The 144,179-nt window shown below is 45.2% G+C and overlaps 6 protein-coding genes and 2 pseudogenes across 6 annotated transcripts; 5 read left to right on the forward strand and 3 right to left on the reverse strand.

Moving 5' to 3' along the window:
- Window positions 1-7,535: 7,535 nt before the first annotated feature.
- LOC149450508 (E3 ubiquitin-protein ligase TRIM39-like) lies at window positions 7,536-9,295 on the forward strand. Its single transcript, XM_089691869.1, has one exon. The coding sequence runs from the start codon at window positions 7,581-7,583 to the stop codon at window positions 9,153-9,155; it is 1,575 nt and encodes a 524-aa protein (XP_089547995.1). The 5' UTR covers window positions 7,536-7,580; the 3' UTR covers window positions 9,156-9,295.
- A 28,992-nt stretch (window positions 9,296-38,287) lies between these two features.
- LOC149450509 (E3 ubiquitin-protein ligase TRIM11-like) lies at window positions 38,288-43,528 on the forward strand (annotated as a pseudogene).
- Window positions 43,529-59,146: 15,618 nt separating this feature from the next.
- Window positions 59,147-59,262, reverse strand: LOC149450510 (U2 spliceosomal RNA; annotated as a pseudogene).
- Window positions 59,263-61,845: 2,583 nt separating this feature from the next.
- On the reverse strand, window positions 61,846-63,659 carry LOC149450511 (E3 ubiquitin/ISG15 ligase TRIM25-like). The gene has a single exon (XM_089691870.1). The coding sequence runs from the start codon at window positions 63,618-63,620 to the stop codon at window positions 62,052-62,054; it is 1,569 nt and encodes a 522-aa protein (XP_089547996.1). The 5' UTR covers window positions 63,621-63,659; the 3' UTR covers window positions 61,846-62,051.
- A 2,184-nt stretch (window positions 63,660-65,843) lies between these two features.
- Window positions 65,844-67,731, reverse strand: LOC149450512 (E3 ubiquitin/ISG15 ligase TRIM25-like). Its single transcript, XM_089691864.1, has one exon. It carries the CDS (start codon window positions 67,704-67,706, stop codon window positions 66,138-66,140), a length of 1,569 nt encoding a protein of 522 aa, XP_089547990.1. The 5' UTR covers window positions 67,707-67,731; the 3' UTR covers window positions 65,844-66,137.
- A 6,254-nt stretch (window positions 67,732-73,985) lies between these two features.
- On the forward strand, window positions 73,986-86,631 carry LOC149450513 (C-reactive protein-like). Its single transcript, XM_089691861.1, has 4 exons — window positions 73,986-74,110; window positions 75,602-75,663; window positions 82,978-83,223; window positions 84,225-86,631. Exons 2-4 carry the CDS (start codon window positions 75,606-75,608, stop codon window positions 84,872-84,874), a joined length of 954 nt encoding a protein of 317 aa, XP_089547987.1. The 5' UTR covers window positions 73,986-74,110; window positions 75,602-75,605; the 3' UTR covers window positions 84,875-86,631.
- Window positions 86,632-91,937: 5,306 nt separating this feature from the next.
- LOC149450514 (C-reactive protein-like) lies at window positions 91,938-106,489 on the forward strand. The gene is made up of 3 exons (XM_089691862.1): window positions 91,938-92,010; window positions 93,520-93,581; window positions 105,406-106,489. The coding sequence occupies exons 2-3, from the start codon at window positions 93,524-93,526 to the stop codon at window positions 106,056-106,058; spliced, it is 711 nt and encodes a 236-aa protein (XP_089547988.1). The 5' UTR covers window positions 91,938-92,010; window positions 93,520-93,523; the 3' UTR covers window positions 106,059-106,489.
- Window positions 106,490-138,461: 31,972 nt separating this feature from the next.
- LOC149450515 (E3 ubiquitin-protein ligase TRIM39-like) lies at window positions 138,462-140,096 on the forward strand. The gene has a single exon (XM_089691868.1). The coding sequence runs from the start codon at window positions 138,516-138,518 to the stop codon at window positions 140,094-140,096; it is 1,581 nt and encodes a 526-aa protein (XP_089547994.1). The 5' UTR covers window positions 138,462-138,515.
- Window positions 140,097-144,179: the final 4,083 nt, after the last annotated feature.

Genomic DNA, 144,179 nt, shown 5'->3' on the forward strand with positions numbered 1-144,179 from the left:
AAGACCCGAGCCGTTTCAAAAGCGGAAGGTGTATTTTTCAGGGGCAAAAAATGGGCCATCTTTGATAATCGGTCTACTACCACGAAGATAGCGGTATATCCTGCTGAAGGTGGAAGCTCAACTATAAAGTCCATTGCTATCATTTTCCAAGTTCTATCAGGTACCCGCAGAGGTCTGAGCAATCCCCAGGCTTTATTTTGGGTGGTTTTATTTCAGGTGCAGATGGTACATGTCTTTTCATAGGTTTTACAGTCTTTTACCATATCTGACCACCAGAATGTGCGCTGTGCTAGTTCTAGTGTTTTTGAGTCCCCGAAGTGACCTGCTAATGGGGGTGGTCATGGCAATACCCAAGGACAAGGGTCCGCACTTCTTCAGGTACCAGAATTTGTTCTCCTTTCCATAGAAGCCCATCCTTGCTCTGTACTGTAATTCCGGGTGGACTGGATGCTCCCGCCTATGCCTGCTGTAGTTGGGACAAGAGGCTAGTCTACAGCAACAGAAAGGTATCTGGCCTTGGGGTATCCTTCGGATCCTCAAATATGCGTGAGAGTGCATCAGGTTTGGTGTTCTTGGACCCTGGCCTATAAGTGATATGGAAGGTAAATCTGTAGAAAAAAAGTGCCCACCTGGCCTGACGTGGTTTGAGGCGTTTAGCAGTCCTTAGTTATTCGAGATTTTTGTGATCTGTATAAATTAAAATCGGATGTGTGGCCCCTTCTAGCAAGTATCTCCATTCTTCCAGGGCTACTTTAATTGCCAGAAGCTCCCGGTCCCCTACGTCGTAGTTCCTTTCAGCCGAAGAGAGTTTCCATGAGAAAAAAGCTACCAGGTGCATCAATTCCTTGAGTCCTTTCCGTTGTGAAAGAACTGCCCCCAATGCATTTCTGATGCGTCTACTTCAAGGATATAAGGTAGTAAGGAATCCGGGTGGCTTAGAATAGGAGCAGCTGTAAATAGTTCCTTCAGAGATTTGAAAGCAGCCTGTGCTTCAGGGGTCCAGTGGAAACTAACCCCTAGCTTTCTGAGTTGGGTAATAGGTGAGATAAGGGCTGAAAATGTTTTAATGAACTTTCGGTTAAAATTGGCGAAGCCTACGAACCGTTGGATTTCCTTTTTTATCCAATGGGACCAGCCAGTCCAGGATTGCTGATATCTTCTGTGGATCCAATTCGATTCCAGCTGTGGAGATGATTAGTCCGAGGAATGGGATGCTTTGCCGTTCAAAATTGCATTTCTCAGCCTACAGTCCATGCTGACGAAGTCGTCCCAAGACATTTTAACATGCTCTCGATGGATCTCCAGGGATGAGGAAAAGATCAGGATGTCGTCTAAATATATTATGACAAAGATGTCAAGGTAGTCTCTGAAGATGTCATTAACCTCCCTAGCGGTCTGATGATGTCAGTATTTCTGTGCTCAAAGCGGTACATTTTTTGCATGGAAATATGTATTTTTTTTATTGTAGGCCTGTAATTTTTAGGAATAACTCCCTGAAATCTGTCCGGACAAGAGTCTAGTAAACATCCCGGGGAGGATAAAATTTGAAACACGAAATCATAAATTATAATTTAATAAATAATCATAAAAAATAATATAATAATAAATGTAATTCAATAATATAATTAGAGATGAGCGAATCGAACCAGGCGAAGTGGAATTCGATACGAATTTCAGGAAAAATTTGATTCGCGTCAAATCCGAATATTAGCCTACTTCGGGTGCGCAAATCGGATTTTTCCCGATCAGCCGGCAAAAGTGTCCCTGCAGAGAGCTCCGCTATTTCTGACAGTTCTCTGACATTCACTCCATACAGCGGTTGAAACATAGCCTATGTTTCAACCGCTGTATCTATCTGCAGAGCTCCGCTAAGTGTATCTGCAGGGCTCCGCTATTTCTGACAGTTCTGTGACATTCCCTCCATACAGCGGTTGAAACATTGCATCTATTTGTTTCCATTTATGGAAACAAATAGATACAATGTTTCAACCGCTGTATGGAGTGAATGTCACAGAACTGTCAGGAATAGCGGAGCTCTGCAGATACACTTAGCGGAGCTCTGCAGATACACTTTTTGCCGGCTTGGAATTCTTCTTATTTTCATCCTACTTCTTCTTCTTCTTCATCCTCATCCTCATCCTCAGAAGAAGAAGATGAGGATGAGGATGAAGAAGAAGAAGAAGAAGTAGGATGAAAATAAGAAGAATTCCAAGCCGGCAAAAAGTGTATCTGCAGAGCTCCGCTAAGTGTATCGGCAGAGCTCCGCTAAGAAATAGCGGAGCTCTGCAGATACACTTTTTGCCGGCTTGGAATTCTCCTTCTTCTCATCCTTCTTCTTCTTCTCATCCTTCTTCTTCTTCTTCTCATCCTTCTCCTTCTTCTCATCCTTCTCCTTCTTCTCATCCTTCTTCTTCTTCTCATCCTTCTTCTTCTCATCCTTCTCCTTCTTCTCATCCTTCTTGTCATCCTTCTCCTTCTTCTCATCCTTCTTGTCATCCTTCTCCTTCTTCTCATCCTTCTCCTTCTTCTCATCCTTCTCCTTCTCCTTCTTCTCATCCTTCTCCTTCTTCTCATCCTTCTCCTTCTCCTTCTTCTCATCCTTTTCCTTCTCCTTCTTCTCATCCTTCTCCTTCTCCATCTTCTCATCCTTCTTCTCCTTCTTCTCATCCTTTTCCTTCTCCTTCTCCTTCTTCTCATCCTTCTCCTTCTTCTCATCCTTCTTCTCATCCTTCTCCTTCTTCTCATCCTTCTCCTTCTTCTCATCCTTCTCCTTCTTCTCATCCTTCTTCTTCTTCTCATCCTTCTTCTTCTCATCCTTCTCCTTCTTCTCATCCTTCTCCTTCTTCTCATCCTTCTTCTCATCCTTCTTCTCATCCTTCTCCTTCTTCTCATCCTTCTCCTTCTTCTCATCCTTCTCCTTCTCCTTCTTCTCATCCTTCTCCTTCTTCTCATCCTTCTCCTTCTTCTCATCCTTCTCCTTCTTCTCATCCTTCTCCTTCTCCTTCTTCTCATCCTTCTCCTTCTCCTTCTTCTCATCCTTCTCCTTCTTCTCATCCTTCTCCTTCTCCTTCTTCTCATCCTTCTCCTTCTCCTTCTCCTTCTCCTTCTTCTCATCCTTCTCCTTCTTCTCATCCTTCTCCTTCTCCTTCTTCTCATCCTTCTCCTTCTCCTTCTTCTCATCCTTCTCCTTCTCCTTCTTCTCATCCTTCTCCTTCTCCTTCTTCTCATTCTTCTCCTTCTCCTTCTCCTTCCTCATCTCCAAGGGCATTTAAATTAAAGGTACAGTGTTCTGCACTAATTTAAAGGCTCTCTGAAGCCTAGAAACCCTTTTTATAAGTTAACTTCGTAGCGAATAAATTCGCATCGAATCAAATTTCTTCCTGAAATTCGGCGAATCAGCCGAATCAAATTTTTGAATAATTTGCTCATCTCTAAATATAATCAAACCAAAAACACTGAAATGTGAAATAGAGCGCCAAGTTGGCCCATCGCTGAGCTCAGTCGCAGAATCATTTTCAGTGTCTGATGAGGAATTTCCCCCACGAATCATTATCACTCAATTCTGCAAGTGGTTCTGATTTACTATCGCTGTTCTCTAGCCGGTCTAAAACCGCGTCTGACCCAAAGGGACGCTTTTTGGACGTTTCTCAGTGTCCAGGCAGAAAGAACAGTAAAAATGCAGGCAGGGCGCCGGACAAAGAACTCGGGACAAAATGTATGTGAAATGGTTTGATACAGGAATGTTATATTATGAGATTTTAGTGATTTTAGTGAATGTCACTTTTTGTCATTTTCAAATTTCCCGCCGTTCCGTCCCCCGTACGTCCCGACGTCGCAGGGAACGGAACCCAGAAGACGGATGCCGGCATCCGCCGGAGGACATTACAGGGGACACTGCAGGGGGGACATTGCGGGAGCGCAGGATGTGGCGGAACCGTTCCGCCTGGATTTCCTCATGAGGGGCAGTGCGTCTCACCCAATGGTCCCCTTTTCCAGCAAGGCTTCCAGTGCTCTGCCAAGGCATGTATAGGAGCTCAAAACACTCCCTTCCCTGATATCCCAAACCACGAGTCAGAACTTCGTGTAGGGTGAAAATGATACACTCTTTATTAAACACAGCTCAGTATATACAGGTTCACTCCCACCCCCACCAGACAGCCTGGCACTGGGTTTTCCCCACCCACAACTAAACTCTACAACACAACAATATAGTATGAACTCTATTAGAAGTGAAAGACTACAAGGTCACATCTCCCTAAACAAACAGTGTAGAATGTCTGTGAAACATGTCCAGCTTTACAAACAGGAGAAAACCAGAACAGAAAGGGCAAAATGTTATCACAGAGGGACAGTTTGTCACACAAGACAAGGTAAGTGATCGAGGGATCCCGGAGCAGCGCCGCATGGTAAGCCCGAGTGTAGCTCGGGGGGGTTACCGCTTGTGGTACTGAAACTTTACCCCGAGCTACACTCGGGAATACCGCCAGGGAGGTTACGGAAATGCTGGAAGGTAGCAGGTGCATTGCACAATCCAAATGGCATAACTAAATATTCAAATTGGTCAAATTGGGTGCGAAAAACCGTTTTCCATTCATCCCCTTCTCGGATACGAACCAAGTTATATGCTCCTCTTAAGTCTAACTTCGTAAAAATGGTTGCAGTCTTGAGTCTTTGAAAAAGTTTGGGAACCAAAGGAAGGGGGTAACGGTTTTTCACCGTAATTTTATTTAGTTCACGGTAGTCCACACAAGGCCGTAAGGATTGGTCCTTCTTTTCTACAAAGAATATTCCGGCTCCTGCCGAGGATGTGGAGGGACGAATGAATCCTTATTGAAGGTTTTCATCAATATACTCCTTTAAAACTCCTAATTCCCATTTCCCCAACAGGGGAAAGATGTGCCCACAGGAGATTTCAGATTCTGGGAGTAGATCAATCGGACAGTCATAAGATCGATGAGGAGGAAGGGTATCTGCTCCTCGTTTACTAAAGACATCCAAATAGCCATGATAGACTGGTGGAACTATTTGGGCAAGCTCAGCATCAGAGTCCATGCAAAGTAATGTAGGTATGGGTGAAGGTGCCATGGGTAAGCAGTGCTCTTGGCAGTATGGAGAAGAAAACTGAATCCTGCCGGTCTTCCAGTTGATTTGAGTGGTGGGGTCTCTTTGTTTACTAATCCAGACTTGATACGAGACCCATCAGCAAGAAATATGTTCAGCCCTTGTTCCTTCAGCTGTAAAGGGATGTGTTGTTGGGCTGCAAAGGATAGGTCAATGAAGCAGCTACAAGCTCCAGAATCAATAATCGTGGTTACCGACACGGTTCTTCCAGGGAGCTAAAAGGAAATAGGTACAGCCATGTGAGTTGTGCTGGTAGAACATGGTAGAGGAACAGCAGAAGAGATGGAGATGCGTTTATGCAGCTTAGCTGGGCAGGAACGCACATAATGGCCAGTTTCTCCACAGTATAGGCAGAGGTTATTGACTCGGTGGCGCTGGCATTCTTCTGGAGTTAGTGATGGACGAATCAGCCCAAGTTGCATGGGTTCGGGTGTGTCTGATGTCTCAGGTTTAAAGTTTCCAACAGGAGGATTAGGCTGGAATCTTAAGTAGCATCCATGTAGGCCTAGGAATTTGGTTGGACCTTTCTAACCTGCGTTCACGTAGGCGATGATCAATCTGAATGGCTAGCGTGATCAAATCCTCCAGAGAGTCTGGTATGCCAACTTAAGCAAGTTCGTCTTTGAGGGGCTCAGCCAGACCCAAGTGGAACTGGTGACGCAGGGCAGCATCTTTCCAATTGGTATCCCCACTCCAACGTCTAAAGTCCGTGACGTAGTCCTCGGCCGCTCGGTGACCTTGTTGGAGCGCATGTAATGCTGCTTCAGTGGTAGTGGTTTGTTGTGGGTCATCATATAGTTGAGCCATTGCGTCAAAGAGAGTGGTCATAGTGTTTAAATGTGGGTGATGCCCACGTTTGTGGTTCACCTTGAAGCAGGGAAATAATGAACCCCACCTTGACAGTCTCTGTAGAGAAGGTTCTTGGCTGGAGATTGAAGTAAAGTTGACATGCGTTGCGGAACGCTCTAAACTTGCTTCGGTCTCCATTAAACCGCTCAGGAGTAGGTACACGGGGTTCAGGTGCGCATATCCATCCTGTAGAGTCTTAACTGCTTGAGTGAGCGCTGCCAGGTGATGACATATTTCATCTAGGGGAGAGGGTCCTCTTCCAATGTGAGCACAACTGCATGCGCCTCTGCCCAAGTGCCTGCACATCTGCTCAGCTTGCCAGGACCCTGCACATATTTGTGCGCCGTGGAACTTTACCTGTACTATGGGCAGGCCTTTCCTGACACTGTCTCTGCGCCAGCAGTTCCAAGTGAGCCTGTCTCTGTGCCAGCAGTTCCAAGTGAGCCTGTTTCTATGCCAGCAGTTCCAAGTGAACTTGTCTCTGTGCCAGCAGTTCCAAGTGAGCCTGTGTCTGCGCCAGCAGTTCCAGTCAATTCAACCTCCATGCTAGCAGTTCCAGTAGAGACTGTGCACCAGTAGTTCCTGTCTAACCAGCTTCTGCACCACCAGTCCCAATCAATCCTGCCTCTGTGCCAGCAGTTCTAAGTGAGCCTGTCTCTGCCAGATGTACCAGTCTAATATGTCTCCATGACAGCTGTTCCTGCCCAACCTGCCCCTGTGCTGTTCTGTTCCTTTCCAGCCTCATGCCAAACCCCAGTGACAGGGCACCTTGTCTGCCATCAGACCCTGGTGGGGGTGGGGAGCCCTCTCAGTCATTATGTTCAAGAACCAGGATTTTCCAGCATCTCCGGGTATTATGGGAATATAGGATCCTCAGTGCCACAAGGACTACTCATTTACTTCATGTGATAAATCTCCATATCATAGTGCTGGAGTGTTTGGAGGGCATTCCCTAACCACCCCCTTCATGACCTGGACATTGTTTGCTATTCAGCAGTGCACTAATTTAGGGGCGCTGTTTACCCACAAGGCATTTCCCTATAGTAATATTACACCAATGAAACCACATATCCCATTCTCAGACTGAAGGGGTGCTGTTTACCCACAAGGCATTTCCCTATAGTAATATTACACCAGTGGAACCACATATCTCATCCTCAGACTGAAGGGGGCGCTCAGTACAGACTGAACCTGCCTAGACGAGGTGACTACCCCCATTACTCTCTGCATGTTGGGGTGCAATAATGAAGACATGTTTTGGGGGTACACAGGCTGCAGTATACGCAGTGTATAGTGTGAGCTCAGACTCTATAGAACCGAATCCCTTTTCAGCATCATGTAGTCACCTCCACTTCCCATCTCAATGCACTTAGTGCTCCTCACTTCTCCCCACATCCGTCTTTCCCTCGTTCTCTGTCCTGCAATGTTGGGAGGTGCGATTACCATGACTACTGCAAATAAAAGCTTCTTCCTTCTGTACTCTGATCTCCGTGTCCTATAATACTCACCCAGCCCAGCCTCCCCCTGTGTAGGAGGGTGTCACCCCTCCCCCACTGCATTCCTCTCCATTGTCAGAGACTTTCAGTTTAGTTTCTCTTCTGTGGTCAGCGATGGCGTCTTCTGCTCTGAGAGCTGAGCTGGAATGTTCCGTCTGTCTGGACATTTATACCGATCCTGTGACCCTGAGATGTGGACACAACTTCTGCCGGGTCTGTATTGGTCGTGTGCTGGATACACAGGAGGGGTCTGGAGGATATTCCTGTCCTGAATGCAGACAGAAGTTTCCGGGTCGTCCTCCACTGCAGAAGAACATGAAACTACGTAACATAGCAGAGAATTTCCTGTCTGCTCAGCCAGGTCAGGAGGACTCCGGGGTCTTCTGTACTTACTGTGTGGACTCTCCTGTACCTGCTGTTAGATCCTGTCTACTCTGTGAGGTTTCTCTGTGTGATAAACACCTGAAAGTCCACAAAAAGTCCCCAGAACACATCTTATCTGACCCCACCTTGTCCATGGAGAGCAGGAAATGCTCCGTCCATAAGAAGATCCTGGAGTATTACTGCACTGAGGATGAGACCTGTATCTGTGTGTCTTGTTGTATGATTGGAGGACATAAAGGACATGAGATGATGTCACTGGATGGGGCTTCTGAGAAGAAGAAGGAGACACTGAGGAATGTTCTGCAGAAACTTCTGACAAAGAGAGAGGAGATGGAGGAAAGAGTCCAGAGTCTGCAGGAACACAGGAGGAAAGTAGAAGAAGAAGAAGCTGGTGACACCGAGAGAGTCACTGCCCTGTTTATAGACCTCAGGAGACGTCTGGAAGACCTGGAGAAGAGAGTCCTGAGGGACATCTCCGGGAGGGCAGAGCGGGTCTCCATCTTCATCCGGGATCTGGAAATAAAGAAGGAGGAGCTGTCCAGGAAGATGAGGGACATTGAGGAGCTGTGTAACATGATGGATCCACTGACTGTCCTACAGGAATCAGACACAGGTGACTTGTGTGATACTGAGGATGGAGATGATGAGGACAGAGAGAGACATGAGGACCTCCTCCATGATGGAGGGGGGCTGGATGTGGCGGGGGTCTTACACACAGGTTTATCTGATATAATAACAGGGGGAAATGTATCCTTCTATATACAGGGGGCTGCAGACATATTACTGGATGGAAACACAGCTGGTAATGATCTACAGATATCAGATGACGGGAAAACTGTGTCCAGGTCAGAGAGAAACCAGAATCGCCCCAAAACACCAGAGAGATTCCTGTATTGTCCTCAGATGATGAGCAGTCAGAGGTTCTCCTCAGGGAGACATTACTGGGATGTGGATGTCGGGGGGTCAGAGAGCTGGACAGTCGGGATGTGTTACCCCAGTATAGTCAGGAGAGGAGGGGAGGAGTCAGTGATTGGATATAATACCAAGTCCTGGGGGTTGGACAGGGAAGGTGATCAGTATTCAGTGATACATGACAGACATCGGATCCCATTACCCCCCAATCCCTCCAGTAACAGAGTCAGGATAGATCTGGATTATGAGGCCGGGCGGATCTCCTTCTATGATCTGTGTGACCCGATCCAACACCTCCACACCTTCACCACCACCTTCACTGAGCCCCTCCATGCTGGGGTACATGTAGGGGGAGGTTGTATAAAGATATGTGGGGGGAGGGGGGAGATGTGAGAACTCCGCCCACAGCCTGGTGATGTCAGACAAAAAATTGGAGTTCATTTCATATTCATCCAATAGTATATAGAGGTGGGCGGGGCTTCCTGCAAGATTTTGTACTATAAATAAATGTGAGATTTCTCCTCTGTCACCGATCTCTGTGATTGGGTAGAATTTCTGTCCAATTATTGGAGTCACAATAACATTGGTCCTAATGGTCAGTGATGATGATGATGATGCGATCAATCTATCCATCCATCCATCCATCCATCCATCCATCCATCTATCGACAATCTGACATAATACTTTGTAATTTTTAAGCAGAGTTATCACAGTGTGACACCAGCCATCTCTTCCTGCCCCTCCCCCCTCCCTGTCCCTCCCTCCATGTGATCCCTCTGTGTGGGGTGTCACCATGATCAGACATAGAGGGTGGGGTGTGGTCACTGTGATGGGATAGGATGGGGATCACCTCTCCTCTCTGCTCCTCCTCCTCACTGCCCCTCCCCCATGTGGTCGCTCTATATGGGGTTGCACCATGATCAGACATAGAGGGTGGGGTGCAGTCACTAGAATGGGATAGGATGGGGTCACCTCTCCTCCCTTTCCCTCCCCCTCTTCTCTGCCCCTCCCCTTCCCCCTGCCCCTCCCCCATGTGGTTCCTCTGTGTGGGGTGGCACATGATCAGACATAGAGGGTGGGGTGAGGTCACTGTGATGGGATAGGATGAGGTCACCCCTCCCTCTCCACTCTTCCCCTCCCTCTTCTCTCTGCCCCTCCCCCTCCTCTCTGCCCCTCCCCCTTCTCTCGGCCCCTCCCCCTTCTCTCAGCTCCTCCCTCTCTTTCCTGCCCCTCCCCCTCCTCCATACAATGTATACTACAAAGAGATGGAAATCAATGTAACAATCTGAGAGGAAATATATGAAGACGTCTTCTACAGATTTAGTACTGAAAGAAATAATCTGATGTACCAGAGAGCCCAGACTGTGTTTCTTAGTCCCCGGTCACAGCGGTGCGACTCGTCATGTGAGTTGATAGTTTCTCATCACATGACAAGTCGCACTCTATTGTCCACAATGGAAGCGGTCATACCGGTACAAATCCCCCTCCATCCGAGTCGCACCGATTATGAAAGTTCTTCCTGCACTACTTTTTCCAAGTTCAGCTGCGACTTGCATAGACTTGTATATAAAGTCACACAGATGTCCTGCAAGTCGCACCTGAAGTCGCACTGACATCCGACTTTGAGATCAAATTACTTCACGTGACATTTCCAGATTACAAAGTGGGATCCAGTGGGACTGAAGACTTAGTTTGTAGGCAGAGTGGGTCAGGATTAGATCCCCGGTCAGGTGTTTCCTATCTGGGGCTCCGTTAGAAAGAGTTCTCCTCACTTCCTGTCCCGGTGACAACATTTTCCTAGACAGGAAATGAGGGGAACTCTCCAACAGAAACACAGAGTGAAATAAGAATCCTATGTTTAGTGGAGTAAAGAAGGGGAAGGTTTGGGGCCCCTGTCAGATCTTTCTATGTCTGTGTCCCTGGTACAGATTGGCCCTCACTCCTTGTCCCAGAGCCCCCTATAGTAGGAAAAGCCAGCCGGGGTTCTCCTCCTTCCCCACACCATCCACAACTAGAAATCAAGTCTTTGTCTTGGCATGGACTGTAATAGAACATCTCCTTCCTAGAATTGGAGCAGTGTGGGTGTCGGTGCCAGTGGAAGCAGCACTGAGATGGATGTTGCTGTGCAGCGTGTTCTCCGCTCTCACCCTCCTCATCTTCCCCACCAGAGAAGATGATATTCTACAGAGAGCCGTCATACATCAGGCTGCTAATATGTAGAATAGACGGGAAGATGAAGAGGGTGAGAGCGGGGAACATGCTGATCAGTAATAGACATCACAGTGCTGCCTGCACTCCCCCCTCTGATTGGTTGCTCCGGCTCTCACACTCTGCAGCACCGTGCACTATCCACCTCATTGATGGTTTAGACTTTAGCCCCTTCCTACCTGTAGGACGTACTGGGATGATGACTGCAGCTCCAGGCTGGACATTCCTTGTCATGGAAAAGCCATCCTAGTTGCTGATTAGCTGCTGGACTGCTTTTATAGGCAGCTGGAGGGGAACCCCCCCTTCCCCACCCACTGGGGTCTCTCAACCATCTCCTGTGTGATCAGGGAGCCCAGTACCTAAACCGGAGGTACTGCATGATTACCATAGAGCTGGCTGTGGGCTGGATGGTCCTTGGCCATCTCTATGGTCCTGGGAGGCCGGACGTCACTTCAGGTTCCGGCAGATGTGAACACTGACATTTTTTCGTGGAATGCAGAGATCGATGTTTGTTTATCTCCTCCTTTCCAGGGTAGAGGATGTTTACATTTCTTATGACAGCAATAAAAGTGATAAAAATAAATAAATACATAAAGGGACATTGTAAAAATATGAAAAAAATACTTTTTTTAGCGTGTCCCCATCCCCCGTGCTCACATGTATATGTAGGTAACTTCCACATATGTAAACGGTGTTCCCACCACACATGTGAGGTATCACCACAAACGTTACAACAAGAGCAATGATGGCGGCTCCAGACCTCCTCTGTAACTCCAAACTGGTAACCCCTAAAAATGTTTAAATCCTCACTTATGGAGATAATTAAGTTCCAGGTTATATATTGTGTTTTTTTCCATTAAAATTCATTAAAGTGTATTATTTACCAAAAGATTGTGTTTGATACATCGCAGCGTACATACCATGTGACACAATATTGCATCACCCACCATTTTATTCTCTCGGGTCTCTTCTTAATATATATATAATGTTTAGGGGTTCTAAGTCTTTTTCTAGTAAAACAATGGTGATTGGTACATGTAGGGGGAATGTGAGAATTGGTGTGGGGGGGAAGTCGTGAAGAAATGATGTTGGATTCTATGAGATATTGGAAATGGTCTTTAGAGATGGAGGACATGGATGTTCTGAATCTATCTCTGCTTTCATCTTAGAATTCTCCTCTTTCTAGTACTTGCCGTGTTACACAAGATAGCTATGGAAGGGGGCTCCTTCCAACATTTCTATGGAAGAGAAGGATCATCTTAGAGGGCGGGGCTAGCCTCGGCCCCGTGTTGGTCCCCCCAATAGAATTTCCTATCATGGTGTAGCGCCTCCCCTGGTGGTTTCCAAGTATCTGCAGCCACAGCATGGGCACTCTGACATTGTTGTATACAAATGTAGCAATCTATACATTTCTGTGTTTTCTTCATTTTTGGAACATTTTGTTGTGTTGATTCTTAAACAATCCTCCATTATTCTTCTCCCTGAAGAAGTGGATCCCAATCCAGGAAACGTGTCGAGTTCAGTCATAGAATACAAATGGGAGGAGTTTGTAGAAATGAATGTGTGGAGGTGGAGATGACCATACGTTCTGGAAATGGATACATTATGTACAAATAATGATGACAAATGGAGGTTATCTGAAAGCTTTGTTCTCAATGAATTTATAACTTCATGATTCTTCTGGAATAAAGTATATGAAATGGTAATATAATATATTTTGTGTGAGTTGTGCCTCAAACATCCTTCCATTCCATTGACACATTCTCTATATACACCCCCACACCACAGTGCCAAGAGCCTGAGCCACTGTGAGCTTCTTATGTGCGGGGACCTGGAGAAGTGCAGACCCATCGCTGGGGTGTCTGTGCCCACCCAAGGTTCAAAGTACTGAGAGGCTGTGAGGTCTCCTGCCATGACAGAACCCAAGGCTGTAGAGATCTGCTGCTGGTGTGAGGGCCTACACCAGAGCTGAGCTTCTGGGACCTGACTTCATAGAACTGCAGACTGCCAAGTGATCTGGACTGGATTTCTGTGTGCCAGGAGGGGTGAGCTGACCATCCGTGTTTATCCCAACATTGACATAGTTAGGGCAATATAGACAGCTCTTTATTCAGCAACCCACTAGCCGTCTACTGCACACTCTAAAAGGGACAGCTACATGTGCACCACCTTCAGAAGGGCCCCAACTAAAGCTAGCCAAAACTGGCAATTAGGCACCAATACTTCATAGCCACCTCCAGGGGTACAACTTTGTCAGGAGCACATATGTCCGGCCACTATTGGGGCTGTATGCATGGAGTACACATGAGGACCTTTGTTTTCTTGGTGTCATTGATGGCAATACTGTAACCCTGTTTGTGTCCATTATAATTTGGTATAACATTGTTACGGTTATAGGGCGGCCTATCGGGCATTGCCAATCTAGTACAGCATCTGTAACCCTGTTTGCTTGCTTGTTCATTGAGTTATGAAATATTTATCAGCATTGCTTTACTGCATTCATCTAACCTACTCCAGTTGCTTGGCCTACTCTCTGTGTAGTGTCATAGAGTGGCAGCTTACTAACACATGGGTTACACGGGCTCCAACCTACAACCGGGTGTGTCAGTGGGGACCAAGCAGCTCTAAGAGTCGTGGCAGAACAGAGGACCCGTCATCACCAGCGGCTCCTGCGGGGTAAGCGCTACAAAAGGAAGACAACAAATGTTACATCTAAAATATAAAAAGTCGGCAAAGAAATAATATTTGAAGGGAGTGTCACATTTCCTGAACCCCAATCACATCTGTGGGGGCACCTTCTGGGGGTTAATTGTGCTGATTTTTAAGGCTAATAGAGAGAGAATGTATAAAGGGCATGGGGGGAGAGGGGGCGGGGCATTGCCGGGGGGAACATATATATACCAATGCAAAGAATGGTAAAATTTGCTGGAATTGTCAGACTAATAACATGGCGGCTAAAATGGACCAAAGCACAAAAATACAAACATTTGGTGTGGCTGGGAGCAGTGATTTCAGTAATATTTATAGAGAAACATTAATAATTCAAAACTCCATTACATGACATGTCTGGGGGGGCGCCCATGACATCATTGACCAAATATGAATAATAAACAACTAAATGGTGTAGCGGTAATAAATATCTACATATCTGTGCAGAACACAAACATAACAAATACATAAAATAAATAAATAAATGAATAAATAAATCACTCGTAATAAACAAACAAGTGAAAAAAACCTGTGAAGAGAATACACAGGCGAGAACCCCCCCCCCCCCCATCCCCAACTGGGGGATCAAATACAAATATGATATCAGTGAGTAAATGTCAGTGAGTAAAAGTCACCCCCTATATTTAAGGGAACATAATAAACATTTAAATATAAAGTGCAACCCCTAATGGGGAACAATGAGTACAAAGTCATGTGTGTAGCAAACCTCATAATCACAGCAAACGAACAATACGTCATATATAAGGTCAGTCCATAAAAAAGTCCCCTCTGACAAACTCTTGTGAACACGAATAAACAGCAAATCGTGACAGTCGTGCCAGCAATCGTGAAAAATCCTTAAATGTCCTGAGTGCCCCCTCCCCTCCTTACAGTGACCACACAGGCCAGCTCACTTAATGGATCAACCACGTTCCTCACAGGAACTACCGCGTCATATGAAAGATGACCGCACTGGATAGCATCAGCAGTGTCAGGATTCCTCCTGAACTCCCTCCAACCACTGGATAATCTTGCAATGCCGCTCACATCAGAGGATCAGAATAGAAACAATAAAGATCCTCCATAGTGTAAGTCAGCTTTATTAAAGTAAAAAATGCCAGAGAATTCCCATCACATTTAGATGAATTCAAATCAGCCTTTCACCTCATGTAATGGGTGTACTGCATGATTTCATGGTGTCCCAATATGGTGCCCACCCCGGAAGTGACGTCACCGCGCACCGGAAGTCCTGTCACGGCGTACCAGCGTGTTATGTCACGATGATCACGTGACTTCTTCAGGGTGCCCTGAAGTCAGAGGGGACTTTTTTCTGGACTGACCTTATATATGACGTATTCTTCGTTTGCTGTGATTAACTAGTTGCCGACCGCAGATAGCCGAATGACGGCTTCACTGCGGCCGGCCAGTTCTGGGTGGACGTCATATGACGTCCCCCCAGAACGCGCTCTCCTGCGTGCCCCAGGGGGCGCGCACCCGGCGATCTCCGTGATCGCTGTGTCCTACGGACACAGCTGATCACGTGATGTGGTAAAAGGCCGATCACAGCGGCCATTTACCACGTGATCAGCGGTGTCCAATGACACGCTGATCACAGGGAAATGCAAGTGCCGGTTCTCGGCTGCACTTTCCTCACGCTGTCAGATCGTGAGGAAAGTACTGCTGAGAACCGGCAGTTGTCACAGCGGGGATCGGCACCGATCATCAGGGCACTGATGATCAGTGCCCTGAGGATCGGTGCCCAGCAGTGCCACCCGCAAGTTCCACCCACCTGTGCCCAGCAGTGTGCCCACTAGCTCCGCCCACCTGTGCCCAGCAGATCACCCACCTGTGCCACTCTGCAGTGTCACACACCTGTGCCCAGAAGTGCCACCTACCTGTGCCCAGCAGTGCCACCCACCTGTGCCCACCCACCAGTGCTGCCCACCAGTGCCACCCACCAGTGCAGCCCAGCAGTGCTGCCAGTCAGTGCCACCAGTCAGTGCCCAGGGGTTGTGCCAGTCAGTGCCACCAGTCAGTGCCCAGCAGTGATGCCAGTCAGTGCCATCTATCAGTACCCATCATCAGTGTCACCTATCAGTGCCGCCTATCAGTGCTGCATATTAGTGCCGCCTATCTGTGACACCTCATTAGTGCTGTCTATCAGTGCCGCCTATCTGTGCCACCTCATTAGTACTGCCTATCAGTGCCCTTTAGTGCTGCCTATCAGTGCCCATCAGTGCCGCCTATCAGTGCCCATCAGTGCTGCCTCATCAACGCACATCAGTGAAGGAGAAAAAATACCTGTTTGAAAAATTTTATAATAGAAACAAAGAAACGTTTTGGTTTTTTTTTTCAAATTTTTTGCAATTTTTTTATTTATAGTGCAAAAAGTAAAGCGCCCAGCGGGGATTAAATACCACCAAAAGAAAGCTCTATTTGTGAGAAAAAAATGATCAAAATTTCATATGGGTACAATGTTGCATGACCGCGCAATTGTCAATCAAAGTGCTGCAGTGCTGAAAGCTGAAAATTGGCCTGGTAAATAAGGGGGTAGAAGTGCCCGGTAGGCGAGGGGTTAACTGGTTTGCTACACACATCACTTTGTACTCATTGTTCCCCATTAGGGGTTGCACTTTATATTTAAATGTTTATTATGTTCCCTTAAATATAGGGGGTGACATTCATTCACTGATATCACATTTGTATTTGATCCCCCAGTTGGGGATGGGGGGGGGGGGGGGTCTCGCCTCTGTATTCTCTTCACAGGTTTTTTTCACTTGTTTGTGTATCACAAGTGATTTATTTATTCATTCATTTATTTATTTTATGTATTTGTTATGTTTGTGTTCTGCACAGATATGTAGATATTTATTATCATTACACCGTTTAGTTATTTCTTTTTGTGTTCTCTTATTGGTACAAGGAGTAGGGAGTGAGCAGCTTAGGTTAGGGATTATCCATTGAAGCGCAGGAGGAATTTTCTATTGACCAAATACGGTTCCCTCCATATTTGCTCAGTGATGTCATATAGGAGACCCCGCCCCCCTTGTATATTTGGGCTTTCACCTGTCAGTCAGTGGGAGGGAATAGATAGGACCAGACGTGGATCGGCAAGCAGAGTTTCCGTCTTTTTCCCAGTTGGCCGGCATTGGACATCACGATTGAAGTGGATCTACATGGCGGGACCATGTGATCGATGATGAATGTACATCAATGGGACTTCTGTTGATGAGTAAAGGACTTGGTAATACCTGTGTACATGTTTTCTTTGTGAATGAGTACTATGTACAGCCACCAGGCCCAGGTTGTGGGGAAGAAGCCCTTGTCCTCATCAACATGGGAAAGGGTGCTTTGCCAAGAGACCCCCCCTTGGAAAGGTACCCCTCCATGTTTAGGGCATGTGGTCAGGTATGGTTCAGAGGAGGGGACCCCCCCCTTTCATTGTCTGCCCCAGGCTGCATGTTTGGATAAGTGTTCGGTATACATTTTTTAGGGGACCCCCACACTTCTTTTTTTTATTTCAGCTTGGCGGTTCCCCCTTTAAAATCCTTACAAAACCAGAAGGGCCTGCTATGAATTGCGCCATTTTTTCTATCCCATGATTACACGGCCATGTAAGCAAATATCGCCATTCCTGTCTTTGGTTGTCAAGGACTCGGCTGTACCAACTCCCTCCAATCAGGTTAAAGGCGAAGTTCATGTTTTGTTTCTAAATTCCGGTTCCCCTGTGTTCCAATATACCATGAATGTTCATCTGTTGTAGAAAAGAGGAAGCTTCCTTTTCGTCCTACACAGCCCTTCCCCCACTTTCCAGCTGGATGTATAAAGAAACTTCTCCATTACTTCCTAGATAGACCTTGGGATGTGAAAACTGTTAAGACACAGGAAGGAGTTCACCAGATGACCTCATTAACACACACCTTGCATCATCAGCCGTAGAGTCGGCCATTGTCTGCAGGCATTGGGCACAAAAGTGTCCTAGTTTTCCATTCTGGAAGCAACGTCTAAACTGCCCAGGGCTGGATTCCTCCTTCCGGCTGCCATTGCCAAAACCATTTGTCCCATTTCTGATATTGTTTTCTACATGGCAACATGAGCTTCCATAACCTGTCCTACTGTCTTCTGGATCTCGCAAAGGTCTGTTGAATCATGGCTTGAGCCTGAGCCAACTAAGACAGGGTCTGCACTTTGCTATCCAGTGGGGCCACGACCTGAACCTCAGGCACTTCCTCCATGGTCGGAATAGCTTGAGTGACACAAGGGGAAGCCCTGGGCCAAGTTCCACCCTGAACTTCTACCTTCCTATCCCTGGCCATCATCAGAGCTAAAAGTCTTCAACAGCTTGGAATATGTCACAGCTCCATAAGGGTAACTGACTCTAAGCTTCTGTCCAATTGGATCGAGTAGCTGAGCACTCTTCTGTACTTGGATCCAGGGGGCCTTGCTGCCACCTTCTGCCTTCACTCCTCCCTGGACAACCACCTGGTGCACAATCTTGTCCAGCCTTCGCACATTGTCAGAATATGTCTCTCCTTCCCATTGATACATGTGATCAAACACGTCAATTGTGTACAGTTCTCAACTCGCCCAAATACTTCCCGCAGGGCCTCAAGACACTCATGGGCGGTACAGCCTGGCTTATCCCATTTTAGGTTTTGCACAATGTCAGGAGCCCAAAAGCTTTCCACTACCCTCTGCCTCTTCACAGCATCTGCTACTTCTCATTCCTCTATAGTCTGGAGGGACTGATCGACCCACATGTCAAAGTCATCCTCCCCCCAGAAGAGTGGAGGTCCTACCAGAGAAGAATCTCAGTCTTTGGTAATTGTGACTGGTGATAGAGGTAGAGCTTTTCAACACAGTCTCTAAGAACTTTCCTTGTTCAGTCAGTGAAGTAGCAGGTATTCCCCCCATGATGTCTGCTGAAGTAGATGGCTCAGGTTCCAGGGTTCCTTTCCTTGAACTCTCTTTGCTACCATCAGGGAGGATTGGTAAAAACACCGGGGCCATTACTGTATCAGACAGGTGTATGTTCTCTCGTTCAAGGGGAGGAGGAATTCCTTTTTTCCATTCCATCAATATTGACACATTAGGCACATCTGGATTACTTCTGATATCGAGGATACTCACTCTCTGATCAGGGATGTAGGCTGTCAGCATCTACTCGACCTGCTCTTCAGTCCAGTCATTTCCAGGGAGATTCAGCACCACACACCGTTCAGGTCTTCCATTCTCCTCTTGACACTGAGCAGTGATCTGAGAAGGTTCCATTCTTTCTTCTTGGGGTTCATAGATTCTCTGTATGTGGAAATTCTGGACGAGTCCCCACCTGTAGCACTATTCCACTCTTTCTTCCTGGGGTTCACAGATTCTCTGGATGGCGAAATCCCAGATGAGCCCCCACATGTAGCACTAGCACCTTAGGAGTTGCTGAATTATTTTCAGGTTCCCTGAGGTTCTGGACCAATTTCTGAAAGCCCAACCCCTGCTGACACCACAGTACAATCCTAACTAGAATAAATCACCACCAGAAAGTAAATTCACACACAGATGAAATATAACTAATCTGATGTAGTGGCCCAGGCATACAGTATCTTCATCAGGTGAGAGTCCATGTAAGCAGTGTTCATGTCTTGGATGCTGTCCGTGGCTCCAGGGATCTTCCCGTCTCCATTGGCATATGCTTTAGTACTCCCCATGTGAAAAAAGACCTTATTGGGAATGAAGCAGGAAGTTTGTAGGTTATGTTGTGTTTGTGTCCATAATAGTGTTTGTTTTGCCATTGATAAGGACATGGGGGAGAATGGGATTGTCAAGCGCCTGTGGTAGTGAGCCCTTGTAGATCGCCAACTTGGGGTTCCTCAGGGCACGGAGTCTAAACCCCAGTCTTCTTCTTCACCAGAGCCCCTGAGGTGGGGATGGACTTGCAGCAAGCTAGAACCAGGTTGCAGCCCCCCAGGTACACCCAGCTGAGGATGCGGAGACCACTCACGTGAGCTGAGTGCAATGGCAGGAGACAACAAGAAATCAGATAGACAAGCCGAGGTCAGGATGGGCGGAAATCAAACATAGTCAGTGGACAAAGCCGGTGTCAGTAGACAGATACAGGATACAGAAGTAGCAACAAGCAGGAGCTCAGAGCAAGGTGGGCTAGACTGAGCATGTCTTATAGAGACAAGCAAGCTAGGTGGGCCAGGAATTGATGGAAAAGAAGGAAATAAAACCCAGAGAATAGCAGATGACGCCCATAGGTGAGCACAGACAGACCACATATGTGAAAGGGATCAGGAGGTAGGAATGCACAAACAAGAACCTGCAGGCTAACTTGTGACAGGGACAATCTTATTCCTCCCTGTGTTTTGGAGTATTTCTTTGTTTTTTCCCCCTTTGTGACTTTTCTGTTTAGGGTGGCCTGATGCCTAGCCTTACTGAGACGTGTGATTTTTCACTTCATTTTGCAGTTTTTGATTTCTGATGCCAGTGTTCTCTAATTGTCAGACAAACAAAGTGACACAATGGGGGCAGCTCCAGCCTGGACTCTCCTTGGAATTCCCCGTCTTACTTATGGGGTATGGCTTCCAGCACCTTTCCACCTCTTCTATGTTAGTGTGGTTACTTCATAGCCAAGACATTTTTTGTTTGTGAAGTAGGAATTGCAGGTGCTCCTTGTGTCCGCTCGCTGTGTGGGTCACCGGCAACCTGTGGATACAGTAGTCTCTATTTCGGCTGACTTTTTGTACTTCTCTAGTTGGCGCTGTAAGTTACAGTTATGATTCATGTCAATCACATGTTGTGTTTTACATTTGTGAATGTCTTTCTTTTTTCTAGACTTGTTTTGCTGGAATTCTGTATTTTGTGTGTTAGCAAGGTGCAGTGCGGTGTGGCAGGTTATATTGTAGAAAAGATGCTAACACAGCTTATTCAGAATTATCACGTAGGTACATCCATCCAGAGCCACTCACAAACAGTAACAGTGGTCCAAAAACTTGAAGATGGCAGCAGCACCTACAACGAGGAGTGGAATGCAACCTGACTGGTCCATACCCAAATGAGAGTTTTCCTGAAGAAAGGTAGACTTAGTCCCTGCAATGTCCTTACTGCTCTGGAATATTTCGCTGCCTCTAAGCACTGTCCCTGTCATATAGGAATCGGGTGCCTTGGGGCTGTCTTTAGATGCGGTGGGGGTACTCTCCTCTTTAGGATCAGTTGGGGCCAGAGGCCCGAGTTCAGTGTGTGACATAACTCACTCTAAAGAGACTTCCTGAATGGGTGGTACATCCTCGGGTTTGTCGTTTCTTCTGGTGGCTGCTGGTATGGAGGAACAGTCTCTACTCAGGACACAAGGTCTCAGCAGACTGAGGTGGACCCTCTGAGACCATGTCATACATAGGGATTGGTGGGAAAAGTTTTTTTTCCACCTGATAGGGGGTTGTTCCCACTTGGGCTCAAGCTAGCTGACTTTTTCATATTTTGGGTTCTTTACCAATACTCAGTTACCCGGTCACAGCGGTAGTTTGTCCACAATGGTATCAAGTCTGCATTCCAATCCAGGGCTATCTGCTTAGGTTTTCTCAACAGGTCCCACTGCTTCTGCACCCACTCACTGGGCATGTAGGAAGTGAAGCAGTTTAACAAGAGGTCTACAGGCAGTTGGCTATAAAACTTGAACTTCAAAAAGAATGGAGAATGGCCTCTAGGCCTGTACATTGTGTTGTTGTTGCCCAGACCACAGCCCCCACATGTTGATGTCAGCATTCCTGGTGGCTCTGCTATAGCGACCACAGAATTCCCAAAAGGGTACAGTTGAAGTGTTCACAGGCCCCATTACCCTAAGGGGGTGGTAAGGTGTGGTATGATATTTCCACTCTGGTGGCAGAGCTCAGACAGCATTTGTGAGTCAATGTTCAGGCCTTGGTCTGAGAGTATGCCTTTGGGGCGACCATACAGCTGGACCACGTGTTCCCAAAATAACTTAGCTGTGGTTACTACTGTCTGGTCATCGGTGGGCACTACCACAGCGAACTTGCTGAAATGATCCACAAAGACTAGGATATAGTGACACCCATAGGGAGAGCTGAAATGTGTAAGGAAGTCCATTATCACCAGCTTAAAGGGTTCCAAGGTGGGAGTCATGGGAGTGGTCTGTTCTGAAGGAGCTTTGTGTACAGTGCAGCCTGCACACTCCCTGCATGCCCAGGGGGGACTGACAACTCATGGGGCCCCAGGGCAATTGGAGATCATGGGGCTGCCTGTGTCCCCTCCCACACTCAAGCCACACCCACACAAACCCCCACTAACATGTTATACCACCCACATTACATGCCTTTGTCACAGAATTTCTCTGCACTTTGTTCAAAATAAATGTTTAATGTAGAAAATAAAGAAACAAAACTTACAGAAAGCACAACAATGGTACATTTCCAAAATGGAGGTTTCCATGAATGAACACAATATAACAGGTGCAACAAATGTCTCCTTAGCTGAAGATTTTAATTTAAAAAAAGCAAAAAATAAACCAAATAAAAAATGAAAAGCTCTGCCCAGCATGTTACAAAAGAGCAAAGTTCAGGTGCCGTCTCGGCCAATCAGTCCGTGATTTTATCTTTGTCACTCTTGACGTTTAGCGCAGCTTGCTTTTCTCCCGACCTCCAGGTTTTGTTGGGACAGTGATGATCGTATTCTGGACTTTACGATTTCTGACTTGGAAAAGCGTCTTTCACATGTATCTGTGTAGTGCTCGGTGTAATTCTATATTTATCTGCCAAGAAGAGACTCTCCAAGGCCACTGGACCCAGTCGGTGCTCAGAGAGCCGTATGAAAGCACCGGACACACAGTTCTTGTCCTTCTTTACAGCAGCTATAGACGTGAATGGCTCGGCACTGGAGCTGGTGTGTTGCTCTTCCAAATCTGAACCCAACTCTCTTCATCATCTTTCAACAGGCATTTACAGAGAGTTGTGTAGCTGGAGGCAAAAGAGATCAGTTCCCCACGTAGAGCGACTGGGTCTATTCCTGGTATTGCTTCTGATATGACATTCTACTGAATTTTGTCCGAAGAGGCCAGTATTTCTTCTAACCCATTTGGATGGAAGCAAGAAATGTGCCTACAAAGGTCTCCATGAGTAGACAACCTTCTCCATGAGTGGACACGTTCTCTGTAACAGTGTCCAGGATAACATTGTAACAAGACATTTCAGACTGTTTCTTATGATCAGCAGCTTCTGCGGTTCTTGTGGATCTTAGTTCAGAAAATCTCTCATTCAGACAAATGTTTTCACTCACCGACTTCTCATTTATAAAATCAATCTATTCAGTTGCCGACGGCAAAACTCCAGCAAAGTCTCTGCATATTTCACTCCGACGCTTTACAGCCTCATCCACCATTCTCCATGCCTGGATAAAATCAAGACCTGCGGATTGCAGGTAATCCGATACAGGGGTAGTGATATCACAGATGTGAACGAAGGTAAAAGCTACCAGGAGGGCTTTACAGAGATTCTCAATTCATTTCAGAGCTTCGTGGAGAACTGAGGTTGGAAAATCCGGAGATTCACTTACTAGTTTCAGGATAATTCTGAGATCTGAGCAGAAGTCTTTGGACTGATCAAAAAGTGAAAAGGCCGACTTTCATGAGCTGCTACATTGTAGATAAACGCATGTTATTCCAATGACAAAAATGGTTCCTCTCACGACACTTCCTGGGTGTTGGAGGGAACATGTTTCTATATCAGACATTTATGAAATCTTACTGCTTGGTTGTCAAATAACTATCTGGCCTATTGAGTGTCAAGAAAAGCAAGTATTTATGACAGGATGTGTAACAAAAGGCTGCATACCAAAATCCTTGTCCTGGGAGTTCACTCATACCCCCTAGTGGTGGGGCATGGCCTCAGCCCAGACGCCCCAATGATGGACGCTTGCTCATTGGATGGAGAACTACACCAGGCGGGTCAAGGTTGTGTGTGGGAGTGCTTGAGAGGGCCTTTAAATATAGTGTTGGCCATGTTTCTGCCCTCTTTCTGCTCTGACGTGGGACCAGCTAAGAGATACTCAGCTTTGAGGACGAACTTACATAACGTATCATCTTTACTATTATTCCTATATACTCTGTAATATTGGCTTAGATTTCCATGTTAGTTGTACTTCCTTTGTAAATAAATAAGACTTTGCATCTTTCTGCATTGTGTTTGTTATTATCACTAATATTGCATCGTATTACGTCCTTCAGTCAAAGCTGATATATATACTAATTGTAGGAACTGACAAACAGTACATAATTGTATCATAAATAGGGAAAGTCCAAGAAACAACCCCATTGTTATTTATTTCATTTGGCACCCCAGAAGCAGGAGTGTGGAAACAAACTCCACACAGAACCCAAACCCCAATGTACTTCTATAAGCTAAGAAGTCCAAAACTTTACAAGAGCCGCAGAACGGAAATCATTCATCTCTGCTGTGGACAAGATTCGCGCTGAAGTCTGAAGCCCAGCTAGAGTGGTACTGAAGGTCCTGTGAAATACTCCATCAGTGAGCGGACGCACATATCAGGTGAGTATAACGTTTTTGGTATCGTTAGCTGGTACATGTGTATGTGTTCAGGTGTATTGTATGGTTGATGGAGGTTTTAGGCCTGTTTAGCTGTTCAGTTGTGTGCCGGCAAGTGAAGGGCTGATCACAATTGGTTATTGGATGTACCCTGTAGATCTATAGGATAAACCAGACATCTTGGGGAAGAAAGTGGAAGAAATATAGATTATATTTATAGTTTTATCCACATGAAAGGGAAGCAGCTTTCTGCTTCAACAGAAGATCCCTTGTAGCCTAAGATCTGAGATCCCAGTGAGGATCTGTGTGATGGTTACAGTCAGTGGTGAAGGAGAAATGAATACGCTAGTTTGATAGTGTGGTTCTCATTGTGGGACTAAAACTCCCAGCTTACCTGTGGAACAGCTGTGTGTGTCTGTGTGCGTCTCTTTGTGGGACTAAAACCCCCAGCATAACTGTGGAACAGCTGTGTGTGTCTGTGTGCGTCTCTTTGTGGGACTAAAAATCCCAGCTTAACTGTGGAACAGCTGTGTGTGTCTCATTGTGGGACTAAAAATCCCAGCTTACCTGTGGAACAGCTGTGTGCGTCTCTTTGTGGGACTAAAAATCCCAGCTTAACTGTGGAACAGCTGTGTGTGTCTCTTTGTGGGACTAAAAATCCCAGCTTAACTGTGGAACAGCTGTGTGTGTCTCTTTGTGGGACTAAAAATCCCAGCTTAACTGTGGAACAGCTGTGTGTGTCTCTTTGTGGGACTAAAAATCCCAGCTTAACTGTGGAATAGCTGTGTGTCTCTTTGTGGGAGTAATGCAGGCCATAGACGGGTCGAAAACTGGCCATTTAAAAAAAAACAAAAACAAAAAATCGATCATTCAGCAGGCTGACGTTACCACCAACGATAAAAAAATCGGCTGATTTTCGTCCCGTCTACGGCCGGCATTTAATTACTTCTGTCCCTGCAGAGAGCTCCGCTATTATATTTTATATGAAAAGTATTGCAGTTGCAACAATGTATCTATTTGTATCCATTTCGGATACAGATGTTTTTATTTGGATACAAATGGATACATTGTTGCAACTGCAATACTTTTCATATAAAATATAATAGTGACTGGAATTCTTCTTTTTCTTCTTTCTTCTTGTTTTCTTTATCTTTTCTTTATCTTTTCTTTATCTTTTTCTTTATCTTTTTCTTCTTTTTTTCTTTTTCTTCTTCATCTTCTTCTACTTTTTCTTCTTCTTTTTGCAGGTCACGGCTCATGTGCAGATTTTTTATCGGTAAAAAGATCGACCGATTTGCCCATCATTGCTGGGAAAATCGGCCGATCGGCAAAATCGGATGATTTTTTTCCAACTTCACCGGTGAAAAAAATGTGCCAAAACCCCCGAAAAACAGCCGACCAATTACCCATTAACGGTCTTTCAGCATTGTGTTTGTTATTATCACTAATATTGCATCGTATTACGTCCTTCAGTATTGTCAAAGCTGATATATACAGTTGCAAGAAAAAGTATGTGAACCCCTTGGGATTACGTGGAGTTTTGCATGAATTGGGCATAAAATGTGCTCTGAACGTCATCTAAGTCACAACAATAGAAGAACACAGTCTGCTGAACATAATACTACACAAACATTAGATGTTGCCATGGTTTAATTGCACATAACATATAAACATTCACAGTGCAGGGAGGAAAAAGTATGTGAACCTTTGGACTTAATAACTGGTTGACCCTCCTTTGGCAGCAATAACCTCAACCAAACGTTTCCTGTAGTTGCAGATCAGACCTGCACAACCATCTGGAGTCATTTTGGACCACTCCTCTTCACAAAACTGTTTCAGTGTAGCAATATTCTTGGGATGTCTGGTGTGAATCGCTCTCTTAAGGTCATGCCACAGCATTTCAATGGGGTTGAGGTCAGGACTCTGACCGGGCCACTCCAGAAGGCGTATTCTGTGCTGTTGCAGCCATTGTTTTGTTGAATGACTTGTATGCTTTGGGTCATTGTCCTGTTGCATCACCCATCCTCTGCGGAGCTTCAGTTGGCGGACAGATGGTCAAACGTTTTCCTGCAAAATGTCTTGATAAACTCTGGAATTCATTTTCCCATCAATGACAACAATCCGTCCAGGCCCTGAGGCAGCAAAGCAGCCCCAAACCATGATGCTCCCTCCGCCATGTTTCACAGTGGGGATGAGGTTTTGATGTTGGTGTGCTGGGCCTTTTTTTCTCCACACATAGTGTTGTGTGTTCTTCCCAAACAACTCAATCTTGGTGTCATCTGTCCACAGTATATTCTGCCAGTAGTGCTGTGGACACATCCAGGTGCTCTTTTGCAAACTTCAAACGTGCTGCAATCTTCTTTTTGGACAGCAATGGCTTCCTCCGTGGTGTCCTCCCATGTACTCCATTCTTGTTTAATGTTTTCCTTATTGTAGATGTGTCAACAAAATGTTAGCATGTGCCAGAGATTTCTGTAGGTCTTTAGCTGACACTCTGGGATTCTTCTTTACCTCATGCAGCATTCTGCGCTGTGCTCTTGCAGTCATTTTTACAGGACGACCACGCCTAGGGAGAGTAGCAACAGTGCTAAACTTTCTCCATTTGTAGACAGTCTGTCTTATCGTGGACACAGGAACATCAAGGCTCAAGGAGATACTTTTGTAACCCTTTCCAGCTTCATGCAAGTCAACAATTCTTGATCGTAGGTCTTCTGAGAGCTCTTTTCTGTGAGGCATGGTTCACATCAGACAGTGCTTCTTGAAACCAGTAAACCCAAAACAGGTGTGTGTTTTTTAAGGGCAGGACAGCTGTCAGCAACACATCCAATATCATCCCACTGATTGGAGTCAAGGTTGGCTCACTCCTGGCTCCAATTAGCTCTGGGAGAAGTCATTAAGCTAGGGCCTCACATACTTTTTCCTCCCTGCACTGTGAATGTTTACATGTTATGTGTAATTAAACCATGGCAACATCTAATGTTTGTGTAGTATTATGTTCAGCAGACTGTGTTCTTCTATTGTTGTGACTTAGATGACGTTCAGAGCACATTTTATGCCCAATTCATGCAAAACTCCACGGAATCCCAAGGGGTTCACATACTTTTTCTTGCAACTGTATACTAATTATAGGAACTGACAAACAGTACATAATTGTATCATAAATAGGGGAATTCCAAGAAACAACCCCATTGTTATTTATTTCACTGGGTTACCCTGAGGAAGTCACGTGACCAGTGACGCAACACGTGGGTGGAGCATAGTGACAGCACTTCAGGTATTGCGCAAACCAGGAAGTGTGGTGAGAGGAACCATTTTTTTTTATAAAGAACCAACAAAAACCAAATGGGACTTTACTGGTACAGAAAACGGACAAACCCATTATTTTATAAAACATATTTATTGAAACATTTCTTCCAAAAATAGACCATAAAAACAGTATTTTAGGTAATCAGCCCAATAGTTTACAGCATTTTATGTAATGACATCAAAGTCCTCCAGAGGTCAACGCATTTTACTTATTAGCTTCCTCGGGACCCCGTAAAGTTGGAAGCAAAGAAGTCCAAGGCCCTAGCTGGAAGATACATATATGTACATATATACAACATTAGTTATATCATTGTAATTGTTACACAATCTTTACAAAAAGATAAAGAAACCTTCTCCACAAACTCACGTCAGCATGAGGGGTACTAAAGGGGAGCAGCATCCACACAGCGGATACAAGGGTCATAGATGAACATCCACACAGCGGATACAAGGGTCATAGATGAACATCCGCACACACGGCCACCTCCCCTCGTACCCCACACAGTGAGGCCTTGTAAATAGACCACATCATCCTAAGACAGAAAAGGGGGGGAGGGGAGGAGAAATGAGGCCGATGCATCATATCTGTCCAACATTCTTTGTTGCTAAAGGTATATAGATGATATTTTTTTGATCTGGGGCTCTGATGTAGATTCTCTGAAGACATTTATGAAATTGCTAGATCAGAATAGCTATGATCTTCCATTTATGTACAACATGACCCTAATACCATCTCATTCCTGGATATATCTATTATTATTATTCAGGAGGATGGGACCGTGGGGTCTACACCGTATAGAAAACCTACGGCAGGGAATACCATTCTCCATGGGGGGAGTGCCCATCCACAGCCACTCATTAGAAGTATACCGAATTCCCAATACTCACGGATCAGACGTATCTGTTCCACAGAGGAACTATCTGAGAGGGAAGCAGCGGCGTTGAGGGTGAGATTAATAAGGAGGGTTATTCCAAGACGGTCCTTAAACAGGCCTATAATGGGGCCAAATTACAGACCAGTCATACTTTGCTGCTTGGACAACGGGAAAATACTCAACAAGATCTGGTCAAAATTGTCACTACTTTTTCTAATCAACATCAGAAAATTGGAGATGCCATACAGAAGCATTGGCATCTATTAACCCCTCCCCCTCCTGAGGATTTACCCCCCTTAATGACCACGCCTCTTTTTGCTACTCGGCGCTGCAGTAATTCCACTGATAATTGCGCGGTCATGCAATGCTGCACCCAAACAAAATTTATGTCCTTTTTTCACACAAATAGAGCTTTCTTTTGGTGGTATTTGATCACCTGTGCGCTTTTTATTTTTCACGCTATAAACACAAAAAAAACGAAAATTTTGAAGACAAACAATATTTTTTATTTTTTGCTATAAAAAATATATAGTAAACTCAAAATTAGTATAGATAATGGAATTTACGCCATTTTTTTGCTATACAGCGCTGCACTAGTTTAACTAACAATTGTGCGGTCATGCAATACGGTACATAAATAAAATTTACATACTTTTTTCACACGAATAGAGCTTTCTTTTGGTGGTATTTGATCACCTTTATTTTTTTGGTGCTATGAACAAAAGGTTTTGGAAAAAAAAAAATTTGGAAAAAAATTATATTTTCTCTTTTTTGTCATAAAAAAATATCCAAAAAACTAAAATTTCATCATAAATTTTAGGCCAAAATGTATTCTGCTCCATGTTTTTGGTAAAAATAATCCCAATAAGTGTATATTGATTGCTTTGTGTGAAGTTATATCGTCTACAGACTATGGGAGAGATAATGGAATTTACAGCTTTTACTTTCTGACTGCTCATCACATTTCTTGAGGTGCTAAAGTACCAGGACAGTACAAACCCCCCCAAATACCAGGACAGTACAAACACCCCCAAATACCAGGACAGTACAAACACCCCCAAATACCAGGCAGTACAAACACCTCCAAATACCAGGATAGTACAAACACCCCCAAATACCAGGACAGTACAAACACCCCCAAATACCAGGCAGTACAAACACCCCCAAATACCAGGACAGTACAAACACCCCCAAATACCAGGCAGTACAAACACCCCCAAATACCAGGACAGTACAAACACCCCCAGATACCAGGACAGTACAAACACCCCCAGATACCAGGACAGTACAAACACCCCCAGATACCAGGACAGTACAAACACCCCAAATTACCCCTTTTTGGAAAGTAGACACCCTAAGCTATCTGCTGAGAGGTGTCCATATTGAGTCCATGGAAGATTTTTTTTTTTCCACAAGTTTCTGAAAAATGACAAAAACATTTTTTTTTTTTTACAAAAAGTTGTCACTTAAATTATATATTTCTCGCACATGTCATGGGTATATGTGGAATTACACCCCAAAATACATTCTGCTTTTTTTACCGAGTATGGGGGTACCACATGCGTGAGACTTTTTGGGAGCCTAGCCACATACAAGAGCCTGAAATCCATGTCAATTCTTGGTGGTTGCAGGACAATACTTGTGCTCGCCACAGGACCAGCTTGTACTGCACTTATAGGACTCACCACGTCACCAAGTCATACTGCAGTGCTGGTATGTGAAAGACCAGGATGTACTAAGCCGCTGGTGCTCACCAGTTCACCAAAAGGTAGCGCGGCACTAGTACTGGCACCCTGCTGCATATGAGAGTCATCATGTGTTTGTAACATCTCAGCAACCTGGAAATGGGGTCGGGTACACCTGATCTTAGCAGGGACCACTTCTCCATCGTCTGAGCGATCTGTCAGGGTGCTGCTGCTGTCTACAGGTACGCATTCTGAGTATATGTACTGTGGGTGGTTCCCTAGTGGTTAAAACCCAATCTGCTACCCCCTTTCTGCACATAATGCTCTTCTTGTCTAAAAATGGTCTTCCAATCAGTGCTCACGCGGTTAGTGCTCACGCGGCCAGTTTTTGGCCCATCGACATTTTCTGCAGGCAACTAGAGCAGCATACACATGTGATAGCAGTGATGGCAGACTGGCCAATAACTACTCTTCCTACACAGGGGAGGAGCCATGACCACCTGTACACAGACATCTATTTTGAGGCTGGGTGTCAATTCATTCTGGAAGTGGGGCAGAAGCTGTTGACCACTCTAATAGTGGGGAAAAAAATCTGAACAGGGCTTCACCCTGAAATGTCCACCTAAGGCATGTAGTACTTGACAGGCCTGGAGGATTTGTGATTTGGAGACCATTTGTTGTAGAATGTCCCACTGATGATTGGGAATGCAAGCTTTTCTTGTAGATTGCCTCGTGACTCGAGTCTGTCCCACTGCTGCAGGATTGTTCTCACTGTGTGTGGCAACTATTGGCACTTCTGTGAGAATGGTCTGTGCTTTGTGAAAGGAACCGCTGTACATGGATGAGGTTGGGATTTCTTTGCTGGGCCCACTCCTCAAAGGTGTAGAGTTCTGGCCTGGCTTGGAGGTTTGGTGGTTAACCCCGGAGGGAGTAGGAAAAGGCAGTTGCGGGCAGAACTAGGTCCACATCCAACTCCCGATTCAAGTCCACATCCTCACCTGGGTGTTCTACAGGATGCTTGCCTGTTGTACTTCCCAGGTTTTTAATGCATCTTGTAGTTGAACAGGGCCAAACAATCCTCTCATCTCTGTTGTAATGCCCCACATTTGGCTGTTTCCAGATAAGTGAGGGGATTACTGTTTCTGAAGACCTCGATCTGCGCTCCCCTGAGGTACTCTCCCGTGAGGTACTTTTCTGTAATGATCTAAACCAGTAATAGTTCCAAATTAAATTTACTGTAATTGTGAGGATTCCACTTGGTGAGCTGTAGGCTGTGGTTTGTGTAGCCAATCACTCTTTCATGTCCATCTTGCTCCTGGGCCAGGATGACCCCTAGGCCCTCTAAACTTCTGTCCAGGTACACTCAGAAGGGTCTTGAGTAGTCACAGAAGGCCAGGAGCGGTGCGCATGTCAGATTTTGTTTCATGGTGTCTAAGGCCAACTGTTGTGGCTTCTGCCATTGGGACTGGATCGAGGGGGAGGATCCCCCTTTCCTCTGCATAGATTTACTGCTTAGCAGCTCTGTAAATGGTGCGGAGATCTGTGCAAACTTGAGGATGAACCACCGGCAACAGTCCACCATCCATAGGAAAGAGTACTGCGCAGTGATTGAAGGGACCCACTCCTGCAACGCTTGGACCTTGGCCGGGCTAGGGGAGACTCCCCCAGCCTCTATAAAATGCCCCCAGATACTGAGTCTTCTGACACATCAGGTGGCACTTGCTGGACTTTAACTTTAACGTGTACTAGGCCAGACGGGTGAATATCTGGTCCAGGTGTTGTGTGTAGTTCATGAACGTTTTGGAGAAAATGATGATGATGTCGAGATAGATTAGTACTAGTCAAAATTGTAGTCCCCTAAACATCTTTCCATTAACTGTTGAAAGGTACAAGGAACATTTTTCAGCCCAAAGGGCATACAACTGTGCTCAAACAGTCCCAGGAGGGGAATAAAGGCCTCCCACTCCCAGTCCTGGTCCCTTATCAGGACTTGCTAGTAGCCTTGACTTTCTAGTCGAGTGTAGAAATGTATTGGGCCTCACCTAATGCCATGAGCAACTCCTCTACCCTGGGCAAGAGGTAGACATCCTGGGGAGTACAGGCATTCAACTTATGATTGTCCAACACGGCAGAGGCGGCCCACAGACTGCGACACTCTCGGATTACACCACTCTGAAGCATGTTACAGATCAAGTACATGACTTCCTTCCTTCCAGAGACTGCGGACATAGTGCAGGAGATGACCAGAGACTGCGGACATAGTACAGGAGATGACCAGAGACTGCGGACATAGTACAGGAGATGACCAGAGACTGCAGACAGTGCAGGAGATGACCAGAGACTGCGGACAGTGCAGGAGATGACCAGAGACTGCGGACACAGTACAGGAGATGACCAGAGACTGCAGACACGGTACAGGAGATGACCAGAGACTGCAGACACGGTACAGGAGATGACCAGAGACTGCAGACACGGTACAGGAGATGACCAGAGACTGTGGACACGGTACAGGAGATGACCAGAGACTGCAGACACGGTACAGGAGATGACCAGAGACTGCAGACACAGTACAGGAGATGACCAGAGACTGCGGACATAGTACAGGAGATGACCAGAGACTGCAGACACAGTACAGGAGATTACCAGAGACTGCGGACATAGTACAGGAGATGACCAGAGACTGCAGACACAGTACAGGAGATGACCAGAGACTGTGGACACGGTACAGGAGATGACCAGAGACTGCAGACACGGTACAGGAGATGACCAGAGACTGCAGACACAGTACAGGAGATGACCAGAGACTGCGGACATAGTACAGGAGATGACCAGAGACTGCAGACACAGTACAGGAGATTACCAGAGACTGCGGACACAGTACAGGAGATGACCAGAGACTGCAGACACAGTACAGGAGATGACCAGAGACTGCAGACATAGTACAGGAGATGGTCAGAGACTGCAGACATAGTACAGGAGATGGTCAGAGACTGCAGACATAGTACAGGAGATGACCAGAGACTGCAGACATAGTACAGGAGATGGTCAGAGACTGCAGACATAGTACAGGAGATGACCAGAGACTGCGGACAGTGCAGGGGATGACTAGAGACTGCAGACAGTACAGGAGATGACCAGAGACTGCGGACACAGTACAGGAGATGACCAGAGACTGCGGACACGGTACAGGAGATGGTCAGAGACTGCAGACACAGTACAGGAGATGACCGGAGACTGCGGACACAGTACAGGAGATGACCAGAGACTGCGGACACAGTACAGGAGATGACCAGAGACTGCAGACATAGTATAGGAGATGACCAGAGACTGCAGACATAGTACAGGAGATGACCAGAGACTGCGGACACGGTACAGGAGATGACCAGAGACTGCGGACACAGTACAGGAGATGACCAGAGACTGCGGACATAGTACAGGAGATGACCAGAGACTGCGGACAGTACAGGAGATGACCAGAGACTGCGGACATAGTACAGGAGATGACCAGAGACTGCGGACAGTACAGGAGATGACCAGAGACTGCGGACAGTACAGGAGATGACCAGAGACTGCGGACACGGTACAGGAGATGACCAGAGACTGCGGACAGTACAGGAGATGACCAGAGACTGCGGACACAGTACAGGAGATGACCAGAGATTGCGGACATAGTACAGGAGATGACCAGAGACTGCGGACAGTACAGGAGATGACCAGAGACTGCGGACATAGTACAGGAGATAACCAGAGACTGCGGACATAGTACAGGAGATGACCAGAGACTGCGGACAGTACAGGAGATGACCAGAGACTGCGGACAGTACAGGAGATGACCAGAGACTGCGGACACAGTACAGGAGATGACCAGAGACTGCGGACAGTACAGGAGATGACCAGAGACTGCGGACACAGTACAGGAGATGACCAGAGACTGCGGACACAGTACAGGGATGACCAGAGACTGCGGACATAGTACAGGAGATGACCAGAGACTGCGGACACAGTACAGGAGATGACCAGAGACTGCGGACACAGTACAGGAGATGGTCAGAGACTGCGGACATAGTACAGGAGATGACCAGAGACTGCAGACATAGTACAGGAGATGACCAGAGACTGCAGACATAGTACAGGAGATGACCAGAGACTGCGGACACAGTACAGGGGATGACCAGAGACTGCGGACACAGTACAGGAGATGACCAGAGACTGCGGACACAGTACAGGAGATGGTCAGAGACTGCGGACACAGTACAGGAGATGACCAGAGACTGCGGACATAGTACAGGAGATGACCAGAGACTGCAGACACAGTACAGGAGATGACCAGAGACTGCGGACACAGTACAGGGGATGACCAGAGACTGCGGACACGGTACAGGAGATGACCAGAGACTGCAGACATAGTACAGGAGATGACCAGAGACTGCAGACAGTACAGGAGATGACCAGAGACTGCGGACACAGTACAGGGGATGACCAGAGACTGCGGACATAGTACAGGAGATGACCAGAGACTGCGGACATAGTACAGGAGATGACCAGAGACTGCGGACACAGTACAGGAGATGACCAGAGACTGCAGACAGTACAGGAGATGGTCAGAGACTGCGGACACAGTACAGGAGATGACCAGAGACTGCGGACATAGTACAGGAGATGACCAGAGACTGCGGACACAGTACAGGAGATGACCAGAGACTGCGGACACAGTACAGGAGATGACCAGAGACTGCGGACACAGTACAGGAGATGACCAGAGACTGCGGACACAGTACAGGAGATGACCAGAGACTGCGGACACAGTACAGGAGATGACCAGAGACTGCGGACACAGTACAGGAGATGACCAGAGACTGCGGACACAGTACAGGAGATGACCAGAGACTGCAGACACAGTACAGGAGATGACCAGAGACTGCAGACACAGTACAGGAGATGACCAGAGACTGCGGACACAGTACAGGAGATGACCAGAGACTGCGGACACAGTACAGGAGATGACTAGAGACTGCGGACATAGTACAGGGGATGACCAGAGACTGCGGACACAGTACAGGAGATGACCAGAGACTGCAGACATAGTACAGGGATGACCAGAGACTGCAGACATAGTACAGGAGATGACCAGAGACTGCGGACACAGTACAGGGGATGACCGGAGACTGCAGACATAGTACAGGAGATGACCAGAGACTGCAGACACAGTACAGGGATGACCAGAGACTGCAGACATAGTACAGGAGATGACCAGAGACTGCGGACACAGTACAGGGGATGACCGGAGACTGCAGACATAGTACAGGAGATGACCAGAGACTGCGGACACAGTACAGGAGATGACCAGAGACTGCGGACACAGTACAGGAGATGACCAGAGACTGCGGACACAGTACAGGAGATGACCAGAGACTGCGGACACAGTACAGGAGATGACCAGAGACTGCGGACACAGTACAGGAGATGACCAGAGACTGCAGACACAGTACAGGAGATGACCAGAGACTGCAGACACAGTACAGGAGATGACCAGAGACTGCGGACACAGTACAGGAGATGACTAGAGACTGCGGACATAGTACAGGGGATGACCAGAGACTGCGGACACAGTACAGGAGATGACCAGAGACTGCAGACATAGTACAGGGATGACCAGAGACTGCAGACATAGTACAGGAGATGACCAGAGACTGCGGACACAGTACAGGGGATGACCGGAGACTGCAGACATAGTACAGGAGATGACCAGAGACTGCAGACACAGTACAGGGATGACCAGAGACTGCAGACATAGTACAGGAGATGACCAGAGACTGCGGACACAGTACAGGAGATGACCAGAGACTGCAGACATAGTACAGGGATGACCAGAGACTGCAGACATAGTACAGGAGATGACCAGAGACTGCGGACACAGTACAGGGATGACCAGAGACTGCAGACATAGTACAGGAGATGACCAGAGACTGCAGACATAGTACAGGAGATGACCAGAGACTGCGGACACAGTACAGGAGATGACCAGAGACTGCGGACACAGTACAGGAGATGACCAGAGACTGCAGACACAGTACAGGAGATGACCAGAGACTGCGGACACAGTACAGGAGATGACCAGAGACTGCGGACACAGTACAGGAGATGACCAGAGACTGCAGACATAGTACAGGACACAGTACAGGAGATGACCAGAGACTGCGGACACAGTACAGGAGATGACCAGAGACTGCAGACATAGTACAGGAGATGACCAGAGACTGCGGACACAGTACAGGGGATGACCGGAGACTGCGGACACAGTACAGGAGATGACCAGAGACTGCAGACATAGTACAGGAGATGACCAGAGACTGCGGACACAGTACAGGGGATGACCGGAGACTGCAGACATAGTACAGGAGATGACCAGAGACTGCGGACACAGTACAGGAGATGACCAGAGACTGCAGACATAGTACAGGAGATGACCAGAGACTGCGGACATAGTACAGGAGATTACCAGAGACTGCGGACCTTTGGGGAGGGAGAGGGAGCGGGTACCTGAATTTGACAGGTACCCGCTCCCACTTTTGCAGAGTTGTTCTTCCCTCTTCTTCCCGCTCTGGCTTCTGTGACAGCCGGGTGCCCACTGCGCATGAGCAAGAATCGCTGTGCTTTGTGAATGGCCAGGAGCCTTCTGGGACCTGTCATGTGTCCCAGAAAACATTGGACCATTCACAAAGCACAGCGATTCTTGCTCATGCGCAGTGGGCACCCGGCTGTCACAGAAGCCGGCCCGGGAAGACTGTGCAGCGCTGGAGCGAGGAACAGGTAAGGCCCTGCAGGAGAGAAGAGCTGAGCGGCCGGTATCCTGACATGGTGGCGGCAGAAATACCGGACCGGATGCTTTATATTCGCTCCATAAGACGCAATGACATTTCCCCCCCCTTTTTTGGGGGGGGGGGAAGTGTGTCTTATGGAGCGAAAAATACGGTAGTCCTCTTGACTGGTTGTAAAAACCCGTATGTGTTTGTAAGGGAATTCCTGTGAGACGGCTGGGTAATAGAAATGCGCATGCGTGTGGCAATCTCCACAGAATGGTGATCAGGAGTGCACATACGGACAGAAATGCACCATCACACACAGTGTATGTTGGCATCAGACGGACTATTTAAAGGATGCTTCTGCCTGTGGTCAGTGCTGACTGGTCTTCAGCTGTTTCCCCTGTGCCCTGCTGTATTCTTGTATGATTCCATTGTTGCTGACCCGGCTCTGTTCCTGGCCTGACTTCGGATTCTGCTCCTGACTTGTTGGTAAAGTTCCTGACCCGGTTCTGTTCCTGACTTCGGTTCTGCTTATGATTTGGTACTTTGATGCCTGCCTGTTGATGACCTGGCTATTCCTGTGACCTCACTCCTGTCTCTGATTCCGGCTTCCTGTCCCATTTGAGTGCCCACCTGGCTGTCTACTGTACAAGCTCTGCACACCATTGAGTGTTCCTGCTTCAGGTCTGTTGGAAGATCTGACACACCACTCATCCTGAACCTGTTGTGAAAGTGGAGTGCCCCTTTAATCTGGGCTGGATTCTGGAGCATTTGCTACCATTCCTGAACCAGTGGTCTGCCAGTCTCTTCAGGACTCCAACAGCAAATTCTTCTGGCAACATCTGCTGGCACTCTTGATCCCCTGGTCCCTCAGCACCTTCTGTTCTACTTCCATCAGGGTCAGGGCTAGTGACACAAGTGAGGCCGACCTCATCATTTCATTCTCCTATCAGGTACATGACAGTGTTTCCTAGTGGTTGATGGAGAAGAGGTTATTGAGGCGGAGATGAATCCTTGAAGGGAATGGCCAGCTGTTACAGTAACTGTCTGTACTGTCCTCTATACAGGGAGGCCATGGTGGCTTGCAGTGGGGTTCACACAGCTCTGACCCCTGACTGGGCCCAGGAAATGCAATGGCTGAGTACCATGTAGAGATCTGCAATGGTGGTGTGATTCAGGAGCGGATCCAGGGAGATTTTCAAGTTGATGAGCTGGACTAGCACTTTCCCTTGATCTTTGGGGGGCTCAACCATTACCGTGGCCCCTTCCATATTCTTGTGGGCTTCAACTGGCAGGAACCAAACAACCTCTTGGAGGGGCACTAGGAATAGATTTTCGTTTGGGGGGATTGTGGACCACTCTCACCAGTCCAGCCTGTTATCTAGCTGGCCAATGGTGGACCTTAAAAGCCTTGATTACATTGAGCCAGACAGCTCACAGGCCAAAGCCCTGATCTTAGTCTTAGCCAGAGGGTGAGTTAGGTCCAGATCCTTCAGGATATTCATGTTCAGGACAATAGGCACCACCAGACTTACTGGACCGACCGACTCCACTACCTTGTCATCTCTCTTGATTTGCACCCAGGAAACTCCTTACACCATAATATGTAGGTTATTGGCTGCCTTCAGGGATAACCAGTAGGGCTTGAGCTGGTCCCAAGTAACGAACCACTGGATATACCTTGAACTCCATAACATTGACTTCTGTCCCAGTGTCAATCAAGCACAGGACTATCTGGTCTTTTGCTAAGGTGTTAACAACCTGAAGTGCAACCACAGCCTCTGGTCCAGTGGCTTCACTATGGGGGTGCGGGGGGTGTGCTCTGCACTTGGGTGACACCCGCCAGAGGGGTGACACTGGGGCTTTGTTTCTGTCTCTGCCAGAACTCCGGCGCTGGTCACTTGTTCGCTGCTCAGTACCGTCACAGAAGCAATGCTGATGGATTTTCAAGTGTCAGCGCTCCTCTGCTGGAGGCCGCTCAGAACCCCCTGTCCTGCACATCTCTATATGAGAGCAGAGGAGGGAGGGGGAGGGGAGGGAAATCTACACATTGGTAGTCACATGGCAGAAGCTCCACACCTGCCCTGTCCAGTCTCCTTCTGTAAGTTGTAGCTGATCCTATGCAGCCCCTCTGATGCTTTCCAGGCTGAGGAGAGGATTTGGGGGCGAGGAGAGATCTCTAATGGAAGGGGGAAAGGGGGGCTTCAGCTGTATACTGGAATCTGGGGGGGGACATTGTGGGGGGGGCTTAGGGGTATACAGTGCACCTCTCAACTCTGCACTCTGTACACAGGGCACCCCTCAGCCCTGCACTCTGTACACAGAGCACCCCTCAGCCCTGCACTCTGTACACAGAGCACCCCTCAACCCTGCACTCTATTAACAGGGCACCCCTCAGTCCTGCACTCTATACACAGGGCACCCCTCAACCCTGCACTTTATACAGAGCACACATCTGAAGGTCTGGTATGTAACAATGCCCCACTGTTAGTACAATCTGGTCACACCCACAACTTGATGCAGAGGACTGGCCGTGCTCAGCTGGAGGGGTGACACCATGTTTTTCCACACCAGGTGACATCAACCCTAGTGACACCACTGCTCTGACCTGTGGGGACCTTGCTTTGCCATTCTCGGCAGTTGGCCCTAGGAGCCTCTAGTTTAACGGCAGCCTTCGGTGCACTTATTTTTGGTCCAACTACTTGCCCAAAGCGACCACACCACCAGCTTTTCTGGTCTTCATCTGGGTCCCTCCATAGAGGGTCCTCACCCTTAGCACTGTCCCTGTCAGACGGGGATCCTGTCCCTAAACTAGCCATTCACAGAAATTGTACCAAACCCAAAAGCTGGAGTCTTAAATAGGTTCTGCTTCTGCCTGACCCAAGATGGTCACTAGGGTCACATGGGGCACCAGTGTCCAATCAGACAGCTATCTCCCTGCGACTGCAGGAAGTCATAGAGGAACCAAGTTCCTCACAACTTCCTTCCCCTTTTGCATTGCCACTTCAGTCGAGTGCCACCTGCAGTGGGGAGTACAGACTGCACCTGCCTAGACGGGGTGACTACCACCATTACTCTCTGCATGTTGGGGTGTTGGCACAATAATGAAGACATGTTTTGGGGGTACACAGGCTGCAGTATACGCAGTGTATAGTGTGAGCTCAGACTCTATAGAACAGAATCCCTTTTCAGCATCATGTAGTCACCTCCACTTCCCATCTCAATGCACTTAGTGCTCCTCACTTCTCCCCACATCCGTCTTTCCCTCATTCTCTGTCCTGCAATGTTGGGAGGTACGATTATCATGACTACTGCAAATAAAAGCTTCTTCCTTCTGTACTCTGATCTCCGTGTCCTATAATACTCACCCAGCCCAGCTTCCCCCCCCTGTAGGAGGGTGTCACCCCTCCCCCACTGCATTCCACTTCGGTGTCAGAGACTTTTAGTTTCATTTCTCTTCTGCTGTCAGCGATGGCGTTTGCTGCTTTGAGAGCTGAGCTGGAATGTTCCGTCTGTCTGGACATTTATACTGATCCTGTAATCCTGAAATGTGGACACAACTTCTGCCGGGTCTGTATTGATGGTGTGCTGGATACACAGGAGGGGTCTGGAGGATATTCCTGTCCTGAATGCAGAGAGAAGTTTCCGGGTCGTCCTCCACTGCAGAAGAACATGAAACTACGTAACATAGCAGAGGATTTGCTGCCTGCTCAGCCAGATCAGGAGGACTCCGGGGTCTTCTGTACTCACTGTGTGGACTCTCCTGTACCTGCTGTTAGATCCTGTCTACACTGTGAGGTTTCTCTGTGTGATAAACACCTGAAAGTCCACAAAAAGTCCCCAGAACACATCTTAACTGACCCCACCTTGTCCATGGAGAGCAGGAAATGCTCCGTCCATAAGAAGATCCTGGAGTATTACTGCACCGAGGATGAGACCTGTATCTGTGTGTCTTGTTGTATGATTGGAGAACACACAGGACATAAGATGGTGTCACTGGATGGGGCTTCTGAGAAGAAGAAGGAGACACTGAGGAATGTTCTGCAGAAACTTCTGACAAAGAGAGAGGAGATGGAGGAAAGAGTCCAGAGTCTTCAGAAACACAGGAGGAAAGTAGAAGAAGAAGCAGCTGGTGACACCAAGAGAGTCACTGCCCTGTTTAAAGTCCTCAGGAGACGTCTGAAAGTCCTGGAGAAGAGAGTCCTGAGGGACATCTCCGGGAGGGCAGAGCGGGTCTCCATCTTCATCCAGGATCTGGAAATAAAGAAGGAGGAGCTGTCCAGGAAGATGCGTGACATTGAGGAGATGTGTAACATGACGGATCCACTGACTGTCCTACAGGAATCAGACACAGGTGACTTGTGTGATACTGAGGATGGAGATAATGAGGACAGAGAGAGACATGAGGACCTCCTCCATGATGGAGGGGGGCTGGATGTGGCGGGGGTCTTACACACAGGTTTATCTGATATAATAACAGGGGTAAATGTATCCTTCTATATACAGGGGGCTGCAGACATATTACTGGATGGAAACACAGCTTATAATTATCTACAGATATTAGATGACAGGAAAACTGTATCCAGGTCATATAGAAACCAGAATAGCCCAGAAACATCAGAGAGATTCCAGTGTTCTCAGGTGATGAGCAGTCAGAGGTTCTCCTCAGGGAGACATTACTGGGAAGTGGATGTCGGGGGGTCAGATAGCTGTGTAGTCGGGATGTGTTACCCCAGTATAGACCGGAGAGGAGAGAAGTCAGTGATTGGATATAATACCATGTCCTGGGGCTTGGTCAGGGTTGGTGAAGAGTATTCAGTGATACATGACAGACATCAGATCCTCTTTCCCCCCAATCCCTCCAGTAACAGAGTCAGGATATATCTGGATTATGAAGCCGGGCGGATCTCCTTCTATGATCTGTGTGACCCGATCCGACACCTCCACACCTTCATCACCACCTTCACTGAGCCCCTCCATGCTGGGGTATGTGTATGGAGAGGTTGTATAAAGATCTGTGGGGGGAGGGGGGAGATGTGAGAACTCCGCCCACAGTCTGGTGATGTCAGATGAAGAATTGGAATTCATTTAATATTCATCCAATAGTATAAAGAGGTGGGCAGGGCTTCAGTCTCCACAAATGTTTCTATAGTAACTAAAGTTGAGATGTCTTACTGATCCCTGTGGAGTATTACTGGAGTAACAGTAACATGTTCCTATTGGTCAGTGAGGATGGGTGTGGCCTATCTATCTATCTATCTATCTATCTATCTATCTATCTATCCTATGACAATCTGACCCCTCCTCCCTGCCCCTTCCCCATGTGGTCCCTCTGTATAGGGTGGCACCATGATCAGACATAGAGTGTGGGGTGTGGTCACTGGGATGGGGTCACCACTCCTCTCTGCAACTTTCCCTCTTCCTTTCCCCTCCCCCACCTCTCTGCCTCTCCCTCAAGTGGTCCCCCTGTGTGGGGTGGCACCATGATCAGATATAGAGGGTGGGGTGCAGTCACTGTGATGGGATAGGATGGGATCACCTCTCCTCCCTGCTCCTTCTTGCCCCTCCCCCATGTGTTTCCTCTGTATGGGGTGGCACCATGATCAGACAAAGGGTGGGATGCGGTCAATGTGATGGGATAGGATGGGGTCACCTCTCTTCTCTGCCCCTCCCCCTCCTCCATACAATCTATACTACAAAGAGATGGAAATCAATGTAACAATCTGAGAGGAAATATATGAAGACGTCTTCTACAGATTTACTACTGAAAGAAATAATCTGATGTACCAGAGAGCCCAGACTGTGTTTCTTAGTCCCCGGTCACAGCGGTGCGACTCGTCATGTGAGTTGATAGTTTCTCATCACATGACAAGTCGCACTCTATTGTCCACAATGGAAGCGGTCATACCGGTACAAATCCCCCTCCATCCGAGTCGCACCGATTATGAAAGTTCTTCCTGCACTACTTTTTCCAAGTTCAGCTGCGACTTGCATAGACTTGTATATAAAGTCACACAGATGTCCTGCAAGTCGCACCTGAAGTCCCAGTGACATCCGACTTTGGAATCGAGTGACTTCAAGTGACGTTTCCAGATTACAAAGTGGGATCCAGTGGGACTGAAGACTTAGTTTGTAGGCCGAGTGGGTCAGGATTAGATCCCCGGTCAGGTGTTTCCTATCTGGGGCTCCAATAAAGAGATTTCTCATCACTTCCTGTCCCGGTGACAACATTTTCCTAGACAGGAAATTAGGGGAACTCTCCAACAGAAACACAGAGTGAAATAAGAATCCTATGTTTAGTGGAGTAAAGAAGGGGAAGGTTTGGGGCCCTGTCAGATCTTTCTATGTCTGGGTTCCTGGTACAGATTGGCCCTCACTCCTTGTCCCGGAGCCCCCTATAGTAGGAAAAGCCAGCCGGGGTTCTCCTCCTTCCCCACACCATCCACAACTAGAAATCAAGTCTTTGTCTTAGCATGGACTGTAATAGAACATCTCCTTCATTCGCCCACATATGTAAACGGTGTTCCCACCACACATGTGAGGTATCACCACAAACGTTACAACAAGAGCAATGATGGCGGCTCCAGACCTCCTCTGTAACTCCAAACTGGTAACCCCTAAAAATGTTTAAATCCTCACTTTTTTAAGAGATTTTTAAGTTCCATAGTTTGGCGCCATTTTACAAGCGTAACAAGTTAGGTATCTATTTACTTTTTATGTCACCAAAAACGGGTTATATATTATGTTTTTTGCATTAAAATTCATGAAAGTGTATTATTTCCCAAAAGATTGCGTTTGAAAAATCACAGAGTAAATAACGCGTGACATAAAAATTTGCATCACCCACCATTTTATTCTCTCGGGTCTCTTCTTAATATATATATAATGTTTAGGGGTTCTAAGTCTTTTTCTAGTAAAACAATGGTGATTGGTACATGTAGGGGGAATGTGAGAATCGGTGTGGGGGGGGGAAGTCGTGAAGAAACGATGTTGGATTCTATGAGATATTGGAAATGGTCTTTAGAGATGGAGGACATGGATGTTCTGAATCTATCTCTGCTTTCATCTTAGAATTCTCCTCTTTCTAGTACTTGCCGTGTTACACAAGATAGCTATGGAAGGAGGCTCCTTCCAGCATTTCTATGGAAGAGAAGGATCCTCTTAGAGGGCGGGGCTAGCCTCGGCCCCGTGTTGGTCCCCCCAATAGAAATTCCTATCATGGTGTAGCGCCTCCCCTGGTGGTTTCCAGGTATCTGCAGCCACAGCATGGGCACTCTGACATTGTTGTATACAAATGTAGCAATCTATACATTTCTGTGTTTTCTTCATTTTTGGAACATTTTGTTGTGTTGATTCTTAAACAATCCTCCATTATTCTTCTCCCTGAAGAAGTGGATCCCAATCCAGGAAACGTGTCGAGTTCAGTCATAGAATACAAATGGGAGGAGTTTGTAGAAATGAATGTGTGGGGGTGGAGATGACCATACGTTCTGGAAATGGATACATTATGTACAAATAATGATGACAAATGGAGGTTATCTAAAAGCTTTGTTCTCAATGAATTTATAACTTCATGATTCTTCTGGAATAAAGTATATGAAATGGTAATATAATATATTTTGTGTGAGTTGTGCCTCAAAAATCCTTCCATTCCATTGACACATTCTCTATATACACCCCCACACCACAGTGCCAAGAGCCTGAGCCACTGTAAGCTTCTTGTGTGCGGGGACCTGGAGAAGTGCAGCCCCATCGCTGGGGTGTCTGTGCCCACCCAAGGTTCAAAGTACTGAGAGGCTGAGAGGTCTCCTGCCATGACAGAACCCAAGGCTGGAGAGACCTGCTGCTGGTGTGAGGGCCTACACCAGAGCTGAGCTTCTGGGACCTGACTTCAGAGAACTGCAGACTGCCAAGTGATCTGGATCAGATTTCTGTGTACCAGGAGAGTTAGGGCAATAGATACGGCTCTTTATTCAGAAACCCACTATCCATCTACTGCACACTCTAAAAGGGACAGCTACACGTACACCACCTTCAGAAGGGCCCCAACGAAAGCTGGCCAAGACTAAGAATTAGCTACCAATACTTTATAGCCACCTCCAGGGGTACCCCTTTTGTCAGGAGCACATATGCCCGGCCACTATTGGAGCTGTATGCATGAAGTACACATGAGGACCTTTATTTTCTTGGTTTCATTGATTGCAATACTGTAACCCTGTTTGTGTCCATTATAATTTGGTATAACATTGTTACGGTTATAGGGCGGCCTATCGGGCATTGCCAATCTAGTACAGCATCTGTAACCCTGTGTGCTTGCTTGTTCATTGATTTATGAAATATTTATCAGCATTGCTTTACTACATTCATCTAACCTCCTCCAGTTGCTTGGCCTACTCTCTGTGTAGTGTCATAGAGGGGCAGCTTACTAACGCATGGGTTACACGGGCTCCAACCTACAACCGGGTGTGTCAGTGGGGACCAAGCATCTCTAAGAGTCGTGGCAGAACAGAGGACCTGTCATCACCAGCGGCTCCTGAGGGGTAAGCGCTACAAAAGGAAGACAACAAATGTTACATCTAAAATATATAAAGTCGGCAAAGAAATAATATTTGAAGGGAGTGTCACATTTCCTGAACCCCAATCACATCTGTGGGGGACACCTTCTGGGAGTTAATTGTGCCCATTTTTTAAGGCTAATAGAGAGATGGTCACATAAAGGGCATGGGGGGAGCGGGGGCGGGGCATTGCCGGGGGGAGCGGGGGCTGGGCATTGCCGGGGGGAACCTATACCAATGCACAAAATGTTAAAATTTGCTGGAATTGTCAGACTAATAACATGGCGGCTAAAATGGACCAAAGCACAAAAATACAAACATTTGGTGTGGCTGGGAGCAGTGATTTCAGTAATATTTATAGAGAACCATTAAAAATGCAAAATTCCATTACATGAAATGTCTGGGGGACACCCATGACATCATTGTCCAAATATGGTTCCTTGCATAGTTGTTCAGTGATGTCATATGGGAGACCCCGCCCCCCTTGTATATATGGGCTTTCAGCTGTCATTCAGTGTGAGGGAATAGATAGGACCAGACGTGGATCGGTAAGCAGAGTTTCCATCTTTTTCCCAGTTGGCCAGCATTGGGCATCACGACTGAAGTGGATCTACATGGCGGGACCATGTGATCGATGATGAATGTACATCAATGGGACTTCTGTTGATGAGTAAAGGACTTGGTAATACCTGTGTACATGTTTTCTTTGTGAATGAGTACTATGTACAGCCACCAGGCCCAGGTTGTGGGGAAGAAGCCCTTGTCCTCATCAACATGGGAAAGGGTGCTTTGCCAGGAGATCCCCCCTTGACCAGGTACCCCTCCATGTTTAGGTCATGTGGTCAGGTATGGTTCAGAGGAGGGGACCCCCCCTTTCATTGCCTGCCTCAGGCTGCATGTTTGGTAAAGTGTTTGGTATGCATTTTTGGGGGACCCCACACTTTTGTTTTATTTTAGCCGGGGGGGTTCAACCTTAAAAACCCTACTAGACATGAAGGGCCTGATATGAATTGCACCATTTTTTCTATCCCATACTTACACGGCCATGTAAGCAAATATCGCCATTCGTGTCATTGGTTGTCAAGGGCTTGGCTGTACCAACTCCTGACCACAGAAGAAATCAGCCATAACCCCACTACCATTTTTTTCCAGGAAATGGCCGGATTTCACATGGAAGTGGTCCTAGCGGCTCTAGCGGCGATCCCCTCCCGCCACTCGAAGGTGTTTCTCGGGCTTACTGTTAACGCCGTAAAAAACAGACCACCCAAAAGATGGGCAAAAAGTAGATACTATGGTGACAGATATCATAGATGCTGAAAAATCCGTCCTTAATAGCAGGTACGGGAAAACATGGATTTGTAGGACTTTGTGTTTGAGGGAGACTTCAGTGTGGATTTACACATCTTACACCAAGAATTCAATTCGGAAACATGAATAGACAAAACAGACGGAACATTCATGATGGAATTCAAATCTCCATGTCCTATAAGAGTGGCATACCGAAGCAATATGCTGCCTAATGGTGTCACAAATACAGATGAAGGGGGCCCTCATATAGGAGTCTGGGGTCCCATAGGGCCCAGAAACATCAATATGCATTGAAATGGATCATAAGTCATAAATACGCCGAGAATTGCACCCAACGATTTCCAATATGAACCAGGCCCTATGTTAGTTAGTGAGGCATATCTACAAACAGATGATGGAAGAAGGATTCAGTCCCATCCCATTGGTTAATAGGCCCCAGAAAAGGGACAAATGTCCCCGGAGTTCCTGTTGCAGGTGTTGGAACCCACAATTGGCATCTATAAAGCTGAAGTAGGACACATGAAATGGCATGGAGACAGAGGCATAGATGCAGCAATAGAGTCCATAGGAAATAATATGGTGTGGATGGCGTAGGTCCAGAATTATAGGGAACACTATTGGCACCGGACCTTTATAACTCCAAACCTCTTCTGGTCCTCGGGACCTATGTTGTGAGGGAGTATGAAGGGTCCCAGTGTCTCCAATCACAGCTCATCTATATCATGTGATTAACTGTGGCTAACCACATGCCGCCCAGCCACCGCCTATAAACGGCGGCAGGGCGGCGCTCGTAGGCAAAATGACGTTTTAAAACGAACCTCCGCAAAACAGGTAGGGGGCACGCGTGAGGCGCGTGCCCGCCCTGCCTGTCCCGCGGGTGTCCGCAGCGGGTGTCAGCCGCCGGGTCACGGCCGGTTTTTACCAGCCATTTTCCCGCGATGAGCTGTTATCACTGACACAGAGCAGAGCTGCATTGTTTACACACAACCTGCTCTGTGACAGTTTCCCCGACAAGCTGAAGAGAGAGAGAAGAATTTCTCTCCCTCGATCAGCTCCCCCCTCCCTCCCCCCGTCCAGCACACACCCCCCGCCCCCTAGTAAAACACTCCCCTTACACAGTAAACTCTAAATATGTTAACCCCTTCCTCCCCAGTGACATTAGTACAGTGTCAGTGGGGTTTTTTTTCACTGATCACTGTATTGGTGTCACTGGGGATGTCAGTGACCCCAAGTCAGTTCCCCCCCAGCGTCAAAATGTCCGCCACAGTCCCGCAGTCCCGCCATAAGTCGCTGATCGCCGCCATAAGTCCCTGATCGCCGCAATATGTCGCTGATCACCGCCATTATTAGTATAAAAAAAATTTAAAATCCCAGTATCTTTCCCGCCATTTGTAAACGCTATAACTTTCACGTAAACCAATTAATTGACACGTATTGGGGGTTTTTTTCAGCAAAGACATGTCGCAGAATGCATCTTGGCAGAAATTTATGACTAAATTTGATTTTTGCATTTTATTTTACTGGACATGTTTTATAGCAAAAAGTCCAAAATATTGTTTTTTTTCCCTCAAAATTCATTTATGTACCGTATTGCATGACCGCGCAATTGTCCGTTAAACTAGCGCAGCGCTGTATAGCAGAAAAATGGTGTAAATTGCAGTATCTATACCATAGTTTGCAGACGCTATAACTTCACACAAAGCAATCAATATACACTTATTGGGATTTTTTTTACCAAAAACATGGAGCAGAATACATTTTGGCCTAAATTTATAACCAACTTTGAATTTACTATATATTTTTTATAGTTGAAAAGTAAAAAATATTATTTTTCTTCAAAATTTTTGGTCTTTTTTTGTTTATAGCGTGAAAAATAAAAAGCGCACAGATGATCAAATTACACCGAAAAAAAGCTCTATTTGTGTGAAAAAAAGGACATAAATTTTGTTTGGGTGTAGCATTGCATGACCGCGCAATTATCAGTTGAATTAGTGCAGCGCCGAGTAGCAAAAAGAGGCGTGGTCATTAAGGGGGGTAAATCCTCAGGAGGGGGAGGGGTTAATCACAGCTACTCACAACAAAAACATCTGAATGAATCAATTTAATTCAGTTAAATTCTTGCTTATAGCAAAGAAATTATTTGCTATAAGCAATCATAATCTGTAAAAAAAAAAAACTGATCACTTCCCCAGAGTAGTACAATGATACTGTGGTAACACTTTACTACTCTGGTCACAGGGTATTATGGGAAAAAATGTAATAAAAAATAAAGAAAATTGAATTTTTTTTTGTACTGTCACCATTCAGTGTTCCTGATCTCCACCACACCAGTTATATGATGACGCTGTACTGCACTGGTGACAGCATGGAAAAAAAAGAATTGCAAAAAAAAAGTAATTTCTTAATTTTCCAAAAAATTATAACAACCAAATTACAACTTCAAAAAAATCACCATGCCTCTTACTAAATACCTCGGATTGTCTACTTTGCAAAAAGGGGATATCTGTACTGTCCTGACATTTGGGGGGATTTGTACTGTTCTGACATTTGGGGGGATTTGCACTGTCCTGACATTTGGGGGGATTTGCACTGTCCTGACATTTGGGGGGATTTGTACTGTCCTGACATTTGGGGGGATTTGTACTGTCCTGACATTTGGGGGGATTTGTACTGTTCTGACATTTGGGGGGGATTTGTACTGTCCTGACATTTGGGGGGATTTGTACTGTCCTGACATTTGGGGGGATTTGTACTGTTCTGACATTTGGGGGGATTTGTACCGTCCTGACATTTGGGGGGATTTGTACCGTCCTGACATTTGGGGGGATTTGTACTGTCCTGACATTTGGGGCATTTGTACTGTTCTGACATTTGGGGGGATTTGTACCGTCCTGACATTTGGGGGGATTTGTACTGTCCTGACATTTGGGGGGATTTGTACCGTCCTGACATTTGGGGGGATTTGTACCGTTCTGACATTTGGGGGGATTTGTACTGCCTGACATTTGGGGGGATTTGTACCGTCCTGACATTTGGGGGGATTTGTACTGTCCTGACATTTGGGGGGATATCTGTATTGTTCTGACATTTGGGGGGATTTGTACTGTCCTGACATTTGGGGGGATTTGTACTGTCCTGACATTTGGGGGGATTTGTACTGTCCTGACATTTGGGGGGATTTGTAAGTTTGCGAGAAGATATGTAAGTTTGGTACCTTTTTCTAGATCATTTTCATGGCCGGGCAGTTTGGCAGCAGGAGTTCATTTCAGATGGGAATTTTTGCCTTTTCATCGATGCTGCGGGATCCTTTTGTTTTTTTCAGCCATTTTGAACACGCTGGTGAGCCGAGCCTTGGCTCTAAAGGCTTCTGAGAAATATTGTGCTTCTGGAACTTTTTCCCATCAAAGTGGCTATTGAGTTATGGGGAAAAGCTTCAGTAATCGGTGTATACTCTTACGTACGGACAACAAAGGAGCATTATACGCCGCTACGTGTCTCTCATCAAAGTCTCCGCCAGTCATTGTTTTGTGCCGATATCTGGTCTACAAATGTCTTCCACTGAATTTATGGCTAAAAGCCAAACATATTCCTGGTAAAAGTTATGTTTTGGCGGATTCTTTCTCTCGGTTCCAGATGACACATTTCCTCCATCTATTCCCAGAAGCAGACCCAACAGGCACGGTTTGTCCTTCCCACTTGTAGGACCTCATTTGAACCCGGTCACTGACAACACAAAGCAGTCATTGGCTCCTTCAACATGGGTGGGATATCTGTCCGCCTGGTTTCTCCGGATATCGTTTTTGGAATTCTTTTTCTGAGGGTTTTGTATTTGTTATTTGGAAATTCCCTCTTGAGTAACAAATATTCATGGGCTAACATTTACAAAATCCGTTCCGAGGTTTCCTTTTTTTTTCTTCTAAGATTATACACTCCGCCTTCTTGTTTTAGCCTTTTTATTGTTCGGCTCTCGAAGGTCATAGAAAAAGTAATTCTCATACTGATTCTGGACAAGCTGTTACCCCTCAGCTGTTCACAATTACAAACTCGGTTGTTTTTTCTGATTTTGAAGCAGTTTTGCTTCGGGATGTTTTTTTCAGTTGCCCTTTTTTGCTGCTTTAAGGATTTCAGAAATAGTCTCTTCTAACAAAAATGATGACTCCGGCATACGAGTGAAAGGACCCGTCACTGGAGAGCAATCCATTAAACTACAGGAAAATCAGAAGCAGATCAGTTAGGTAAGGGTACCTGGGTTACGTTACACGTCTTCCCTCGTTCCCCTATTTGTCCTGTGCAGCTTAGAAAAGACTAAAAACCTAAAAAACAGACCGGATCGTAGAGATCTGCCTTTTAGTCATGGAAATGGTTCCCCACTTACCAGATTTCAGTTTATTAGAGTCTTTTAAAATGTAATAAAAAATTGAAGTTGAACCTCAATTATCTCCACATTCCTTTAGGGCGTCCACTGAAGGATCTCAACTAGGTTTGGAAGATAAAAAGCCGGAAGATGTAAATCCAATTGTTGGAGATCATACATAAGTCCTAACACGTCTATTTGATTCATTGTAGGTGGTACAAGTGTAATCAGGATTATCGGCCCTTCCTACGTCTACTGGGCACATAAGCGGCCCCCAGAAGGGTATCTTCTACTATCTTAGGTTTAAATCCAAGTAACTTGAGAGTTTTTCGGAGTGGTAGACGGGGAATGGTTTGTTTTTTGAAACTGGAAGATTACACTCACCGGCCACTTTATTGGGTCCTCCTGTTCAATGGCTTGGTAACACAAATTGCTAATCAGACAATCACATGGCAGCAAATCAATGCATTTAGGCATCTAGACGTGGTGAAGATGACTTGCGGAAGTTCAAACCGAGCATCAGAATGGGGAAGAAAGGGAATTTATTATTATTATACAGGATTTATGGCGCCAACAGTGTCCTCAGCGCTGTACAATATAACGGGAGACAATACAGCAACAATACAGATCAGTACAAGAGGGATAGGAGGGCCCTGATCCTGGGAGCTTACAATCTAAGAGGGAGGGGCTGATCCTGGGAGCTTACAATCTAAGAGGGAGGGCCTGATCCTGGGAGCTTACAATCTAAGAGGGAGGGCCCTGATCCTGGGAGCTTACAATCTAAGAGGGAGGGGCTGATCCTGGGAGCTTACAATCTAAGAGGGAGGGCCTGATCCTGGGAGCTTACAATCTAAGAGGGAGGGCCTGATCCTGGGAGCTTACAATCTAAGAAGGAGGTGCTGATCCTGGGAGCTTACAATCTAAGAGGGAGGGCCTGATCCTGGGAGCTTACAATCTAAGAGGGAGGCCCTGATCCTGGGAGCTTACAATCTAAGAGGGAGGCCCTGATCCTGGGAGCTTACAATCTAAGAGGGAGGCCCTGATCCTGGGAGCTTACAAGGGATTTAAGTGACTCTGAACGTGACATGGTTGTTGTTGCCAGATGGGCTGGTGTGAGTATTTCAAAAACTGCTGATCTGGGATTTTCCCGCACAACCATCTCTGGGGTTTACAGAGAATGGTCCGAAAAAGAGAAAATATCCAGTGAACAGCAGTTGTGTGGAGGAAAATGCCTTGTTGAGGTCAGAGGTCAGAGGAGAATGGGCAGACTGGTTGGAGATGATAGAAAGGCAACAGTAACTCCAATAACCCCTCGTTACAGCCAAAGTATACAGAATACCATCACTGAACGCACAACACATCCATCCTTGAAGCAGATGGGCTACAGCAGCAGAAGACCACACCGGGTGCCACTCCTGTCAGCTAAGAACAGGAAACAGAGGCTGCAACTCACACAGGATCACCAAAATTGGACAACAAAAGATTGGAAAAATGTTCTGGTCTGATGAGTCTGCAGTACATGTTTTGATTTGGAATAGAATGTGTCGTGTTCCCAATGCATTTGTGTGGATGGAAATAAAAGCTATTAGAAGGATTTTCAGCTTTATTCACTTTTGTCAACACACTGATATTAATTTGAACACAACTGTATCTGTACACCCAGAAGCTATAGGCAACAATATTAAACTATTAAAGATAGGAGCACTTGCCTAGTAATCTCTGTATTCTGGTCTGGGTTCAGCGACAGCTTTCCCATGGACAGGACCTCTCTCTCTCTCTCTCTATTTTTTAGCTCCTCCGGAACTACAAATCCCAGAAAGCTGATCCAGCGCAGGATGATGGGGAGATGATATATTTGGCTGCTTCTGGCTCTTTCTCTCGGCCCGGGGGGCTCAGACAGGATGGATGGAGGCTGCCGTTCCACAGTCCGGGATAGTGAGGCTCATCTGCTGTATCTGCATAGCTGTGTCGCAGATCTCCACGTCGGGGGTCCACGGCCGCTCACCATCCTCCAGCACTCTTCACAGCTCCTCTCTCCTCATCCACTAGAGCCGGCTGTGTGACCATCGCCTTCTCTCAGCGGAGACCCCAGGACCTGCACAGCGCCCCCTGCAGTGCCAGAGATGACATCTATACCATGATTGGTCAGAGGGCAGCTGCCCACCTACCTTTTACAAGGCTGCACAAAGACACTGCTAGCCGACATTGGATGATTCAAATCTATTAGAGAATCCTTGAATTGTTGTCCTCTCAGTTCTGTCTGCCATTCTTCTTTACTCTTCACCTTTAAAGGGCCCCAATCTGCTAGCAGAGGATACTATCCCCAACCTTTGGATGGACTATTCCATATCCACAAGTGCTCATTGTATTTAAAGGGGCGCCCCTCCTTAATACCAACATTTCTAGAAAGGCATTCATGTGTTCCCATTGCATTGTACCAGTGGTCACAAGGGAGCTGGCTGCCTTCGTAAGTCTCTCGTCCACAACCAGTGCTTCCCTCCCAATAGGCACCATTGATGCACAGTGGTTATGCGCAATCTGCTGATATTATTTAACCCCTTCATGCCTGAGGGTAAAACAAATCTTAACGCCTAAGCACAATTTTGAAACTTTGACCCGTGTTAGTAAAACTGTCCATATCATCACAACTACTTCGTACATCCGGGTGGATTACAGTTGCAAGAAAAAGTATGTGAACCCCTTGGGATTACGTGGAGTTTTGCATGAATTGGGCATAAAATGTGCTCTGAATGTCATCTAAGTCACAACAATAGAAGAACACAGTCTGCTGAACATAATACTACACAAACTTTAGATGTTGCCATGGTTTAATTACACATAACATGTAAACATTCACAGTGCAGGGAGGAAAAAGTATGTGATGCCCTAGCTTAATGACTTCTCCCAGAGCTAATTGGAGCCAGGAGTGAGCCAACCTTGACTCCAATCAGTGTGATGATATTGGATGTGTTGCTGACACCTGTTTTGGGTTTACTGGTTTCAAGAAGCACTGTCTAATGTGAACCATGCCTCGCAGAAAAGAGCTCTCAGAAGACCTACGATCAAGAATTGTTGACTTGCATGAAGCTGGAAAGGGTTACAAAAGTATCTCCTTGAGCCTTGATGTTCATGTGTCCACGGTAAGACAGACTGTCTACAAATGGAGAAAGTTTAGCACTGTTGCTACTCTCCCTAGGCGTGGTCGTCCTGTAAAAATGACTGCAAGAGCACAGCGCAGAATGCTGCATGAGGTAAAGAAGAATCCCAGAGTGTCAGCTAAAGACCTACAGAAATCTCTGGCACATGCTAACATTTTTGTTGACACATCTACAATAAGGAAAACATTAAACAAGAATGGAGTACATGGGAGGACACCACGGAGGAAGCCATTGCTGGCCAAAAAGAATATTGCAGCACGTTTGAAGTTTGCAAAAGAGCACCTGGATGTTCCACAGCACTACTGGCAAAATATACTGCGGACAGATGACACCAAGATTGAGTTGTTTGGGAAGAACACACAACACTATGTGTGGAGAAAAAAAGGCCCAGCACACCAACATCAAAACCTCATCCCCACTGTGAAACATGGCGGAGGGAGCATCATGGTTTGGGGCTGCTTTGCTGCCTCAGGGCTGGACGGATTGTTGTCATTGATGGGAAAATGAATTCCAGAGTTTATCAAGACATTTTGCAGGAAAACGTACGACCATCTGTCCGCCAACTGAAGCTCCGCAGAGGATGGGTGATGCAACAGGACAATGACCCAAAGCATACAAGTCATTCAACAAAACAATGGCTGCAACAGCACAGAATACGCCTTCTGGAGTGGCCCAGTCAGAGTCCTGACCTCAACCCCATTGAAATGCTGTGGCATGACCTTAAGAGAGCGATTCACACCAGACATCCCAAGAATATTGCTACACTGAAACAGTTTTGTGAAGAGGAGTGGTCCAAAATGACTCCAGATCATTGTGCAGGTCTGATCTGCAACTACAGGAAACGTTTGGTTGAGGTTATTGCTGCCAAAGGAGGGTCAACCAAATATTAAGTCCAAAGGTTCACATACTTTTTCCTCCCTGCACTGTGAATGTTTACATGTTATGTGCAATTAAACCATGGCAACATCTAATGTTTGTGTAGTATTATGTTCAGCAGACTGTGTTCTTCTATTGTTGTGACTTAGATGACGTTCAGAGCACATTTTATGCCCAATTCATGCAAAACTCCACGTAATCCCAAGGGGTTCACATACTTTTTCTTGCAACTGTATACTGTGTCTTTTTTCAGGACTAATTGGGCGTTCATTTGGTGGTAAATGGGAATGGATAGCTCCTGAATTTTTTATTATCAAAGGAAAACTGGGCCAAAATAGTAAAAATAAATATATTTTTTTAAATTTTTCTGTGTTTCTTGCTACTACCGTAACATACTGCCAGAGAACAACCCAAAATAAATTCTCCAGCTCTTTACGATCGCAGCGATACCATATATGTGGAGGTTATTTGTTGTACCCGGAGTACGGCCCAGAAACAAGAGTGCGCATTTTGTTTTTTGTTTTCCTAAAAACACACTGACACTAACTGTCACTGATACCAATTTAAATAAAAAATAAAATCCTAACCTTTGACCTTGACCTTTGACCCTGACCTTGACCCAGACACTAACCCTGGCACTGAACTAGATCAAACCTTGATCTAGTTTTTTTTTTTAATTTTTTCTTTTATTCTCTAATATTTTATTATCTTTTTTTTTACAAACTTTTTTTTTCCTCTATGCAAGGAAGGTAAGAGATACAATGTGTCTCTCTCCTCCATTCATAAGAAAAAAAAAACAAGGGGGCCGGGCTGTACAATGACTGATCATTGTAATAGCCTACCAGAGGCTATCACAGCGATCATGTGACCCTGAATCGGCAGTCCCAGGTCCTGATAGTTAGAATAGGATCCGGGGCTCTCAGTGACACCGCGGTCTTTGTGCTGGGAATGCGTTGTGTGGTGCGCTCCCAGCAGAGGGACAGGTATGCAGATATGCGGCCCCACGGAAAAAGCCCGGTTCTGTGAGGACGCAGATTTGTGTGACGTCGGCAGGAAGGGGTTAAGCATTGACATCCACTTTGTGTTACCATTGCTTACTACTTGAAATTCTGTGCATCACTGACAATGGGCTGTAATCCCCCCTACTTGAGCATCACTAAGGTATTTCATACAACTGTACTAATGAATGATTTGGGCTATTGCCCCTTTTATTCTGTGCTGGGTGGTATTGGGGAGCATTATTGGTCTGAACCTAGGGTGTCAGATGGGATGAGGAGTTCAGAGGGTGAAGGCAGCACCAGAAGACAGGCACCGTCCAGCAGCTTCTAGGGGGGTGGCGCTACATTTGTGAATGCATGAAGTGGGGGATTATTCCCCTCCACAGACCCCCACAACCACTGGCCAGGGTTGTGGGGATGAAACCTTTGTTGTCATCAACATGGGGAAAAGGGTGCGTTACCAGAGGACCCTCCTGGCAAGGCATCCCCCCATTTTGAGGGTAGGGATGAGCTTAAGGTTATGTCTGAACCCAGGCCTTGATCGAACCTCGGCCTCCCACCACAGCTCCCCCAATACTCACCTGAGCGCCTTCTTGGTCCAACGATGTGCATGAGAGCCTCGACTGCCCCGGGACTCCTTCTCCTTATTGGCTGAGACATCAGTGAAATCTATTGGCTCCCACTTCTGTCAATCACAGCCAGTGAGCCAATGAGGAGGGGGTAGGGGGTAGGGCCAAGCCATGGCTCCAGGTGTCTTATGGATGCATAGAGGAAGGCTCGGGAGTGAGCTTGCGCCAGTGCCCCCGTAGCAAGTGGCTCCCTATTGGGGACACTGGTCAAGGAGGGAGGGGCAAGGAGCGCAGGTGGGGGACCTGAGAATCAGGACTGCTCTGTACAAAACCATTACAGAACAGGTAAGTATAACATGTTTGTTATATAAAAAAAAGCGGAACCTTTCATACCCCTTTATCAACCAGAGGCATCAATGACCCTATTCACTCACATGGCCGTGGAAGCACGGGATAAACAATGTTCAGAAATGTTTTACATTCTGTCACCAGAGCAGTAAAGTGTCATCATATAACTGGTGTGGCGCTGATCAGGGACACTGTCTGGTGACAGGATATAAAAAAAAATATATGTATATATATATATATATATACACAGTATACTGTATACTGTATATATACACACACACATATATATATATATATAAATAAAATTATTATTATTATATAATTTTAATTTAATTTATTTTTTATTTTTGATAAATGTTTGCTTTTTTTTAACATACAGTGACCAAAGCAATACAATTCTTTTTTTTTTTCTACACACACACTGTTTGTGATTGGCCCTGTCTGTACCATGTGATTGCTGTAACCAATCACAGAGCTCATCACAATGGTACACAGTGGATGATATGAAACAAAGCCATTCATTGTGTACAATTGTCATATGATCTGCTGTGATAGGCCACAGTGATCACATGCTACCGGCAGCAGGGCGGTGGACATAACAGGTGATAGATTGCACCGGAGTGTTGCCCATGGGGCTCCCACCCAGTCTATTGTAAGGGGCTCAGGATGCAGTACTAGATAATTGGGCAATGCCCTGTAGGCTGAATATAACTTTAACCGTAGCAATGTTAAACCAAATTGTAATGGATTTATTCGAGTTAAAGTATTGGCATCAACTAAATCGAGAAAATAAAGGTCCTTGTGTGCACACCATCCACACAGCCCCCATTAGTGGGTGAGCATATGTGTTTGTGATGAAAGGGTACCCCTGGAGGTGGCTATAATGTATTGGAGCCTTATTGTCAGTGTTGGGCAGCTTTTATTGGGGCCCTTCTGTAGGTGGTGTATGTGTAGCTGTCTCTTTTAGGGTGTGCAGTACATGGCTAGTGGGGTGCTGAACAAAGCAATCTCTATTGCCTTAACTGTGTTGGGATGAACACGGATGGTCAGCTCACCTCTCCTTGTACACAGAAATCTGATTCAGATCACTTGGCAATCTGCAGTTCTCTGAAGTCAGATCCTGGTGGCTCAGTGTCTCAGCTCTGGTGTAGTCACTCACACAGGAGCAGGTCTCTCCAGCATTTGATTCCGGCATGACAGGAGAACTCTCAGTCCCTCAGTCCTTTAGTCCTTTTTTTTTTTTTAAGTCCGCAAACGTGCAACTATAACGAAAAAACCCGTAAGTGTTCACAAAAAAAGTGCAAGTGCAAAACACCACACGAAAAAGTGCACTTAGGGGTGTGCTGTGTCCTACCCCTAAAGGGGCTTGGACCACTTACCCTGATCCCCCGGGGCACGAAGCTCCTGACGGGGACAAGGTTCCCAATTGGTCCTCCTGGCCAAAAGGCCTGGTGGACCACCGTTCCTTGTGTCCAGCCGAAGCCAGACACACAGTACTTGGTCAGGGGGCTCTCCCGAAGAAAAGCCCCCTAGGGATCAGGGGAGGAAGGAACCAAAAGGCCACACATCCTCCCCCTAGACTTCAGGGTAGGCCCGAGGACCCACACCCTCCATCCATGAAACACACACATAAGCGAAAGAAAAAGTAACAAACGTGGGAGGTGTAAATAAATAAAATAAATAAATAAATAGAAAATTAAAAAATGGTACCGTGCCAAATTGTGCACAGACCAGGCCCTGAGGCCCGTAGCAAAAATTGCCCTGGACTTAGCCAAAAGACCTGGTCCTTAGGGCGCTGTGCAAAAAGAGTGAAAAACAGTGACCATGTGCCATCTTCACACCGTGGGGTCCCACACCCAAGTGTTACTAGTGACACCCCTGAGGCGACTACTCAGGGGGCACTGAGTTTGCGGACTTTTTGCATCCTCAGCCCCTGGCCAGACCAAGGTAGATCCGTCCAAATCAGGAGGTACTGGGTCTTTCCAGTCTTCTCGGAGGAATTACTCCCGAGGCCCCAGAACGAATCATGGCGCTCCCCGGTTTCTGTCCCTCCGGTACTAGCCTTCCGGACCCCCATCATACCAGTGAGGGTACTATACAACAGCCATCCCCGCAAAGCTAGAATGGCCGGGAGCACCCCCACTGGACACTGATAAGAACAGATACTACACTTGATCTTAGCCAAAAGGCCGAGAAGCCTTTAGTCCTTGCTGTGGGCACAGGCACCCCAGCGATTGGACTGCACTTCTCCAGGTTCCCACACATGAGGGGCTCACGGTGGCTCAGGCTGTTGGCATGCCGGTGTGAGTGTGTATATAGAGAAAGTGTCAATTAATCCCTGGTGCACACTAGTGCTATGTGGGAAATGCTGCAAACCTTATATGTTCTCTGCACTGCACTGCATTTTGAGATCTGCTAAGGCTGTCAATTCAAAGTTAACGACACCCCAAAAGCAGATCTCTAACGCAGTGCGTTTGCCTGAACTGCAGTTCTAGTGATGCTAAAAAGAAGGTGCCGGCACGTGTTTGGTGCAGATGCAGGGTGATTTGAACCATAAAAAATTAACGGGCTCAAATCACACCACTCTGAATAGCAAGTGATTTGCACAGGAATGCAGTGCGATTCCCATGCGGTTTGCAGTGTGAATCTAAGCAGAATGGAAGGATTTTTGAGGCACAACTCACACAAAATATATTATATTACCATTTCATATACTTTATTCCAGAAGAATCATGAAGTTATAAATTCATTGAGAACAAAGCTTTCAGATAACCTCCATTTGCCATAATTATTTGTACATAATGTATCCATTTCCAGAACGTATGGTCATCTCCACCTCCACACATTCATTTCTACAAACTCCTCCCATTTTTATTCTATGACTGAACAGGACACGTTTCCTGGATTGGGATCCACTTCTTCAGGGAGAAGAATAATGGAGGATTGTTTAAGAATCAACACAACAAAATGTTCCAAAAATGAAGAAAACACAGAAATGTATAGATTGCTACATTTGTATACAACAATGTCAGAGTGCCCATGCTGTGGCTGCCTGGAAACCACCAGGGGAGGCGCTACACCATGATAGGAAATTCTATTGGGGGGACCAACACGGGGCCAAGGCTAGCCCCGCCCTCTAAGAGGATCCTTCTCTTCCATAGAAATGCTGGAAGGAGCCCCCTTCCATAGCTATCTTGTGTAACACGGGCAAGTACTAGAAAGAGGAGAATTCTAAGATGAAAGCAGAGATAGATTCAGAACATCCATGTCCTCCATCTCTAAAGACCATTTCCAATATCTCATAGAATCCAACATCGTTTCTTCACGACTTCCCGCCCACACCAATTCTCACATTCCCCCTACATGTACCAATCACCATTGTTTTACTAGAAAAAGACTTAGAACCCCTAAACATTATATATAGTATATCTATATGTGTACATATATATATATTTTTTTTTTTAAGTGGAGGCTGTAGAGAATAAAATGGTGGGTGTTGCGTTTCTTTTATGTCACATAGTATTCTGAGATTTTTCAAATGCAAATTTGGGGAAAAAGTACTTTTTAATTAATTTTAATGCAAAAAACCCCACAATATATAACCCAATTTTTGGTAATATATAAAAGGAAATAAAGACCTAACATGTCACGATTTAAAAGTGTGGACGCTTGTAGAATGGCGCCAAATGACGGTACCTAAAAATCTTCATTAGTGAGGTTACCAGTTTAGAGTTACAGAGCAACATAAATTTTTCTCTCGCTATGATAGATAGATAATAGATAGATAGATAGATAGATAGATAGATAGATAGATAGATAATAGATAGATAGATAGATAATAGATAGATAGATAGATAGATAGATAGATAGATAGATAGATAATAGATAGATAGATAATAGATAGATAGATAGATAATAGATAGATAGATAATAGATAGATAGATAGATAGATAATAGATAGATAGATAGATAATAGATAGATAGATAATAGATAGATAGATAGATAGATAATAGATAGATAGATAGATAATAGATAGATAGATAGATAGATAGATAGATAGATAATAGATAGATAGATAGATAGATAGATAGATAGATAGATAGATAATAGATAGATAGATAGATAGATAGATAGATAGATAGATAGATAGATAATAGATAGATAGATAGATAGATAGATAGATAGATAGATAGATAGATAGATAATAGATAGATAATAGATAGATAATAGATAGATAGATAGATAGATAGATAGATAGATAGATAGATAGATAATAGATAGATAGATAGATAGATAGATAGATAGATAGATAGATAGATAATAGATAGATAGATAGATAATAGATAGATAGATAGATAGATAGATAATAGATAGATAGATAGATAGATAGATAATAGATAGATAATAGATAGATAATAGATAGATAGATAGATAATAGATAGATAGATAGATAGATAGATAGATAGATAATAGATAGATAGATAGATAGATAGATAGATAGATAGATAGATAGATAGATAGATAATAGATAGATAGATAGATAATAGATAGATAGATAGATAATAGATAGATAGATAGATAATAGATAGATAGATAGATAATAGATAGATAGATAGATAATAGATAGATAGATAGATAATAGATAGATAGATAGATAGATAGATAGATAGATAGATAGATAATAGATAGATAGATAGATAGATAGATAGATAGATAGATAGATAATAGATAGATAGATAGATAGATAGATAGATAGATAGATAGATAGATTGATTGATAATAGATAGGCCACACCCATCCTCACTGACCAATAGGAACATGTTACTGTTACTCCAGTAATACTGTACAGGGATCAGTAATACATCTCAACTTTAGTTATTATGGAAACACCTGCAGGAGACTGAAACCCCGCCCACCACTATATACTATTGGATGAATATGAATTGAATTTCAATTCTTCGTCTGACATCACCAGACTGGGCGTAGTTCTTACATCTTCCCCCTCCCCCCACAGATCTTTATACAACCTCCCCCTACACCTACCCCAGCATGGAGGGGCTCAGTGAAGGTGGTGGTGAAGGTGTGGAGGTGTTGGATCGGGTCACACAGATCATAGAAGGAGATCCGCCCGGCCTCATAATCCAGATATATCCTGACTCTGTTACTGGAGGGATTGGGGGGTAATGGGGTCTCATCATTGTCATGTATCACTAAATACTGATTACCAATTCTCTCCAAACCCCAGGACTTGTTATTATCTCCAATCAATGACCCCTCTCCTCTCCTGGCTATACTGGGGTAACACATCCCGACTCTCCATTCATCTGACCCCCCGACATCCACATCCCAGTAATGTCTCCCTGAGGAGAACCTCTGACTGCTCATCACCTGAGAATACTGGAATCTCTCTGGTGTTTCTGGGTGATTCTGGTTTATATAGAACTTGGATACAGTTTTCCCGCCATCTGATATCTGTAGCTTATTACCAGCTGTGTTTCCATCCAGTAATATGTCTGCAGCCCCCTGTATATAGAAGGATACATTTACCCCTGTTATTATATCAGATAAACCTGTGTGTAAGACCCCCGCCACACCCAGCCCCCCTCCATCATGGAGGAGTTCCTCATGTCTCTCTCTGTCCTCATCATCTCCATCCTCAGTATCACACAAGTCACCTGTGTCTGATTCCTGTAGGACAGTCAGTGGATCCGTCATGTTACACATCTCCTCAATGTCACGCATCTTCCTGGACAGCTCCTCCTTCTTTATTTCCAGATCCTGGATGAAGATGGAGACCCGCTCTGTCCTCCCGGAGATGTCCCTCAGGACTCTCTTCTCCAGGTCTTCCAGACGTCTCCTGAGGTCTATAAACAGGGCAGTGACTCTCTTGGTGTCACCAGCTTCTTCTTCTTCTACTTTCCTCCTGTGTTCCTGCAGACTCTGGACTCTTTCCTCCATCTCCTCTCTCTTTGTCAGAAGTTTCTGCAGAACATTCCTCAGTGTCTCCTTCTTCTTCTCAGAAGCCCCATCCAGTGACATCATCTTGTGCCCTGTGTGTTCTCCAATCAGACAACAAGACACACAGATACAGGTCTCATCCTCAGTGCAGTAATACTCCAGGATCTTCTTATGGACGGAGCATTTCCTGCTCTCCATGGACAAGGTGGGGTCAGATAAGATGTGTTCTGGGGACTTTTTGTGGACTTTCAGGTGTTTATCACACAGAGAAACCTCACAGTGTAGACAGGATCTAACAGCAGGTACAGGAGAGTCCACACAGTAAGTACAGAAGACCCCGGAGTCCTCCTGACCTGGCTGAGCAGACAGGAAATTCTCCACTATGTTACGTAGTTTCATGTTCTTCTGCAGTGGAGGACGACCCGGAAACTTCTCTCTGCATTCAGGACAGGAATATCCTCCAGACCCCTCCTGTGTATCCAGCACACGACCAATACAGACCCGGCAAAAGTTGTGTCCACATTTCAGGGTCACAGGATCGGTATAAATGTTCAGACAGACGGAACTTTCCAGCTCAGCTCTGAGAGCAGAAGACGCCATCGCTGACAGCAGAAGAGAAACGAAACTGAAAGTCTCTGACACCGGATACTACACTTGATCTTAGCCAAAAGGCCGAGAAGCCTTTAGTCCTTGCTGTGGGCACAGGCACCCCAGCGATTGGACTGCACTTCTCCAGGTTCCCACACATGAGGGGCTCACGGTGGCTCAGGCTGTTGGCATGCCGGTGTGAGTGTGTATATAGAGAAAGTGTCAATTAATCCCTGGTGCACACTAGTGCTATGTGGGAAATGCTGCAAACCTTATATGTTCTCTGCACTGCACTGCATTTTGAGATCTCCTGAGGCTGTCAATTCAAAGTTATCGACACCCCAAAAGCAGATTGCTAACGCAGTGCGTTTGCCTGAACTGCAGTTCTAGTGATGCTAAAAAGAAGGTGCCGGCACGTGTTTGGTGCAGATGCAGGGTGATTTGAACCATAAAAAATTAACGGGCTCAAATCACACCACTCTGAATAGCAAGTGATTTGCACAGGAATGCAGTGCGATTCCCATGCGGTTCGCAGTGTGAATCTAAGCAGAATGGAAGGATTTTTGAGGCACAACTCACACAAAATATATTATATTACCATTTCATATACTTTATTCCAGAAGAATCATGAAGTTATAAATTTATTGAGAACAAAGCTTTCAGATAACCTCCATTTGTCATCATTATTTGTACATAATGTATCCATTTCCAGAACGTATGGTCATCTCCACCTCCACACATTCATTTCTACAAACTCCTCCCATTTTTATTCTATGACTGAACAGGACACGTTTCCTGGATTGGGATCCACTTCTTCAGGGAGAAGAATAATGGAGGATTGTTTAAGAATCAACACAACAAAATGTTCCAAAAATGAAGAAAACACAGAAATGTATAGATTGCTACATTTGTATACAACAATGTCAGAGTGCCCATGCTGTGGCTGCCTGGAAACCACCAGGGGAGGCGCTACACCATGATAGGAAATTCTATTGGGGGGACCAACACGGGGCCAAGGCTAGCCCCGCCCTCTAAGAGGATCCTTCTCTTCCATAGAAATGCTGGAAGGAGCCCCCTTCCATAGCTATCTTGTGTAACACGGGCAAGTACTAGAAAGAGGAGAATTCTAAGATGAAAGCAGAGATAGATTCAGAACATCCATGTCCTCCATCTCTAAAGACCATTTCCAATATCTCATAGAATCCAACATCGTTTCTTCACGACTTCCCGCCCACACCAATTCTCACATTCCCCCTACATGTACCAATCACCATTGTTTTACTAGAAAAAGACTTAGAACCCCTAAACATTATATATAGTATATCTATATGTGTACATATATATATATATTTTTTTTTAAGTGGAGGCTGTAGAGAAAAAAATGGTGGGTGTTGCGTTTCTTTTATGTCACATAGTATTCTGAGATTTTTCAAATGCAAATTTGGGGAAAAAGTACTTTTTAATTAATTTTAATGCAAAAAAACCCACAATATATAACCCAATTTTTGGTAATATATAAAAGGAAATAAAGACCTAACATGTCACGATTTAAAAGTGTGGACGCTTGTAGAATGGCGCCAAATGACGGTACCTAAAAATCTTCATTAGTGAGGTTACCAGTTTAGAGTTACAGAGCAACATAAATTTTTCTCTCGCTATGATAGATAGATAATAGATAGATAATAGATAGATAGATAGATAGATAGATAGATAGATAGATAGATAGATAATAGATAGATAGATAGATAGATAGATAGATAGATAGATAGATAGATAATAGATAGATAGATAATAGATAGATAGATAGATAATAGATAGATAGATAATAGATAGATAGATAGATAGATAGATAGATAGATAATAGATAGATAGATAGATAATAGATAGATAGATAGATAGATAATAGATAGATAGATAGATAGATAGATAGATAGATAGATAGATAGATAATAGATAATAGATAGATAGATAGATAGATAGATAGATAGATAGATAGATAGATAATAGATAGATAGATAGATAATAGATAATAGATAGATAGATAGATAGATAGATAATAGATAATAGATAGATAGATAGATAGATAGATAGATAGATAGATAGATAGATAGATAGATAATAGATAGATAGATAATAGATAATAGATAGATAGATAGATAGATAGATAGATAGATAATAGATAGATAGATAGATAGATAGATAGATAGATAGATAGATAATAGATAGATAGATAGATAGATAGATAATAGATAGATAGATAGATAGATAGATAATAGATAGATAGATAGATAGATAGATAGATAGATAGATAGATTGATAATAGATAGGCCACACCCATCCTCACTGACCAATAGGAACATGTTACTGTTACTCCAGTAATACTGTACAGGGATCAGTAATACATCTCAACTTTAGTTATTATGGAAACACCTGCAGGAGACTGAAACCCCGCCCACCACTATATACTATTGGATGAATATGAATTGAATTTCAATTCTTCGTCTGACATCACCAGACTGGGCGTAGTTCTTACATCTTCCCCCTCCCCCCACAGATCTTTATACAACCTCCCCCTACACCTATCCCAGCATGGAGGGGCTCAGTGAAGGTGGTGGTGAAGGTGTGGAGGTGTTGGATCGGGTCACACAGATCATAGAAGGAGATCCGCCCGGCCTCATAATCCAGATATATCCTGACTCTGTTACTGGAGGGATTGGGGGGTAATGGGGTCTCATCATTGTCATGTATCACTAAATACTGATTACCAATTCTCTCCAAACCCCAGGACTTGTTATTATCTCCAATCAATGACCCCTCTCCTCTCCTGGCTATACTGGGGTAACACATCCCGACTCTCCATTCATCTGACCCCCCGACATCCACATCCCAGTAATGTCTCCCTGAGGAGAACCTCTGACTGCTCATCACCTGAGAATACTGGAATCTCTCTGGTGTTTCTGGGTGATTCTGGTTTATATAGAACTTGGATACAGTTTTCCCGCCATCTGATATCTGTAGCTTATTACCAGCTGTGTTTCCATCCAGTAATATGTCTGCAGCCCCCTGTATATAGAAGGATACATTTCCCCCTGTTATTATATCAGATAAACCTGTGTGTAAGACCCCCGCCACACCCAGCCCCCCTCCATCATGGAGGAGTTCCTCATGTCTCTCTCTGTCCTCATCATCTCCATCCTCAGTATCACACAAGTCACCTGTGTCTGATTCCTGTAGGACAGTCAGTGGATCCGTCATGTTACACATCTCCTCAATGTCACGCATCTTCCTGGACAGCTCCTCCTTCTTTATTTCCAGATCCTGGATGAAGATGGAGACCCGCTCTGTCCTCCCGGAGATGTCCCTCAGGACTCTCTTCTCCAGGTCTTCCAGACGTCTCCTGAGGTCTATAAACAGGGCAGTGACTCTCTTGGTGTCACCAGCTTCTTCTTCTTCTACTTTCCTCCTGTGTTCCTGCAGACTCTGGACTCTTTCCTCCATCTCCTCTCTCTTTGTCAGAAGTTTCTGCAGAACATTCCTCAGTGTCTCCTTCTTCTTCTCAGAAGCCCCATCCAGTGACATCATCTTGTGCCCTGTGTGTTCTCCAATCAGACAACAAGACACACAGATACAGGTCTCATCCTCAGTGCAGTAATACTCCAGGATCTTCTTATGGACGGAGCATTTCCTGCTCTCCATGGACAAGGTGGGGTCAGATAAGATGTGTTCTGGGGACTTTTTGTGGACTTTCAGGTGTTTATCACACAGAGAAACCTCACAGTGTAGACAGGATCTAACAGCAGGTACAGGAGAGTCCACACAGTAAGTACAGAAGACCCCGGAGTCCCCCTGACCTGGCTGAGCAGACAGGAAATTCTCCACTATGTTACGTAGTTTCATGTTCTTCTGCAGTGGAGGACGACCCGGAAACTTCTCTCTGCATTCAGGACAGGAATATCCTCCAGACCCCTCCTGTGTATCCAGCACACGACCAATACAGACCCGGCAGAAGTTGTGTCCACATTTCAGGGTCACAGGATCGGTATAAATGTTCAGACAGACGGAACATTCCAGCTCAGCTCTCAGAGCAGAAGACGCCATCGCTGAGAGCAGAAGAGAAACGAAACTGAAAGTCTCTGACACCGGAGAGGAATGCAGTGGGGGAGGGGGGACACCCTCCTACACAGGGTGAGGCTGGGCTGGGTGAGTATTATAGGACACGGAGATCAGAGTACAGAAGGAAGAAGCTTTTATTGGCAGTAATCATGATAATCGCACCTCCCAACATTGCAGGACAGAGAACGAGGGAAAGACGGATGTGGGGAGACGTGAGGAGCACTAAGTGCATTGAGATGGGAAGTGGAGGTGACTACATGATGCTGAAAAGGGATTCGGTTCTATAGAGTCTGAGCTCACACTATACACTGCGTATACTGCAGCCTGTGTACCCCCAAAACATGTCTTCATTATTGCACCAACACCCCAACATGCAGAGAGTAATGGTGGTAGTCCCATTAGAGTCTGGATTGGGCCAAGGCTCCATATCCTGATGAAGGAAGGACCCTCCTCCCATCACTTAATGCCCCTACTGTATATCGCTACGAGACGTCAAGACGGCAATATCTTCATTGGCCAATGGTAAAGTTCTGGTCCCGGACCGCTACCCTTCTATCTGTTTAGCCAGGCATTTGGGAGAGGGGACAATGTCTCCCATCGGGGCACCAAGCCTACATTATATTAATCGCAAAGAAGGATAAGGGTCCTACCAAAGCGGGATCCTATCACCTGATATCACTTTTAAACATCAACATTAAAATGCCTTTGAAAATAATAGCATCGCCCCTCGCTCTCATCATGTCCTCACTCATTCACACGTCTCAGGTTGGCTTTATAAAGGGTAGGTCAGCTACCGCCAACATAGTTACATAGTTAGTCTGGCTGGAAAAAGACAAAAGTCCATCCAGTTCCACCATTTAAAAAAAAAAGTTATAATCTTACACTCACAGTTGATCCAGAGGAAGGCAAAAATCCCAGCAAAACATGATCCAATTTGCTCCTGCAGGGGAACAAACTTCCTTCCTGATCCCCCGAGAGGCAATCGGATATTCCCTGGATCAACTTTCCCTATAAATGTTATATCCAGTTATATTCTGTGTATCCAAGAAAGAATCCAGGACTTTCCTACAGCAATCCACTGAGCCGGCCACAACCAACTCTGGAGGGAGTCTATTCCACATTCTCACAGCTCTTACTGTGAAGAAACCTTTCCATGTTTGGAGATTACATTTCTTTTCCTCCAGACGTAAAGAGCGCCCCCTTGTCCTCTGTGATGACCTTGGGGTGAATAACTACACCGAGTTCACTATATGAACCACTGATGTATTATACATGGAGATCACATCCCCCCTTATGTATTATACATGGAGATCACATCCCCCCTTATGTATTATACATGGAGATCACATCCCCCCCTATGTATTATACATGGAGATCATATCCCCCTTATGTATTATACATGGAGATCATATCCCCCCTTATGTATTATACATGGAGATCATATCCCCCTTATGTATTATACATGGAGATCATATCCCCCCTTATGTATTATACATGGAGATCACATCCCCCCTTATGTATTATACATGGAGATCATATCCCCCCCTTATGTATTATACATGGAGATCATATCCCCCCTTATGTATTATACATGGAGATCATATCCCCCCTTATGTATTATACATGGAGATCATATCCCCCCTTATGTATTATACATGGAGATCATATCCCCCTTATGTATTATACATGGAGATCATATCCCCCCTTATGTATTATACATGGAGATCATATCCCCCTTATGTATTATACATGGAGATCATATCCCCCCTTATGTATTATACATGGAGATCATATCCCCCCTTATGTATTATACATGGAGATCATATCCCCCCTTATGTATTATACATGGAGATCATATCCCCCCTTATGTATTATACATGGAGATCATATCCCCCTTATGTATTATACATGGAGATCATATCCCCCCTTATGTATTATACATGGAGATCATATCCCCCCTTATGTATTATACATGGAGATCATATCCCCCTTATGTATTATACATGGAGATCATATCCCCCCTTATGTATTATACATGGTGATCATATCCCCCCTTATGTATTATACATGGAGATCATATCCCCCCTTATGTATTATACATGGAGATCATATCCCCCCCTTATGTATTATACATGGAGATCATATCCCCCCTTATGTATTATACATGGAGATCATATCCCCCCTTATGTATTATACATGGAGTTCATATCCCCCCTTATGTATTATACATGGAGATCATATCCCCCCTTATGTATTATACATGGAGATCATATCCCCCCTTATGTATTATACATGGAGATCATATCCCCCCTTATGTATTATACATGGAGATCATATCCCCCTTATGTATTATACATGGAGATCATATCCCCCCTTATGTATTATACATGGAGATCATATCCCCCCCCCTTATGTATTATACATGGAGATCATATCCCCCCTTATGTATTATACATGGAGATCATATCCCCCCCTTATGTATTATACATGGAGATCATATCCCCCCCTTATGTATTATACATGGAGATCATATCCACCCCTTATGTATTATACATGGAGATCATATCCCCCCCCTTATGTATTATACATGGAGATCATATCCCCCCTTATGTATTATACATGGAGATCATATCCCCCCTTATGTATTATACATGGAGATCATATCCCCCCTTATGTATTATACATGAAGATCATATCCCCCTTATGTATTATACATGGAGATCATATCCCCCCCTTATGTATTATACATGGAGATCATATCCCCCTTTATGTATTATACATGGAGATCATATCCTCCCTTATATATTATACATGGAGATCATATCCCCCCTTATGTATTATACATGGTGATCATATCCCCCCTTATGTATTATACATGGAGATCATATCCCCCCTTATGTATTATACATGGAGATCATATCCCCCCTTATGTATTATACATGGAGATCATATCCCCCCTTATGTATTATACATGGAGATCACATCCCCCCTTATGTATTATATATGGAGATCATATCCCCCCTTATGTATTATACATGGAGATCATATCCCCCTATGTATTATACATGGAGATCATATCCCCCCTTATGTATTATACATGGAGATCATATCCCCCCTTATGTATTATACATGGAGATCATATCCCCCCCTTATGTATTATACATGGAGATCATATGCCCCCCTAATGTATTATACATGGAGATCATATCCCCCTTATGTATTATACATGGAGATCGTATCCCCCCTTATGTATTATACATGGAGATCATATCCCCCTTTATGTATTATACATGGTGATCGTATCCCCCCCTTATGTATTATACATGGTGATCATATCCCCCCTTATGTATTATACATGGAGATCATATCCCCCTTATGTATTATACATGGAGATCATATGCCCCCTTATGTATTATACATGGAGATCATATCCCCCCTTATGTATTATACATGGAGATCATATGCCCCCTTATGTATTATACATGGAGATCATATCCCCCCTTATGTATTATACATGGAGATCATATCCCCCTTATGTATTATACATGGAGATCATATCCCCCCTTATGTATTATACATGGAGATCATATCCCCCTTATGTATTATACATGGAGATCATATCCCCCCTTATGTATTATACATGGAGATCATATCCCCCCTTATGTATTATACATGGAGATCATATCCCCCCTTATGTATTATACATGGAGATCATATGCCCCCCTAATGTATTATACATGGAGATCATATCCCCCTTATGTATTATACATGGAGATCATATCCCCCCTTATGTATTATACATGGAGATCATATCCCCCCCTGATGTATTATACATGGAGATCATATCCCCCCTTATGTATTATACATGGAGATCATATCCCCCCTTATGTATTATACATGGAGATCATATCCCCCCTTATGTATTATACATGGAGATCATATCCCCCCTTATGTATTATACATGGAGATCATATCCCCCTTATGTATTATACATGGAGATCATATCCCCCTTATGTAATATACATGGAGATCATATCCCCCCCTTATGTATTATACATGGAGATCATATCCCCCTTTATGTATTATACATGGGAATCATATCCCCCCTTATGTATTATACATGGAGATCATACCCCCCCTTATGTATTATACATGGAGATCATATCCCCCCTTATGTATTATACATGGAGATCATATCCCCCCCTTATGTATTATACATGGAGATCATATCCCCCTTATGTATTATACATGGAGATCATATCCCCCCTTATGTATTATACATGGAGATCATATCCCCCTTATGTATTATACATGGAGATCATATCCCCCTTATGTATTATACATGGAGATCATATCCCCCTTATGTATTATACATGGTGATCATACCCCCCCTTATGTATTATACATGGAGATCATATCCCCCCTTATGTATTATACATGGAGATCATATCCCCCCCTGATGTATTATACATGGAGATCATATCCCCCCTTATGTATTATACATGGAGATCATATCCCCCCTTATGTATTATACATGGAGATCATATCCCCCCTTATGTATTATACATGGAGATCATATCCCCCCTTATGTATTATACATGGAGATCATATCCCCCCTTATGTATTATACATGGAGATCATATCCCCCTTATGTAATATACATGGAGATCATATCCCCCCCTTATGTATTATACATGGAGATCATATCCCCCCTTATGTATTATACATGGGGATCATATCCCCCCTTATGTATTATACATGGAGATCATACCCCCCCTTATGTATTATACATGGAGATCATATCCCCCCTTATGTATTATACATGGAGATCATATCCCCCCCTTATGTATTATACATGGAGATCATATCCCCCCTTATGTATTATACATGGAGATCATATCCCCCCTTATGTATTATACATGGAGATCATATCCCCCTTATGTATTATACATGGAGATCATATCCCCCTTATGTATTATACATGGAGATCATATCCCCCTTATGTATTATACATGGTGATCATACCCCCCCTTATGTATTATACATGGAGATCATATCCCCCCTTATGTATTATACATGGTGATCATACCCCCCCTTATGTATTATACATGGAGATCATATCCCCCCTTATGTATTATACATGGAGATCATATCCCCCCTTATGTATTATACATGGAGATCATATCCCCCCTTATGTATTATACATGGAGATCATATCCCCCCTTATGTATTATACATGGAGATCATATCCCCCCTCATGTATTATACATGGAGATCATATCCCCCCTTATGTATTATACATGGAGATCATATCCCCCCTTATGTATTATACATGGAGATCATATCCCCCCTGATGTATTATACATGGAGATCATATCCCCCCTTAATCTCCTCTTCTCAGTAGAGAATAAATTCAGTTCCTCTATTCTTTCCTCATAGCTGATCTCCTCCATGCCTCGCATCAGTTTGGTTGCCCTTCTCTGTACTTTCTCCAGTTCCCCAATGTTCTTTTTGTGAATTGGAGCCCAAAACTGAACTGCATATTCCAGATGAGGTCTTATTAATCATTTGTACCCGGGGGGGGGGGGGGGAGATGATATCTCTTTCTCTTGAGTCTATACCTATCTTAATACAAGAGAGGATTTTGCTCGCTTTCAAAACCGCAGCTTGGCATTGCTGCCATTATTAAGCTTGTGATCTACCAGAATCCCCAGATCCTTCTCCATCATTGACCCCCCCAGATCCTTCTCCACCATTGACCCCCCCAGATCCTTCTCCACCATTTATTCCCCCAGTAGTGACAGAGGAAACCCTGGGGTCACTAGAAACACTGGTGGTCACTGGAGTCACAGGAGCACTGAAGACAAAGGAGACACAGGAAAACTGGAGACCAACGACCTCCGCTAGAGACAGTGGAGACTCGGCACACAGGTAGTGGGGGGCTTGGCCAGGCATAGAGATGCATTGTCCAGCGCTGAGCACCACATTGTCTGGTGAAGTGAGAAGACAGACATTTAAAATTTATCAAAGGCTTTTGGTGAAGTTTTCTTTTTTAGATGTACCCCGTATCACCAAGGTCCACAACTGATTACAACTGATCAGAGTGACATTTTATAATATAACTGGAGGAATGTCCATCCCAGGAGGGGCCTCATAGTGACATCTTATAATATAACTGGAGGAATGTCCATCCTAGGAGGGGCCTCATAGTGACATCTTATAATAGAACTGGAGGAATGTCCTTCCAAGGAGGGGCCTCAGAGTGACATCTTATAATAGAACTGGAGGAATGTACATCATAGGAGGGGCAAGAGAGTCACATCTTAAATATCTGGAAGGTGAAGTGTGTGTTTGTTCCCCCGCAGTCTCATATTCTGTCTGATTTCCAGGTAAGATTTTACTTTATTTGGAAAACTTTTACATAGTCTTTGCTTATTAGCATTTTATCTCTGTAGAAGCAGATAGATAGATAGATAGATAGATAGATAGATAGATAGAGCTCCGATGCTCTGCAGATCTCCTGCAGAACATTCATCTACATGGAGGTGTGCTGACAATTAAATGAGGATGATGATTATCTGGTGGAGAGGATCACTGAGCAGGATACTATCATTAGAAGATACAGGACCAAGCCACTGCTGACCTCTTCTTTTAAAAATTCTGATTGACTGGCTGTATATTGGCTCCCTATTTTCTGAGAAAGGTCATACTTATTCCAAGTCAGCAACTCAACACATTAAAGCCAGAGGATTAGAATGACAGCCATGCCTTTTGCATTTCAGAAGGTCAGCCTCTATATTGCCCTCAGGTTTCTTTTGAAGGCATAGTGCAAATCAGAGGGAACCTTGGAACAATTCTATGTTAGATCATTGAACTCTGTGATTGTCTATATTGGGTCATTTATAATTAAATACTAATAAATATAAACTAGACTAATAAATATGTCCATCAGGGGAGTAGAGTATGAGGATTTGGCCAAGATAAGAGACAGAAGGGAAGATAATTGTGGCTGAAGCAGAAGATGGAGCAGAAGCTGATTGTGGACAGGAGAGTGGACATTCTGAGTGTGATCTGTCCATGGACCATGGGCAGTAAATAAAAGAGAAGAGAGGCTTAGCATGGATGGGGACTGAGTGGAGGATAATCATGGACCGGGTGAAAGAGGTAGAGATGAGAAGAACATATCCGAAGGAAGAAGGATTGTTGTGACTAGGTGGAGGAACTGGAGTGGTATCTGACCATGAACAATCAGGAGAACAGACAAAGGAAAGCTAACATGGATGGCACTGAGTGCATGATATTTGCAGCCAGAGTGAAAGTGTTGGAGTGAGAACTGATCTTAGACAGAGGAGAGATCTGACCATGAACCATGGGTAGAAGAAGAGAGGGGCTGAACATGGTTGGGAGAAGAGGAGATGGTTGTGGTAGAGTGAAGTAGTTGGAGTGGTATATCACCATAGACCATAGAGAGAATAGACAAAGGAAGGCTAATATGGATTGGGATCAAGTGAAAGATTGTTGTAGTCTGGGAGAAAGGAGGTAGAGTGAAAACATATCTTGGACAGAGGAGAGAGAAGACATTGTATGGTCTGACCATGGACTGCGAGGAAAAGAAGGGGAAAAATGGCTGAGTATGGTTCGGGGAAGAGGGGAAGATGGTTGTGGCTGGGTTGAGGGAGCAGAGTAGTATCTGTCTGCGGACCATGGCTACCATGTTGTTTGTTGGCTTTGTCTAAATATTAAGCTTCCCCTGGAATTTCAGATTTCTGATTGGCTGTATTCAAACATAATACTAGGCAGCACTCTGTTCTGCTGATATATAAATATTGCTGAGAGGGGATTCACACATTTTCTTCTAATATATGATGTTTGTTGTTCAGGGAGATGGGGCTGTGTGTGCTGCTGCTCCTGGTGGTGATCTCGGCATCTCTTGCACAGGAAGGTAGGTGATATCACCTGAGAAAAAATTACTGTTGGTGATCCTGAGTTTCTGGGAGAAGAAAGTAGGTGATACACCTTGAGCAAAATTATTGAAGGTGATCCTGTTGTCTCTGGAAGGGAAAAGTAGGTAACATAAGCTTAGTAAAGTGACTATTGGTGATCCAGGGGCCTCTGGAAGAAGAAGGTAGGTGATATGACTTGCACACAATTACTGTAGGTGATCCTGGGGTCTCTGGAATAGGAAGGTAGTTGCAACGGCCTGTGTGAAAACTACTACTGGTGGGAATTTTTATAAGGGCAGTCTCAGTCCTGTAGGATTTTGTAGCACAAATGGATGTCAAAATTCAACTGCTTGTGTTGCCAGTAGACCAATAATGTAGCTCCACCCCTGCAGGAGCCGCTGGTAATGTCAGGTCCTCTGTTACCTTGACTTTGGTAAATGCCTCAGCACCACTGACACCTCAGGTTATCCACGTTAGCAGATGTAGGTTGGTAATTTTCCGCAACACTATTCAGCCTCCTTGCCTCCACTCCAGACTTTAAAATCTCATCCCCTCATGGTATCACCAGCCAGTTCCCTGGTCACTCAGATCCACGCAGGATGTATATGAGACAATAATAGTGTAATTCCGCAACATACCATGGAATAAACTTTAATAGATCTGCTTACATGTATATAGTAAAATAAGCGCGTTTGAAAAAAGACCCCACAGTCTGGGGATTACCAAGCAGCTTCTGGGTGGATATCCTTGCGATTCCCAACTCCAAGATGGCCGCCGTATCACTTCCGGTTTCTGCTCCGTATGTCCGACGTCACATTCACTGACGCGTTTCGTCACATCCGGGACTTAATCTTAAGGGAATGCGCTAATTTTACTATATACATGTAAGCAGATCTATTAAAGTTTATTCCATGGTATGTTGCGGAATTACACTATTATTGTCTCATATACATCCTGCGTGGATCTGAATGACCAGGGAACTGGCTGGTGATACCATGAGGGGATGAGATTTTAAAGTCAGGAGTGGAGGCAAGGAGGCTGAATAGTGTTGTGGACTTCCCCATATTGTACCTTACAGCGATTTTCATATTTTGATTTTGGTAAGGGTATATATGCTATAAGCACTAGAAGTGATACACCATTGAAGTGAATAGACTGAGTGGAACACATCACTGTTTTATATATATTAAGTATTACTTATTTACTTAAGTAAATATTATATATTAAGTTATTAAGGTAATGCACTATGTTGAGTTTTTGATTTCTTTGAGGGTCTCTGCGGAAGCTGGCCTTTGAGGATCTTCAACAGTACAAAGAAGTGATTTCAAGTGGGACGTATTAATTTTTCATTTTTTAATTTTATTAAAAAATGTTTTTAATTTTTAATTTTTTGGACTATAAGACACTGGACACTTATGGATATAGTGTGTATGATTATATGTGTTAGGACACTTATCATTTGAAAGGCACGTATTGTTTATAATATATTCTTTGAATAGGGTCATTTTTCACTAGTGGTGGGTTGGATGATTCTTTTTAGAAAAAAGTTCTGGTATGAATCCTACTTGATCTGTGTGGATCAGTTTAGGGAGAAATGAGAGTAGTCTGTTATCTAGAATTTTTGTGAAGAGTTTTATGTCTGTATTAATTAAAGATATGGGTCTATAGTCTTGGACATGCTGGGGGTCCTTACCGGGTTTTGGTATGGTCATTATTATGGATTGCAACATTTCTGTGGGAAAACAGCCAGAATTGGCAGCGTGATTAAAGAGTTTAGCTAGGTAAGGCGACAGTTCTGACACAAATAATGTGATATTAGTTTGTATATCCGTCTCCTCCGGGAGATTTGTTTAGTGGGAGGGTTTTAGTAATTGATTTGATTTCCTTAGTTGAAATCTGTTCGGAGAGGGTATTGAGTTGGGAGGGTGAAAGCTGTAGTTTAAGTGATTGTAAAAAGTGTTGCATAGAAGAAGTGGTTGGTTGGATAGTTTCTGGGTCGTCTTTGAGGTTGTATAAGGATTGATAGAAGTCAGCAAATGCATTTGCTATCTCTAGTGGGTTTGTAGTTCGGATATTAGAGATTGGATGGTGGACTGAGGAAATTTTGGATTTAAGACGTTCATGCTGAACTGTTTTAGCTAGTAGAGAGCTAGCTTTGTTGCCTAGGGAGTAATATTTTGCTTTAATTTTTTGTAGGTTAAGGTCGTATTTGTATAGTAATAGGGAGCGCAGTTTGTAAGGTTTTGGTTTTTTTTGTTAAGTTCCTCTTTCAGATTAATAGAGGCTAGGAGTTTGTCAATTTGGTGGCTCCTTTGTCTATTGATCTGGGAATTTAATTTTATTGGAATTCTTCTCATGTATACTTTGTATGTTGCCCAAAGTGTGGTTATAGATATGTCAGGTGTGTCATTTGTTTAAAAAAACATTGAATGTGCTTTTAGAATATGTTTTCTGTGGTTAAAGTCCTTCAGAAGCAGGGGCGGACTGACCATTCAAACACTCCAGCACTGCCCGAGGGTGTCAGTAGGAGGCCCCATGAAATGCCCCTGGTACCTTTTTATAGGCTTTTTTGGGTGTGCTTTGAGTGTGGGCAAAGCCACAGGGGCCCCATGATCCCCTATTGCCCGGGGGCCCCATGAGTTGTCAGTCTGCCCCTTTTCAGAAGTGTTGAGTTTAATCTCCACATGTGAGGGAGTGGAGAATGTTGTTGACTGTCTATGGTGATAGTGATTGGGACGTGGTCCAACCCTGTTATGGTGCCAATCTCTGAGGAGGTGATATGTTGCAGAGCCCACTTATCTGTGATGAGTAGGTCAATACTGGAGTATGATAGTTGGAATGGAGAGTAGTTGAGTAGTCTCGTTCAGTTCCATGCTGACATCTCCAGATGTCATATGAGTCATTGGTATGTAAAAAGTGGTTTAACGATTGGTTGGATGAGCGTTTGCCTGAGGATGTGTCGGTGAGGATTCCCTACTGCGTTAAAGTCTCCTCCAATGATTAGATGTCTTTTTTTAGGAGCATATTAAGGTGTTAAGTCTCTTGCAAAATCGAAGTTGCTTGGAGTCGGGTCCATATATGTTGACCAGTGTGTATAGTTTGTCGTTAATTTTGAATATGACGATGTGGTAACGGCCTTGAGGGTCTGCAGTTTCGGAGATGGAACGAAAGTGAGTTTCTTATAGCTGTGAGGACTTCATTTTTCCTTTTAGTGTTCGGTGCCATGAACAGTGAGGAAAATTGCTTCATTGTGAAGTGAGGTGTTTTAGATGCGGTGAAGTGAGTTTCCTGGATGAAGAGGATGTCTGCTTGCAGTGAACGAGCTTCTTTGGTGACTAATGATCTCTTGTATGGAGAATTGAGGCCTCGAACATTGAGTGATGTATTTTAATCATCATGTGTATATTGGATTCGTGGTGTGTGGTAGCAGCTGTGGTTTGAGATTTGGTGGTGGTATATGGTCACTCTTGTCTAGGAAGGTGTACGGTCCTAGAAGGATCAATGTGGTCATTTAGCAGTAGTTGTTGTTGAAAGGATTGCCAAGTGTGTAGGAGAGATACTTAGGGTGGTGGAGACTGGTAAGGTGAGCTTGTTGAATTTGGGAAAAAAGGGGATAAAAAGAACTTGTGAAAAATACAAGTAACATGGGGACAGGGGCGGACTGACCATTTGGAAACTTGGGCACTGCCCGAGGGCCTGGGGTCAGTAGGGGGCCCCATGAGATGCCCCTGGTACCTTTTTCATAGGCTTTTTTGAGTTTGGGCAAGAACACAGGGGCCCCATGATCTCCTATTGCCCAGGGGCCCCATGAGTTGTCAGTCCGCCCCTGCATGACGAGCATTTAATGCTACTTTCAAATGGGGGTGGTCGAGCAAGCATGACTCAGGGAGGTTGTCATGCTGGTAGTGAACATGGGTTCTCATTATTTCTTGATGAAGGCTGTTGTGACGAACCGTCCCTTTGTGATAACATTTTGCCCTTTCTGTTCTCGTTTTATCCCCTTGTTAAGTGGTCTTCCCATTCTCCCCTTGTTAAGTGGTCTTCCCATTCTCCCCTTGTTAAGTGGTCTTCCCGTTCTCCCCTTTTTAAGTGGTCTTCCCGTTCTCCCCTTGTTAAGTGGTCTTCCCATTCTCCCCTTGTTAAGTGGTCTTCCCATTCTCCCCTTGGTAAAGCTGTATATATTTAGCAGCTGTTATGTAGACAGACATTTTACACTGTTTGGGGAAATGTGACCTTGTAGTCTTTCCCTTCTATAGAGTTCATACTGTATTGTTGGGTTGTAGGGTTTTTTTGTGGGTGGAGAAAACACGGTGCCAGGCTGTCTGGTGGGGGTGGGGGTGAAGCTGTATATACTGAACTGTGTTCAATAAAGATTGATTCATTTCACCCTACACAAAGTTCCGACTTGTGGTTTGGGATAGCAGGGAAGGATTGGTTTTGAGCTCTAATACCTGCCCTAGCAGAGCACTGGAAGACTTGCAGGACAAGGGGACCATTGGCTGAGACTCATTGCTCTGCATGAGGAAGCCCGGGCAGAACGGTTCCTCCACAGCTGTGGTTCCAGCTTTCGATGAGAAAGTGAATGCGGGCTAATTATAATGGTACCATTGATATTAGTAGGACTTCCCTCAGTTCCATTCTGCATCCATCCATTGTGGACGATTCTGGTTGGGCGGGTGGTCATCTGCGGGTAGGATGTTCCATTCTTTCAGTAGGTCGAGGCCTGCTTCTAGGTTTCTGACTGTGAACATTCTTCCTTGTTGTTTAATAGTGAGTTTTATGGGAAATCCCCACTGGTATCCAATTCCATTGTGTCGTAGTGCTTTTGTTATGGATATTAGTTTCTTTAAGATAAGTAGTGTTATTTTCCATAGATCTGCAAATAGCTTGATATTAGATTGTGATGCGGGAAGTGCGGATGTATTTCTGGCTGCATTCATGAGTTCTTCTTTCACATGGTAGAAGTGTATACACGCTAGTATATCTCTTGGTACTGATGTAGGTAGGAATGACGGTTTAGGGGTTCTGTGCACGTGGTCTATAGCGAGTTCTAGGTCTGTGATTGATGGAAGGAGGTGTTTCATTAGTTGTTGTAGGTAGGGCACTATGGCATCCATGGCAATGGATTCAGGCATGCCTCAGAATTTAATGTTGTTTTTCCTGGAGTGGTCTTCTAGGTCTGATAATTTTTGTTTTATTTGTTCCAATTTATTTTCTTGATCTGCGTGAGCGTCTGCTATGTCGTTGTGGTCTGTGAACATGTCGCTCATCTTATGTTCAATAAGCCGCATGCGGTGGTCACGTTCTTGAACCGTGTTAGAGATTTGAGAAATTGCTGCAGTTAAGTCATTATGCAGAGCTTGTTGTAAGGAAAGAAGCATATTTTTCATAGACAGTTCTGATATAGGTTGGTCAGAATCAAGGAATGAATCAATAATAGTTTGAGGTGCAGGAATAGGTAGTGGAGATGAGAGAGGAGATTGTAGGTCAGAGGTGTCATCATTATCATTATTCTCTATGCTTGGCCTCGATTTTTCAGGGCTACTAGTGGAGGATGACAGGGGAGGAGAGGACTCACCAGGGTCACCTTCATATAGTGATCTTCTAAGCCTGGGGTCCGGTGTGTAGGCGGACTGTCCCTCTCTCTGTGCTGAGGGACCGTCTTGCATGCAGTCGGTGCCATCTTGGCTGCTAGTTGTTCGGGGTGGGAAGAAGCTCGTCAGCCCCTGTGGGTGTCCCGGCGCCTTCCGATGTTGAGTCATGGTTCCGGAGGTACCAGTGAGTATATGTGTTGGTTTCTGTGGGTTTTAGAGCATGTGGGTCAGCTTGTTGCCGCTAGGTGCGCTGGAGGGATGCTGGAGCTGTAAAGAGGAGCGGCCATTCCCAGAACCGGCCCCTCATGTGCTCCTCCATTAGTGAGTTTTAGTAGGGCGGTTTCAGTGGAATGTTGTGGGTGGAAGTCAGACTGTAGGGGACCGAGAAGGTTGTTTTCAGTGAGGTAGCTACTCATACTGTTGTGTACAAGGCATTCAAAAGGCTTGGAGGCAAGAGAGCAGAGAGATGAATCTTAAGTTGCTCAAACAGGTGATGTCCAGTGAGAGTTTTTGAGTATGGGGGTAACACTGCATGTTTGTGTGGGGAGGGATAGATTGAAGATGTGGGTTAGAGAGTATAGAATAGAGCAGGAACGGGGGTTGTAGTAGTTGTGAGGGGACAGGGTCTAGGGGTCAGGTGATGAGGTGGGCCTCAAAAAGGAGTTTGGCAACTTTGGTACATTTGGTAATTGGGTTGAAGGAGGAAAGTGTTGAGATTAGTGGTAGACCTGGTATGTTGGTTGGAGGAGAAAGCTGGACACTGGAGATCTCATCACAAATTGTACTGATCTTGTTCTAGAAACGTCTGGCAATCTCTTGGGCAGTATGCTAGTGGGTGGAGGTAGTGGGGGTTCCAGTAAGAAATTAAAGATAGAAAAGAGTTGACAAGGATTTAATGAGAGGGATTTGATGAGAGTGGTATATAGGTTTGTTTATCAGCATGAAGGCAAGAGTTGTATTTGAGAATATTTGTAGAGAGAAGTCTTGCAGCATTTGTTTTTTTGCCACAGTCGCTCCAGAGCACAGCTGCGTCTTTTGAGACTTCTGGTGTCATCTGTTTACCAGGAATGTAGCAGGCAAGGCCTGGTTCTGTGTATGAAGTCAGGAGTGAGTGTTGTAGACAGAAGTGGCCAGGTCTGGGGTGGGATTTTGTCATAAAAGCAGTCAGTAGCAGAGTGAATAAGGGAAGGGTTGAGGTAACACCTGGAGCCATGATTATTTTGGAACCATAACATTGATTAGAGCACACTTCATGTACCCATCATGAGAGGAAGAGAGCAGAGAGCACAGATCTCTACCCAACTGAGTCTCCAGTGTGTCACGGTCAGGGGTCAGGCTCAGAGACCAGTATTGATAAGGACAAAAGGATAAAAAAAATCTCCTGTCTAAGAGGAAGAGAGATCCTGATGTAGCCAGATGGTCTGCTACAGCAATATGGAGATGGAGACATTGCCCTTTATTCTTCTCTCCCTCTACTGACACACTGATGTTATGTTGCACCATTCTCCTCCAGGCTAGTGGGGGGAGAGCTAATGCCAAAAGGCCCATAGACTTCTATGCAGAGCGTTGAGAATCCTGGGAGTTGTAGTTTGAGATAGCAGCCATATAATGGGATGAATGGAATCCTTACATTGTAATTCCCAAGAGCCACTAAGGCACAAAGGAGAAGTGGAGCTGCTTTTTCAAGGCTGCTCAGCTAGGTTCTTCTTTTTGGCACAGAGGGAGTTAAAGAGAGAGAGAGAAAGAGAGAAGAAGCACCTCTGTCTGGATATTCATCTTACAACAGAAATCTGAGCCTGAGACTAGGAGTAACCTCCCCCATCACAGCACTTGCACCATGGCTGCAGACTGGAGTGTCCACTCACCTTCTGCTTCCCACCTCACTGGTCACCATAGGCTTTCATGGAAGAGGCCAAGGGGGCCCCCTTTCTACAGCAAGAAGATACCACAGCATTCCGGAAACTGGTGAGAGGGCCGTTCACCTTATGCTGATACTGCTGGCAGGAACTGAGCTACTGAGAGCACTGGCACCAAGTATATCCAATCCATACCACACCCATACTGCTCCCCATACCACACATTCCAAACCTAGACTGCACCTAGAGCAACCCTATACCGCATTATCCCAAACCTTTATCGAGTCTGAACCACACCTACCTTGTACCTGTGCCAAGACAATACCATACCTATCCTGTGTCTATACTGTATGCAGGTTAACTGGGACTGTTGTTAAGTGCAAAGACGCTGTTAAAGGGCCCAACCATTAGCCACCAGAATAACATCTCAAAAGCCTGCCCCTCCCATAATAATTATACTGCAAGCCCCCTTTTATTCCCCTGCCCCCTCTGCTACCATCCTCCTTTTTTTGTGGACAGTGCATACCCAGTTGGTCTAGATCTAGCATTGCCATAAAGGCATCCTGGCAGTATAGTTCCAGCACTCGGTAGATTAAACATTGCTACTCCTCACTGCTGCACTGAGATGGCCTTGCTACTGTTTATGTTGATGCCAAATATCATCATCATCATCATATGACGAGTCCAAACTGTAATCACTTTGTATGCCAAGCTGTGTTATTACCATTATTAATCCATGTTATATTTGTCTAGTTACCAACAGTTTTGGGTGACAATATATTAAGTTTGCGTTTACTACCTGGTTTGGTGCCTGTTTTCTGTGATGTAGCACTAATATTGGGTTCTAAGTATTACTTCCAGTGATTTCCGGTAACATTGTATGTTTGTGCACTCAACTTAGTGTGTCAGAGGGGCTGAGAACAGAGAACCCATCCTATCCAGCGGCCTCTACGGGGGGGGGGGGGGGGGGGAGCGATACACTGACAAGGTGTTCAACCATCCTTACTCCATCCATGATGTACAAAAAACAAGTTTATGCTTTGGATACACCTAATACATATACACTGATTGGCAGCAGTAATGTGTTTTATGTTTTTCTTTGTTTTCCAGACTTGGAGGGTAAAGTGTTCCTCTTCCCCAGAGAAGGCAGCACAGATCATGTCATTCTGAAACCTACAATTACAAAGCCATTGCAGAAAGTCACCGTCTGCCTACATTCCTACAGCGATCTTATACGTGTTTATAGTCTCTTCTCTCTCGCTACTCCAGCCAGTAAAAATGCTTTTATATTCTTCTCAAACTCTCCAAACATCTATTCTATAATTGTAAATGGACAACAAATCGTTATTAGGACAAACTCAGATTCTTTGAACTGGAGGCACGTCTGTGTGACCTGGGACTCCGACACTGGAGTGGTCCAACTTTGGGTCAATGGAAAGCTCTACCCTAGGAGAGTCTTAGCTAAAGGGTTTTCTATTGATGGTGAAACCAGCATTGTTCTGGGACAGACTCATAATAAATATACTTATGGGGGAAATTTTGACCCTATTTTTCCATTGGTTGGAGAAATAAGTGATGTCCACATGTGGGATTATGTCCTGACCCCAAGAGACATTCAGAAAGTCATCTCTGGTGACCGCTATGGAAATGTCATTAGTTGGAAGTCTCTAGTCTATGAAATGAAAGGGGAAGTTCTTCTTCAACCCAAACTTCAGTGCAAGTCTGGGGGTTCTGTGAGCTCATTATGTACACCGTGCTAATAAAGCGTATGTATAGGAAAAACTTTTTTATTTTGCTTTTGAATAAAGTATGGAAGGGTTAAAATCAAAATTGTGATACTATTTTTGCTTGTATCCTACTGGGGAGATTTCTCCTCATTTTCAGTCTTGGAGAATCAATGGGAAACTAGAAGAAATCTCCATAAAGTCACCAGAACATTGGTCCCCATTGGAAGGTCTCCCCTCACCTTTTGCTCTCATGGCAATTCTAAAACAATGGTCACCAGGACCAACAAAAAGAGTGACTCTCCCAACAGAGACACAGCCGGCAATGAAAACTTGGTAGAGAGTCTAACCCTTCCACACTCCATCCAAAACTTAAGAATGCTTTGTGTTCACTTGGCGGATTCTGGAAATGGGCATGGGTTTTTGGCATCGGTTTCTGCACTAAAAATATTAGCAGACAAATATCCATCACAGATAACAGCTACTTCAAACTCTGTATATTTAGCTATCACCATAACGTGAATTGATCATATTTGAAGATGTAATAGTCACTTATTGAACATTCTCCTCAGTGGAACCCCTAAAACTAACACACAACCCCAACCATACCTCACAACTTTTGAACTTGAGCATGAGGGACACTTTAGGAAGATGGCGACCTGGGTTAGAGTTAGAATTAGGCATTGGTTTCCAGGAAACAGACAGGATCTGTGGCATACTGAGAATTTGGTGAAATCCCGGGACAGTCCCACATGATCTAGGATGGTTGGGAGGTAAGCATAACATCCACCTAGTCTAGATACTTAAACTCTTAGATTGTAAGCTCCCAGGATCAGGGCCCTCCTAACCCTCTTGTATTGAACCATCAACTTCTTAATGTAATAGTTAACTTGAATGTAACCCCTAGGCCAATCCCTTCACCTTAACCCAACCAATACATTTTCGCTCGGCCTGGAAACTCCCCTACTGTATGAACCCAAAGTGAACCACCAACCTCATTTTCCATATTGCATAACATTACTTCCTATTCACTCATTTGACACAATTGTATATATTGAAGAGATATGGAGTCATGTCTCCCACAACGTGTTGTCATTGTGTCAGAAGATCTCTGCCACAATCTCCTGGGATACCCATCACACATCCCAGAAGGCTGCTGAGCTGAAAGTGCTAAACTCTCATGGGATTGTCCAACACGGCAACATGTAATGTAAAAGACACGGCACTAGATCTCCGTTGGCGTATGCACAAGATCTGGCTCTTTCACATAACATATTTCCATAGTGTCAGGTAATCTTGCAAGAGTCTGGCACAAGGGTAGGCAACCTGCGGCTCTCTAGCTGTTGTGGAACTACATTTCCCATGAGGCATTGTAACATTACAAAACTGACAGTTACAGCTATGACTTGCGGAGCCATGATGGCACTTTTAGTCCTGCAACAGCTGGAGAGCTGAAGGTTGCCTACCCCTGGTCTGGTACTTCAACTTGGTGATAATGGGCTCCATTCACAAAGCATTTATCAAAATTCTAAATTTTTTTTGGCGTTCACTAAAAAACGCTACTATAATATCACTGGTGCTATTTCATGAAGTCACGTAGCATTTCAGTAGTGAAAGCCTGCAGTAATTTACCACCGGCGGTAGCTGGTGTCCATATCCAGCACGATAAATAGCTGGTTGTTAAGGAGCAAATGGCTGCTGGCATCCTTACCAACCAGTAAACAATATGGTTGTTAAGGAGCAGCCGTCTGGCACGTCCTTAACAACTGATGAGTCATCAGCTAAATGTAAAACATAGAACTGCTGGTAATCAAAAGGCCAAAAGGCATGGATTTTGGGGGGAACCCCCATGCCAAATTAAAAAGAAAATGGCTGTGGTTCTCCTCAAAATCCATACCAGACCGTTATCGGAGCATGCAGCCTTGGAAGGTCAGAAAAGGGGGGTTGAGCAAGCGCCTCCCGCTCCTGACCCATACCAGGCAACATGCCCTCAACATGGTGGGGTGTTTTGGAGCAGGGACCTCTTCCCCACAATCCTGGCTGGTGGCTGTGGGGGTCTGCCGGCAGGGAGCTTCCAGATTCTGATAATTCTCCTGCCCATAGCCCCCCACAATTACTGGCCTCGGTTGTGGGGAAGAGGCCCTTGTCCCCATCAACATGGGGACAAGGTGCTTTGGGGGGAGCCCCCCTGCCCCAAAGCACCATCCCATGTTGAGGTCATGTGGCCTGGTATGGTTCGGGGGGGGGGGGGGCACTGACTTGTCCCCTTCTTTCCTGACCTGCTTGGCTGCATGTTTGGATACGGATCTGGTATGAATTTTGGGGGGGACCCCCAAGCCATTTTATTTATTTTAGCATGGGATTCCTCTCAAAATCCATACCAGACCCAAAGGGCTTGGCATGGATGGGAGGGGGGACAAACACCGTTTTTTAAAAATGTTTTAATTGTCGAGCAATGCTGGCAATTCTTTTCCCATTCAGCTGTTAGCTGGGAACCCCACAGACAGCTGAGACATGAATGAATGTCTCACTACTAAAATACATAATATATATATTGTAGTCACTGAGCGCTATCTTACCACATACTCAGATGCAGGAAGATACGCTCAGTAAATTGTTTGTGTTCGAAGTTCACGGTCGAACATTCTGTAGGTTCGGATATTCGACCATGAACCGAACAGGAGGGGTGTTCGGCCCATCACTACTGGGGTCTTTTAGACCCCAGATGTCCCCTCTGCCCTTAAAAGTGTCAGGGATGCGGGTGTGACCAGAGATGTGTGGACTGACACAGGGAAACGTAGGCTTCAGATATAGTAAATAATATAATTTATTGAGACTAACAATACAAATATAAACGCAGTGCACCAAACCCCAAGCTAACACAAATACATACAACAAGGTGAAACAAACCCAAACCTAAACTGGTATAGATACACAGGTACATACACATATAGAGCACAACGTAGTCAGGCAGGCCGGGTCGATAACTATCGGGCAGGTAGGTATGGGAGGAGCAGGCGGAGAGAATGGTCAGGGTCACAAGCCAGGGATCAAACAGGAGAAGTCAGCAGAGGTCAGGATCAGGCAGGGTTGGCAACAAGTCAGGCAGAAACAGGAACAGGAATGCAGGTTACAAGATACAGGGGCCCATGGAAAAACACACACCAAGGCCCAGACTGCAGGTCTGGCCATCCCTTAAATATACCACCTGCAATCAGCCCCAGGTGATGGCTAATTGCCGAAGTGAACCTCTGGTTGTTGAGAGCACCCGCTGGCCAGCCCTGGTACTGCAGCCCACAAGGCAGGTGAGTCCCACCACTATTGGCAAGTCCATTCCTGACAAAAAGCATCTGATCACACCAATATAGGAGTGATCAGATACTTTCCAGATGTACAAATGGCGCTTTTTAAATTTGAGAAACCTGAAGTGACTAAAATGCTTGTTGCCTCCAATTTATGAGATCATAGAGCCCTTTGGAGACCTTCCAGTCCCGTGTGGTAAGCCGACAACGTTTATTCTGGGCTCACCATTGGACACCCTCCCCCTTCACGCCGCCTGTAAAAACCATCAAGCGCCGGCTGTAAAAACAACATCAGGGTAATGCCTGTAGCTGCAGTCATCATCCCGATCTACCCACTTAAAGTCAAATGATGTACATGAACGTGATTTGGCGTGGATTGTATATTATAGGGTATGCTTGCCTTGCATTGACACCTTTTATTATATGTCTAGGCTACCTGGAGAATTGTTGGTTGTCTTGTGTGTATGCCCTCACACAGGCATAGGAACCAATTTTTGCTGCATGGCTCTGCTTGTATTTTCATGTTACATGTAAGTGTGTTGAATCTTTCATGAAGTGCGATATATTGATATTATAGTGTGTAAAGACACAATTGTATCTCTAATGAAGTATGCCTTGTATGCATATGTCATGTTGTAACTAATCCAGTACCCAAGACACTCCTGAAGAAGCGGATCACCATGAAACATTTCCAGCTACTGATTGAAGGACCGTTGAAGACCCACTTAATACATCTACAGTCTTAGGACTTAATAGGGGAACGTTACATTTCGATATAGGAGGGAGCTTTTTTGAAACCAATATTTGTATCAGTAAAGTTGTTAGAAGTTTTACGCATTTCTGATTGCCTAAAAAAATCCATGTTTTCCTCGCAATTCTTTACATTGTAAACATGACTAAAGTTCAGGTGCCGAAGCCGAACCCCCTAGTAGCCAACAAAGTGCTGGAAGATGTCTAAAGTCTTAGGACTCAATATGAGAACTTAATATGAGGACATTACATGTCTATATATGAGGGTGATTTTTTTAATGTTTTGAAACCAATATTTGTATCAATAAAGTTGTTAAAAATGTATTTCTGGGTGCTTGAAATAAATCCATTTTCCCTGCAATTCTTTGTGTTGTAAACATGACTAAAGTCCAGTTGCCGAACCCTCGGTAGTCAATAGAGTGCTGAATGTCAAAAAACAGTTCTGAGCATTTGTTGGTAAGTTCAGACATTCATCCAAACAGCCTAACAGCCAAGGTTCAGCCCGTAACTTGATTCACACCGAACCTTAAGCTCATCCCACCCTCAACATGGGAGGATGCTTCGTCATGAAGGTCCTCTGGCATCGCTCCTCTTCCCCATACGAAGGAGAGCCAGGGCCTCATCCCTTGCTTGGAGAGAAGGACTGCCCTGTTTACTCATTCACAAAAAAGTGAAAGAGTAATGTAGCACACAGATATAGACATATAGTACATAAAGTCCTTTCATAAAATATCAATAGTAATAAAAAATAGTAATAATACAAATTATAATAATATTAATAATGTCCCATGATGTCCTAAAAACAATGTCCTATGATGTCCAAAAAATGATTTCTCAAGATGTCCAAAAATAATGATCCTCTTGCCCAAATGACAGCAACACTTCAATGATGTCCTTCACAGCGGGATAGCGGTTCAACCAATGATGCATCCCCGACCCCATTCAATGACCTCATCCAGAACTCCCCACCCCACTCTTTGCTGAATGGGACCAGGGATGTATCATTGGTGACTGGTGACCACATCCTTGAACAGGGAGCTTTCCTTCATTTGTGGTGGCACAGTGGCTAAATGGGTAGCATTTCCACCTGGCAGCACTAGGGTTGTTGGTTTGAATCCCAGCCACAGCATCACCTTCCTGGAGTTTGCATGTTCTCCATGTGCCTGCGTGGGTTTCCTCTGGGTACTCTGGTTTCCTCCCACAGTCCAAAGACATGCTGGTAGGTTAAAGGGATCCTGTCTAAATTGGCCCTAATATGTGTATGTATGAATGTGAGTTAGGGACCTTAGATTGTACACTCCTTGAGGGTTAGGGACTGATGTGAATGTACAATATACTGTATATATGTGTAAATTGATGGCGCTATATAAGTACCTGAAATAAATAAATTAGTGGTACTGCTACCAATGAATAACTTCCTGCACAGCCAGAGGTCCATTGCAGCAAGTATGCAAACAGACCATTAATTCACCCATTCTCCAAAGCAATGAGCAGCTAGAGTTTGAAGTGAACCCTGCATCTCTCAATCCCCATCCCTACTTATATCCAAAGCAATACTCCCAACACACATGTTCCTGAGAATGGCTGAACAGCTTGTGAATGCTGTAAGAACCATCAACTGGAGACCAGAATGACTCAAGGCAAAAAATATGTCACCAGCACACCAGAGAACTCCATAAATGGGTCTAACGCTTTATTGAATGATCACATAACAGCAAAAAATAACATTTCAAAGCCACGCAGGAGCCTTTTGTCAAGACCCCTCTGGTGGGATGTTGACATTTTTTTGCCCTCATCCCTACTTAGGGTGCAGTGGAGGCTCAAGAGGACAAAGAATGTTCTGGGGTCACCGTGTGAGACAGGATGCTCTGGAGTCACTAGGTGACACGGGGTGCTGTGGAATCTCTATAACTTACAGGGTGCTGCAAGATCACTGGGATTCACAGGATGCTCTGGGGTCACTGGAAGTCATAGGATGCTTTCAGGTTATTGAGCTTCATAGGATACTCTGGGGTAACTGGAAGTCATAGGATCCTTTGGTGTCATTAGGAGTCATAGTATGCTCTGGGGTCAGTGGAAGTCATAGGATGCTCTGGGGTCCTTGGAAGTCACCGGATGCTCTGGGGTCACTGGGTGACATGGGATGCTGTGGAATCTCAGGAATTTACAGGATGCTGCAAGGTCACTAGGAGGTACAGGATGCTCTGGAGTCAATGGAAGTCATGGAATGCTGTCAGGTCATTGAACTTCATAGGATGCTCTGGGGTTACTGCAAGTCATAGGATGCTTTGGCATCAATGGAAGTCATAGGATGCTCTGGGGTCCCTGGACGTCATAGGATGTTTTGAGGTCATTGGTCATTTTTTTAATGCATCACAGGATACTCTGGGGTCATTGGAAGTCACAGGATGCTCTGGGGTCACTGGAAGTCACAAAATGCTCTGGGGTCACTAGAAGTCACAGGATTATTTAGGGTCACTGCAGGTAAAAAATTGCTTTGGGGTCAAGGATTATGCAGTATACCCAGAGGTCACTAGATACACAGGACTGACACAGGCGTACAGAGGTCACTTCAGATGCTGAGATCATGGAAGACACAAAAGATACTGAAGAGAGAAGAGTTTTGGGATCCATAGAGGCACTGAGGTCATTGGAGGCACAGAAGCACTAGGGTCACTGGAAACACTGGGGGTCACCAGAGTCACAGGAGCGCTAAAGACACGGTACCATTGGAAACCCAGGAACACTGGAGGCACAGGACTACTAGGGACACTGGAGATCTGGCACATAGGTAGTGGGGACTCAGCTAGTCATAGAGATGCATTGTCAAATGCTGAGCACCAGATGGGAGTATATTAAGGCTTATTAAAGACTTTGGGTGAAATTTTGTTTAGACATACACTATATTCTCAAGGTCCACAACTGGATTACATTGCAGTAAAACATTTCTGATTTTTAATGCAAGAAAACAACAAGTAGAGACATGATAGGTTTGTCTTCAAAGGGAATTGGAGGAATGTTCCATTCTAGGAGGGGCCCTAGTCGCATCTTAAATACTTGGAAGGGAAGTGTGTATGATCTTTCCTCTACAGCCCCGTATTCCAGCTGTCTGATTTCCAGGTGAGATGCCATTTTATCTGGAGGAATTGTCTGTAGCCTTTGCCTACTATCATTTTATCTGAGGATAGATGGATAGATGGATAGATAGATAGATAGATAGATAGATAGATAGATAGATAATAGATAGATAGATAGATAGATAGATAGATAGATAGATAGATAGATAGATAGATAATAGATAGATAGATAGATAGATAGATAGATAGATAGATAGATAGATAGATAGATAAAGTTCCATTGGTCAGCAGATCTCCTGCAGAAGAGTCAGAAGGGAAGATGATTGTGGCTGGAGCAGAAGGAGGTAGAGCAGAAGCTGACTGTGGACAGGGGAGAGAATGTCCTGAATGTGGTCTGACCATGGACCATGGTGAAAAATAGAAGAGAAGAGAGTCTTAGCATGAATGAGGACTGAGTGGAAGATGATCATGGCCGGGGTTAAAGAGGCAGAGAGAGAACTGATCTTGGTCTATGAAGACATTGTGTGATCTGATCATGGGCCATGGGGAGAAGAGGTAGAGTGAGATCAGATCTTGGACTGAGGACTGAGGAGGCATGTGATCTGGCCATGGACCATGGGGGGAGAAGAGGTTGAGGGGGTGATGAACATCTTTGAGGGAAGAGGAGATGATTGTGGTTGGGTGTAGAAGGTGGAGTGGAATCTGACCACAGGGAAAATAGTCAAAGGAAGGCTAGCATGGGTGGGGGATAAAGTGGAAGATAATTGTGGTCTGGGTAAAAAGAGGTAGAGTGAGATATTATCTTGGACAGAAGATAGAGGAGGCAGTTTATGGTCTGACCACGGACCATGAGAAAAAGAAGCTGAGATTGACTGAGTAAGGTTAGGTGAAGGGGGGAAGATAGCTGTGTTTGGGTGTAGTAGGTGCAGTGGTATCTGACCATGGGCCATGGGGTGAAGTGGTTTAGGGGATAATGAACATTGTTGGGGAAAGAGGGGGGGTCTTGGTTGGGTGTAGTAGGTGGAGTGGTATCTGACCATGGGCCATGGGGTGAAGTGGTTGAGGGGGTAACGAACATTGTTTGGGACAGAGGGGATGTCTTCGATAGGTGTAGTAGGTGGAGTGGTATCTGACTATAGACCATGGGGAGAATAGACAAAGGAAGGCTAAAATGGATTTGAAACCAAGTGGAAGATAATCGTGGTCTGGGTGAAAGTAGCTAGAGTGAGATTTTACCTTGGACAGAGGAGAAAGGAGGCAGTTTATGGTCTGACCATGGACCATGAGGAAACAAAGCTGAGATTGAATGTGAAGGGTTTGGGGAAGAGGGGAAGATGGTTGTGGTTGGGTGGAGTGAGTAGAGTAGTATCTGACTGTGGACCTTGGCCACCATGTTGGTTGTTGGCTATATCTAAATATCAAGCGAAGTTTTGAATTTCTGATTGGCCGTATCCAGTCACAGTACTACTCAGTTCTCTATAACGCTGATATATAGATACTGCTGAGCTGATATTCACACCTTTCCATTTAATAATTGATATTTCTTATTCAGGGAGATGGAGCTGCATGTGCTGCTGATTCTGGTGGTGATCCCGGCATCTTGGGCACAGGAAGGTAGGTGATATGACTTGAACAAAACTGCTGTTGTTGATCCTAAGTCTCTAGCACAGGAAGGTAGGTGATTTGACCTGCCCACAATTACTGGTGGTGATCCTGGGGTCTCTGGCACAGAAAGGTAATTTACAGGCAGGTTGGGGGAAATGAGGTCATTTATACCAGTTTCTCCAACTGCACCATTTTGTGGACAGGGCCCAGCACGTCCGTGCACTAGGGATACCTTTGCCAGAGGTATGCTCACCAATGCCTGGGACCAGGTGGGAGCTGTGGTCATGTTAAAGTCTAAAGTTAAGGCAGTCTCCCGACTCAGAGATGAGATGACACTGAAAGTAGTATAAAGCCAAGTCTCTTATTCCCAAGAGCTGTCCCATTGCTCTACTCTCAGTGTGTACATGTGTTGCATTTGTAGTAGTGGTCTGACCCACACTACATCCACCCGCCAGTGTAGCTTTGCTACCTGTTACCCAGTAACGGAATGAAACCCAGCCGGACACCTAACACGGGTCCCATACGTTACTATATTAACTTCTTCTGTGAGTACCTTTTAGACAGGATAGGGACTTCTGTGATGCTGGTCTTCTCCTGGTTGCCATGAGAGACGGATCACTAGGAAGCCCAAATAGCACCCCATCGCTACCAGAGGACATCCACACCTTCCCCAGGTACCAAGTATCAAATTGGCAATAAAGCTTGTTGGCAAAGGGCAACTCTACTCTGGGCTGTAATAACTGATGGAAATGGTGGCAGAGGTTCCTCTAGAAGGGTAAGCCAATGGTGATGGGAGCATTGATGTGATGTGGCCTGCAGAAGGCGTGCACTGCGGTCAGCTCTGATGATTGGAATGTGCTGCAAATGTTTTCAACAGTAGTGGCTATGGGAATTAGGCCGAACACGTGATAACTGAATGCGATGTCCACAACTGTGTGCAGATAAAGTAACAGATATGAGGAGAATGCCAGTGTTCTCTTACTTAAATGGTGTACAGGGACCCCCTCATCTATAAATAAATAAATAGGTCATCCCCTAGGTTATTCATTGAGCCCCATAGAGTGGTTGTTGCTGTGTGTCTGGCTGCTGTTGTACTAATCTGGGAAAGGAACCTGGATCAAATCAGCGGCCTTTACGGAGGTGAGTGCTACAACCGCTTGTGCTGAGGCTCTCCATAACCTGCAGGGAGGTGGAGAACACAATGCATCTCTCCAGACTTTTATTCAACAACCAATAGCTTAGACCTCATTACCCATTGCTTGGACCTTGAGGAAGGGGGACCCCCCCCCAAAAAAAAAGCTTGTTCCAAAAAATTGTATGTTAGTACAAAAAAAAAGTATCATGGACAGTACTAAATTGTTTCTGTTGCAAGCACACTAATACAGCTACATTCACCTCAAACCTCATTACCCAGTTATGTATGGCAGCAACCCCCCCTAACAGCCAATGTGTCCCAAAATGGACGACTGTGATAAGGACTTGGCTCTTCCATGGAAGGTAATTCATTGTTAGGAGTTTGACCCTGACAACCTTTCTCCACTGCATGCCATCATTGTATTCATTTTAATGTCCCCGAGCCCTCTACTGAGCACTCTATATAAAGTGTCCTTTGGCTGACATCAAATGATTGATTGCTGTGGCACCAGAAGCCATGATTATTATGGTATCATAAAATGATGGGACCACACTGCATGGACTCCTCATGAGAAGAAAAGAGAGAGCAGAGAGCATTGATCTCCACCCAACCGAGTCACCAGTGATTGATGGTGGTGCTGGTTGGATCCTACAGATGGCCAAGCCTAAGAGATTGTGGGACGTGTGTGGGACATGTGTGGGAAGTGGTAGGAAATCTGTTTTTGTCCAGAGACACCACTTACCCTGAAGGGGAGGAGACTGAGCCCTCAGAAGTGCAAAGTAGTCTGACTTTTATAAGATAAAGTTGACCCGGGCACTCTCAGATTGGCTGTTTTCCAGGCTAAGAACAGGTAAAGCCGACCACTTCATGTGTCCGGAGTGCTTTCTCAGGGTGTTCAGATCTTCCTCTGCTCATCTCTTTAACTCTTAAGGAGTTATAATATTAACACTTAACTGTCCAAGTTCAGTCTTTCTATCCTCATATAATACAGAATTCCTCCTGAAAGATACATCAATCTTCGAACCCAATCCATTCCATCTATTGGAGCTCCATGACTTCACCGGAAACAATTGTGTCACTGGGAAGACCCTAGTTCATTTCTATCATGTAATCCCGGGGAGTTAGAATAAGATGCGGACAGTCTGAATGCAAACATAGCCTGCCTAGGAACATCCACTTCTCCAGAGCAACACCCACCCAACACACATTATGGTGTTCGCATAACTCCTCCCAAGAGCCCGCCCACTGCTTGTATCATGGATATGGGCTCTTGAAAGCAGTGCTGGGGCAGGGTGCTGTAAAGTTTTCAGAAAGCTATGTATAGCGCTCTGCCAGTCCCTCCCACTAGCCATGATCTGCCTGCACAGCACAGAGTAGCACAGAGACCCACTGATGATGTCACTTAGTCCTAAATGAGGTATGTAATGAGAATGGAAAGGTTTTATTTAAAAGGGTCATTAGTACATTGATGGGGTGGGGGGGAGGAACAATATAAGCTGATTAAATGTCACTGTTAGGCTACTTTCACACTGAGGGGTTCTGGAAGCACTTTTGATTTTAAAAAAAAAAAGCGCCTGAAAAGCTCAAGAAAAATGCTTTCCTATGTATGTCTTTGTGTGTTGTTGCACTTCCTTTGTGGTGTAAAAACTCCCGCTTGCAGCATCTTTGGAGCATGTTTGTTTAGTTAAAATAAAAACGCCCAAAGTATGCCTCTCCCCATTGAAATCAATGGAAAACGCCTGAAAAATGCCTCTGAGAAGTGTTTTTGGTGCAGTTTTTAAGTCACATGTCAGAGAGCACAGCGTTTTTGCTGTGATTTTGAGGCGATTCAGTGTGAAAGTAGCCTTAGGTCCCATTGCTTCTAGCAGGTAAATCTCACCTTCATGAGCTCCTCACACATGTTCCAATAACCGAGGTTCTGGAATCTCCATATTAACCCGACCTGAAATATTTCTCTTCTCTACTATTTATCATCCAAACTGTCCAATGTAATAAAATCTACATGGGCATCGTAGGCAGTGTATTGTATTTGGTCCTGTAAGGTAGGCATGCTTCTCTTGGGACTTGGCCATCAATAGTGGAGACATCAAGCAGGGTTGGGTACACACATTACGGCACTCTGCATTTACCAATACAACTTTGAAGGACCAACCTCCCCTGTGGCCTCCAAGAGTTGGGTTATGCACAGAGAACCATCTGTACAATATCCACACATACAGTAGATCATAATTTAAACCATTCACCCATCAGCGAGGTCCAGCACCACCTCACACACCTACACTGACCGTAACAGAAGGCTGAGAGAAATCTTCAGACCGTAGAAGAGGAAGAGAGATCCTGACATGAAGTTTCAACCATCCACACTCCATCCATGATGGACAAAAAGAGGTTTAAGCTTTGGAAACCCTAAAGTACTGAAAGGGTAGTTGATGCTTGGAATAGACTTCCAGCAGAGGTAGTGAGTCACTCAACAGAAAGTGGATTCAAACATGCTTGGGACAAACAGGCAGATTCGATGGAGCACTTGGTCTTTTCTCTGCCATCCCTTTTCTATGTTTCTAGCCTGGCTCTAGTCTTTACTGACTATTGATCCCTGAGCTAAAACTAGCTCTAGAATCCCAGAACAGAAGAGACAAGGTTCATTGAAATACCAGGATTGGTATATAAACTCTATTGCAATAAACCGGTTTTCCTACTAGTATTCTAGAAGGCGACCACTACACATGTACAGCAGCACAGACCTAGCTATCTGCTCTGGATTTAGCAGTCGTTTTTCCATGCACAGGACACCTGTGGTCCCTCCTCTTTTCACTTCCTCCTTCTGGGGTTTTCAACCCAACAACCCAGAGACAGGAAATGCATAGAAAATATATCAGCAGCTCAGGCATTTACAGACAGTAGAGGGCAGCAGATCCCTACACTGGGTTAGGTACACACAGTTATTTTACCAATTTCAGGTTTGAAATGACTATTCATGGCACTCCCCATTCACCAATAGAACTTTGAAGGACCAACCTCCCCTGTGGACTCCAAGAGTTGGGTTATACACAGAGAACCATCTGTACAATATCCACATATACAGCTCGGAATGTAAACCATTCACCCATCAGCGAGGTCCAGCACCACCTCACACACCTACACTGACCGGAACAGAAGGCTGAGAGAAATCTCCAGACCATAGAAGAGGAAGAGAGATCCTGACATGAGGCTTCAACCATCCACACTCCATCCATGATGGACAAAAACAGGTTCATGCTTTGGATACCCTAAAGCAGCGTTTTTCAACCACTGTGCCGCGGCACACCAGTGTACCGTGAGATATTGTCTGTTGTGCCGTGGGAAAAATTCCAATTTCATCCGTAACATGTGGCCTCGGCTCACAAATAGACCAATCATTAGAATCTAACGATTGGTCTATTTGTGACCCGAAGCGCATGTTACGGACTATAAATAGCTCCGGTGTCACTGTTACACTGACAGGAGAAGACATCGCAGTAGATCGCCGATGCGCAGAAGAGCACCGAAGGATCTGGACTCTGGAGGATTATCGCGGACGCAGCACAGAAGAGCGCTGACTGATGGATCTGGAGGAGACAGGAGCAGAAGAGCGCTGACTGATGGATCTGGATGGAGTGCTGAGTGTGACGGACAGCGGCTATCTGGAGGAGACAAGCGCAGTAAGTACTGAGTGACAGTGAGACAGGAACAGATACTGCAGTGATGGACAAATTTTTGAAAAGGAAAGAACTGGACTCTGAACAAAATTCGGAGCCAGATAAGAGCCCAAGTATGAGTGGGGATCAAAAGAAAGAAAAGATGGTTAGCTCAAGGAAATTCTCTGGCACAAGGCAATATACCAAAAGCTATATTTCATTTGGATTTACTTTCACCGGAGATGCAAAGAAACCAACTCCACTGTGTGCGGTGTGTGGTGAAAAGCTATCTAGCAGTGCTGCGCTCAAACCTAACTTAAATACTAAAATAACTGTGCTCACATGCAATAGTGACACACATATAGTGAAATAACCTCAATTATAAGTGCCACTTTATATTGATCTTGGGTGCCCACATAATCACACAAATATATATAAAAAACACATATAAAAAACACATATAAAAATACATATAAAAACAAGTCCTCACTGGAAAATAATAATTTTAAAGTGCTCCAAGTGTAGTGACGTAACCACACTTTATATATTTATCATTAAGAAATCCGACAAAAAATTGTCCATAAATACTAGTGGCAAACACATGCAAAGTGCAAAAAAGTGCAAAAAAATACAAAAAAATTGGTGCAAAACAAATGTGTCCTTGTTCCACAGCAGTGCAACTCTTCCCCTCCTACGGCTAGATTGCCTCCTCACCTCCTTACACTGACCCCTAAGGGCCACACAGCATTCAGGATCTCTCTGGATCCTTATCCCCTGGAGATCAGCACTTCTCCTGCCGTCGTGGATCACTTTGAGGGTACTTCCATTACCCCCACTCAGAAGCCTCTATAGGATGATTACTCACCATCCAGTGAGCAAGAAAAAAAGAATCCTCTAAGTGCAGTATTTTAGAGCCAATAAAACACTTTAATAGTAGTGTTCAAAAAACATATAGCCACTCACATATTTCCATAGTCCTCCTTACTCGACATGTGGGTGTGCTGCATGTAATCAGAAGGACTTCCTGGGTATACCAAGATGGCGGTTGGCGCCGGAAGTGCGTCACCGCGTACCGGAAGTTTGTCGTGCTAACGTGCCTACGCGTTACGTCACTGTCACTTGTGACTTCCTCTGGGTACGTGGTGACGCACTTCCGGCGCCAACCGCCATCTTGGTATACCCAGGAAGTCCTTCTGATTACACCCACATGTCGAGTAAGGAGGACTATGGAAATATGTGAGTGGCTATATGTTTTTTGAACACTACTATTAAAGTGTTTTATTGGCTCTAAAATACTGCACTTAGAGGATTCTTTTTTTCTTGCTCACTGGATGGTGAGTAATCATCCTATAGAGGCTTCTGAGTGGGGGTAATGGAAGTACCCTCAAAGTGATCCACGACGGCAGGAGAAGTGCTGATCTCCAGGGGATAAGGATCCAGAGAGATCCTGAATGCTGTGTGGCCCTTAGGGGTCAGTGTAAGGAGGTGAGGAGGCAATCTAGCCGTAGGAGGGGAAGAGTTGCACTGCTGTGGAACAAGGACACATTTGTTTTGCACCAATTTTTTTGTATTTTTTTGCACTTTTTTGCACTTTGCATGTGTTTGCCACTAGTATTTATGGACAATTTTTTGTCGGATTTCTTGATGATAAATATATAAAGTGTGGTTACGTCACTACACTTGGAGCACTTTAAAATTATTATTTTCCAGTGAGGACTTGTTTTTATATGTATTTTTATATGTGTTTTTTATATGTGTTTTTTATATATATTTGTGTGATTATGTGGGCACCCAAGATCAATATAAAGTGGCACCTATAATTGAGGTTATTTCACTATATGTGTGTCACTATTGCATGTGAGCACAGTTATTTTAGTATTTAAGTTAGGTTTGAGCGCTGCACTACTTATATAATTTTGATATTTTCACTGTTTGGGTAACAGGTTAAGTGTTGGCAGCTTACAGTAGGGCTATTTCCCTTTTGCGCAGGAGGATCTCTGTTTATATCTATCAGTGCTATGGTCCCAAGTAAACTTAAACGCCATCTCCAAACGAAACACCCTTCGCTTCAAAACAAGAATGCGGACTTTTTTGTTCACCTGCGTGAAAACACGGAGAAACAGGCAACTTTCATGAGAAAAACCACAAACGTAAATGAAAGAGTTCTTAAAGCTAGCTATCAAGTTGCTGAACTTATATCCAAGTCAAAAAAGTGGCACACAGTGTCAGAGACATTAATACTTCCCGCCTGCAAAGCTATTGTAGAGGAGATGCTCGGACCTGAAGCAGCTATGGAAATAGACAAAGTCCTTCTCTCAGACAACACAATTTCCAGACGTATTAATGACATGTCTGCAGACATAGAAAGTGTGGTTTTGGAAAAGATCCGTATCAGTGAGAAATTTGCATTGCAACTTGACGAGTCTACTGATATCAGTGGACATGCTCAACTCTTGGCCAATGTGCGTTTTGTGGATGGTGATGCAATTAGAGAAAACTTCTTTTTTTGCAAGGCATTGCCAGAAAAAAACAACAGGAGAAGAAATTTTTCGGGTCACATCAGAATACCTTGAACAAGGAGGACTTAAGTGTGAAAACTGCACAAGTGTCTGCACCGATGGAGCTGCAGCCATGGTCGGGCGCACCAAAGGCTTTGTAAGCAGAGTGAAGGAAAGAAATCCAGATGTGATTGTTACGCATTGTTTTTGACACCGTGAGGCCCTCGTAGCCAAGACTTTACCAGCAGACCTAGTTCCTGTGTTGGATGATGTTGTGCGCATGGTAAACTTTGTAAAGTCACGACTAGAGATGAGCGAATTTTTCAAAAATTCGATTCGCCTGATTCGCCGAATTTTCCGAAAAAATTCGATTTGATTCGAATTTATTCGCTGCAAATTTAACTTATAAAAAGGGTTTCTAGGCTTCAGAGAGCCTTTATATTAGTGCAGAACACTGTACCTTTAATTTAAATGCCCTTGGAGTCTGCTGGGGAAGAGAAATAATACTGTCAGTCAGTATGACATGCAGATGAGTGCCGTCGATCTTAGAATCACCGCACACTTCACTCATTTGGGCAGTCACGGGGCACGACGAAGAAGAAGGAGAAGAAGAAGAAGAAGGAGAAGAAGAAGAATGAAAAGAATGAAAAGAAGAAGAAGAATAAAAAGAATGAAAAGAAGAAGAAGAAGAAGAATGAAAAGAATGAAAAGAAGAATGAAAATAAGAAGAAGAATGAAAAGAAGAATGAAAAGAAGAAGAAGAATGAAAAGAAGAATGAAAAGAATGAAAAGAAGAATGAAAAGAATGAAAAGAAGAATGAAAATAAGAAGAAGAATGAAAATAAGAATGAAAAGAATGAAAAGAAGAATGAAAATAAGAAGAAGAATGAAAAGAAGAATGAAAAGAATGAAAAGAAGAATGAAAATAAGAAGAAGAATGAAAAGAAGAATGAAAAGAATGAAAAAAAGAATGAAAAGAATGAAAAGAAGAATGAAAATAAGAAGAAGAATGAAAAGAAGAATGAAAAGAATGAAAAGAAGAATGAAAAGAAGAATGAAAAGAAGAAGAAGAATGAAAAGAAGAAGAAGAATGAAAAGAAGAATGAAAAGAATGAAAAGAAGAATGAAAATAAGAAGAAGAATGAAAAGAAGAATGAAAAGAATGAAAAGAAGAATGAAAAGAATGAAAAGAAGAATGAAAATAATAAGAAGAATGAAAATAAGAAGAAGAATGAAAAGAAGAATAAAAAGAATGAAAAGAAGAATGAAAATAAGAAGAAGAATGAAAAGAAGAATGAAAAGAATGAAAAGAAAAATGAAAATAAGAAGAAGAATGAAAAGAATGAAAAGAAGAATGAAAATAAGAAGAAGAATGAAAAGAAGAATGAAAAGAATGAAAAGAAGAATGAAAAGAAGAATGAAAAGAAGAAGAAGAATGAAAAGAAGAAGAAGAATGAAAAGAAGAATGAAAAGAATGAAAAGAAGAATGAAAAGAAGAAGAAGAATGAAAAGAAGAATGAAAAGAATGAAAAGAAGAATGAAAAGAAGAATGAAAATAATAAGAAGAATGAAAATAAGAAGAAGAATGAAAAGAAGAATGAAAAGAATGAAAAGAAAAATGAAAATAAGAAGAAGAATGAAAAGAATGAAAAGAAGAATGAAAAGAAGAATGAAAATAAGAATGAAAAGAATGAAAAGAAGAATGAAAAGAAGAATGAAAAGAAGAAGAAGAATGAAAAGAAGAAGAAGAATGAAAAGAAGAATGAAAAGAATGAAAAGAAGAATGAAAATAAGAAGAAGAATGAAAAGAAGAATGAAAATAAGAATAATTCCAGTAAAGCAAAAAGTGTTTCTGCAGAGTTCCTCTATTTCTGACAGTTCTTTCACATTTCCAGCGGTTGAAACATTGTATCTATTTGTTTCCTAATAAAAACATCTGTATCCTAAATGGAAACAAATACATACAATGTTTCAACCGCTGGAAATGTGAAAGAACTGTCAGAGAACTGTCAGAAATAGCGGAGCTCACTGCAGGGACATTTTTGCCGGCTGTAGAAGGGATGAAAACGGCCGATCAGGAAAAATTTGATTCGACCATCCGAAGTTGGCAAAAATTCGGATTCGCTGCGAATCGAATTTTTCCTGAAATTCGAAACGAATTCCACTTCGCCTGATTCGATTCGCTCATCTCTAGTCACGAGCCGTGAAAAGTCGCATGTTTGCAGCTTTGTGTGAGGAGATGGGAGCGAAGCATAACACCTTGCTGTTTCATACGGAGGTCCGGTGGTTGTCGCGTGGCAAGGTCTTGGTTCGTGTGTATGAGCTGCGGGAGGAACTTAAAGTGTTTCTGACAAATGAGAGGTCAGATGACGCAAAGCTGCTTGCAAGTGATGAGTGGTGTGCAAGGCTGGCATACCTGGCAGATATATTTCATCATCTGAATGAGCTGAACACACGAATGCAAGGCCGAAATGAAAATCTGCTTACAAGTACAGATAAAACAAATGGATTCCATTCAAAGGTGCAACTCTGGCATCAACACGTGGAAAGTGGCAATCTTGAAATGTTCACACTCACCAAGCAATGGCAAGGTGTTCACACTGCTGCACTGGGTGAGATAATAGTTGAACATTTAAAAACTCTCGAGGAGAAGTTGTCATTTTATTTCTCTTCAGTCTCCACTGAATGCCTTGACTGGGTTAGGGACCCTTATAGCTCAGCATCAGTTGGTGGAAAGGACTTTACAGGAGCAGGAGGAACTAACTGAACTGAGACAAAATCCTGGTTTCAAGCTAAGATTTGCTGATCTACCTTTGGACAGTTTTTGGTTGGATACTGCCAAGGAGTTCCCCGTTCTGGCTATTTTGGCATTGCTCCCATTTTCCACTACATATCTGTGTGAGATGAGCTTTTCAAGCCTGATTGCTATAAAAACTAAAGACAGAGAGAGACTGAGAGCTGCTGACGAAGAGCTACGTGTGCGTCTTTCTTCGATTCCTGCCAGAATATCAGCTTTGTGTTCAGCCAAACAGGCCCAGGGTTCGCACTGAGTAAGTAAACAGAAATATGAACAATTATAAAATACTTTATTGTTTCATAATAAAGTAATTATAAAATCATTTCTTTGTGTTTGATTCCTATTCAAGAGAATTACTTTATAGATAACACTGTTCAACAGGTAAAACGTTTTGGGCATAAAATTAGCTAATCTTACATAATTTTGGGGTGCTGAAAACGAAAATGACCCTAAAAAATGTTGATTGGCTCTAGTTTCCATGATATACTCACCCATCTAATGACGTAAGCCATTCAAAATGATGATGCAACTTCAGCTGCATATTGCGCAATTGATACTGGTGACCAATAGAAAATGTCATGTATACTGAGATGATGCAATATTAGCCTTTAATTGCATCACTTCACTGCATAAAAGCTGCAGTATCTGTAGCTGATTGGAGTTCGTCTTTACATTTGGTTTTCTGCTTATATAGGCTACTCAGTAATGCCTCCAACTTGTGTGAATAAAGCAGATAATTTCTGCTATATCTGCGGTGAAATAACTTTTATCTCACAAAAAAGGAGGATAACAGGAATGATTAAGAAAGCCTACAACTTGTATTTTGGCTGCAAGATAGGAGACCAGGACAAGAGCTGGGCACCACATATATGCTGCAATTCTTGTGGGACGGCACTGGAGCAATGGTTGAATGGAAAAAAGGCATCTATGCCTCTCGCTGTGCCAATGATTTGGAGAGAGCCAACAGATCATGTTAGTAATTGTTACTTTTGTATGGTGCCTCCAATTGTAAAAGGGCTAAATAAGAAGAAAAAGTGATCTGTGCACTATCCAAATATTCCATCGGCAATACGTCCAGTTCCTCATGGAGAGGGGCTACCAATTCCTAAAGCACCAGAATCCTTCGTGGTTGAGTCAAGTGAGGAAGAACCTGAAGCGTGTAGTCACGTGCAGTTGTAAGAGATAGCCCTTTCCTCGAATACAAGAGAAAAGCCAAGAGAAGCAAAACCGACACAAACTGAAGACAAAACTAGTGAGAATCCGAAGTATTAAAATGATTCAACTTGGCTTATGGCTATCATTTTTCTTGGTAATCCTATGCAATATATTATGCCATTTAGGCTTTGTTATGTATCAATATCACTTGCTTTATATTTGTGGAAAGACATCTATCTATATAATTATTGTGCATTATGTAGTCATTACGCCTATAGTAGAAAACTTTCCGTTTACAGAAAAACTAGAGCCAATTGACAAATGTCATTGTTATATTTGAACTCAGAATGTGAAATTCATTAAGAAATGGATCCTTTTGTTTCCAAAACTGGCAAAAAATAAAAATTTGTTGAACAGTGTAGTCAATATAGGCACAGAGGTAAATTTTTTTAACATTTTCTAATGGTGGTGTGCCTCGTGATTTTTTTCATGAAAAAAGTGTGCCTTTGCAGAAAAAAGGTTGAAAAACACTGCCCTAAAGTATGCCCATTGATTTGTAACAGTAATGTGTTTTATATTTGTCTTTGTTTTCCAGACTTGGAGGGTAAAGTGTTCATCTTCCCCAACAACCCCAACACAGATCATGTCATTCTGAAACCTACAATTACAAAGCCATTGCAGAAAGTCAGCGTCTGCCTACATTTCTACAGTGATCTTTTCCGTCCCTATAGTCTCTTCTCTCTCGCTACTCCAACAATTAGAGATGCTTTTCTGTTCTCCTCAAGCTCTGCAGACTACTATCATGTAGCTGTAAACGGACAACAACTCAGTATTAGGACAGACTCAGATCCCTTGAACTGGAGGCACATCTGTGTGACCTGGGACTCCGACACTGGAGTGGTACAACTTTGGCTCAATGGAAAGCTCTACCCCAGAAAAGTCTTGGCAAAGGGGTTTTCTATCAATGGTGAAGCCAGCATTGTTCTGGGACAGACTTATAGTTATAATAATTATGGGGGAAGTTTTGCTTCTGCTCTGTCATTGGTTGGAGAAATAGGTGATGTTCACATGTGGGATGTTGTCCTGACTCCAAGAGAAATCCAGAAAGTCATCTCTGGTGACCGCTATGGAAATGTCATTAGTTGGAAGTCTCTTGTCTATGAAATGAAAGGAGCAGTTCTTCTTGAACCCAAACTTCAATGCAAGCCTGGGGGGTCCATCAGCTCAGTGTGTACACCGTGTTATTAAAGTGTACATATAGGCAAAACTTTCTTTTTTGGTTTTGGATAGAGTAGGGAAGGTTTCAAATCAACATCAGGTTATTTATTCTGTCTGCGTCCTGCTGGGGAGATTTCCCTTCACTTTCTGTCTTGGAGAAGCAATGGGAAATCAGAAGAAATCTCCACAAAGTCACCAGAACTTCTGTCACCAAATTTTCACCCACATTTTGCTCTCTAAAGTTCTGAAACAATGTTCACCAGGACCTACAAAAAGAATGAATCTCCCCAGCAGAGACATGAACAGCAATGAAAACTTGGTAGAGGGTCTAACCCTTCCACACTCCATCCAAAGCTAAAAAGATGTCTTGCCTTCACCTACACTGGAATTGGTGGTGGATTCAGGGACTTGGCGTGGGTTTTGTGGCTTCGGTTTCTGCACTAAAAATATTAGCAGGCAAATATAGATCACTGACAACAGTTATTCCAAGCTTTGTATACTTAGGTGGCATCATAACCTGAATCTAAGGTGCAATATTCACATATGGACCCTTCTCCTCCATGGAACCCCCCATCCTAACACAGCCATGATAAGCAGGCCACCATTGCTGACCCAATGAAGAACTTATTATGGATCCAAAGTGAACTGACCCCTTTTACATCATTGACCATATAAAGGAAGTAGCGGGCTTCCTTACTACCTGCTGATCGCATAAGGTATACTAGTTCCTTATTAGGGTAGTGATGTCACACGGGGGTGGGGTGGTGATGACATCACAGGAGGTGGGGTGTTTCTCTGAGTTTTCTCCATGGAGTAGCCCTCTTGTCATTCTGCCAGTGCCGGTGTTTTGGGCTATCAGGTCGCTCATCCAGGTGAGGTGAGGTTTGGCCGGTTGGCTGATGTCCACTGGGAATGAACCAGCTCACTCATCTCTATGAAAACTCTTGGGGTCACTGGCCGGGGCAAACACACAACATGTGACCTGATCTGCATGTCTTCTCCAACGTAGTAACTCCAAAAGTGTGTAGAGTTGAAGTCCAGGTATGGGTTCTATTGCAGTTATATTGGTCCAGCTTGGAGCAATGAAAGTATACAGTACATGCGTCACACCTGTGGGATCCTTATGGGAGCGCAGAATCTCTGTAGTAACCACCTCTAATATAGCATTCTCCCATGCCTTCCGGGGCCCCTGCCGAGTGGTTACCCTGCTGCATATCAACCACATGGGGCCTCCTTCATGGCATGGACAGTATTCAATGAATTGGAGTGGTGATTGTGATGTCACCCGCCTGCCTCCATGCCTTGCCCAATCAGAGAACAGCTTGCATTTATTGAGGAAAATACAAGGCAATCTGTGAATGGACCCATAAGACAGCAGGATCACTGTAACAGCACCAACTACTACACTGATTCTCTACTTCCACAGGCACAGCATATGATCCAAGCTGGACCAATGTAATATGCAAGGAAATCCATCCCTGGAGTTCAGCTTTATGACAGAGGATGACCATGACAGCCAGGGGAGTGATCAGCAATGGGAGTTTTTATAGTCACAGTCTACCAAGAACAGGAACATATTTTAAAGCGGGACTCTGCTCACCTCCATTCCAGCTGTGTACATGAACTCCCTCATTAGCATCTTTGAGGTTGAAGATCTTTGACCATCTTGACTGGTCCTCTATTGAGCTAAGTCCTAATTGTAAATCATCATCTTTGGGAAATAACAAATGAGGGGGCGTGTCCCTACACACCAACTGGCCAATCGATGAATCTAAAATATAACCTGTCTTCAGAGATATATAATGTATGCCAAGCTGTAATTGGTGCCTATTGGAGTGGAATGTCCTGCGCACAACAGTATGACTGGATATTTACCCGACACCCAAATGGTTGACAACAGCAGAGCAGATCAGATCCCGTACCGTTTTAGATGAAGTGACGGCATAAAGAAGACATTGTAGTTTGATCAGAAGCCTATCAGATGGAATATATCATCTCTATGAAGGAGATAAAGTCACCCCACGGACACAACTAACTGGACACTATAATCTGTCTTGTTACAGATATGTAATACGGGTTCACTCATCCACGGGCCTCAATGTCAGCCTCTCATGGACAAGCCCCATACATCACCATATCCAGACAAACATACCTCCCTATCTTCAGGAATGCAAATAATGCCCTATAAAGTGCACTACAGACCACTCCAAAAAACAAGGGAAGAGGGGGGAGGAGCAATTACTGTGTGCATTCATAAAGTGTTCCCAAAGAAAGACCCAAAAAAAGAAAAAAGAGACTCTACATGTTTTGCTCCATAAAACAGAGCTTTGTCAGGGGGGTAAATAATTACAATAGGTCCAGTGACTGAAAGTTGTGCTCAGCCTCACATGGTGGAAAAATGGCACCTATCTTTTGTTTCACCTCTATATATAGAGGTATTGGTCATCAAAATGCCCCCCCCCCCCCCCCCCCCCGCACATGCTCAGATCCTCAACAGACGCCATCTTGTGGACAAAAAACAACACCACAGCAGCACATCAATCCAACACAATCCACACTGCTGGTGAGCTCAAACAATGGTAATACCCCACTAATTAACCCCTCCCCCTCCATTGGATCCCCCCCCCCTTCCTGACCAGGCTATTTTTTGCGATACGGCACTGTGTTACTTTAACTGACAATTGCGCGGTCACGCAACACTGCACCCAAATGGAATTTACCTCCTTTTTTTACAAAAAGAGCTTTCTTTCGGTGGTACTTGTTCACCTGTGCGGTTTTGAAACAAAATAAGACCGACAATTTTGAGAAAAAAACAATATCTTTGACTTTTTGATAGTAAACATGTCCAATAAAAAAATTTAAAAAATCAACTTTCATCATAAATTTAGGCCAAAATGTATTCTGCTCCATGTCTGTGCTACAAAAAATCCCGATACGTGTAAATTAACTGGTTTGCGTGAAAGTTATAGCGTTTACAAATGGTGGTATAGATACTGGATTTTTTTTTTTTTTACTAGTAATGGCGGAGATCAGCGACTTATAGTAGGACTGTGGTGGGCATTCTGACACTGGGGGGGGGGGGCTGATTTGGTGTCACTGACATTTCCAGTGACACCAATACAGTGATCAGTGCTAATAAAAAGCCCCGACCCTTTTCTAGGCTGTTGATAACAACTTTCTTTCCTACCCCCTACACTGGTTGGAGCGAGAAACTCCCTTTACTGGCACCCATTTGCCTGACTCATGCTTACACGCCCTTTGGGGTTGAGCACATCAGTCCTGTCCTTGGAACTTCCACACTTGTAATATGCACATCCACCCCCCCCCCCAGCTTCCTCCCCCTCTGATCCCCCCCCTTTTTTTTTCTCCCCTCCTCCCCTTCTCCTTCTCTGGCTCTCCATCCCCCAACCTTTCTTATCCCCCCTGACTCCTTCCTCATTGTCCCCCACAATCAATTCCTCCTATCTATTTTCTGTGTCTCACTCTCTTTTTCTCCTCCTACATTTGCACTCACTCCCGTACTCGTAGGTGACCTAATACCATTCCCATACTACACCAGTACATGTGCCCCTTCTAATTCACAAAGACATCTCCCTACACATTGGTAACCCCTTAGTGTCACCCCTGTTCTGCCTCTTGGATAGTACCGAGCTCCGTAGACCTTTGCACCATTTTTCCTTTACAAGGGGCCCAGAACCTCTACTCGTACCTCCTGCCCCCCTACCCTGCTACTCTGTGATGTTAGACACATGGGGGTGCAAACAAACTACTCTGCCTGTCTTGTGGTTTCTAACGCCTTATTATGGTTATGATTAGTGTGTGCCTCTATTCTTGTTGTGAACATATACTCTTTTTTCAAGTCAAACTTTATGAACATTATGTGCGACATGAGATCGCTCTCTCAGTCTGACTACCGTATTATTTCTTACTGTACGATATCTGTTATTGGTTTATTACTGCATTTTATTTGGCACATTGTATCTCCTTGTACAGTTTGTATGCTTTGAGCTTTCTTAATAAACTTTATGGAAAAAAAAAAAAGCCCTGACACTGTACTAATGGCACTGGGCAGGAAGGGGTTAACATTTGGGGCCATCAAAGGGATAACTGTGTGTTGTGTGTTTTACTAGGGGGCGGGGTCTGTGCTTTACACTGTAAGCATGCTGCAGAGCCATACAAAGCAGTGTGCAGCAGCTGACAGGGGAGAGATCAGTATTGATTACATACAGTTCTTTCCCCCGTCGGTAATACTTGTCAATCACCGGGTGCCCACAAGTAATCACCGGCTGGGATCTGGTGATTGACAGCCAAGGCCGCAAATGATGGCACAGGTAGGGTGCGAGCCCCCTACCCGGAAATACAAAATCACGTATATATACAGTACATTTTGCACACCCGCGCTGCCCTGTAGTAGTATTTCTGCTATGGGGGGGAGGGAGGGAGCGGTTAAGGACCAAAATTACAGTTCATACCATTATATAGCATTTATGGGGACAAATCAAAGAAAAAGCACAGAGTCCCTAATTACACACAGAAGGAAGGGAGGCGGAGCCTTCATATAAACCATGAGGGGCCCTTCAGCCTACATGGAAAATCCATTTTGTTTCCAGTTTCAGAAGCCATTTCTGTGGGTGTGGTTTTCTAGGACCCGGATTATATTTGTCAATGATACAGAAGTTTAGGAGGTCGGCCTTACCATCATGCTTTGTATCCTATGTCTTGTTACTGGTCTGTCCTCATTTCCAGCAATATCCTTCACATGTTCAACAACTCGTCTCCTAAAGGGGTGAATTGTCTTCCTACATATATTAGGGGGAGGGGCATTTTACAGCATCAATCACCCCCTCTGTGCTGCAATTCTAGAAATCTCTTATTTGAATGATTTCCCCATTTTTAGGGATAACAAACTCCTTGATGTTGCTGAAGAAAGTCCATGCCTTGCAGTGACCACACCTGAAACTACCTTTTGGTTTCTCAGGCAGCCAAGTGTGTCTCATGGATGTTTTAGAGGTTTCTTCTAGGTGACTATGTACTAACATGTCTCTCAGACTCCTCCCCCGTCTGTAGGTGATCTTAGGGTCTTTGGATAGGATCTGTGATAGGTATTTATCTTCATGAAAAATCTTCCAATATCTCTTTATGATGTGAAATCTCTGCCCTGATTGATTGGAGTATGTCCCTATGATACGCCCGCCTTGCTGGTCCTCCACTTTTATGGTCTTCTGACCCAACAGAGATTCCCTCGGAACCCCTTTCACTTTCTCATAGGATTTCATCAAATCAGTCTTATGATGGCCACGTCTCATAAATCTCTCAAACTATTTTGGACTCTCAGTTTGGAATGCCCCTTCCGTTGAGCAATTTCTCTTCGACCAATGGGGATTCCTCTATTCAAGGCTGCTGGATGTGAACTTCCCCAATGTAACAGGCTATTCCTGGAGGTCGGTTTTCAATAAATTGTATTAATATTGCCTCCTTCACCCCTCTTAATCTCCAAGTCCATAACATGTATGCTATCATATTTCATTTCACTCGTGACGTACATCCCAATATTGATCCGATTTAAGGTGGCTACAAATTCCATGAACAGATCCTTCTGACCCTGCCGTAATATAAACACATCATCAATGAACCGTACTCACATGAGAATGTGCGATGTGAAACATTCTAGGTCTTCTACAAAGACCATAGTACATTCCCACCACCCAAGAAAGAGATTTGCAGACGTAGGTGCCCAAGACGTACCCATCGCAGTTCCTCTGCGCTGTCTATATACTTTACCATCAAACAGGAAAACATTGTGTTCCAATATAAACTGCAAACGTTGTAGAGTGAATGTGGCATGGATCTCACATAGTTTGCCTCTAGTCTCCAGAAAGGATTTACAAGCTTTTAGACCCAAATCCTGCCTGATATTACTATAGAAAGCCTCCACATCTAGACTAGCTGGCCAAACATCATCTTCCATTGTGATATCTATTAGTCTGTTTACAAAGTCTGCTGTATGTTGGATATATGAAGGTAAACTATATACAATGGAGACATGATATCATCTAGAGATTTGCTCCTTCTGTAAGATTGTTATTGCCCCGAGATGATGGGGCGGCCAGGAGGTTTCTCTTTATGTTGTGTACTTTAGGTAAGGCATAAAACGTGGCAATAGTTGGGTGTGCATTCATCATAAAGGCACCTTCATCTTTGGAGAGGATCCCATCTTCAACAGAACTTTTCACATTAGAGTTCATCTCAGTCAAGTATTTGGGGGTTGGATCGTTCTGAAGTATTTCATAGTTATGCTCATTAATAAATCATAACACATCTTCCAATAAAATGCTCCGCCCACCAAGACGATTTCTCCCCCTTTGTCATCTGCCTTTATAACGACTTCTTTATTACTGCGCAGATCTTCCAATGCCTTCCATTCAGAAGAAGTCCTATTATATCACTTATTGTTCCTCTTCCTTCCTAACCAGAAATCCTTCAAATCTCTCTCCACCAATTTTACAAAGAGTTGGGTGCTGCTCCCCTGAGAGAAGGGCGGGGGATAGTTATTCCTGGGTCTAAATGTGGGAAAAGGGCCCCAAATTTCAGCATCCCCACTGTTGTTATCAGCTTGTAATGATCCCAATACACTTAGGGCTTCCATATCTCTAGATGTCAGACCCATCGGAGTATTAGATGGGGTGTCCTTATATTCCTTCTTCAGAGCCACTTTCCTGGCAAACAAATGTATATCTTGAACCCATCCAATAGGTTCCAGTCCTGTGTAGGTACAAAGGACAATCCTCTCCTCAGTACTGTTAGATGGTCGATTGTTAATGACATCTTAGATAGGTCGAATACTTTCAAATCACTGTCTTGGGTGGTGTTCACGTCAGCCCAGCCTGTCATTTCTTCCCTCTCATGGTGCCTGTATATCCCCACTCCTCCCCATTTCTCCATTACTGTGTGGGATAACCTAAAAAATTCCCACAATTTCCTCTAGGTGGTCTCAAAAAACTTCTTCTACCTAGTCCCCTCCGAGGGGTATGGATATATGAGGGGTATGGATATATTCAGTTCTGCTGTCAGTTGAATCACTCTGTCTTTCAGCACCATCATCAGTCAGGTTCTGTGTCAGCAGTCCAAGTGTCATGGAAATTTTGTATTGTTGGTTGTCCTATAAATGTGTCATATATTCGTGTTATTCATATGTCTCTCGTGTGGCTTAATTAAAGCTCTGAAGGCTGCAATTGGGCCATACAATGTATATATTACAGTACTCAGCGGATGGCGGATCTGCGCTTATAGACCGGCGAGTATACCACCACGGCGTTCGATGCAAATGCCGCCGGTGGTAGGCCGCGGGCCTGTATCCACATATCAGCAGCATAGTACCACATGGACTTCATAACGCAAGGCGCCAAGCGGTGTGAACTCCACGTGTAGGCTTATGCATATCTTACAACCCATTACCGACCTGAACTGTATCCGGATGGATGTGTTTTAATAAAGATCGTATCGGGCCCATCCAGGTACAGACTGATGTTCCTAGGGAATGCTTGTACAAGGAATTTGCATACCGATAGGAGCTAGTAGGACAGGAAGTATGCCCTCCATAGAGATCTCAAGGGGGGGAAGGGGAGGAAGTCTGCTGACCTCAGAGGGCTCATGGGGAAGGACCAGTGATAGATAATAGGAAAGGCTATGCTCCAATCGGAATGTACATCCTGTGTATAGGCACTCCCCATTGCATTGTTCGGTGGGAGGGGATTGACTTTATTCATGTGGGGGGCGTGTGTCTGCTTGTAATAAAACCGGGGGCTGAGTCTGAAGCCGGCCCTTATGTGAATTCAAACATCATCCTGAGAGTGTCGCCTGATCATTCTTGGGTAACGGAGCTCCATCCCCCACATCTCAACAGAAGTTAACCCAGTTGGAGGAGCAGGAATCTTGGGGCTAAGCTGCAGTCGTGGTAAGCGAGATTCGCACAGCTTTATGGGGGATTTCTGCGCATCCAACTGCGAGTACTCATGGTAAGGAGAAATTCGTTAAAACGAATTTCCAAGACACAAGTGAGCCCGTCTTTGCGCCAGCAGTTCCAAGTGAGCCTGTCTCTGTGCCAGCAGTTCCAAGTGAGCCTGTCTTTGCGCCAGCAGTTCCAAGTGAGCCTGTCTTTGCGCCAGCAGTTCCAAGTGAGCCTGTCTCTGTGCCAGCAGTTCCAGGTGAGCCCTTCTCTGTGCCAGCAGTTCCAAGTGAGCCCTTCTCTGTGCCAGCAGTTCCAAGTGAGCCCGTCTTTGCACCAGCAGTTCCAAGTGAGCCTGTCTCTGCGCCAGCAGTTCCAAGTGAGCCCTTCTCTGTGCCAGCAGTTCCAAGTGAGCCCGTCTTTGCGCCAGCAGTTCCAAGTGAGCCTGTCTCTGTGCCAGCAGTTCCAAGTGAGCCCATCTCTGTGCCAGCAGTTCCAAGTGAGCCCGTCTTTGCGCCAGCAGTTCCAAGTGAGCCTGTCTCTGCGCCAGCAGTTCCAAGAGAGCCTGTCTCTGCGCCAGCAGTTCCAAGTGAGCCTGTCTCTGCGCCAGCAGTTCCAAGTGAGCCTGTCTCTGCGCCAGCAGTTCCAAGTGAGCCTGTCTCTGAGCCAGCAGTTCCATGTGAGCCTGTCTCTGTGCCAGCAGTTCCAAGTGAGCCTGTCTCTGCGCCAGCAGTTCCAAGTGAGCCTGTCTCTGCGCCAGCAGTTCCAAGGGAGCCTGTCTCTGAGCCAGCAGTTCCAAGTGAGCCCGTCTCTGAGCCAGCAGTTCCAAGTGAGCCTGTCTCTGTGCCAGTAGTTCCAAGTGAGCCTGTCTTTGTGCCAGCAGTACCAAGTGAGCCTGTCGCTGTGCAAGTTGTTCCAGTCCAATAAACCTCCATGCTAGCAGTTCCAGTGGAGACTGTGCGCCAATTGTTCCTGTCTAACCAGCTCCTGCACCACCAGTCCCATTCAGTTCTGCCTCTGTGCCGTCTGTTCCTGCCCAGCCTCATGCTGAACCCCAGTGACAGGGCACCTTGTCTGCAATCAGACCCTGGTGGGGAGCCCTATCAGTCATCGTGTTCAAGAACCAGGATTTCCCAGCATCTCCCGGTATTATGGGAATATAGGATCCTCAGTGCCACACGGACTACACATTTACTTCATGTGATCAATCTCCATGTCATAGTGCTGGGCATTCCCTAACCACCCCCTTCATGACCTGGACATTGTTTGCTATTCAGGAATGCACTAATTTAACTGGCAATTGCGCGTTAGTGCAACACTGTACACAAATGAGATTTATATAATTTATTTCACACAAATAAAGATTTCTTCTAGTGATATTTGATCAGCACTGAGACCAAAAATTTAGCAATAAAACCCATCTATATTTTCTACTTGCCGGTATAAAAGTTTTCGATGAAATTAAATTTCTTTATAAATTTACGACAAAATGTATTCTGCTCCATGTCTTTGGTATAAAAAATCCCACAAGTGTATAGTGATTGGTTTGTATGACCGTTATAGAGCCTACAGACTACGGGAGATATACCTGAAAATCGATCAATCCTGATATATTGACAGCCAATCTAATTTTTTGAGGCCCTAAAATATCAGGACGGTACAAATCCCCCAAATGTCAGACAGTACAAATCCCCCCCAAATGTCAGGACGGTACAAATTCCCCCCAAATGTCAGGACGGTATAAATCCCCCCAAATGTCAGGACGGTACAAATCCCCCAAATGTCAGGACAGTACAAATCCCCCCAAATGTCAGGACAGTACAAATCCCCCCAAATGTCAGGACAGTACAAATCCCCCCAAATGTCAGGACGGTACAAATTCCCCCAAATGTCAGTACGGTACAAATCCCCCCAAATGTCAGGACGGTACAAATCCCCCCAAATGTCAGGACGGTACAAATCCCCCCAAATGTCAGGACGGTACAAATCCCCACAGAATGTCAGGATGGTACAAATCCCCCCAAATGTCAGGACAGTACAAATCCCCCCAAATGTCAGGACAGTACAAATCCCCCCCAAATGTCAGGACGGTACAAATCCCCCAAATGTCAGGATGGTACAAATCCCCCCAAATGTCAGGACGGTACAAATCCCCCAAATGTCAGGATAGTACAAATCCCCCCAATGTCAGGAGGGTACAAATCCCCCCAAATGTCAGGATCGTACAAATCCCCCCAAATGTCAGGACAGTACAAATCCCCCCAAATGTCAGGACAGTACAAATCCCCCCAAATGTCAGGACGGTACAAATTCCCCCAAATGTCAGTACGGTACAAATCCCCCCAAATGTCAGGACGGTACAAATCCCCCCAAATGTCAGGACGGTACAAATCCCCCCAAATGTCAGGACGGTACAAATCCCCCAAATGTCAGGACGGTACAAATCCCCCCAAATGTCAGGATGGTACAAATCCCCACAGAATGTCAGGATGGTACAAATCCCCCCAAATGTCAGGACAGTACAAATCCCCCCAAATGTCAGGACAGTACAAATCCCCCCCAAATGTCAGGACGGTACAAATCCCCCAAATGTCAGGACAGTACAAATCCCCACAGAATGTCAGGATGGTACAAATCCCCCCAAATGTCAGGACGGTACAAATCCCCCAAATGTCAGGATAGTACAAATCCCCCCAATGTCAGGAGGGTACAAATCCCCCCAAATATCAGGACGGTACAAATCCCCCCAAATGTCAGGATGGTACAAATCCCTCCAAATGTCTGGATGGTACAAATCCCCCCAAATGTCAGGATGGTACAAATCTCCCCAAATGTCAGGACGGTACAAATCCCCCCAAATGTCAGGACAGTACAAATCCCCCCAAATGTCAGGATGGTACAAATCCTCCCAATTGTCAGGACGGTACAAATCCCCCCAAATGTCAGGACGGTACAAATCCCCCCCAAATGTCAGGATGGTACAAATCCTCCCAATTGTCAGGATGGTACAAATCCCCCCTGTCCGACCTCTGCGACGCTGCGGGAGCAAAACTGGTGGGGGGACCACGAATAGTTTACACACCACTGCCCCCTTAGCCGCCTCACCCAACTTGGAACTAACAGGGGGGGGACACATGAGGAGGGGCAGACAACACCTGGGGGGACACAGAGACAGGGGAAGACACCACAACAGGGGGGGTTACAGGCACACTAGGGGTTACACACGGTGCACCTGGCACCAGGGCATCTGGAGCAGTTGCCCCATCAGGAGCTGGGCCCGCACCCGCCTCCTCTGCATCCATCCTGGCCAACTCCTCAGCAATACCTGATAGATTATGTAATGCTTCAGGGCACTGGTTGTAGGAATGCCCCAATACCTGACAGAGGTTACACCGAATTTGATTACAGTCACGAGCTACGTGACCAATACCCCGGCATAACGAGCATTTCAAGACCTCACAACTTAAGGCGAAGTGCCCCTTGTTGCCACACTGGTGGCAGACTTTCGGCTGCCCGGCATAAAAGACTATTAGTCTATCCTTCCCAAGGAAGGTCGAAGATGGGAGATGCTTCACCATGTTATTCTCCACCTGCAGCCTTACAGTCGCCGACCAACCTCCACTCCAGATCCCACGATCGTCCAAGATTTTCCTAAGGGGGGCTAACACTTCCTCAAACCGCTTTAGCCATACTATAATGTCTGCCGAGGGGATCAACTCATTCCTGACCAGGATTGTAAAGCTTTTGACAAGGGGCTGCCTAGAAACAACTTTTGGGGTAAGGCTCTCCCACCTGGGGGTCCCCTTCCACTCATTCTCATATTTTTGCCAGAACAATTCTAGGCACTCCGGCTTCACAAATGACACGTTATACTCGCCGGTCCCCACCGGGGCTATAAAAGCAAATATGTCTACTGCCTTGAAGCCCATATCCAGAATTCTGTCAACAACCTCTCTTCTATTTGGGGGGGTGCTTCCTCCTTCCCATTTTAACTGGACAACGTTTCTTCTTTTTATAGTTGGTGGTGATCCCCCTGCCTGACCCTCCGGTGGTCTTGTTACCCTGTCTATTTTTTAAAGCCGCTGAATAGCTCAGGGCTCCCTTGGCAACCGGGGCTGAGACGGGGCCTGCAGCTGGGGCTGAGATGGGGCCTGTAGCTGGAGCTGGGACGGCGCCTGCAGCTGGGGCTGAGACGGGGCCTGTAGCTGGGGCTGAGATGGGGCCTGCAGCTGGAGCTGGGACGGGGCCTGCAGCTGGGGGTGAGATGGGGCCTGCAGCTGGGGCTGAGACGGGGCCTGCAGCTGGGGCTGAGACGGGGCCTGCAGCTGGGGCTGAGACGGGGCCTGTAGCTGGGGCTGAGATGGGGCCTGCAGCTGGAGCTGGGACGGGGCCTGCAGCTGGGGGTGAGATGGGGCCTGCAGCTGGAGCTGGGACGGCGCCTGCAGCTGGGGCTGAGACGGGGCCTGTAGCTGGGGCTGAGATGGGGCCTGCAGCTGGAGCTGGGACGGGGCCTGCAGCTGGGGGTGAGATGGGGCCTGCAGCTGGAGCTGGGACGGCGCCTGCAGCTGGGGCTGAGACGGGGCCTGTAGCTGGGGCTGAGATGGGGCCTGCAGCTGGAGCTGGGACGGCGCCTGCAGCTGGGGCTGAGACGGGGCCTGTAGCTGGGGCTGAGATGGGGCCTGCAGCTGGAGCTGGGACGGGGCCTGCAGCTGGGGCTGAGACGGGGCCTGCAGCTGGAGCTGGGACGGGGCCTGCAGCTGGGGGTGAGACGGGGCCTGCAGCTGGAGCTGGGACGGGGCCTGTAGCTGGGGCTGTGATGGGGCCTGCAGCTGGGGCTGAGACGGGGCCTGCGGCTGGGGCTGAGACGGGGCCTGTAGCTGGGGCTGAGACAGGGCCTGTAGCTGGGGCTGAGACGGGGCCTGCAGCTGGGGCTGAGACGGGGCCTGCAGCTGGAGCTGGGACGGGGCCTGCAGCTGGGGCTGAGATGGGGCCTGCAGCTGGGGCTGAGACGGGGCCTGTAGCTGGGGCTGTGATGGGGCCTGCAGCTGGGGCTGAGACTGGGCCTGCAGCTGGGGCTGAGACGGGGCCTGCAGCTGGAGGTGGGACGGGGACTGCAGCTGGGGCTGAGATAGGGCCTGCAGCTGGGGCTGAGACGGGGCCTGTAGCTGGGGCTGTGATGGGGCCTGCAGCTGGGGCTGAGACTGGGGCTGTGACGGGGCCTGCAGTTGGGGCTGGGGCTGGGGCGGGGCCTGCAGCTGGGGCTGGGGCTGGGACGGGGCCTGCAGCTGGGGCTGAGACCAGACCCGTAGCTGGGGCTGAGACTGGGCCTGGAGCTGGGGATGGGGCTATACTGGCCGCAGCAGACACGGCACCAACCAAATTGGCCTCACATGAAGCACCCATATTATCAATATTTGCATTTGCTGCAGATTTGTCACAAACAACCAAACAAGTGTCCGACACATCACTTACAGTCCCCGCAGCCGGAGAGGCTTTCAACTGCAGCTGCACCACCTTCCCCTCCTGCGATTTGCAACTGTTTTCCAGCTTGCTGTGAAGTTTTTTCCACTTGAAAAAAAACGATTTCTCAGTCTTTTTTGGCTTAAGTGGCCTAGGGCACTTGTCTGCCTCATAACCGGTATCATCAGATGAAAATGCGAACTGCCGTCTGAAGGGAAATGTATGTCTTTTAGGTCTGTCATTTTGTTTTCCCCCACTCCATTTTATATTTCATGTTGATTAATTGTTTTGTATTATACCCAGAATGAGTTAATGAAAATATGCTGTCAGTTATGTGTTACAGAACTGTCCTCACAATATTCTTCTATTCCTTATCTTAGCTTAGCCTTGGTAGAGGCGCTGATAGTATCCAACTATTTCTTGGTATTAACAAGCACCTGTTTCTGTTATGATACAATTAAATGTCAAATATTTCTGTTTCATGAGAAAATAATTGTTTGTTACTTGTAACTGATTACAATGCCTGAGAAAGATCATGTTCACAGCCTTGACAAGTATCTAGCCAGATTCTATTGTATGTAGTAGATAGGTTTTTTGAAATATTGTAAACACATTCCTTATTCCTGGGAAAGTTAAATTTTGCTTCTCATCATTATTCAGGATTGACGTCAATGCTTGTATTTGTATTCAGCCAATCAATTACTGAGAATTAAGTTTTTCCCAGATACTCTGTGCCCCCCACCTTTCTTTTTTGTTATATTAATCCTCTTCCCGCTAATAAAAAATTGTAGATTGATTTCACCTATCATTGTGTGCACTTGTCTATTACTTAGGTGAAGTTAGTCTTCTGGACGTCCATACCTTCAACAGACTGATCAAGACTGATAGCCAGGGGCTAGCGACAACCTTTCAATTGGAGGTCCCACCGAGATCGGGAGGTCAACCCGTTTGCGGTCACTCGGTAAGATAAACAAAATCTGTCTGTCTGTCCGGCTGTCCGTGGGCTCTGACTAAACTCTCGATCTCTGAACTGACAGGAGTATTCTGGGAATACTCCATTGAGTCTCCGGGAGACTCAGATAAGGAAAGGTGATTTCTGTAGAGGGGGGTCTACATTTAAAATACCTAGACAGGGTCTAGGTTAATTACAGAGTCTTAACTAGTCTGCTGAGGGTAACCAACTTTCTTTTCTTTGCTTCTATTATCAAATGCATAGAGTATAAAATAATTTGTTTATGCAAATAAGTGAACCCGGTTGGTAAGTGAACGGGTCGAAGTCATTGAAATAGAGTCAATATTTAAGTTCTTACTGTCTATCTTTTGTTGAGAGTGATAAGTGGTCACGTGTCACTCGACCCGCTCCATACTGTCAGCACGGCTGAAGTACCACTGTGACTAGCTCACGTTTATGGAAGGCGCACCAAAGTGAAAACTGCGGTGGCAGCTGAGCACTGTGAGCATTCCACTAGATCTCACATATGTGTGGTGTATTGATCCAACATACCGGGGTAGATGTAGGAGAACACATAATCAGACACATTTCCGTTGTCCCTTACAACATACACCAAGCGTCTCCTACCATAGATCATCCAAAACAGTACTGTAAAAGACAGTACCTAATAAACATAATTTTTCTTTTTTAGTACCCAAAGATTTTGTTGGGCGAACTTTAGGAGATTTATGATTTTTTATCGAGTCATTTAATGAATTTGTAAAACCAATATGGGAGGAGGTAAATCTAAGTCAATGTCCCATCCCCCTCCCCAAACCAGAGAGACATGCAAGGACTACGTAGCTCATGTCTGTGGCACGGACTATTTCCTCATTAACCCTTTTGTAGATAATCTTTCTGGGTGGAGCGAGTCCATGGGAAGTTGTAGTCCTTTCCCTAGGAACGGGGCAAATGATTCCTTCCATATGGATATGGTAAAGGGGCTGTGTCTAGGGGATAAGGAGGCATGGCCATATTTTGGTCCCGACCCTCAATGGGACCATAACTATATGGAAGAAGGAGGACTAAATTGATTAACATATGCTCCACACTGGTATGAGACAACTGATAAGGGACAGAAAGTGAAAAACAAAAATAGTCAGGTTAAGTTTCATGAACTACAAAATAAATTGACAGCAAATATTAAGCCCAACAAACCTCCTCCATATAAACACATCTATCCCTCTTTATCACAAAAGGACATAGATGAACTTATGATGACTAGTGCCACCCTATTACCCCCACCACCCACTGTTCCCACGGTGCCTGACCAAAGACAAGACATTCCCGGGGTAGACGGTTCACCCGTCATAGCAGACACAACAACTCATGACCACCCAGAACAGGAATCTGACGAGGAGGAAGGTCCTCCTCCCTCGAGACATGAGACACAACCTGACTCCACGCAGTCCAAAGCCACCCCAAGACGGTCCGCTTTAAAGATAGAATTACCACGAAGGACAGGTAGGAATACTAGCAAGAGTAATGAAGCAACACACCTGCTGTTTATGACGGTTGGGGAGCAACTCTTAAAGAAACCAATCGAAATCGAGGACATTAATAAAATAGTGAAACACTGTCCCAAACCAAACACGGCACCACAGGGCACCATTACTTACTTAACGAAAGCATGTAGGGGGAGAAATTACACTCAGGGGGACGTTTAATCATAGACGGAGTTGTAGGGACACACTCCGGATGGGATTGGACAAAGGTACCCTCCATTAACAACATTCAAACGGGTGACCCCAATGCTAATCCCATTGTTCCCTATCCCACAGCCTCTACCTATGGCCTTAACACCCCAGAGGGACAAGAACCATGTGGCAGGAGATTATTGACCACATGACGGAGATCTTTAAAACCAGATCCTCCCTTTCCACTGCTATAGCCTGTAAACAGAAGGGCTCTGAGACCCTTACTGAATTCTGGAGCAGATCTACACATAACTACGACAATATCCTCGCACCACAGAGAGGAAACCATCCCCGTGGAAGAGGTAGAAGGGGAGGACAGACAGGTAGAAGCGCCCCTAATAAATACCAACAACCCCAAACTCACCGCAACTTAGATTTCTCACCGATCCAGGACCCACAGGTTTGCTATAACTGTGGCAGGCCAGGACATTGGGCCAGAAACTGTTCACAACCCAATAAGAAACAACAACCTAGGAATGAAAGCATAACAATCACACAGAAGCCAGCACCACCTCAGTTCCCCATAGATTGGAATAACCACCAAACCCCACGTTTCTGATGGGGCCCGGAGGCTGGTATCCCGACTTTTCCTCAGATCCCTGACAGTTGGAGGGAGGCTCCCTTGATTGTTCTCAACATTAATGGATCCTCCATTCCATTCCTTGTTGATTCTGGGGCAACCACTAGTTTGATATCTGAAGAACACTATGATGGTCCCAGAGGAAAGTCGGAGCCTTCTGTGGGTATAAATGGGATACCAACAAAAACTTACTGCACAAGACCCCTCATCATTACAACAGATGCAGGAGATGTGGTAACCAAACATGTGTTTAGGACCATACCCAGGTGCCTTGTAAATCTACTAGGGAGAGACCTCTTTGACAAATTAAGTCTTTCCATTTCAGTCTCCCCACATGGTGGGGGATTACAGGCAGAATCTCCACTGTTACCCATTTCAATCCCCAGAGGCAAACATCAGGAAGCCCTACCCAAGATCTTGGCTTTCCAGTATCTCCCAGAAGAATTATGGGCTACAGAAGAGTTTGAGACGGGTCTAATCTCCTGTACCCCATACAGGGTCACCATTAAACTGGATGTCGCCTGAGTTTTTCAAAACAATATCCCCTGTCACAAGAGAGAATTGAAGGTATCACCCCAATGGTTGAGAGGTTCTTACAGGAAGGTGTTCTAGAGGAGATTATCTCTTCCTATAATACCCCTGTGAACCCGGTAAAGAAACCCAATGGTACATACCGATTTGTACAAGATCTGAGAGCGGTTAATGACCTGGTGCAGCCTATAGCCCCCATAGTACCAGATCTAAATGCCCTTCTCACTTGCATACCACATGACGCAGCAGTATTTACTGTAATTGATCTTAAAAATGCCTTTTTCAGTGTCCCAGTTGACAAGGAGACAAGACCCATTTTTGCCTTTTCCCTTGATGGGCGGCGCCAACTGACCTGGTCCAGAATGCCTCAAGGTTTTGTGGACAGTCCCGTGGTATATAGCATTGTTTTACAGTCCACTCTAAGGCCCTGGCAACACCCCCCCAAGGTTTGGTAGTACTACAGTACGTCGATGACTTGATGGTCTGTAGTAAGTCCTGGGAGTCCTGCCAATCAGATAGTGAATCACTGATGTTATGGTTATGGAAGTGTGGTCACAAAGTGTCTAAGCAAAAGTTGCAGTGGTGTAAGGGACAAGTACAATATTTGGGCTGTGTCTTCAAAAAAGGTCAAAGGAGAATCAGTCCTGAGCGCATCCATGCCATCGTGGGCCTGGTCACCCCACAAACCAAGAAGGAAATGCTGTCCTTTCTTGGAATGATAAACTACTGTAGGCAGTGGATCGCTGACTGCTCCTATTATGACAACATTTTAAGACAAGCCATCCTGAAAGATGCCCCAGACACCATACACTGGTCTAATGAAATGTTACAAGCTTTTCAAACTTCAAAACGGTCTATGATTGTCAGTCCAGGTTTAGGACTCCCAGACTACAAACTTGTGTTTCATGTGTATGCTAGAGAAAATTGCAAAACCATGGTGGGCATGCTGGCACAAGAACACGGTGGCAAGCTACGGCCTGTAGTTTATTTTTCAAAGGTCATGCCTCTCCAAGTCCAGTGACTCCCCTCATGTTTGTGGGCGTTAGCGACATGTGCTATGATAGAGGGAATGTCAACTGTTCTCACATTAGGCCACCCCACCGAACTTCATACTTCACACGATGTAGTTACTCTTCTTCTTCTCATATCAGCTGGGGACATCTCCCCGAACCCTGGCCCCTCACCACCTCACCCCCCCCCCTAGAGTCCCCCCTGCTCATGCCAACCGACGTGACCCCCTCAACCTCATACATGTACCCCTCCTCCCCATACCTATCCCCCCTCTCTCAGTTGCACTCCTGAATGCTCGTTCGGTTTGCAACAAGCTTACCGCCATCCATGACCTCTTCATCTCCCGCTCCCTAAACCTCCTTGCAGTCACCGAAACCTGGGTAAAGGCCACCGACTCCACTTCCCCTGTGGCACTCACCCATGGAGGTCTCATCTGGACCCATTCACCAAGACTGAGCGATCACAGAGGTGGTGGTGTCGGCTTGCTCCTTTCACCGCTGAGCACCTTCCAGGTCCTCCCTAACCCCCCTCTCTATCCTTCCCCTCCTTTGAGGCGCACTGCATCCGACTCTTCTCACCCACCCCCCTAAGGATCGCAGTGATCTACAGACCTCCTGTGTCCATACCCCACTTCCTGGACAACTTCGCCGCCTGGCTCCCCTTCTTCCTCTCCTCTGAGCTACCGACCATCATCCTCGGGGACGTCAATATCCCCATCAACGACAACAACCCGGCCACTTCCCAATTCCTCCACCTAACCTCCTCCTTCGCGCTCACACAGCACATGCAATCCTCCACCCACATCGGAGGGAACACCCTGGACCTCGTCTTCTCCCACCTCTGTACCCTCAACCAGTTCTCTAACACCCCCTTCCCTCTCTCTGACCACCACCTCATCACGTTCTCCATCTTCCCTTCCCCCAACTCCCCCCCCAAAAAACGCCAAACCATCACCAGCCGCAATCTCCGCAACCTGAACCCGGCCCCCCTCCACTCAGCCACCGACCGCCTACACGACAGCATCCTTCCACTGTCATGTCCTGACATAGCCACCACCGTGTACAACGACTCACTGTCAGCTGCCCTAGACTCTCTAGCACCCCTAACCACACGCAACATCAAACCCAGACCGCTCCAACCATGGCAGGATGACAGCACTAAATGCCTCAAACGCCGCAGTCGCGCACTGGAGAGACTGTGGCGCAAAACCAGGTCCCCTCACGCATTCTCCCTCTACAAATCTGCCTTCCTCACTTACACCTCCTCCCTCCACGCCGCCAAGCAGGCTTACTTTGTTAACCTAATCAACACCCTCTCCTCCTGCCCTCGCCGACTCTTCTCCACCTTCAACTCCCTGCTCTCTCCCCCCCCCTCCTCCACTCAGTACCTCACTCACCGCCCACGAGATTGCCACCCATTTCCGTAACAAGATTGACGATACCCGTAAGGACATTGTCAACTCGCAATCTACCTCCCCACCTAGCCTCCTCACCCCTTCCTCTCCCCCCTCCTCTGCCCTCACAACCGCACTGCCCTCCACCTCTCCCAAGGCCCCGCCCACCATAACCCCCCCTGCACTGCACTCCCTCAGCCCTGTCACTACTGAGGAAGTCGTCAAGGTCCTCTCAGAAGCCCGCCTCACTACCTGCCCCTTGGACCCTATCCCCTCTCAACTCCTCCGGTCACCCCCCTCTTCCCTCATCCGCTCCCTCACCCACATCTTCAATCTCTCCCTCTCTACTGGCACATTCCCCTCCCCCCTAAAGCACGCACATATCACCCCCATCCTCAAAAAGCCCTCCCTGGATCCCGCAGACCCCAACAACCTCAGACCCATCTCCCTGCTGCCACTCACCTCCAAGCTCCTTGAGCGCATAGTCTACGATCGCCTAAGCGCCCACCTTATGGACAATAACCTCCTTGACCCACTACAGTCCGGCTTCCGTCCCCTACACTCCACTGAAACTGCCCTCCTCAAAATCACTAACGACCTACTCAACGCCAAAGCCAAGGGCGACTACTCTGTCCTCCTTCTCCTGGACCTCTCTGCGGCCTTTGACACAGTCGACCACCCCCTCCTCCTTACTAAACTACTCTCCCTTGGCATCAGAGACACCGCTCTCTCCTGGTTCTCATCTTACCTATCCCGACGCTTCTTCAGCGTTTCCTACAACGGCGCCACCTCCCCTTCCCTCCCCCTCTCTGTCCCCCAAGGCTCTGTCCTTGGACCCCTTCTCTTCTCCATCTACACCTCCTCCCTGGGCACACTCATACACTCCCATGGCTTTAATTATCACCTCTATGCTGACGACACCCAAATTTACCTCTCCACCCCTCACCTCACCCCCACTATCTCCGCCCGCATCACTCACCTCCTAAAAGACATCTCTGACTGGATGTCGCTCCATTTCCTCAAGCTTAACCTCTCCAAAACCAAACTCCTCGTCTTTCCCCTCCCCGCACCCCCCCCCCCCCCCATCCTATCCATCACCACCACCAACACCACTATCATTCCCGCCCCGCAAGCCAAGGTCCTTGGCGTCATCCTTGACTCGAACCTCTCCTTCCTCCCTCATGTCAAATCACTTACAAACACCTGCAGGCTCCATCTCCGCAATACTGCCAAGATACGTGCCTTCCTCACCCCAGACACCACCAAACTTCTTGTACACTCCCTCATCATCTCACGCCTTGACTACTGCAACTCTCTTCTCATTGGCCTACCCAAGTGCAGGCTCTCCCCGCTCCAGACCATCCTGAACTCAGCGGCCAGACTCATCCACCTCACCACCCGCTCCACCTCTGCCACGCCCCTCTGCCTCTCCCTCCACTGGCTCCCGATTGCCCAACGCATCAAATTTAAACTTCTAATCCTGACCTACAAAGCCGTTCATAACACTGCCCCTGACTACCTCACCAACCTGATCCCCAAGTACCACCCTACCCGTACCCTTCGCTCCTCACAGGACCTCCTTCTATCCTGCTCCCTGGTCTCCTCCTCCCATGCACGACTGCAGGACTTCTTCAGGTCCTCCCCTATCCTCTGGAACTCACTGCCCCAATCCATCCGACTGTCGCCTTCCCTCCCCACATTCAGGCGCTCCCTCAAAACCCATCTCTTCAGGGAAGCCTACCCCACCCTCACCTAACGGCCATTCTCCCTCATTCCTCCCACCACTTCATCCCCCTCAGCCACTTCCTATTGTTCCACTACCCCCTCCCTCCTAGATTGTAAGCTTGAAAGAGTAGGGCCCTCTTACCCCTCGTACGCTGTCTGTTTTTGTTGTACTGTGCCATGTATTGTCCCCCCCTATTGTACAGCGCTGAGCAAACCCTTTGGCGCTATATAAACTCGATGTAATAATAATAATAATAATAAGGGTATACACACACAACACATGTCCTCCCAACAACTCAGCGGATATGAGGTCATTTTGATGAGCAACCCCATGTTGCATATCAAGTATAGCGCAAACAACTCAGGTCCAGCAATGATCCTAAATGCACTGTTGAGTCTCAAATCGTCAAACGATCTGGAACCCGAGGCTCATGACTGCCTCAAATCCTTTGAGGCTAATACTTCACCCAGACTGGATTTATCAAAGATTCCAATCCCAAATGCTGATGTTGTTTTCATAGATGGCTCCTGCACTAGGCCCAACGATAACACTTACCATGCTGGCTATGCTGTAGTTAAACTCCCTAACACTGTTATAGAAGCAAAACCAATCCCTTGTCAATCAGCCCAGGCTGCTGAATTGATTGCTCTCACTGGAGCGGGTGTCGGCAACCCGCGGCTCCAAAGCCGCATGCGGCTCTTTTTCACCTTGGCTGCGGCTCCGGAGCACACTGCCCACCAGGTGACAGACAATAGGGCAGCAATGGGCAAACTACGGCCCGCGGGCTGTATACGGCCCGGAGGACCTTTTAATCCGGCCCGCGGAGCTAGGCTCCCGCTAGGCTCCTCTCACAGTCCGCCCTGAAGACCGGTGTAGCATGAAAATCTGTCTCCTATGAGGATCTGCCCCCCTCGACGTATCTGCGCATGTGCTGGAGATCGCCGATCGGCTGCTAATGCCTGAAACTGGCACATATGCAGATACGTCGAGGGGGACAGATCCTCATAGGAGACAGATTTTCATGCTACACCGGAATGGCGCGGGAACACGGCGAGAGGAACGCGCGGAGCAAAGGTGAGTGAATTGACACAGGGGGGACTTGGGGACTTAATATGGGGGATGAATTACTATATGGGGAATGAATTACTATGGAGGATGAATTACTATGGGGGATGAATTACTATGGGGGATGAATTACTATAGGGGGGGTGAATTACTATATGGGGGATGAATTGCTATGGGGATGAATTACTATGTGGGGGATGAATTACTATATGAGGGATGAATTACTATGGGGGATGAATTACTATGGGGAATTAATTACTATGGGGGATGAATTACTATGGGGGATGAATTACTATATGGGGGATGAATTACTATATGGGGGATGAATTACTATGGTGGATGAATTACTATGGGGGATGAATTACTATATGGGGGATGAATTACTATATGGGGGATGAATTACTATGGGGGATGAATTACTATATGGGGGATGAATTACTATGGGGGATGAATTACTATGGGGGATGAATTACTATATGGGGGATGAATTACTATATGGGGGATGAATTACTATGGGGGATGAATTACTATATGAGGGATGAATTACTATGGGGGATGAATTACTATATGGGGGATGAATTATTATATGGGGGATGAATTAGTATGTGGGGGATGAATTACTATATGGGGGATGAATTACTATGGGGGATGAATTACTATATGGGGGATGAATTAATATATGGGGGATGAATTACTATGGGGGATGAATTACTATATGGGGGATGAATTACTATATGGGGGATGAATTACTATATGGGGGATGAATTACTATGGGGGATGAATTACTATGGGGAATTAATTACTATGGGGGATGAATTACTATGGGGGATGAATTACTATATGGGGGATGAATTACTATGGGGGATGAAATACTATATGGGGGATGAATTACTATATGGGGGATGAATTACTATGGGGGATGAATTACTATATGGGGGATGAATTACTATGGGGGATGAATTACTATATGGGGGATGAATTACTATAGGGGGATGAATTACTATATGGGGGATGAATTACTATGGGGGATGAATTACTATATGGGGGATGAATTACTATATGGGGGATGAATTACTATAGGGGGATGAATTACTATATGGGGGATGAATTACTATGGGGGATGAATTACTATATGGGGGATGAATTACTATGGGGGATGAATTACTATGGGGGATGAATTACTATGGGGGATGAATTACTATATGGGGGATGAATTACTATATGGGGGATGAATTACTATAGGGGGGATGAATTACTATGGGGGATGAATTACTATAGGGGGGATGAATTACTATGGGGGATGAATTACTATGGGGGATGTATTTTCAGTTTTAAAAATGTGGCTCTCAAAATAAATTTCAATCGTGGTTTTGGCAAGATTTGGCTCAGTTGAAAAAAAAAGGTTGCCCACCACTGGTCTAAGGCTATGATTGTGATTATGACGATACACTGTGGCCCTGATTAACCCTTTGCTTACTGGGCCCTTAAACCCCCTTCATGACCAGAGCGCTTTTTGTAATATATCCAAAGCCGCATGCGGCTCTTTTTCACCTTGGCTGCGGCTCCGGAGCACACTGCCCACCAGGTGACACACAATAGGGCAGCAATGGGCAAACTACGGCCCGCGGGCCGTATACGGCCCGGAGGACCTTTTAATCCGGCCCGCGGAGCTAGGCTCCCGCTAGGCTCCTCTCACAGTCCGCCCTGAAGACCGGTGTAGCATGAAAATCTGTCTCCTATGAGGATCTGTCCCCCTCGACGTATCTGCGCATGTGCCGGAGATCGCCGATCGGCTGCTAATGCCTGAAACTGGCACATGCGCAGATACGTCGAGGGGGACAGATCCTCATAGGAGACAGATTTTCATGCTACACCGGAACGGCGCGGGAACACGGCGAGAGGAACGCGCGGAGCAAAGGTAAGTGAATTGACACAGGGGGGACTTGGGGACTTAATATGGGGGATGAATTACTATATGGGGAATGAATTACTATGGAGGATTAATTACTATGGGGGATGAATTACTATGGGGGATGAATTACTATAGGGGGGGTGAATTACTATATGGGGGATGAATTGCTATGGGGGATGAATTACTATGTGGGGGATGAATTACTATATGAGGGATGAATTACTATATGGGGGATTAATTACTATGGGGAATTAATTACTATGGGGGATGAATTACTATGGGGGATGAATTACTATATGGGGGATGAATTACTATATGGGGGATGAATTACTATATGGGGGATTAATTACTATGGGGAATTAATTACTATGGGGGATGAATTACTATGGGGGATGAATTACTATATAGGGGATGAATTACTATATGGGGGATGAATTACTATGGTGGATGAATTACTATATGGGGGATGAATTACTATGGGGGATGAATTACTATATGGGGGGTGAATTACTATATGGGGGATGAATTACTATATGGGGGATGAATTACTATGGGGGATGAATTACTATATGGGGGATGAATTACTATGGGGGATGAATTACTATGGGGGATGAATTACTATATGGGGGATGAATTACTATATGGGGGATGAATTACTATGGGGGATGAATTACTATATGAGGGATGAATTACTATGGGGGATGAATTACTATATGGGGGATGAATTATTATATGGGGGATGAATTAGTATGTGGGGGATGAATTACTATATGGGGGATGAATTACTATGGGGGATGAATTACTATATGGGGGATGAATTAATATATGGGGGATGAATTACTATGGGGGATGAATTACTATATGGGGAATTAATTACTATGGGGGATGAATTACTATGTGGGGGATGAATTACTATATGGGGGATGAATTACTATGGGGGATGAATTACTATATGGGGAATGAATTACTATGGGGGATGAATTACTATGTGGGGGATGAATTACTATATGGGGGATGAATTACTATATGGGGGATGAATTACTATGGGGGATGAATTACTATATGGGGGATGAATTACTATATGGGGGATGAATTACTATGGGGGATGAATTACTATATGGGGGATGAATTACTATGGGGGATGAATTACTATATGGGGGATGAATTACTATGGGGGATGAATTACTATATGGGGGATGAATTACTATATGGGGGATGAATTACTATATGGGGGATGAATTACTATGCGGGATGAATTACTATATGGGGGATGAATTACTATGGGGGATGAAATACTATATGGGGGATGAATTACTATGGGGGATGAATTACTATATGGGGGATGAATTACTATATGGGGGATGAATTACTATGGGGGATGAATTACTATATGGGGGATGAATTACTATGGGGGATGAATTACTATATGGGGGATGAATTACTATAGGGGGATGAATTACTATATGGGGGATGAATTACTATGGGGGATGAATTACTATATGGGGGATGAATTACTATATGGGGGATGAATTACTATAGGGGGATGAATTACTATATGGGGGATGAATTACTATGGGGGATGAATTACTATATGGGGGATGAATTACTATGGGGGATGAATTACTATGGGGGATGAATTACTATATGGGGGATGAATTACTATATGGGGGATGAATTACTATATGGGGGATGAATTACTATGGGGGATGAATTACTATAGGGGGGATGAATTACTATGGGGGATGAATTACTATAGGGGGGATGAATTACTATGGGGGATGAATTACTATGGGGGATGAATTACTATGGGGGATGAATTACTATATGGGGGATGTATTTTCAGTTTTAAAAATGTGGCTCTCAAAATAAATTTCAATCGTGGTTTTGGCAAGATTTGGCTCAGTTGAAAAAAAAAGGTTGCCCACCACTGACCTAAGGCTATGATTGTGATTATGACGATACACTGTGGCCCTGATTAACCCTTTGCTTACTGGGCCCTTAAACCCCCTTCATGACCAGAGCGCTTTTTGTAATATATGCAGTGTCGGATTTGTTTTAAATGTTGCAATGGTTTTGCGGCTCCCAGTCTTTTTTTCCCTCTCGGAAACGGGTCCAGGTGGCTCTTTATGTCTTAAAGGTTGCAGACCCCTGCCCTAGAGCATGTGAACTGTACAAGGACCAGTCTGTCACTATTTACACGGATTCTAATATGTCTATGGAACAGTGTATGACCATGGTGTATTATGGTTTCTCAGAGGCTACATAGGAGCTCATGGGAAAAAGATTGCCCATTCCCAACTAATAGCCAATTTGCTCAAGGCTCTCACACTTCCCAAGGAACTTGCTGTCATACACTGCAGAGCACCAACCAAAGGGGACGATGATATAACAAAAGGTAATGCTCTAGCAGATTATGAAGCAAAAAAGGCGGCTCAACAGCAACTTGCTTTACTACAGATGCCCACTCTATGCCCCATCCTCCCAGATGATTCCCAATTGATCACAACCTTGCAGCAGTCAGCTTCCACAGAGGAGCTCAAAGACTGGTGCTATCCTAATTTACAGAAGAATCCAGAGACTGGATTAATCTGCAAAGAAGGGAAACCATGCATCCCACGGTGTAGCGCCCGATATACATTGCACAATACCATGGGAGAGGACATATAGGATGGAAAGCAACCCTAAAACAACTCCAAAAAGATTTTTATATCACAGGAATGGCGGAGTTAGTACAAGATTATGTGAAAAGATGCATCACATGTATCAGGAGTAACCCAAACAACCCAAATAAAGCCATGCATCAACACCAGCCTTACCCCACAACGCCTTTTATACATTTTCAAATGGACTTTACACACATACCCCAACCAAAGGAAAGACAACAACCAGCTTGTGTGGTCACAGATGTGTTTTCCCGATGGCCAGAAATGTACCCCACAAAAAGAGAAGATGCCAAAACTGTGGCTAGATTGCTCACACGGGAAATAATACCTAGATGGGGAGTGCCATTACAGATCAATTCAGATCAGGGTCCAGCTTTCACCTCCCAGATCTGCAAGGAGCTGGCCAGATCTTTGCGGATTGAGTGGAAATTTCACATCCCATATCACCCACAGAGTTCAGGGATAGAGGAGAGGATGAATAGGACTATCAAGGATAAATTAAGGAAGGCGACAGGAGGCACATATAATGACTGGAAAAGGTATCTCCCAGCTATATTGGCAGAAATTAGGATGACACCAAACAAGACTACAGGATACTCACCTTTTGAAATTCTTATGGGAAGACCATTCCCTACCCCATGGGCCAGGGATATATTCATGACAGGAGACAACTATGATAATATCAGAGATGAATATGTAAGGAAGCTTATTGAAATATTGATAAAAACTGAGAACGATGTTATCCGCAAGCTCCCGTCTTTTCCACAGGAAAATACCCACCTGTTCCAGGCCGGAGATCGTATTGTCGTAAAACAACTGACGAGAAACAAGAAACAGCAGGATTTCGCCTATGGACCAGAAACTGCGGTCGTAGCAGTAACCAGAACAGCAGTCCTCACTGAACATAGCCCCACCTGGATCCATGCTTCCAGAGCGAAGCTGGTCGGGAAAGGCCCAGGACCAGACCCAAGGGAAACAGGAAAGGAGGTACTAACGGGGGCAGAAAGCCCTGACCTCGAACAGGACAATCAAGGAAAGGAGGTACTAACGGGGGCAGAAAGCCCTGACCTCGAACAGGACAATCAAGGAAAGGAGGTACTAACGGGGGCAGAAAGCGCTGACCTCGAACAGGACAATCAAGGAAAGGAGGTACTAACGGGGGCAGAAAGCCCTGACCTCGAACAGGACAATCAAGGAAAGGAGGTACTAACGGGGGCAGAAAGCCCTGACCTCGAACAGGACAATCAAGGAAAGGAGGTACTAACGGGGGCAGAAAGCCCTGACCTCGAACAGGACAATCAAGGAAAGGAGGTACTAACGGGGGCAGAAAGCCCTGACCTCGAACAGGACAATCAAGGAAAGGAGGTACTAACAGGGGAAGAAAGCCCTGACCTGTAACTGATGATTATTGGGGGAGTAACTGTGATTATTGGGGAGCAGTGGGATGGAACATAGGAACTGACTGGGGATACAAACCTGACACAGCCATAAATAAGAAGGACAAGAACGGAAAATCCCTCATAAACAGAATGACTCTTACCAAGCCCAATGCCAAATATACGCTTACCATAGAAAATCCCAGCCCTAGTGATTCGGGAATGTATGTATTTGGGTTATACTGGGGAGGAGGTATATCAGGGGGAAATTTAGGATACAAGACATGCATAATAAACATGATTACAATCCCCTGAAGCCACACTTCAGTACAATTAGGGATATGATTGCCATTGCTGATCCTTCTTTCGAAGATACCGTGGCAGCGGAGACGGGATTTTCAGTTGTAAATCTTTGGTTAGAGTGGATGAGGTACAGTGCCCTGCAGTACAACAAGTCTAATTGTTATGTCTGTGGAGCAGCCAGACCCCATGTGGGAACAGTGCCACTAAACCTTCCTGAAGATGTTGAAGAATGTTTTCTAAGTCTTTTTACAGGAACACATGACAAGAATGCTTCCTGTGAAACCTGGAAAGCAAAGTATCCCATAGTCACAAGAAACCCCAAACCAGGCGAAGGCTTGCAAATTTACCCAGGGAATTATACCTGCTATCGAGGAGTGGCAAGAAAGAGAAGTTTTGGAAATTTTACAAAAGGTTTTTGTCACACATACAGCAACATCTCATCTAGGCTTTTACAGAATCAGACACAATCTTTAGGCGATATCTACTGGATTTGTGGTGATGGTAAGATCAGGTCTAGATTGGAGAAGGAGTGGTCTGGTGAGTGTGCTTCGGCCAAAGCTATTATGCCCCTGCATATTTTTAGTGAAATTCCCTCTGAGATCCCTGAAGATGTAACAGGAGGTACTCAGAGGTACAAGAGGGAGGCCCCGATGGGTAGTTTTGACCCACATGTGTATATAGACGCCATAGGGGTTCCAAGAGGGGTCCCAGATGAGTTTAAAGCCAGGGACCAGGTCAAAGCAGGTTTTGAGTCAATCATTCCAATCATCACCGTCAATAAGAATGTTGATTGGATAAATTATATATATATTACAATCAACAGAGGTTTGTCAACTACACCAGGGATGCATTGAAGGGGATAGCGGAACAGTTGCAGGCTGACTCCACCATGACCTTTCAAAATCGTATGGTCTTAGATATGATGCAGAAAAGGGTGGTGTGTGTGCAATGATAAAAGGAACAGGTACTTGTTGTACCTACATCCCAGACAACACTGGGCCAAATGGCAAGGTCACTATGGCTATAAAAAAACTGTCTGATCTGTCGGAAGAGTTGAAAAGGAATTCAGGGATCACTGACCCATGGGATCAATATTTTGGATGGCTCAAGGGGTGGAAGCAGATGCTAGCACAAATAGGGGTGATTATTGTAGTCACCCTGATACTCATAGCCCTGATAGTGTGCTGTGTGATTCCCAGTATAAAGAGGCTTATGAACAAAGGTATAGATATGACTATGTACGAGGAAGAAATCCAAGAACAAACTGCCCCACTGAACCCAAAACCCAAAGAGTACAATAGTTATCTAGCCAAATACAGAGAGAAGCAGAAAAAGAACTATGTTGTATAAGGGGGAATTAAAATCATATATGTAAATAATGATTTAAGAGGGGATTGAGGGGAAATGTATGTCTTTTAGGTCTGTCATTTTGTTTATCCCCACTCCATTTTATATTCCATGTTGATTAATTGTTTTGTATTATAACCAGAATGAGTTAATGAAAATATGCTGTCAGTTATGTGTTACAGAACTGTCCTCACAATATTCTTCTATTCCTTATCTTAGCTTAGCCTTGGTAGAGGCGCTGATAGTATCCAACTATTTCTTGGTATTAACAAGCACCTGTTTCTGTTATGATATAATTAAATGTCAAATATTTCTGTCCCATGAGAAAATAATTGTTTGTTACTTGTAACTGATTACAATGCCTGAGAAAGTCATGTTCACAGCCTTGACAAGTATCTAGCCAGATTCTATTGTATGTAGCAGATAAGTGTTTTGAAATATTGTAGACACATTCCTTATTCCTGGGAAAGTTCAATTTTGCTTCTCATCATTATTCAGGATTGACGTCAATGCTTGTATCTGTATTCAGCCAATCAATTACTGACAATTAAGTGTTTCCCAGATACTCTGTGCCCCCCACCTTTCTTTTTTGTTATATTAATCCTCTTCCCGCTAGTACAAAATTGTAGATTGATTTCACCTATCATTGTGTGCACTTGTCTACTCCTTGAGGTGAAGTCAGTCTTCTGGATGTCCATACCTTCAACAGACTGATCAAGACAGATAGCCAGGGGCTAGCGACAACCTTTCACCGTCCATGCAGGGGGGACTCTAATGCAGTCACAGATTCCATGGCACCAACCTCCTCCTCCTGCTCCACCTGGGATCCCCAATCTAGCCGCTGTTGCTGAGGGGGATGGGTTCCGACTCACCCTCCGCTATCAAACATTCTCCAGCACACTGAGAAGTAACTTTGCTGCTTTCTCCAACCTCACCTGGGGGTCTGACAGGTCCCCGGATGACACTGCCTCTTTGATCTGGCCCCTCGCGGCCGCTAAGGATCTGTCACGGGCCTGCCTGAAACGCTCCTCATTCATGTATTTCTCCCACATGAACCCGCTGGATGCTTTCTGGGCCTCCGTTAGATCACATTGCTGGCGCACTGCCTGCTCCATACACTCAGCTCAGGATTCATAGCTTGCCGCTTTGTGCTCCACACATGATCATAAGATGACTTGAACTTCCGGAGGTCATTTTTCATTCTGACCAGCTTGTCTTCCTCCTTCCCGATCCTTGCCACATGGGGGGCCACATGGCCCCGATAAGCCGCATTCCCCACCTTTAGGGCCTTTTCCCAGGTCCTCAATAGCTGGCAGGTCAGGACCGGTACTAGGAGCCCCAGGGGTCCCTCCTCCCGGATCATGGCCGGGCTCCGCCATCCTCTCCTGGGTAGTGCCAGAAATTTAGTCCCTGGCTCAGACTGAGGCCTAGCAGGACCTCACACAGCACACACTGTCTGTGCAGCACCACGCCACTTCCTTCTAAGGACACTCAGCTGTAGGTAGCTGTAGGAATCCTAGAAGGGTGTGATTACTAATCTGCTCCTCATCCCTTAGTGTGCACCAGATTGTATGTAAGATTTGTATCTGCCAGTGTGTGGTCCACCAGCTGGATTGGAGTGGAGTCTCCCAAGAGGTAGTGCAGACTGTGAAAGTATATCAGGTCCAGTCTTACATACGGTTTTATATATTGAAAGTTCAGTCCCCCTTATTCCCTTTTACACCAAGTCACGGCCTCACGTGCGCCTCGGTTAGCTAGTCGCTGTGGGCGTGGCATGTGGGTGAATTTGTGACACATTGATCATGTCAGACGGGGATCCTGTCCCTACACTAGCCATTCACATTAAGTGTGCCAAACCCAAAAGCTGGAGTCTTAAATAGGTTCTGCTTCTGCCTGACCCAAGATGGTCACTAGGGTCACATGGGGCACCAGTGTCCAATCAGACAACTGTCTCCCTGTGACTGCAGGAAGTCATAGAGGAACCAAGTTCCTCACAACTTCCTTCCCCTTCTGCATTGCCACTTCAGTCAAGCGCCACCTGCAGTGGGGAGTACAGACTGCACCTGCCTAGACGGGGTGACTACCACCATTACTCTCTGCATGTTGGGGTGTTGGCACAATAATGAAGACATGTTTTGGGGGTACACAGGCTGCAGTATACGCAGTGTATAGTGTGAGCTCAGACTCTATAGAACCGAATCCCTTTTCAGCATCATGTAGTCACCTCCACTTCCCATCTCAATGCACTTAGTGCTCCTCACTTCTCCCCACATCCTCCTTCCCTCGTTCTCTGTCCTGCAATGTTGGGAGGTGCGATTATCATGACTACTGCAAATAACAGCTTCTTCCTCCAGTACTCTGATCTCCATGTCCTATAATACTCACCCAGCCCAGCCTCACCCTGTGTAGGAGGGTGTCACCCCTCCCCCACTGCATTCCTCTCCATTGTCAGAGACTTTCAGTTTCGTTTCTCTTCTGCTGTCAGCGATGGCGTCTTCTGCTCTGAGAGCTGAGCTGGAATGTTCCGTCTGTCTGAACATTTATACCGATCCTGTGACCCTGAAATGTGGACACAACTTCTGCCGGGTCTGTATTGGTCGTGTGCTGGATACACAGGAGGGGTCTGGAGGATATTCCTGTCCTGAATGCAGAGAGAAGTTTCCGGGTCGTCCTACACTGCAGAAGAACATGAAACTACGTAACATAGCGGAGAACTTCTCATCTGCTCAGCCAGGTCAGGAGGACTCCAAGGTCTTCTGTACTTACTGTGTGGACTCTCCTGTACCTGCTGTTAGATCCTGTCTACACTGTGAGGTTTCTCTGTGTGATAAACACCTGAAAGTCCACAAAAAGTCCCCAGAACACATCTTATGTGACCCCACATTGTCCATGGAGAGCAGGAAATGCTCCGTCCATAAGGAAGTCTTGAAGTATTTCTGCACTGAGGATGAGACCTGTATCTGTGTGTCTTGTTGTCTGATTGGAGAACACACAGGACATAAGATGGTGTCACTGGATGGGGCTTCTGAGAAGAAGAAGGAGACACTGAGGAATGTTCTGCAGAAACTTCTGACAAAGAGAGAGGAGATGGAGGAAAGAGTCCAGAGTCTGCAGGAACACAAGAGGAAAGTAGAAGAAGAAGAAGCTGGTGACACCGAGAGAGTCACTGCCCTGTTTATAGACCTCAGGAGACGTCTGGAAGACCTGGAGAAGAGAGCCCTGAGTGACATCTCCGGGAGGGCAGAGCGGGTCTCCATCTTCATCCGGGATCTGGAAATAAAGAAGGAGGAGCTGTCCAGGAAGATGCGTGACATTGAGGAGCTGTGTAACATGACGGATCCACTGACTGTCCTACAGGAATCAGACACAGGTGACTTGTGTGATACTGAGGATGGAGATGATGAGGACAGAGAGAGACATGAGGAACTCCTCCATGATGGAGGGGGGCTGGATGTGGCGGGGGTCTTACACACAGGTTTGTCTGATATAATAACAGGGGGAAATGTATCCTTCTATATACAGGGGGCTGCAGACATATTACTGGATGGAAACACAGCTGGTAATAATCTACAGATATCAGATGGCGGGAAAACTGTGTCCAGGTCAGATATAGAGCAGAATTGTCCAGAAACACCAGAGAGATTTCAAGATTGTCCTCAGGTGATGAGCAGTCAGAGGTTCTCCTCAGGGAGACATTACTGGGATGTGGATGTCGGGGGGTCAGAGAGCTGGACAGCCGGGATGTGTTACCCCAGTATAGACCGGAGAGGAGGAGTGGAGTCATTGATTGGATGGAATAACAAGTCCTGGGGTTTGGACAGGGAAGGTGATCAGTATTCGGTGATACATGATTATGATGAGACCCCATTACCCCCCAATCCCTCCAGTAACAGAGTCAGGATATATCTGGATTATGAGGCCGGGCGGATCTACTTCTATGATCTGTGTGACCCGATCCGACACCTCCACACCTTCACCACCACCTTCACTGAGCCCCTCCATGCTGGGGTATATGTATGGGAAGGTTGTATAAAGATAGGTGGGGGGAGGGGGGGGGGGGAGATGTGAGAACTCCGCCCACAGTCTATTGATGTCAGATGAAGAATTGGAATTCATTTTATATTCACCCAATAGTATATAGAGGTGGGCGGGGCTTCCTGAAAGTTTTTGTATTATAAATAAATGTGAGATTTCTCCCTCTGTCACCGATCTCTGTGATTCGATGGAATTTCTGTCCAATTACTGGAGTCACAATAACATTGGTCCTAATGGTCAGCGATGATGCGATCGATCTATCCATCCATCCATCCATTGACAATCTGACAAATTACTTAATTTTTAAGTTATCACAGTGTATGACACCAGCCATCTCCTCTCTGCCCCTCCCCTCATGTGGTCCCTCTGTGTGCGGTGGCACCATGATCAGTCATAGAGGGTGGGGATCAGTCACTATGATGGGATAGGATGGAGCCACCTCTCCTCTCTGCCCCTCCCCATGTGGTCCCTCTGTGTGGGGTGGCACCATGATCAGTCATAGAGGGTGCGGTGCAGTCACTGTGATGGGATAGGATGGGGTCTCCTTTCCACTCTTCCCCTCCCTCTACTCTTTGTCCCTCCCCCCACTTGGTCCCTCTGTATGGGGTATGAGACATAGAGGGTGGGGTGTGGTCACTGTGATGGGATAGGATGAAGCTACCCCCCCCTCTTCTCTCTGTCCATCCCCCTGCTTCCTGCCCCTCCCCCATGTAGCCCCTCTGTGTGGGGTGGAACCATGATCAGACATAGAGGGTGGGGTGCAGTCACTGTGATGGGATAGGATGGGGTCACCTCTCCTCCCTCTTCTCTCTGCCCCTCCCCTCCTCCATACAATCTATACTACAAAGAGATGGAAATAAATGTAACAATCTGAGAGGAAATATATGAAGACGTCTTCTACAGATTTACTACTGAAAGAAATAATCTGATGTACCAGAGAGCCCAGACTGTGTTTCTTAGTCCCCGGTCACAGCGGTGCGACTCATCATGTGAGTTGATAGTTTCTCATCACATGACAAGTCGCACTCTATTGTCCACAATGGAAGCGGTCATACCGGTACAAATCCCCCTCCATCCGAGTCGCACCGATTATGAAAGTTCTTCCTGCACTACTTATTCCAAGTTCAGCTGCGACTTGCATAGACTTGTATATAAAGTCACACAGATGTCCTGCAAGTCGCACCTGAAGTCGCACTGACATCCGACTTTGGAATCGAGCGACTTCAAGTGACGTTTCCAGATTACAAAGTGGGATCCAGTGGGACTGAAGACTTAGTCTGTAGGCAGAGTGGGTCAGGATTAGATCCCCGGTCAGGTGTTTCCTATCTGGGGCTCCGTTAGAGAGATTTCTCCTCACTTCCTGTCCCGGCGACAACATTTTCCTAGACAGGAAATGAGGGGAACTCTCCAACAGAAACACAGAGTGAAATAAGAATCCTATGTATAGTGGAGTAAAGAAGGGGAAGGTTTGGGGCCCCTGTCAGATCTTTCTATGTCTGGGTTCCTGGTACAGATTGGCCCTCACTCCTTGTCCCAGAGCCCCCTATAGTAGGAAAAGCCAGCCGGGGTTCTCCTCCTTCCCCACACCATCCACAACTAGAAATCAAGTCTTTGTCTTGGCATGGACTGTAATAGAACATCTCCTTCATTCGCCCACATATGTAAACGGTGTTCCCACCACACATGTGAGGTATCACCACAAACGTTACAACAAGAGCAATGATGGCGGCTCCAGACCTCCTCTGTAACTCCAAACTGGTAACCCCTAAAAATGTTTAAATCCTCACTTTTTTAAGAGATTTTTAAGTTCCAAAGTTTGGCGCCATTTTACAAGCGTAACAAGTTAGGTATCTATTTACTTTTTATGTCACCAAAAACGGGTTATATATTATGTTTTTTGCATTATAATTCATGAAAGTGTATTATTCCCCAAAAGATTGCGTTTGAAAAATCACAGAGTAAATAACGCGTGACATAAAAATTTGCATCACCCACCATTTTATCCTCTCGGGTCTCTTCTTAATATATATATAATGTTTAGGGGTTCTAAGTCTTTTTCTAGTAAAACAATGGTGATTGGTACATGTAGGGGGGATGTGAGAATTGGTGGGGGCGGGAAGTCGTGAAGAAACGATGTTGGATTCTATGAGATATTGGAAATGGTCTTTAGAGATGGAGGACATGGATGTTCTGAATCTATCTCTGCTTTCATCTTAGAATTCTCCTCTTTCTAGTACTTGCCCGTGTTACACAAGATAGCTATGGAAGGGGGCTCCTTCCAGCATTTCTATGGAAGAGAAGGATCCTCTTAGAGGGCGGGGCTAGCCTCGGCCCCGTTTTGGTCCCCCCAATAGAATTTCCTATCATGGTGTAGCGCCTCCCCTGGTGGTTTCCAGGTACCTGCAGCCACAGCATGGGCACTCTGACATTGTTGTATACAAATGTAGCAATCTATACATTTCTGTGTTTTCTTCATTTTTGGAACATTTTGTTGTGTTGATTCTTAAACAATCCTCCAATATTCTTCTCCCTGAAGAAGTGGATCCCAATCCAGGAAACGTGTCGAGTTCAGTCATAGAATACAAATGGGAGGAGTTTGTAGAAATGAATGTGTGGAGGTGGAGATGACCATACGTTCTGGAAATGGATACATTATGTACAAATAATGATGACAAATGGAGGTTATCTGAAAGCTTTGTTCTCAATGAATTTATAACTTCATGATTCTTCTGGAATAAAGTATATGAAATGGTAATATAATATATTTTGTGTGAGTTGTGCCTCAAAAACCCTTCCATTCCATTGACACATTCTCTATATACACCCCCACACCACAGGGCCAAGAGCCTGAGCCACTGTGAGCTTCTTGTGTGTGGGGACCTGGAGAAGTGCAGACCCATTTTTTTTAGCTGGCAGTCGGCTTTCATGTAAAAACAATCCTAGTGGCCAATTAGCTGTTGAATTGTTTTAACAAGCAGCGGGAAGGGACACCACCCCTTAGGCCGCCTCCCACAGTTTTCTTGGGCTCTCTTGTCCCACAGGGGAATCAGAATGCAGCTGGCAGTTCCGCTAGCTGACCATAGAGCTGATCAGAGACCAGAATGGCTCCAATCATCTCTATGATCTAAGAAATCGGAAGCTATGAGCATTTCATCATTTCTGTTTTGCTGCACTTTAACAGCATCATTTGTAAATTGGGAAAGCCTCTGATCACAGCGATCTTGGTGAGATGAGATGATGGAAGGGCAGAGGAGAGATCTAGAGTCTGATAGACCCCAGATTTCTCAAAAAAGAGCACTTGTTAATGCCTATTGCAGTCACAAGTAATATTTACATTCCCTGGGATAACAATAAAAGTGATAACAAAAAAAGAAAGGGACAGTGTAAAAATAAATAAAAAAAATAAAAATAACTAAGAAAATAAAAAGCATCCTCACCACCACGCACCTGCATGCGCAAGCGTTGACCCCGTGCCAGTATGTAAGCAGCGGTTGCACCATGCATGTGAGGTATCGCCGCAAACGTCAGATCGAGGGCAGTAATTCTAACACTAGACCTCCTCTGTAAATATAAATTGGTGACCTGTAAAGACTTTTAAAGCATCGCCAATCGATAATAAAAATGTATGTACTTTGTCACAATTTTAAAGCATGTCATGTTTGGTATCTATTTACTCGGGATAACATCATCTTTTATATTTTATCAAACAATTTGGCAATATATTGTTTTTTTTGTGCATTAAAATTCTAAAAAGTGTATTTTTCCCAAAAGATTTGCATTTGAAAAATCGCTGTGAATATACTATGTGACGTAAAAAATTACAACACCCATCATTTTATTCTTTAGGGTCTCTGCTTTAAAAAAATATATACTGTTTGGGGGTTCAAAGTAATTTTCCAGCAAAAAAATGTTTTTTCATGTAAACAAAAAGTGTCAGAAAAGGCTCGGCCTTCAACAGTGAGTGATGTGGGGCAGAAGGTTCTAATGTTGGCCCTGAAATGCTGGGATAGTAAAAGCCCCTCCCCCTCCAGATGACCCCTTTTTAGAAAGTAGACACCCCAAGGTATTTCCTAAGAGTCATGGTGAGTATTTTGCAGATCTCATTTGTTGTCATAT

Source organism: Staurois parvus, unplaced genomic scaffold, assembly GCF_062004578.1.
Source record: "Staurois parvus isolate SC_StPar_1 unplaced genomic scaffold, SC_StPar_1.0 ptg000573l, whole genome shotgun sequence".
Classification (NCBI taxonomy): Eukaryota; Metazoa; Chordata; class Amphibia; order Anura; family Ranidae; genus Staurois; species Staurois parvus.

Excerpts from the sequence above, each read along its gene's own strand:
- LOC149450508 (XM_089691869.1), top strand. The coding sequence starts at position 7,581 with ATGGCGTCTTCTGCTCTGAGAGCTGAGCTGGAATGTTCCGTCTGTCTG.
- LOC149450511 (XM_089691870.1), bottom strand. The coding sequence starts at position 63,620 with ATGGCGTCTTCTGCTCTCAGAGCTGAGCTGGAAAGTTCCGTCTGTCTG.
- LOC149450512 (XM_089691864.1), bottom strand. The coding sequence starts at position 67,706 with ATGGCGTCTTCTGCTCTGAGAGCTGAGCTGGAATGTTCCGTCTGTCTG.
- LOC149450513 (XM_089691861.1), top strand. The coding sequence starts at position 75,606 with ATGGGGCTGTGTGTGCTGCTGCTCCTGGTGGTGATCTCGGCATCTCTT. Across the intron at positions 75,664-82,977 it reads GGCATCTCTTGCACAGGAAG|AGGGAGTTAAAGAGAGAGAG; the intron begins GTAGGTGATATC and ends TTTTTGGCACAG. Across the intron at positions 83,224-84,224 it reads CCACAGCATTCCGGAAACTG|ACTTGGAGGGTAAAGTGTTC; the intron begins GTGAGAGGGCCG and ends TTTGTTTTCCAG.
- LOC149450514 (XM_089691862.1), top strand. The coding sequence starts at position 93,524 with ATGGAGCTGCATGTGCTGCTGATTCTGGTGGTGATCCCGGCATCTTGG. Across the intron at positions 93,582-105,405 it reads GGCATCTTGGGCACAGGAAG|ACTTGGAGGGTAAAGTGTTC; the intron begins GTAGGTGATATG and ends TTTGTTTTCCAG.
- LOC149450515 (XM_089691868.1), top strand. The coding sequence starts at position 138,516 with ATGGCGTCTTCTGCTCTGAGAGCTGAGCTGGAATGTTCCGTCTGTCTG.